The sequence below is a fragment of the Onychostruthus taczanowskii genome, unplaced genomic scaffold, assembly GCF_017590055.1.
Source record: "Onychostruthus taczanowskii isolate IOZ18803 unplaced genomic scaffold, ASM1759005v1 scaffold63, whole genome shotgun sequence".
NCBI lineage: Eukaryota > Metazoa > Chordata > Aves > Passeriformes > Passeridae > Onychostruthus > Onychostruthus taczanowskii.
The window spans coordinates 1915921-2032558 of NW_024504012.1; the positions used below are offsets into that span (position 1 = coordinate 1915921).

The 116638-nt window shown below is 46.5% G+C and overlaps 4 protein-coding genes across 13 annotated transcripts in view; all 4 read left to right on the plus strand.

Moving 5' to 3' along the window:
* Nucleotides 1-5715, plus strand: part of LOC121344218 (torsin-1A-interacting protein 1-like) — a 13136-nt gene extending 7421 nt beyond the window's left edge. The window contains exons 8-10 of the mRNA XM_041419977.1: nt 469-528; nt 3027-3086; nt 4127-5715. Of these exons, the coding sequence (XP_041275911.1) occupies nt 469-528; nt 3027-3086; nt 4127-4920 (914 nt within the window). The 3' untranslated portion in view covers nt 4921-5715. The remainder of the gene's footprint in view (nt 1-468; nt 529-3026; nt 3087-4126) is intronic.
* Nucleotides 5716-11387: 5672 nt separating this feature from the next.
* On the plus strand, nt 11388-80683 carry CEP350 (centrosomal protein 350). 10 transcript variants are annotated; one of them, XM_041419986.1, is made up of 39 exons: nt 11388-11526; nt 21737-21822; nt 23418-23461; nt 24291-24405; nt 25021-25153; nt 26173-26759; nt 27269-27379; nt 29780-29893; nt 33161-33304; nt 34117-34772; nt 35120-35241; nt 36492-37543; nt 38143-38296; nt 39446-39624; nt 40525-40714; nt 42048-42268; nt 42381-42544; nt 43575-43685; nt 43925-44056; nt 45497-45675; nt 46055-46174; nt 46619-46785; nt 47263-47459; nt 47974-48158; nt 49061-49148; nt 49506-49652; nt 50549-50706; nt 54299-54421; nt 57979-58178; nt 60285-60496; nt 61694-61838; nt 64385-64545; nt 65141-65280; nt 66103-66185; nt 66827-68874; nt 69161-69562; nt 69650-69796; nt 70907-71029; nt 76610-80683. In XM_041419986.1, the coding sequence occupies exons 2-39, from the start codon at nt 21750-21752 to the stop codon at nt 76772-76774; spliced, it is 9492 nt and encodes a 3163-aa protein (XP_041275920.1). In that variant the 5' UTR covers nt 11388-11526; nt 21737-21749; the 3' UTR covers nt 76775-80683. The 10 variants fall into 10 exon arrangements, with proteins under 10 accessions (XP_041275920.1, XP_041275924.1, XP_041275925.1 ...); XM_041419990.1 differs by having other exon boundaries at nt 47284-47459; XM_041419991.1 differs by having other exon boundaries at nt 45551-45675.
* A 7045-nt stretch (nt 80684-87728) lies between these two features.
* QSOX1 (quiescin sulfhydryl oxidase 1) lies at nt 87729-98125 on the plus strand. Its single transcript, XM_041420197.1, has 12 exons — nt 87729-88023; nt 90173-90273; nt 91585-91633; nt 91811-91913; nt 92700-92790; nt 93031-93176; nt 93594-93731; nt 93852-93981; nt 95726-95848; nt 95958-96102; nt 96341-96520; nt 96863-98125. The coding sequence occupies exons 1-12, from the start codon at nt 87756-87758 to the stop codon at nt 97594-97596; spliced, it is 2208 nt and encodes a 735-aa protein (XP_041276131.1). The 5' UTR covers nt 87729-87755; the 3' UTR covers nt 97597-98125.
* A 5303-nt stretch (nt 98126-103428) lies between these two features.
* Nucleotides 103429-113260, plus strand: LHX4 (LIM homeobox 4). Its single transcript, XM_041420105.1, has 6 exons — nt 103429-103504; nt 108693-108864; nt 111685-111887; nt 112044-112198; nt 112601-112772; nt 112863-113260. The coding sequence occupies exons 1-6, from the start codon at nt 103429-103431 to the stop codon at nt 113258-113260; spliced, it is 1176 nt and encodes a 391-aa protein (XP_041276039.1).
* Nucleotides 113261-116638: the final 3378 nt, after the last annotated feature.

The window sequence follows — 116638 nt, forward strand, 5'->3', positions numbered from 1 at the left end:
CTAAGTGTTCTTTTTCTAAAGAGGTGAGTTATCTTTGACTTTAGCAGGGGGAATGACTACACAAATAATTTCAAGGTGAGGGAGCACTTGGCTCATTGCTCAGAGATTTTTCTCCATGCGTATTGCAAAAGCAATGGGGAGATACAGTGAAAAAAAAATGGGGTAATTTTTAGCCACAGAAGAAAGTTACATGTCTCTTTAAAAGGAGACATAAGAAGAATGATTTGTCATATTGGCAGAAGCCTTGGGGAGAAGGGCCAAATTAGATAACAGTAGCTTTCTCCAGCTCAGGGGGGGTCCAGGAGGCTGTGCCTATGCTGCAGGCTTGGTTTGGCAGCACAGCATATCCTCCTGCCCTAAAAAGCCTTGAGGATTTCATGGAAAGAGCTAGAAGCATGTATGGCTGGTCTGTCCTATTCTGACCTCTGATGTGGTAACTGAGTTCTTCCACTGGTGCTTTGCTTTCAGAAATAAAGGCTGACTTCCTTGAGAAAAATCAAGAGTGCTACTCAACTTCTGCACCACAGAGTAAGTAAAACAAGGGAACCTAGTCTTTCCCTGTCATTAGATGAAAAGGACAGAGTTATTTTCCTTTCCTCTGCTTCTGGTTTTTCTTGTGCCCTGGGACAGTGTCTGGGAAGATGGGCATGCACTCAGGAGGCAGATTCAAACAGGAACTGGAGAAGACAGCATATTCCAGTCAGAGCCTTTCTATGAGGTTATTCAGCTTGCTGACCACAGCAAATGCTCCACTTTCTCTTTTATTTTTCTTTTTGGAGTTGAGTCATGGGACAGTAAGTGCAGAGCATGGAGTAGAGACATTGTGGGGTAAGCTGAGCAAGGGAACAAAACATTCACCTTTTGGTGGCAGTGAATGTTAGTTTGTACACAAACTTTCCCTTTTATCCTTTCCCTGAGAAGTGGTGGCTTGCTGTGATTGGATTAGTTATCCTGCACTCCTGAAAAGGAGCAGCATTTTTCTTTGCTGGCAAAATCCATTCTGCTCATCTAATGACCAGCTCCCAGTGTTTCAGACTTTTGGGGGCTTTCTTGGATTTGCTGCTTTTTTTTTTTTTTTTTTTCTGTTGGAAGAGTACTTGAAAGAAACCAAAAAAAATGTTCTGAATTCTTAGTAAAATCTTGGTGCTTGTTTCTATCCTCAACAGGTATAGCTATAGATAAATGAAGTTTTGTAAATCAGATTTCATTCTGAAGAACCTGTTTCTTTTTGGTTTTGTTGTTCTGGTTGTTTTTTTGTTTTGTTTTTTTAAACCATGGTGCTATCAGGAAGAGAAGTTCATCATCTGTGGTAGCTGCACATCTGTGAAATGCTTTTGAAAAATAAATTGATGCAGAGAGTTCTATGTTGTCTGGTAGTTCCACTTTTTTATGCCACTCCAGGTGCTGCAGGAGTGCTTATTTGTGTGTAGGGTGAAGAACTTTGGAAGATCACTTAAAACTCTGAAATCTTTAAGCTGGCTGCAGAAGTTAGACTTTCTGAATTAAGCAAGACAAAATTTACTGGGCTTTTGTGCAAATTGTGTTGGAAACAATGCACAATTCTTAGAGTAAGATCTTGTTTTAGACTGTTTATTGAATTATTTTTTCCTTTAGTGTATGAGTTACAGCTGTCACCCAGATATGGAACCTGCTCTGAGCAAACAGAGCTGCATTGTGACGTTTTACAGAATTGAGGTGATTTTGAGCTGTTAACTCTTAGAAGATTGAGATAAGCTTAGCCAGTGACAAGCTCCATGGCTGTGCCCTTTTGGGGTAGGGGGTTGAAATTACAGAATAGGGCAGTTCATTAAGCCAGTTAAGCCCCAGCTTAAACCAGAGCTGCTTTTAGCACCTTCTGCAATTGGCATTCATACAGAAACAAGGTTATGGAGTTTATTTCAGCGTCTTTAAATAACTACTGCAGGGTATGTTTGTTCAATTTATTCTCAATAGTGCCATTGACAGTGTCCTGATTTGGTTATATATTAAAGAGCCTTCAGCTTTGAACCAGTTGCTGTTCAACAAGGAGACATAAATTCTCCTGTCTTTTTAATTAACTGGCTAAATGTAGAAAACACGCTGACCAAAAATTGCACAGTATATATTCATGCTGGTCTCTTGGGAAAGTTGTTCATAACACTTTATGGATAATGCCTCTTGTACTTTGCTGTCTGAGGCCATTTAAATAGACCAAAAGTATATTTTGAAGTTGAAAGCTTGCACTTTTTGCTTTAAAAGCATAATTCATCTCAAGAAACTGACTGCTGATGAAGCAGGCCTCCAACCCAAGCCACATGGAGAAGGAAAAGAAGACTGTGCATGTAACATATTGCTTTGTTTTTTCTGTTTAGGTCTTGCATTATGTTGTTTATCTAGTGTGTCCATTAATTAAGTTTCCATTTTTACGCCTCTCAAATTCTTGAGCAAAATCAGGAAACTTAATTGGGACATGGGATCCTTGTGCAGAAAATAACAGGTTGTTAAGTCTCTTCCATTTTATCACCTTGTGCTTGAAATCGAGTTTTATTTGCATAATTCTTCAAGAGCTGAAAATCTTTGGGGGTGATTTGTGGTAGACTGGGGGCTTGTGCTTTCTAGGCAAGGTTGTGAGGATGGCTTGGGAACTGGCATTTGGCAAAGAGCAGAGACTGAGATTTGCTCTGACAGCTGAGTGAGACTTCTCAGGCTGGTAGTAGTGCTGAAGGTATCATTTTCCTTGGATTCTGTTGAGCACAAGGGGGAGAATGATGTGGAAAGGAACTGAAAACCCTCAACTTGACCCTGCCTCACCTGGGATGAGGTGACAGCCTCACCTTTGCTGCGACTTAGCAGGACTGGGTTTGGTTCAGCAGGGTGCTTTGTTACTCTTCCTGTAAGCCTTGTGGAATTTTGCATGTAAAAGCATAACTAAGAACAGCTTTTTGTTGAAAATAATGCAGTTTGGTGATTTCAGCTCCCTGCTGGAAGATTGGTTCTAATTGTTGTCTTAGTGTTCTTCTCATGTTCCTTTCTTAATCTCTTAACAGGCAGAAGTAAATCTCGGTATCAGTCCAGTACAGAGAAGCAGTCACAGCCTTCAGCCAAAAGTGAGACTTCTGCTTTCACTTCTGTTTCATGCTTGTGTAACATTTAACCATTTTTATGCCTTTCCAAGTATTTCAGTTTCTGGGAGTTGGTGTTAAGCTGAGGGTCCTTGCTAGAACAGGTGATTAGCTTGCTGGGATTGCTTGCTGGGATGTGTGAAGAGAGGGTGTTGTACAATGGATAACATTTTCACCTGAATGTGAGGTCTTTTATCTGTAATGTTTACAAGATTAAAACTGAGGCAGGGCTGGTGGTGGTGTTATTTAACCATTGTTGTGTTGCTGTCCTGATAAAAGTTAGGGTGTAAAAGGGTAACAAAAGGAATGCAGTTCTTCCTGTTTCCTGGAAGATGGGTGTATTTTGTCACTCATTTTACTGGGAACAGAATCCTTTTGCTTGCAGTGCATGAAACAAGTGTTAATTTAACTGTTCATATCAAAATATCTGATGTTTGATGTACACTGTTTGCTGTGTGTACTTTGTGAAGCTCACTGATCCAAAGGCCACAATGTTCTGTGATAGTGTTGACCAACAGTGTTTGAGATGCAACAATTGCTGCAGGAACTATTTTTATCCTAAGGGAATAGGAAAGAGAAATAACACAGAAACCATTCTGGTGCAGCCAGGTTTTCTGTAGGATCCTTTCTGCAGGCCTTATATGTAGGAGAAGCTTTGACCTTTTTCAGAACCGTTTTAAGCTCTTCGTTTGGATTTTATTAAATTGAATGGAATATGATGAACTTTTAAGAGCTCCTTTTTCAGAAGACGGTCTAATTTGGTCTCAGGCCATGAGGGAACATGTAAAAAATTTCCTTTTTTTTAATGTGGTCACTTCACAAAGTGGCTTGAGTTCAAAACTGTGTTCTCTGTTTTGTGGTTTGGTTTTTTTTTTAACTAGATAATCTTTTCTGTGCTTTTCAACAGCTGTACCAGTATTGAGAATGGGATGAGTTCACTGTTTGCTCTTATTTTCCTTTCACTTGTTGACTTCTGATGCCTTTTAAAACATTGTTTTCTTCTTGTTTGCTCCATCTCTCTATAGATGACAGTGAACCACAGAATGGATTTCACAAGATGTGGACTTTGTTACTGGTTCTGTTAATTTGTGTCCCACTGCTTTATGTCCTGTGGAGTGGAATTCAAGGTGGAACCTCCTCAAGGAGAGATGCTGAAATTCTGCAAGAGTTTCGGGCCCGGATGGAGAAACTAAAAAATACTTACCAGAGCCAGGACCCCAGGCTGTGGAGAAAAGCCCGTGTGTCCCTTGAGAAACGTCTTAACTCTTCCCATGTGCATCTGGAGCCTGCTATCCTGCTGCTCACAGCTGGCCAGGAAGCTGAGAAGGCCCTGAGGTGCCTGAGCAATGAGATTGCCAATGCTTTCGCCTCCTCCCAGAACGCCACCACGATCAGCATCGAAGGGGTGGACAAGGCTGTGCTGGACAGTGACATTGTCAAGCTGGAGGTGGACACAGAGCTCAGCTCTGGCTTCAGTGAAGGCAAGAAGGTGGCAGTGGTGCATCGGTTTGAGTCACTGCCTGCAGGCTCCACCTTAATCTTTTACAAGTACTGTGACCATGAAAACGCAGCGTTTAAGGACGTGGCCCTTGTGCTGACGGTTCTCCTGGATGAGCAGTCGCTGAGAAAGAGCCTCACCTTTCAAGAAGTGGAGGAGAAAGTCCGGGATTTCCTCTGGGCAAAGTTCACCAGTTCAGATGTTCCTAGTTCTTACAATGGCATGGACACAGATAAGCTGAGTGGACTGTGGAGCCGGATATCTCACCTTGTGTTGCCTGTTTGGCCTGAAAAAGGCCTCCCTCTAGAGGGGTGCACATAGAAGTTGCTGGAGAGCACTTGGGAAAGGAGGAAGACACAAAATGTGTGTTGCAAGGCAGAACAGGGAAGAACTTAGTGTGGCTGCTGAGCTGAGGCAGCAGCAAACCAGTCCTTTCTGTGCAGAGCCTTTCCACCAGCTGGCAGAGTTGTTTCTGCCAAAGTAACTGGGACTTCTCTAAGTAAACTACAGAGTGTAAGCAAGGAACTTGTTGGTTGTTGGTAAATTGTATTCAGTGATGCATTCAGCCTTGGTGTCCTGGAGGTGAGCATTGCTGTGCCTCAGTTCAGAGTCACTCATCTGCCTCTGAACCTGTGTTGAAGCACTGTTGGCTTTGCTGTGAGGATCCTGCTCTGGTGGTGCATAAAGCTGGTATCACATTTGACAAGGTAACAATGTAAAACTGTCACCTTCATCTCCCAGAATTGCTTACTTTACTTCTAACATAAGAAATAAACTGAAAATGATGATAAAGTGATTAGAGTCTAAGCACAAGCTTCTTCCTGATCCACTGGATCACAACATAGGTGTCAGCTATCTCTGCCCACTTGCAGAAGTAGCAAAATTGCTTGAAAGATCTGTGACCTGTAGAGAACCTTTCAGCAAGCATTTCTTCCTTAAATGAGCCTGCCCCACACGGTTCTGGAGGAAGAGAAAAGGTGAGGTGCAAAGGTTGCTTAAATTCAGTAGTAATGTCAGTTAAATAATTCCTCAGTACCTCTTTGCCTGGCTGCTTGCAGGAGTTCTCTACTCTTTTTCAAAGTTTTGCAAGTCATAAAATTTGGATGGAAATGATAAAATGTCATCCCCGTGTACATACTATGTCCTTTCTAATGTCAGTTAAATAATTCCTCAGTATCTCTTTGCCTGGCTGCTTGCAGTTCTCTACTCTTTTTCAAAGTTTTGCAAGTCATAAAATTTGGATGGAAATGATAAAATGTCATCCCCGTGTACATACTATGTCCTTTCCAAACAAAACTTTAGGAAGATATAGGTTATTTCTCTTTTACTAAGATCATTATTTTTGCATTGAGAGAATCTATTTATTTGTGGTACTTGATATCCTAAAAAAATAACTTTTCTTCATGTATCTGTGTATAGCTGGCTGCTTGCTGTATAAATTTCTGGCAAAGAACAGATTTGCAGAGCATGCTTTTAAAATGTTTTTTAGTCTCTCATGTCAGGAGTTCCTCACAAGAAATACTTGTTTCTATTGTTAAATACTTTGGGTAAAAAAATAAAGAGAATAGCAGCACTTCCATTTCACCATTTCATTGCTGTTACTTCATGCTCTGAGTTATTGGTCCATGTCCATTTGGTTTTATTGAGTATGAAGGAATTTGTGAAGATGCTCTCTTATTAATAATATGTTTTCTTGTAGCAGCTGAGAGATTTGGCCTGAAGCATACAAAAGAGCAGAGTTTGGGAGACACAGAGCTGTGGTCACTTAAACCTGAGGTGGATTTGTTCTAACTATTGAGAGCCAGCAGTGGATAATGCTTCCTATTTTAATGGGCAGAAATAAAACCAGTAAGAAGACATGGAAGTGCTGTTGTTCTGGATGTTTAATAGCTCAGGAAGGAAAAGATGGCATTTACATTTTGAACATTTCACTGGACAAATGCTTTTTATTAACAAAAAAGAGAAAAAAACCAAAACAAACTGTGACTTATTTTCAAATTTGTCCTCATAGCATATTTGTTTGTATATTATGTAAACTATTTTAGTAATGATTCAAAATAAACATACTTGTTTGTTTTATAAATCTGTTTTAAGACTTGCCCACTGAATTTTAAGTGGTCAGACTTTTTTTTTCCCGTGTTTAAATTGCTCATTTCACCTTTGAGCAATTACAGGTGCCTAAAATACAACCTTTTGCAAAATTCAGAACTTTTAAGAAACTTTAGTGGAGTGGTAGATACTGGGATGCAGATGCATGTATTTCATAATATCAGGACTTTTGTCTGACAGGGAAAGTTCCAGGAAATGGCTGTGAATTGTCTTTTACTTGGTGTTCTTGTACTAATTCCCCAGTTCTGATTTCAGCTGGAACTAATGATAAGATATGGTTCACTTGTTTCATTAGCCCAATCCAAGAGTCAGCAGCTGACAAAATGGATGACTTCATCCTTGTTCCACTCCTAGCTGCATGTTCTGTACTTTTGGTGTACAAACCACTGCACTGTGAACTGACTGGAGGGACAGTCTTACTGAAAAGTAACTAAAAAAAAATACCAGAACTGGCCACAAAAAAGAAGACAAAGTTGCAATATGAAGACAGGAGATTGCACACATATACAAATAAAACATATTTGATACAGGTTATTTTCTGTTTATAAAACTTCTCTTCCTTGTAGGTGTTAAAGAGCTGTATTCCTGGTTCACTGGAAACTGAATGTTGTGATAGCCAAAGGAAAATCTTTATTCTTGTTGTGAACTGTAGGGAAAGCCCACAAAGCTCTACTTCCAAATACTTTGTGCTGCTTAGTCTGAAAGAATTAAAAACAAGATTACATAGTCAATTGCCCCTTCCATAGGAGGGGGAGAGGCTCAGGATTGACTGAATGTTGTGCTAGCCAAAGGAAAATCTTTTTTCTTGTTGTTCTGAACTGTGGGGAAAGCCTACAAAGCTGTACTTCCAAATATGTTGTGCTGCTTTAGTCTGAAAGAATTAAAAACAAGATTACATAGTCAATTGCCCCTTCCATAGGAGGGGGAGAGGCTCAGGATTAGAAGACTCTCCCTGCTCTTGAAGCAGCCGGTCCTTCTGTAGCTGTTTGTGGCTTTGTCCTTAAAAGGTTCTCATTAAATATCCACAGGTAGTTAATGCACATCTCATTAAGCAACTCCTACTCTGCCAGAGGTGAAGAGTAATGTCTGTCTGTTCCTCACAGGCAGCTGATTACTATCCTCCTTGTATAATTATTTCATTGCCTGGGGCAAACAGAGCCATTTGATGTTTTCCGAACTGCAAAATAGTTTGGCTCCTTCTAGAGAAATCTCGCTTGTGAAGTTGAAGTGACCCTGGCTGTCAGTAGATCAGGAAATTAGTATGTGACAGAAAAAATGTGGTTTTACAGAGCAAAGACACCAGAATTGGCCTTGAGACCAAGAAGGGGATTTTCCTTCTTCTGTGGCCTTTAGCAAAAAAACTTTTGAGTAGAACTTGATCTTTTGTGGGAGGGCTGAACCAGCTACAAACCAAGCTGCAGACAAGATTTCCAGCACTTTGCAGATTGGACTGGAAATGGTCAAAGTGCTCCTTGGGTTGTGAGCAGATGGAGCTGCAGCTGGTGAGAGCCCTTGCAGGTGGAAGGGGGAGTGTGGCCCCTCTCCTGCTGTCACCTGTGGGCACCTGCGGGATGGAAATGCCTTAACAGCCATGCTGAAGGCAGTGTGAAGGGGACCCAGAGCAAAGCACTGCCCAGCTGGTGATACCTTGTCTCTCACACCCTGCTCTGAGTCATGCTGTGCTGAGTGTGGAGCATGCTAAGCAGGTTTGGAAAAAATAATTAATTCCCCCCCCCCCCCATTTTTTTCCACATCAACAAAATCATACTCCTTCTGCAAATTAAAAAATAAGTTGTGGCTTTCATATCCTTGTTTTTCAAAATTATACTTGTTTTGAACAAGAAGTCCTGCTTGAGCTGAATGCAGAAGGTAGGGTGAGAGCTCCATGTCAAGGCAGGCATAAAATTATTTGTTGTACAGGACACAGCTATATGCACCATCTGCAGTGCAATTGCCAGCATGCTGTATTTAGGGAAAAGAATCTGGTTTTGGAGGGGTGTAACGAAACACGAACAACTTGCCAGATTCTGTGTTAGGACCCTGTGGTACAGTTGGAAAACTGTGGGAAGAAATCTGAAATGATGCCTTTATTTCATAAGAGAACAATTTTCCATGCATTGTTTCTGCTGTCAGATGGACTGCAAAGGCGTAGGAGTGCAGAGCAGGGAGGGGGGGGTGTCCTGTGGTCCTCACAGCTGTCCTGTGTCCTGTTTTATTGTCAGCTCCTGACAGTTGGATTTATAATTGTATGCCTGGAAAATCTCATTCCACGTCCAACAGGTGGAAGCACCCTTCCCCAAATTCCTCCATGGCTCTTGGGAGCCACGTCAGTCAGGGAAAGGGGGGAGGGAGTCTGGGGGCTCTTGGCTGCAGGAGCCAGCTGCCCCTTTCTAATTTTAGAAGGGGTGTGCAAGAACAGTGTGGAGTGGAAAACTTTCCAAACCTCTTTCTTAAAGCTGCAATAAGCGGGCGAGTGAAAGATGAGAAGGTATCTCTTTGCTTTTCACTCACTGAGCGTCCCCATCCAGCGCCGGGGCAGCGCTCGCTGCTGTTCCCTGCCCTCCTCCAGCTGCAGTGTTCCACTCCTCCCACCTGGGGCTGTGTGCAGGTAAACGCTTTTTTTGTTTTATTTCTGAATTTCACCAGGTGACTGCGTTTTCCACGAGAATGTCTTCTTTCTCTCCTCGTGTCGGGTGTTTGCCCATCAGAGCTTTCCACTTCACTGCAAGGGAATCTTTGAAAAAGTTTCACTTTCAGACCAGTTAGGTTCCACTGGCAGCTACAGAGAGCAAAACAGGAGCAAAACCAGAATACAAACACTGCCTTTTAATTGAGTTAATTCCATTGCCTTTAAACCAAATGATTTCCATGTTTGAGAAAATCCTGATGCGATGCCTAGTTTGCCTGGAGATGAGAAGGAGGAGCGTGAAACTAGACTAACTGCTTCCAAGCAGAAAAGAGAAACTATGTTTAAAAGCATAATTAAAGAGGCAGAATATTACCAAAGTGCTGAATAATTTAAATAGGCTGCCAGTCCAGCAATATTAAACAGTAAATTTAGGCAAACACTATGAGATGATGGGGAATGTAATAATTTCATTTGCCCTAGTCTGCAATCAGGGCTCCCATACATTGCAGTAATATTGTTTTCATTGACTGAAATGGGCATTATTATTATTAGTTTCATTTTCCTGCATTTGGGGGCAGCAAGTTTGCTCTTTGAGGACTCAGGAGGGAATTTGGCACTGCTTGCCACTCTTTCCCACTGGACCTGTGCTTGTCTTTCCATGTTCAGTCATTTTTTCCCTTCATCTAGCAAAATAAAGATAATTATAAAATAAAAATAAATTTTAAAAGTGCCCAATGAGCACTTTGACCATTTCCTGTCCAATTTGCAGAGTGCTGGAAATACAAATAATTTCCAAAGGTTTAATCATTGATATCTTGAGCTTACCTCTTCTTTCAAAGAAGATATGCTTGCGCAGGAAAACGTACTCTGTAATTAGTTTGTATATGTAAAAGACCCAAATTAAGGCTACATGAGTATCCTGTAATTGTGATGTGATTAAATTCGGCATTGCCTAAACTCCATAGCTGTAATCTCTCAGTATTTAGGGTGTTTTCCTGTGATGTTCCCATACTGGAATAACTTATATGCAAAATGATGAGCATTTACTAGAGGAGAGGCTATGTACAAATAGGTTAATCCTTTCTAGTGAAGTATAAAAAACCAAAAAAAACCCCCAAAAAAGTAGTTCTGATAGTTACTGTGATCCTTTAGTGTTTGGGTAGATAACTCTCCACCCCCGTGCTCCCCCAAGAAATTTGGCACCAAACAATCACACTAATGACTGAAAACCCGGCTGGGGAAGTTGCAGACAGGCCCTGAAGGGAACATTCCCAAAATAACTGTAGGAAGAAATTCTTTTTTCCTATTCTAATAACTTTCCTTCTTCAGTGGAAATAATTTTGCTATAGCTGGATAATATCTTAGACCTATTTTTGAAGCGTGGGTGGTTTTAATGTATCTTCAGGGTGGAATCTACGCATTAGAAGTCAGTATACTAACAAATTCTTAATTCGTGTTTATAATGAGTGATAAAAGTGAAATGAAGCCCATGGAACTCAGTCATGTCTCTGAAGTTCTGCGAATGTTTATTTAAATTTAAATTTGGGAGAGTGTAATTGGAGACTCTTTCATTTGCAAAAAAAAAAAAAAAAAAAAAAAAAAAAAAAGAAAGAACATAAGAAAGAAAAGCTCTGGGCAGAGCATGTCAGCTAAACATTGTTTTCTAAAGATGACTTAGCTATGAACACAAATGACTAAAAAGCGGTGCCCTAGTTTCGGCTGGAGCCGCTTCAGGAATGCCAACATCAGCGCTGGGTTTAATTAGCATTGCCAAGTCCTGGCCTTGCACCAACACCCAGGGCTCTGCACATAAAACCAAGGGGAGTGACCTGGCAGGTCAAGCCTGTAGAACCGTGAGGGGAGAAAGAAAAGCTCCGAGGGAAATCCTGGAGAGCGAGGCTCTCCCGCGCCTGAGGGAGGGCAGGGCGGCCCCGCCGCACCCAAGATGGCGGCGGGCGCCGAGGGGGCCCGGCGGGCCGGCGCCATGCTGGGAAGGTCGGCGGCGGGCCGGTTCTCGCGAGAGTTCCCGATGCGCCGCCGCCGCCGCCGCTCCGTGTCAGTTGCGGGCCGGTAATGGCGGCGCTGAGCGGCCGCTGACGGGCCGCGCACCGGGCTCGGGCCGCCCTCCCTCCGCCCGCCCTCCGCGGGATGTGCCGCGACCCGCCGCCGGCGCAGCGGGCGTCCACCAGGTGAGGAGGCGGCGGGAGCGGCCCGCGCCGCCGCCCCAGGCCGCGCTCCCGGCTCCGGCGTTTCCGCGGCATCCGCTTCACCGTTAAGTCTCTTTCTCATCTTAGTTTTAATTTGTTTTCCGCTGCTTGTCGTACCGGGGGGTGGCGGACGAGCGGAGAGGGTTGGGGTGCTCCGTTTCGCTGTTGTCCTTTCGCGTTGTGGGGGGAACCACCGATCGCGGGTGTTTGTGCGGCGAAACAGAAACACAGCCCGGGGTGGCCCCGCTGCCCTCGGAGCCGCCCGGAGCACCGGGACGGAGCTTTTAAAGTTTAAATGTGTGCCTGTGCTGTGCCAGGGCGTCCTGCCCCGGCATTGCGGCATCGCTCGGGCTGCCCGCTCAAAGTCCTCCTGACATCCCGGCAGCATCTGCCCCGAGCGCTCTCTGACCGCATCCGTGCCATTCCCTGTGCCTGCTGGAGGCATAAAGGTTTCCACGCTAGGTTGGGTTGTTGGTTTTTGGGTTTTTTGTCCTGTGGATGCAGTTTTGTGTGGTGTATTGCCTGCTGTCGGTGTAGGTTTTGTGGAATAGTTAGGGTGGTCAGGCACTGGAATAGGTTGCCCAGGGAGGTGGGGGAGTTCCCATCCTCAGACATGTTTAGGATGTTTGATGATCTTAAAGGTGTCTTCCAACCTTGACAAATTTCTGATTCTCTGATTGTTTCTGTCTCTGGATATAAGCTGTAGCTCAGCAGCTGAGCATCTCCTGGCACATTGTGTAAGTTTGCAGGTAGAGGTTTGTGTGTCAAATAGCTTCATTGTGTAGATGAACAATCCACTGTCTTGAAATTGAAAATTTAGCACTTGACTGGTTGGTTCTGGGGGGAGAGAGGGTTTGCCATCTTAAACTGCTTCAACTGTTCTACTGATTTGAAAACTCAAAGTACTGTGACCAAAAGTGTTTGTGGGACAAACGTGTGGAGCTGTAGGTGATTCACTGCTTTGCATGTTGGTTCTCAGTGTTCTGTCGGGCTGAGTTTTGCTGTCTCTTTGCTATAGTTCTGGTTGCTGCAACAGTTTCATTAGGTAATGCTTGATAATTAGATTCACCTGAGGGTGTGGCCTCGTGAGCACTGTAAGCTGTGGAAGGCTTCGGTTTCTCTGAGTGACGCTGCTTTAAACAGAAGGTGTCCTGCTCCCACTAAGCAGAGCAATTCGATTTATGGAGTGATGGCACGTATCTGCAAGGGGGCAGGGCGCCGTGGAAATTACCTGCATCCAAAGGAGTGTGGGCAGCATCTTGAGAGAGGTGGTTGTGCCCCTCTGGTCCTTTCTTGTGAGACCTCACCTGGGGTGCTGTGTACAGCTCAGGTGTCCCCAGCGTAGAAAGGACATGGAGCTGTTGGAGCAAGTCCAGAGGAGGCCACAAAGTCGGTAAGAGAACTGGAGACTGGAGCACCTCTCCTGTGAAGACAGGCTGAGAACGTCGGGGCTGTTCAGAGAAGATTGCGTGGAGACCTCACAGCACGTTCGGTATCTGAAGGGACCTACAGGGAAACCAGAGGGGGACTCTTTGTTGGGAACTATAGAGGTAGGACAAGAGGGAATGGCTTCAAACTGAGAGACTGGGTTTAACTGAGGCACTGGGAACAAATTCTTCTCTGTGAGGGTGGTGAGGCTCTGGCACAGAGCTCGCAGAGCTGTGGCTGCCCCTTCTCTGGAAGTGTTCAAGACTAGATTGGATGGGGCTCCAGTCCTTCCACCATCCAACCTGGGATAGTGGAAGGTGTCCACGGCCAGGAGTTGGAACTCAACGATCTTTAAAGTCCCTTCCAACTCAAACCATTGTAGGATTCTGTGTTGCTGATTGGCATGGATCATCTTGTAGGCTGCCTAGGCTGGGTGTGGTGGTGACTGAGAGAAAGTGATTTTAAAATTCTGAACATCTTGTTTGCGTGGGTTTGTTTTAGTAAGCTTTGGTGCATAGCTCAGGTTTGAGCACTGTACTGATAAACCAGTCCCAACATGGATCATGTCTTTTATGTCTTCAAATAACTTTATTGGCAATTTCTGTCACCACGGCAAAAGCATCCCTTAAATGGGTAAGAATCTAATCTTGGAGTTGCCGCATCTGTGCTGACGCTTTTGTTGACTTGCATGTAATGAACTTTGTGTCTCTTTTCACCCCTGTACCAGACATACAGCTGCTTTCTGCTAAAGAGACAGCTTTTGTTGACTTGTGTGTAATGAACTTTGTCTCTTTTCACCCCTGTACCAGACATACAGCTGCTTTCTGCTAAAGAGACTTCCTTGTATCAAGCAGACTTGTGGATAGAGTCATTAATGGGTTTAGTCCCCTTGACTTCAGAGTCCTCAGGTGAGGCTGCAGTGCTATTAATGCATTTGCAGTTAGGTTTGAAATCAGGAGTGTCAGTGCACACAGCACTGGATCTATTCTGTACTACCATCTCTGGGAGGTGAGTGAAGCTGCACAACATTATGTGAATGGTGTGATGTACTGCTGCTGCTTCTTTCCTCCCACTTTGACTGTCCTGGCAGAACCTGCTGAAAGAAAAGTCACCATGAAAGAAAAAATATTAATTTACTGCCCGGTTAGTGAGTTGAACTGGCTTGTGATGCAGTCAGGTGAGCATTGCATCTCTGACAGTGACACGATTGCTAGAGAAGATAGCAAGGAATATTTGGATTCCTTCATCATTGTGGAGCTGCTGAATCTGCTCAACTCCACCTTGAAAATGGACATCAGACAGCCAGCTTTTTATCAGTACAGCAGAACTGTTTAACTCTGCTATTGATGTACTTAAACTAATTTATGCTATTGAAGTCAATATGAGTGCTAATGTAAGATCAGGTGTAGTGATACAGTAATGATAACAGGACTTTGGTAGTTGAGTGCAGAAAGAAAACTTTCCCAGTGCACTCAATATATTAGGCATGTGGCTGGATTACACCAGAAGTGTGAAATTTATCCATAGATGTAAGTGCTTGGAAGATGGATGTATCATTGTGCTAATGATATAATAGGCTTTAATGGACTGCTCCATTGAGAATAAAATTACTTGTATGCCTAAGTCTGAAACCTTTGTCAATATGCTAGAGAAAGAACAGAGCAAATAAATGAACTAATCAATTATACCAGGTCAATTGAAACTTAGTGAATGCTAACAGAAGTTCTGGCTGGTTTAGCTTCCTAAGAACACTTCTCACTGATGGCAGAATTTCTCACTAAGTCACATCCATGGCAATGCACCAGGTGGAGTTCTCATACTGAAACAGAAAAACTTTTAAAGGGATGGTGTTATTTAAACATGAGAAAATATCTTATTGCTTCATTTAACTAGATTCAGAAAAAGTCTTTTAGCAGAATCCTGGTATCTGCCTTTGTAATGCCAGCTCAGAAACAGAACTGGTGGTCACTGTTCAGCTTGTTGTGAGGTTTTTGTGTTTGGGGTGTTTTGACACCTTGTATTGTTATTGAGACTGTATTTAGATGCTCCTTCTGAATGCAATTCTGAGCAGAGGCATCAAGGGTGAGAAAGTGTCATTTGGAATATTTTCCCTGAAGTTTTCATGCACTTTACTCTGCTTTGAAAGAAATCAGCAATCATCCTGCAGCTGACACAGCTGCAGGTGAGGTTGCTTCTCTGCTCATGGCTCTGTTGAGACATTGAAAGCTGCTTTCTCAAAAAAAAGACAGGTCTGAATCTTGTACCTGGCTGAGGGCATTGCCTGCTCTAAGAATGTTCTAAGAGTTCTAAGAATGCTCCTTCACAGTGGAGTGTTCCTTGTGAGATGAGACAGAACTTGAAGAATTTGAGCACATTTTGCTGAATGGATTTATTATGGACTGCAAGAATTGAAATCTTCGAATGTGAAGTTTCTGGTAACTGGAGGTGGAACAAGTGAACAGAGTCTTGTTTTGAAGGCTGAGGAAAGAAAATGCAGGAGTGCTTCATTTGTTCTAGGAACTGGGGTATTTTCTTCTCTGTCATTAATGCTAAGATCTTTGAAGTCAAAGAAAATACAGAACTTGTGAATGGATAGGCAAACCCTTGTGTGCATCTCCTTAATAAATGGATGCATTCTCTGTGCCTTTGTACTCTGATTTCTTCATGAACAATGAATCAAGTTACACTAGCTGTCACAACATTCATTTCCATAGATTTCCTCAGAGTACCTCCTGGCACGTGATGCAGCAGAGGAAGACATTCAATTTCAGTAGAACCACTTTTAGAGCCAGTTTTATTTTTTATCACCTCTTCATCACTTATGATGAAGCAGAGACACTTTTGCAAGTTGCCATGTCTTTTCATAGCAAAAGAATGTGGTAAATGTCCATTCTCAGCATACAGTTGGGAGGAATCAGATCCAGAAATGTTTCATTTATAGAGAAATCTTCACTATAGTTTGGATGCAAATTTAGTAGCTGACTGGTGCCAGTGATTTAATCATAGAACTCAGGAAACATATTTGTATTTTCTACTGGGTTTTTTTGACATTTGATGGATGTGTGTTTATATCATTTATGTTCCTGGTTAAAAGCTAGAGGTAGTGACACATGCTTTGAAATTTTTAAGTGCTATCTGCAAGTATGTGGTGTATCTTGATTGCTCTTTTTTTGTACTGTCTTAGTATCCTTAAAGTTTTCTTGTTATCTAGCTTAAGACAGATCAAATTTTATTTAATTTCTTTTACTTATGAAGCTTTTGTTTTGTTTTATTTTCCAAAGTAATGATGTTTGGAATGTGGGTTTTTCTGGTATATATACTGCTTGTATTACAAGAAAAAATACTGAATGTTATCTAAAAGTAGATCACTCAGAGCAGCTAACATCCATGAGCTCCTTGGGCACTGCTGGTGTTCACTTCCTTTACATTTCATTTGAAAGCTTATTGTACAAATGAGATTGGAAGAAGGTGGAGGGAGGACCTACCTCATTCTGCAGTGTCAGCTGTGGGTACTGGAGATGTGGAGCTTTTTGGATAAACATGTCATGCATTTGTTTGTTGTGCTGGAATTTGTCCTCAGTCCTGAGGAAGGTCAGTACATTGCCTGTATCTGATAGTGTTGAAAGGCAAAGTTTGCTTAAAATATGCTCTGGCCAAAGAAAGAATATGTCACTCCTGTATCAAAAAACATTTTAAAAGCCCCCATATGCATAACCAAAAGATGTCTTAGAACAATTTATTAAGGATATTTTTAACTCTCATTTAAGCGAGATAACGCAGTATGGTAAGGACTTGGATTCTAGAAAAACAAGTAGGTTAATGTTATTTTTATTCCAGACTCAACCATATCATAATAAATTGTATTTTGTGGTATTTGAGAAGACATAGAAAGTGTTTCTGGCATCTTTAAATATAATTTCCATCACTTTCAGTGGACTGGCTCAGCAAAACAATTTGCTTGACTGTGTCTGCCTGTGCCTGTCCACCTTTGTCTGTTCCTGCCAGCAGTGCAGAGCTTTAGCTGCACAGACAGGAGCTCCAGAGGGTCTTTTAAGATTCAAAAGTCACTTTTGTATTTATACATGGAAACTTAAAATGTTTTTGCAAACAGGAAAAAACAATTATTTGTGTCTGTGTCCATTTCCTCCATGGACAAGTGTGCCCTGTGTGAGGTCTGGGTGCACTGGGGCACACTGGGCAGGGTGCCCTTGAGCTCCTGTGCTATCTCCACTGGGAAGAAGAAGGTGAATGGTTCTTGTTTTGCTCATTCCCACTGTTCTTCTCAAGGCAAAGGCAAGAGCAGCTTCACATGTTTGCTCCTGGGGAGCAGCAGGACTGAGACTGATCCTGCTGTTCACCAGTGTTTCCATCCCTTCTCGTTCTGCTGGCATGGAGGGTGTTGTTTAGAGTGTGACATAGGTAAAACTAATAAAGCAAAAAACAGGCAGAATTCTTTTAGCCTGTAGCACACTCCCAGTTCACTTTTCTTTACCCCATAAGCCCAATGACTTTCTGCCTGAATCAGGCAAAGAGACACCCAGGCACAAGGAAAGGAAAAGATGGCTTCTTTAATTGGCACCGATGCATTATTTTTGCTTAAGCTGCATGAAGTGCTGTCCTTGTGCACTGTGTACCCAGTTTGTAGCAAAATCTGTCCCTATGTGGATAAAAGGTGTGAGAATATCCCATAGAAGGCAATGGTAATGACTTGTTTCATTCCATACTCTTAGCAAATTTTTGTAATTTGTTTTGTAGTATCCCTTTCATTTAGTATCCCTTGTGTTTTTATAAGAAGCAAAGTCTTGAGGAATACTGTTCACTGTGCATACTTGTGGTTTTTTCCCCCATAACCATGAAATGTTAGTGAAAATAGCAGTGGGTGATCTCTTGCTCACATTGTCTTCCTTCTCTGAATGTGCACAATTCAGTTTCCTCTCCTGTTTCCTTGTTCCAGTGCCATGACTTCTGAGTTTCCTCTTTCCTTTTCTTACCAAGTCTGTGCTACTAAGGAAAAAAAACCTTACCAAGGATCTTTGAAAAACTTCACAATTGGACCAATGCACAAGTTCAGTTTCTTCCTTTTTGCTGCTCTCTGTGCCAGTTCTTTAAAAGTTCATTGCGTTTCTCTCACCTTTCTAGCTTTCTCATTCTCTTCCATGTTTTATCCTGCTTCTCTCACAATTTTCTTTTTTTTCCCAGTCTTGTTTTTAATCTCTTCATATCTTTGCTAAGCATATTCTGCTTTCATATCTCCCACTTTTTTTTAAATGCTGTGCTCTTAGCTATGTTGACCCCTTGATTTGCTGTCTGTTGTACATTTCAGTGCCATCCTTGGTATGTTTAGTACTAAATGTGTGGGTTTCTCATGTTCCTTTTTTACATGGCAGTGGTTTTCTCTCTGTTTCCATTTCCTCCTTTCTGGTGCTTTCTCATTCATTTTCTGATCTGTCAGTTCTCTTCAGCATCTTCTTGTAGGAGCAGTGTTTGTAGAAGAGAGTGCTTGTCAGGTCCTGTATCCATCCCCCCTTCCAGTTTCTTCCAGGAGTTTGGAGTATATTGTTTCCTGTTCTGTTTCCTCTTTAGCAGTTCTGCTGTGCCTTTTCTTGAGTACTTTTTTTTTTTTTTTTGACATGTGAATAAAGAATGAGATGAGCCCTTGGTGTGGGATTGAAACATCAGAACACAGTGGTGTTTGTATCTTAATCACTCACCCAAGGAGGGGCTTGGCAAGCCAGCCTTGAATGGACCTGTGTGGGATGTCTGTCTCCCAGGGAGCAATCCAATAACCATCTCTTTAGTTCTGTTGGTTCTGCAGTCTTCCACATTTTTTCCAACAATTTTAAGATTCTCAAAGCCTTATGCAGCCTGCAGATGACCTTGTGCCATCAGTGCTGTCTCCTCAGAAGTTCTTTGGCATTTCATCTTTTAAGCTCATTCCCTATGTTTAAGGTCAGTATTAAATAGAGATGGTGATTTAATTTAGCAGAACGAGATCTCTTTGAAGCAGTCATTTCAGAATGATTTTAGTTTTTATGTATTTTATGTAAAAGTTATTCATGGGACTTTGAGACAACTTTTGTATTGATGGAAAATGTATTTTAAAAATAATTTAAATTTCCTTCATGTAATTTTTTGTTTAGTATTATTCTCTGATCAATATTCATTTAGTTGTATTTTAGTGTTTAACTGGTCTATTACCCTGCATACAAGTCCCATAAACAGACATTGTAACTGTGTCTGGATTTATTTCTTTTTTATTCCCCACCCCTTTCTGTAACATTAAAGAATCTTCTCTGTCTGGTTGAATTTTTTGCAGAGGCAGGGTATTGAATTGTACAAGTATTTGTTGGTTTGTTTTTGTTTTTTAATAGAGTGCTGCTTATTCATGTCAGCTGTAGCAATAGAGAGAAGTTATTTTAGTAATAGGTAGGAATTCAGAGGTTTATGGGAGTCAACATAATTTGTTTGTATGTAGGTTTTGAAAAGCTCATAAATTTCTCCCACCCTTCCAAAGGATTGGGAGAGGGGCACCTAAACCCCAAACCCTCAGAGTTGTGGTTGCATCAGGACTGAAAAGTTGAGATAGAATTATTGACCACTGGTGATCATCAGCACACACCTGTGGGAATAACTCAGTGTGTGTTACACCGTGTACAGGGTGCACTGTAAAAGGTGTCCTCTGAAGTGTTTCACTATCTGAATGAGTTCTGTTCAGCTCAGGTCAAGGACTGGCAGTTTTTAGTGTCAGAATGAAAGCTATTAACAAGTAATTTCAGATTGTTTTATCTGGTACTTTTCCTATAGATTTAAGGAATACATAGAGTGTGTTACAATTCTACATTCGCATGGCTTGCTAAAATAAAAAGAACAATTATAGCTCCCAATTAAGTTTTCTTATCTATACTAATAATTTTAATGACAAGGATAAATCCCAAGCAATTACATGAAGATGGATACTTAATCCTTTAATAGATGTTTGCTTGTCCAGAAGTTATCCAAAGCTAAATTTACATATGGAGTAGGTTTTGTTACATGAGTGTTTGGGCAAGAAACTGATACTGGTATGATACAGTATTTTCAGCAGTTCTCTATGGAAAATTCCCTCATTTTTATTAATATTTATTCTCTACATTTCAAGCCCAACAGCTCTTTTCTCCAGTGATGGAGAGGATCAGCTGGATGATTTCCAGAGCAGGGCAGTGCTGTGATTTACAGCATGAATGATGTGAGGCACAAAGTGCTGTTCTGCATGAATGAGCTCTTCAGCACCTGTCCTAGAAGCAGAATTTTCTAACTGCACTTGGCTTAATGCCCATAACTATTGGATACTTAAAAACTAACACACCCACCTTCCTTTCTAGAATTTCTGAATTATTGTGGACTTGTGTTTCTGTACCTACATATATAAGCTTACATGCCTTTTCCTTATTTTGTCAAACACTTACTTGAACTAATCAAAAAAAAGTCACAACTAAAGGTGTTTTGAGGACCTGTGTTGTTACAAGGCATAAGAGCAGTTTTTGGAGATAACTTACTGCAGTAAATACAGGATATATTACTGAATGTGAGACCAAACTTTACTGCTGGTCACTCTGAGTATCCTTAAAACCATAAATGATAAAAGTCCTTGTCACAAAATATATGGGCAAAAATCTGTTTCAGTAAGTAGTAGATAGTGTTACTTTTGGCCTACTTTTACCAGAAGATCGATCTTTATTATTTGATTGGGTTTTTTTTTTTTTTTTTTTTTTTTTTATAAAAGTCCTTGTCACAAAATATATGGGCAAAAATCTGTTTCAGTAAGTAGTAGATAGTGTTACTTTTGGCCTACTTTTACCAGAAGATCAGTCTTTATTATTTGATTGGGTTTTGTTTTTTTTATGTGGCACACTGTGTAGGGAAGTAAGAGCAAAAGAAATTTTCAGTAATTAAAAAATAAGGAAAATTACATTTGGGAGTTCATGAAAGAAGAGAGAGGAGAATGTGCTTTTATGACTCCTTCAGAGGTCTAGAACTTCCTGTTGGAATTCCCTGGTCACCTGTTTTTTGCTTTCCATTACAGAAGTGTTGTCAGTGTGTTAGGAAGACAGCTCAGTAAGCATGTGCTGGGTTATTTTTTTGTTGTTTGGTTTTGGTTTTTTTCCCTTTTCTTCTTTATAAAAACTGCTTTGGTGATAGTGGCTGGGAGTTCACACTAATTTTAGATTCACTGTGAGTCTTCAAAGTTCACAGAAAAACAATGGTGGCACCAGCCTTGTGTTTTTTTCCTGGCTGTAGTGTCCTGCCATGCAGTTCTGCTGTGCCTGTTCCTTTTACAGAGGTTGGTGACACATTCATTCTGTCACTGGTGGAGTTGGGTATTTTCCCCAAGCACTTACAGGTTCCAGCCATGCGGTGCTGTCTCTGTTAGGCCTGTGTGTGCAGTATTCCAGTGTGGACTTTTCAGACTTGCTGCAATGCTTGTTACTCTGATCTAAATTGCATCGACCTCTGGGCCTTCTTCTATCAAGTTAATGTTTCTTGATGACAGAGAACAAAATCAAACCCTTCTTTATCCATGGAATTATCCGTGGTTTCTGCAGGAAGCTGTGACCACATCTGTGATTTCATGCTGATTATCTGACCTTGTTCATGGTGAAGGTTTGAAGTCATCAGATGAGGTAGACATTCATCATAATGATCAAGGTTATGTTCTCTTTAGACTAAGATACATTTGCTTTTCCTTTATACCTCTTTGATTCTTACAGGACTAATTTTTTTTTAGGTAAATTGCCACGATGTGGAGCAGCAAGTCTAATGAGGTGCCTCTACAAAATCCGAGGCATAACCAAAGCAAGGATTCTACCAGAGGTAAGGGTTTTCTCTGTTCTGCTGCCTTGTTTTGGGAGATATTTTGTCACGAGTTGTTTGAAACTTTGGGGAATTGTTCCAGAAAGCATTCTCCTGCCTCAGTTTGGGAGCTAAGAGCTGTGTTCTGTGGCTTCCTTTTTGCAGATAGCAGTTTTGTACTCTGATCTCCGGAGTATTTGCTGATCTGCATTAGCAGTTGCCAGCCTGGGATGTGGTTGCCAAGATGGCACAGAGACAGATTTTCTTTAAGTGCTGTAGAGGAGGAGCAGTGCAGGAGCAGAAATTGGGAACTGTTGGCTCTTGAGGGAAGTGAGGAAGACCCTCTGACAGTTGCTCAGTTCGAGTGGTGAAGACACTTGAGTAGCAACAGTGCATCTCTGCTAGGATGGCTTTTACAGCACTTTTGTCTCCCTTAGCTGGAGAAATCATTTAGCTTTTTACTGTTATGTTTACTCTACTTTAGGAAAGGAGGGGGCAGAAAAATTTTTAAATGACAGTACTTCCCTGAAAATATCTTCCCTGAAAGGAAGGTCTCATCTGTAGAGCAACTGAGTCGCGTGCTAAGCCTGTGGTTCAAGATCGATCATATGATCTCCAGTATGACAAAACTGGACTCCAGAAGTTGTTTTGAAAGCAGAGAAAAATTCTTATTTTATCTCTAAGAGAACATTATTGCTGATTATTTCCTGTGGTGTGGTCAGTTTCTTTTAAAATTGCCTACTTTTTGAAGCTGTAGTGTGCTGTGGACCAGAAGCACTATCTCTAGAAGTCAAAGCAAAGTTGTTTCTGTGCTGCTTCCCTAACCCTTCCTTTGTGTTATTACTTCTTGCCTGAAATGAAACTGGAATTTTTTTTACTATGAGAAAGAGATTATTTTTACAACTCTCTGTTATTACTACTCTCCGTGGTTCTGACACATGGATGTTGTGTTTTATAAGCCATTAGATTGTGAGAACCATTAGAAAACAAAAGAGGGGAACTGAGGAAGTAAATATTTATAGAGGAAAACACTACTACATCCTCCTGAGCTCAATTGCTTATAGAGTAGGTGCTGTCTGTTTAGATTAAAAGGCTTGGGTTAGTACCTCCTGCTTGTTCACAAACATTATTTCTGTTTTGTTTGTAGGGTGTACAGTTCAGAAAGATTACTGTTCATAATTCTGCCCTTCGGAGCTTGGGTTTTGAGTAGAGTCTTTCAGTGACCATGTATTCATGCTTAGTTTACTGAAGAAGAAAATGGAAGGGGGAAAAAAAAGGTAGTTAAACTGTAGTATAATAGAAAAATATATTTATATTGGGGTAGCTTCATTTTATCTTCTAAACATCTGTTATACCTGGTGGATTTGATTTCAGGTGTCATCATGCATTCAACGAAACTTAGTAAACTCATAATATGTTACATTGAATACTTTATAGCTTTGCTAAGATGAACCTTGACTGATAACAGTCTTTCATAGAGGAGATTTACAGATGGGAGCTGTGTTGTAAAAAGAACTTTATTAGCAAGAGCATGAAAGTTGTTTTGAAGCAACATTTTCTTTCATTGTTTTTCATGTACTAATGAGAAATTAATTTCTTTGTTTCTGCCCTGGAAGACCTAACTGCAGCATGGGCTTCTTTTTCTCAGACTAAGGCTGCTGTAAGTAATTTTTTTTTGTTTCTTTTTTGTTCCTTTGGGATTGTTTGGTTTGGGGTTTTTTTGTTTTGTTTTGTTTTGTTTTTTACTCATTTTCAAATCAGTTAGTAGCTACAAAAGCTTTTCCCAAATTATTTTACTCAGTGTTTGTCTCTTCAACAAGTTGTGAATAGCACAAAGCCATTGGAGTATGTAACATTGCTGTATTTTGGAAAAAGTTTTCTTACTCAAACCAATCAGATACTGGGGCAACACCAGTGTATTTAATAATTGTCCATTCTGAGCATTGGGGTTGCTTTATTTCTGTGGGAATTAACATAGGATGATGCAATTGTATCTAAAACCTGGCTTCAGTGAGGCCAAGCAGTTTGGGTTTGCATGGAATTCAGCTCTTTCCCATAGCCTTGTCCCTCTTTTTTCTCAGTAGCTGAGCATCAGTGTGGGGTTTTACATGTGGAATTTGTATCATGCTTCATTTATATGAACCAGTATAAGGCAGTATTACAGAATTTTTTCCAAGTGGAATTAATATTTAATTCAGGCCAAGCATTAAGTCTTTGAATGGCATGCTATTAATTTTTTCAAAACAGCCTATTTAATGGAACAAAACTATGCAACAAAACCTAATTTAGATAATCTTATTAAACAAAACTTAGTAATAGTTTCTGACCACAAGACCATACAGTTTTGCAATGTCAGCCTTGTGAAGTTGCTCTTGCCTGCAATTTGACTCATTGTGAAAAAGGAAAAATTCGTCATGTTCAGGGGGAAATGAAAATGTAGCTTAAAAATAGAAAACAATGTTCTAATTTGCATTATCTTCCAATTCTAGCTACGTCATATAGAGAACAAATTGGAAATAGCTCCCAGCAGCACGGCTGTGTTCGATTCAGTCATGGATGCCAAGAAGCCCTCTCCTAGTGCCAGCAGGAAGAGCAGCAGGAAGGGTATGTATTATTGAGGAGAGAACGTGTCAGGCAGCATAAAGCCACTGCATTCTGGGAAAGCTTGGGTTCTCCCTGCCCCCAGCTTGTCTCCTGCCTGTGGTCTGTATTCCTGAGACTCTAATTGCCCAGAAGAAACTGATGTTTCCTTCCCTGAGCTTAGGAAGGAGAGTGTTCTATCCCAGTCTCTTGGTTAGAGGGGGTGACAGGACTTGCCCCACGCAGTGCTTATCCCACTCTGACAGGAAGTTTGATAAATCCGGTGCTTCTGTTGTCTGACTGAAGGAGAACATTTGCTTATAGGAAATAAGCCCTCATTTTATATACTAAGAGCATTCTGGTAGTGTGCTACTGAAGAACAGACAGATCGACCTCTAGTGGCAGCACTGCTAACTTCACAGATTTAATTACTTCTAATTAATCTTCAAGCATTATTATCTCTCTTTAAGTATGGTCATTGATTCAAGACTTACTGCCTTGCTCCTAGTTGTTGAGATCATCTTGTTGAAAGAGAGAGCTGCTCAAACCCAAGAAAGACTTATGTCAGTGATTCAGCCCCAGGAGCTTTCTCTTTCTGGAGAGGTGGACACATAGAGCATTCTTTGTTTTCTGCTTCAGGTTCCCGGTCCTCCAGCCAAAATAAATCAAGCAAGGAGAAGTCCTCACGCAGCCCTCTTCGAGCAACCACTCTGGAAAGCAACGTAAAAAAATGCAGTCGTGTGGAATTTCGTGAGCCATTGGCTTCATACAGGTTAGTGCTGGGACAGCTGACTATTGAAGAAAAACATGCTAAGATTAGATTTAAGCTAACAGTGGTGTTTTTGACACCTCCTCAAAAATTGGTTTGCTTCCTCCTATCACCTACCCACATGACAGCATGTGTTGTTGGACTTTCTAGTAAATATTACAAATTTATTTTTTATTCAGTGAATATGAGTTTTAAGTCAACTGTTTTGAAATGGGGCCAGGTCATCAAGTGGTGTGACTGTGGCATTAGTGACCTGATGGGTTTGATAGGTATTTAGTTTTAGTAATAAGAGCCAAAAAGACTGTTTCCTTACTCTTTTCCAGCTTTGTTTCATTAGTTCTTCAGCATATGTTCCCAAATGTGTTACCAAGATAGTGTGGAGCAAGAGTAGTACTAGTAGTACTAGAGGTAGTACTAAAGTTACATTCCATTTCTGTGGGTGTGAGAAACTCATACAAGAACAGCTTTTCATGGGACAAAAGTGGTACAGAACAGGCCACAGAACATGATTAATATCCTGACATTGAAGTTTTGATCTCTTTTTCCATTACTTGAGTCAGCTTTGAGGTGGTCCTCCTTGTTGCATGTGACAGGGGTCAATTGATCCCTGATTTGGGTCAGTTTTGTTAATTGAATAGCTCGAGTACTAATTATGCTTCTCTTAAGTTTGATACTTGTTATTTAAGGCTTTTCTCTTTTAAATTGAAGGGTGACGTTACTGCTTGCTGATCTTCTAGTCTTCAATGTTTTATATAGTTCTTTTCAGACCGAGAGTGCAACAAATGAAATTTTGAACAGAAGTCTCCTTCTGTTTCATCAGACTTGCACTATTAAATGTGAGGTGGTCAGGCTTTAAAAGAACTTGCCTTTAAAGTGGAGCCAGGGTAGAGGAAGTCATTCATTTAGTTGATGGATGTGCTGATTGCTGAGGTTGAAGGTCCTACGTTTGTGTTTCTGATGGTGATTTTTTTTCCCCCCTTCTGTTACATCAGGGATTTATATAGTTCTCTGTCTTACCACAGTTCTAGCCAGCTTGAGGCCAAGCAGCTGCTGTCGAGTTTGGAGCTGAGTGAAGCAGAAGGGAAGAGTGAACTCCCAGCTTGCCTGGCGCACGAGCGGGACGAGCGGGATCGGCACAGCAGAGCCTTTGACAGCCCCTTCCCTTCTGCTGCAGAGGAGACCATCGTGAGGTACCTGAATGACCGACCAACAATCAATGCCTTGCAGAGTAACGAGCCATTTCCTAGGCTTGCAGCACTTTCAAGACTGGAAGAAGAAAAAAACAGTGGCTCCAGGGGAGATGAAAGTAGCTCTAGGGCTTCTCAGAGTATCACATCCCAGGACAGTGAACTGAAAGTGTCTTCCCCTTCTGCCACGAGTATTTGCAGTGCTCATAGGCTGGAAATCCTGAAGCAGCGGCAGCACGATGCCAAGTTGGAGAAGCTGAAGGAGAGGATCCGAAAGCAGTGGGAGCATTCTGAGGAGCTCAGTGGCAGAGGGCAGCACGTGGGGTATGCTGAGCAACCTGTTGTGGTCACTAACATGGAGAACACGGTGACTCCCAAGGTCAGGAAGGTGACAGCCGTGTCTGCTGCTCCATCATACAGAGGTATGGAGGTGCAGATCCCCTCCCTGCTGGGTGTATGGGATGAGGGAGCAGAGTTCAATCCACCGAGCAACATTTCAAACCATAGACCTGGCTCATAGCTCTCTTTGGGCAATATGGGAGTGCATGGTTTCATCACAGATCACAAGGAAAAAGAAATTCTTTCTAAATTACTGAAGTGCGAATTCCTTTGAAGTTTTCCTGTCTCTTAGAATTACTATAAAAAGAAGCTCACTGGTCTTTGGGTTGATTGCAGTAATTTTTTTTATGCTCTCAGAGCTTAGTAACATTGTATTGATGGAAAAAGCATTTTTAATAATCTTTTCCTCACCCCTTCTGCTAATTTTCAGCTGCAAGCAAGTGGCAGACTGGTGTATTGCTTTCTTCTAATTTAGCATTAGAAATTCACATAGTTAGTTTTTTACTTGGCAGTTTCCCATCCCTTCCACTCTAACAAAGCTGTATTTACATTTTATGAAGTTATTTTAAACTCTTGAATTGTTTACTTTCAGGTTTCAATCCTGCTGAAACAAGGATTCGCGCTCCAGATGGAAAGATCTGGCATGCAGACGAGTTTCGTATTGGTCGGGAGCTTTACAGAGATATTGCACTCCAGTTAAAAGGTGAGCCACAAGTGGAATTGATTAAGCCACAAAACTTTCTCTAAAAGGCAGAGAAATATATTTTGTACAAGTCTACAAAGTCATGGGAAGAAAAAATTGAAGGAATGGTTGTTGAATATATTGTAATTCTCTCCATGGGAGGAATAATTTACTGAACACTAAAACAACAACAAAATTAGTCTTTCTCCCAGTTCTCTCATTCAAATACTTCTAATAATAAAACAGTACTGAAAAGAATGTCAAGTAATGGCATTTCTTTGAAACAGGAAAAAAGAAAAGTCTCCATTAGAATAACTGTTGTTTAATTTTGTGGCTTTTTTGTACGTTTGCATGAATGAGTACAATTTCCTGGTTAAAAGGACAAAACCCACTTCTAGTTTCTGTTTTCAAATGTACTGCTCCAAGACACAATCTTTATACATCTTCCACTCTGAAAAACTGCAGTACCATTGGCAGCTCTTGTCTCTGGGTGAGCTGGAGTAGGATGCCCAAGTGTGCTTTTTTAATTTGCTGGGCTGGTTACAGTGAAGTGCTGTAAGCTTGAATTGCCTCTGACTGACTGAGCTGGGGGAGGGGGAAGAGATCAGGTGAATAAAATGGAAGGAAATGGAAAATGAAAACCCCAGAGAACCTTCAGTTTTGCAGTAAGAGCTTACTTATGGACAATAACTTTGCTCAAAACATTTAAGACTAAAGGAAAATGCATTGAGATTTAAATCTGTAGGTACCTGTGTAGTAATAAACCAATTTGTCTTTTTTCCTTGTACAACTCAATAAGTTACTGAGGACTCTTTATGGAATCACTCATAAAAAAATTGTTCAGAAAGAAAAGATGCTCTTTTTCAATAAAATTAGTTTGCAAATACGCTATTCAGAGCAGTCTGTGAAATTAGTGCCAAATTTCCACAGACTTTTAATCTACACTAGCTTTTTTTTTTTTTTTTTTTTTTACTTTTGGCAAGCATGACAAGCTCTTTATAGAAATTCAAATATTTTTTAAAGCTTTGTTGAAGAGCTCCAATTAAAAGGCATTTGGATTATGTGTCCAGTGCCTACAAAAGGAAGGAGCTGTGTGTGTGTTGATCCACACTTCTGTCCTGATGCCATGTGTAGAGCAGCTGTTGTGGAACGTGTCTCCTTTCTGAGCTGAAAAGATTATGCTGAATAGCTGATTGCTAGTAAACAAACACTGGTGCTGCACATAATATGTACTGTAAATGTATTTTTAGGTTGTCAGATTATCTATCCATGTGTTACTTCTGTATTAAATTTACACCATGTGGTGTTTTGGGTGTGTACAATCAGTTATATCAGAACTGTTCTTTGCTCTCTAGTGCTGAAATAATCTGTTATATCTCTAATATCTACAGCAGCACTATTCTTTCCAACAAAAAGATTTTTATGTACAAGCATAGACCATACGGGATGTCTTCATCTTTGTATAGCAGTTAGGCTAAAGGATATTGTATGGACCCCAAGTTTCCAGTGATTTTGTCTTAAAGATGTTCAGGATTTGCCACTAGAACAAAATTGCTGTAATAGGAGCAGAGTGAGAAGCAGCCTGTACTTTCCTGGAGTCAGGAAAGGACAGTGAGTAGGATGTTAACTTTCTGCAAATGCAATCACTGTGGCTTCTGGTACTCAGTGCATTGATTGAATTACCTGCTCTTGTCAGCCTTAAAGGCAGCTAGAAAGTTTGTAAGGAAAGGGTGCTAAGGGTGAGAAAAACTCTAAAAATTCCATTCTTACATCTTTGCAATAAAACCTCCTGTTCTTCCTCTGATGCTTCCTATGGACATGCATCAGAGAGTGGATTCACATGAAATTAGGGGCTGTAAATGTTTGCATTGGCATCTAAATAAAGCTTCAGATCTGTCCATAGAGGGGGTTACATCTTGGTTTTTTTAGGTTATCTGATCCCATTCTTTAATGAGGAGGAACCAGAAAACAGTGGTAACAGTGGCCACAACGTTCCTGATGTGCTGGATGTGCTGTCATGCATTAATGTGGAAGCAGCAGCCCTTGTGTTCAGGAACTACATGTCCTTGTGGAACATTAGAGCAGTAAAATGTACTATCTGTAGCAGAAGAGAACCAACAGTTGTTTATATTAAACTGCCAGCATTTCTTTTAGAATTGAAAGTTAACTTTGTAAATATCTGTCATGGCCTTGCTGTAGCTTCATTGCCTTCCAGTGCATAGGTAAACAGACCTCAATTCAAAATTCTGTGAGGATTTTAAAGTGCTGGACTGGAAGTCATTGATCTGAGTGTGTAATGTGGGAAAGTCAGTGAATTCTGTTGTGTTTCTCTGAGTTCTGGTTTTTCAAATGCTGAAGCAAGCTTGTTATTCTATGTTCTCCCCTGTGGGATATCACTTAACAGCTTTTGTTTGTTTTTAGAGGATTCCACAGTGAAAGGAAAATCTAGTGAGCGAAACAAAGAGAAGAAAGCTGCAAGACCAGTGCGGAAGGTGCAAAAACTGACACGATTGTCAAGTCCAGAGTCCAAACAAGGTGACTATTTCTGCTGTAGAGGGAGGATTGTTACATGTCCTTCAGAGATGAGTTTTGTCTCAAGAAAGAATAACAAAAGTGTATTCCTTTAAAAGACTTCTTAGATGTGCAACAGTCCTGTTGTAGTGAGTTTGTGCACTGTACTGCATTGGGGGTTGTGTATGGTTTTGTTGTTGGTTGGTGGCTTTGTGCACTTTTTTTGTGGTTTATTTTAATTTTTTGTCTTTCCACTTGCTGTGTGCACCTTGAGGAAACTGCTGCAGAGTGTGGGTTTCTTGTGGGGAGAAGTATCCTTAGGTATCTGTCAGGGTAATGTAGACAAAAACAAGCAGTAGCTCTGCTCTGGATCCTGTCTCTGTTTGGCCTGTGATGAAGCTTGTTAAAGCCTGACCCATGGCTCAGTCAGCAATTCTGTGACATGATATTAAAATCAGTGCCAGTGGGACTTGCCAAGTTGCTTTCCTGTCAGGTGAGGAGGGGCTGCAGTCAAAGGTGTTTTCTTGGATGGTTTCTCAGTGGGGAAGCAGAGAACAGCATGCTCCTGTTTCTTCTCTGGTTGTTGTACTTCCATGTTTCAAGTTGTTGCTATTCTACACCTTCAGTTCTGGCTTTTTCAGTTGGTGAAAGAATGTAAACACACATTCCCTGAGTAGTCTTCCAAATATTGGTATTTTTAAATAAATGTTTATTTCTTTTACCAGCTGATAACTTTTCCCCACTGTTGTCTGACAGTTGCACTGATTGTTAAATACAATTTAATTATTTAGAGAAGATGATGCAAGCAGGTTTCTCTAGAGCAGTGCCTTAGAGAAGAAAATAAAATTAAACATGTGTGGAATTCTGACGGCGCTTCTTAGTTTTCCAGTTGTGTGAATCTTTGATATTGGCAGCAAAAGAATAGGAAGACTTCCAGATATGCTTCGTATTTGGTTTTAGTTTTCATACAAAGTGAAGCGCTATGGCTGCAATCACACACAGAGCAATTTATTTTCTTTAAATATATGCAAGTTTAGGCACCTTTTGAACCCCTCTTAAGGTTTTCTACTTTCCTTATGTGCGGTGACTCATAATCTGTAAACATTTTGAAGAAAAAAAAGCAGCTTTAAAAATTGCTACAAAGGAATTTTAGAGAGTGAATATGTGCTTTTTCATGCTGTAAATCCTGCTTATGAATATTTTGTGGTGAGGAATACTAATACTTGAAGTGATAAGCATGGATTTGCTCCCTCCTGTGCTGATCAATCCCTAGTTAAGGAATCACACTCAGCTGTCTTATACATTTATGACAGCTCCAAGTGAGGGAGGAACACAGGACAGCCCCAACAATCTCACCCTGTGCCTGAGAGTGTTGTTCAAACCCTTCTTGAGCTCCATCAGTCTGGGACTGTGACCAGTTCTCTGGGGAACCTGTTCAGTGCCCAGACACCCTCTGAATGAAGAATCTTTTCCTAATATCCAACCTAACCCTGCCCTGACACAACTTCATGCCATTTCCTTGGGTCCTGTCACTGGACACTGTCCTGTCTCCTCCGTGGAGAGGAGATCAGTGCCCACTCTTCTGCTTTCCCATGTGAGGAAATCCTCTGTGCCTTCAAGGGAGTCAACAGCTGTAAGCTCCATCCCCTCCATTATATACAAAGCCACCCCCTGTTGTAATGGATTAAATGGGTGGAAAATGATAGCCTGAAATCCCTGGAAGATAAGAACCAGCTCTAAGTGTCATGTCCAAGCTGGTCCATCCTCCAGTCATTGCAGTAAGAAACTGCTTGCCATGGCCAAGGCTATTAATAGCCATGGCTCGTGTTCTGCCCCGTTGGCGTGTTTCAGTTAGACAGCTGACTGGAGATGGAAGGTGACACTCTACACTGGCTCTGTAAACACACACAGAACTGATGTGAGAGCAGTGAGTTGTGCAGGAGAGCCCCTTTGGCTGATGCCTCTGTTTCAGACAGGCTTGTAGTGGCGTGTTTCAAGTGACAGCTCTTTTATAAAATACTTGGATAATTTACAATGCAGACAAGGAGTTCTGCCCGCAAAGGGTTGAGTAGTGGGCTGCAGACTTCTAGGTTAAAATAACAACAAGAAAGGGGGTTGGAAACTGAGGACTGGGATTGCCAAAACAGTTACTCTGCTGTGCAGGATTTCACTTGACATTGTTGGTATCCTGTCTTCAAAGTGCTCTTGGGCTCAGTACAGTGTCTTTTTTGTTTGTCTGTGGTGATCTCATGCTGCAGTGGCTCGGTTTCTTTAGGCAGAGCACTTGGAAATAGAGCCTGAAATGGAATTGTTAAAAATCAACTGCAAATTACATATTCAAGTTAGGTGCTTTTCTGGCAATTAAATACCCCTGAAAGGTCTGATTAATTTACAGATCATTAATTATCTGAATTACCTAACTAAATTTTCTTTTTTTATGCTGTCTCCAGAGCAGTTCCAAAGCACTTTTAAGGTTATTATTAAAAAACAAAATATTAGTATTGGAAGTTAGTGTGTTGAAAGGGAAGTTGAATAAACCTATCATTTAATCTACCCAATATTAGGTAAAGATGCCACCATAACCGGTTGTTATCATTTAATTATATGTGAGATGATAAAATAATCCTAGAATATTTTGATTGGGTTTCTGTCACCTGTAAGGTATTTTGTCCTTGAATTAAGTTTCCACTAATAGGGTTTATTCTTAACTGTTTTTGGTGCTGGAACAGAAGTCCCAGCTAAGGGACACTGAGTTAGCATTGGTGTAAAATGTCTGCTGCTTGATACTTTTTAACCTCCTCACAAGACATATCTCACCAATTAACTATTTGTAAAAGCCTTTCAAGTAGTTTTTAGTAGGTTTTTTTCCTAGAGTATTAGCTAATATTATTTTGATAGGAAGCTTAAGGCATATTTATATCTCACCTTTATTTTGTTCCTCTTATTACAACAATTTAGTTGCTTTTATGTTTTTATTTCTTATTTTCCATTTTGAGTCGTGGTGAGCAACTCTAGAACTATTACCCCTGTCCCTAGTAAGGGACATATATATTTTAGACCTGCATAACCCATTCTTCTTTTTTAAATCACTTTTTGTAGGGCTTTAATGTGCTGCAGTGTGTTTTGGGTGTTACCCTGGACATCAGTGTTCTGGCTGTTTGTGTCACTGCAGCTGTACCACTAATGCAGAATTAAATGGTGCAGAAATGATGAATGGCTGCAATGATACTTCTTTCTGATCCCATGGCAAATCCTCTAGAGCTTGGCTTTTGTTTATTCTTTATTTTGAAGGTGGAAACTATGTGATAAGTGCATCCTCCTGGCGGGAGGGACAAAAGCTGGTAAAAAAGATCCTGGGTCCAGCTCCCAGAATAGAACAGGACAGGAGAGCTGTATCCAGTGACAGAACAGGCCGAGAGAGAGCTGCCAAGTCTGGTAGGTAGTTCTTTTATCAATGGACTTACTTCATTTTACTTTATTACAGAACTCTGCATGTCTGCAGACTAGAATTCTATCTAATTCTGAGGTAGAATGTTCTGAGATAGAAGTTTCTTATCAAAATTACTCCTATTTTTAACCTAGAATTTGAGGGAGGTGGGGGGAAATTTTGCTCACAGCCATGGTTGGGGTGCATAACCTCTGTTCTTGGGTGCAATATGGACTTTTTTTGGTGTCATGGTCCCTGCACATGGGACTTGAGGGGTAGTATGTGCTGCAAGGGTGCTTGGGGTATCTGGAAAAGATGAGATATAGGCTGCAACCAAAAAAATGGACCACCTGCAATCTGTCTTTGCCTCTTGAAGCCAGTGGGGAAAGGAATGGCTAGCAGTGGTCCACAGGCCAGATGAATTTTTCAGGTGTGCTGTACATAATCCATAAGCTGTGATTGAGCATCCCAGTTTAACAGGAGATGTGGTTCTTCCAGATGCAGTTTAATGTCATCCATGTGCATCATAAATATTTATTGATTCCTCCACCAGCCTTTTTCAGAATTTATCCAGAATCTCAGGCAGGACAAATAAGGCATGCTGGGAACTGCTGTGCTTCTTATGCCTGTGAGGTGGTGAGGCTGGTGAGATAGAAAGGGTGTGGGCTCAGTCTGAGCAGGGGCTGCCACATTCAGGCTGTTGACACCAGAGGAAGCAAAGACATGTTTACTGTGAGATCTGCACTCCTCCCTCATCCTTGTTTTTGCAGCTGTTTCCCAAATTTGATTGTTACCTGACATTTGACATCTCATTCTTTAGCAGGCTGCATTGGAAGGACAGGTTCTGATTCTAGATTGGATGTTACCCGTAAAAGCTCTTCAAGAAGTTCTGAAAGGTCAAGAAGTAAAGTACGGTCTGAGACCAATGTGAGAACACTGGAAGCTGCTCTTCCAGGTGATAACCAAGAAGATCATGCCTCTGTAAACAAGGATTTCCTGCCCGTGGAGATACGTGGAATTCTTGATGACCTGCAGTTGGATTCCATGAGTACAAAGCAAGAGACAGATGTGGAAAAACAGAATCAGAAATGTGTTTTGCCTACTCAAACTCAGAGGAGCCACAGCCCGACCAAAAGGAAACCGGACAAGGTAGCGGCCGGTGAGGAGCCTCAGGTGATCTCTAAGAAACGCCACTATGACAGTGATGAGGTTCGGCAGTACATCATCAGGCAGCAGGAGGAGAGGAAGAAGAAGCAGAATGAAGAGAAGAAAGCACAAAAGGAGGCAACAGAGCAGAAGAACAAAAGGCTCCAAGAGCTCTACAGAAAGCAGAAGGAGGCTGTTACTAAAGTGAAGAATGTGCCTCCTCCTGAGCCTTCAGCAGCCAAACGGTTACAGGAAACCTATTCCAAATTCTTGCTGGAACGAACACTTTTAGAAGAGCCACCTCAGCTGCCTACGGTGCAGGAAACACAGGTACAGCTGATTCACTAACTTAAGGTCTTGCAGTTGTTTGCAGGAACAGGAGCTCGTATGTTTAGGGAGGTTGTGCCTTGTGCTGTTCTGATAGTTATCAGTTAAGAAAAAAGAGCAAATCAAAATGTATAGCTTTGCTTAAACAGAGTGATTTCAATGTGCAGCCTCTTTGCCAGTGGCTGCTTTTTGGCCCAGCAAGGCCTGCTAGAAAGTTGACTGAAAATCATCTTTCTATTTTAAAGAGAAGCTGAATTCTGGATATTAGCTTTTCAATTGTAATGAGGCAAGAGCTCCTAAACTCTGACATACTTTAGAAAATGCATTTTTCTGGTTGTCTTCATCTCTAGCCCAGACCTGGTTATCAACCATCTGGGGAATCTGACAAAGAAAACAAGGCTCAAGAGCGTCCTCCGAGTGCATCTTCTAGCAGTGACATGTCCCTTTCAGAACCACAGCTGCCGCTTCTGAGGTGAGCAGATGGGGCCTTGGGGGAGAGAGGAAAGTGCTCCTGCTTTCATCTCTGAGAGGAGAAAATAGCCTTGGCTCTTGAGTTCCTGTTCCAGTGAGAGTGATTGTCTTTACATCAGTTACAGCATTTTCCTCACAGTAAAGAGGAAACTGATGCAGGAAACCATATGAAAATTTTGGCTATGGCTGATTTGCCAGTGTGCAAGTGAAGTGAATAGTGGTTGCTGATAATGTTTTGTTGACGTCAGTGGGATGTGTATTTCATATTGGGACACTCTTATTTCCTCTGCCATTGCCATTGGGCAAAATCACATGAATGTATTTGTTGATTTTTCTTACTTGATTTGCACTGTGTTGCTGTTTGATCTATTGTCTTGGATTCAGCATTAGTTACTCTCTATGAAGTACCAAACACCTCAGCTTCTGCTTGGAACTAGCCTTTGCCTCTTTCTTTTCAAGCAGCTTTCCCAGTTTTGAATTGTTCAGTGTATTATCAAAGTTTTCTTAGTGCAAGTCAAGATGCCTGACCAAACACTTAGATGTAAGGAACTAAAAATCCTGAAGTTTCTTGGATATCCTTAATATCCTATTGTGCAACTGTCTTCATTTTAAACTACATAATGAATGTCTGCTTCTTAAATGTATACTTGCTTCAGAATGTGTACTCTGACTTAGTAAGTGCAATGAGACCTGTCTCCCTTCTAGAAAAGTTGAAGGAAGCTCACTGGGAATGCCATGTACTACTGTGTATAGAACAAAAACCTAAACCCTATGGTAAATGCTGTTATTGTAACATCATAAAGAAAAGATGTAATTGCTAATAGTAGAGGAGAGGTGAGACTCACAGGACTGCATAAGCTATTCACAGACCCTCATAGTCATCAGAGAATAAGTTTTTTTGGGGAACTTTTGGGGTGTTCTGGACATGGGCAGGTAATACTGAAAAAAAATTTCTCCTTTTTGGAGTCAGGAAGTTTTTGGACAAGACTGCTGACAGTGAAAAACCTCAGCTTGTTACAACCCTGAAATAAAGAGCACACCATCAATGGCATTTCAGATTTGGGAGGTGCTGTGTTGTTTGGTTTGTTGGTTTTTTTACTAAATAACATTGTGTTTACTGTCCCATTCCCTGCCCCTCTGATTCCACCGAAAAGTATTTTGTCCTGAAATTAAATCTGTGGCAATAATGCTTTAATCTGAGACATCAATACTTGTGTAAATCATCAACTAAATGTTGACTTTTCATTTCAGGAGCGACCTGATGGAGCCTCCATGGGTACAGCCAGACAGGTTGAGCCCAAGAGTCCAGCTCCCCCACCCACAAGCTCTCTTGGGCTCAAGTGGAGGTCCTTGTTCCCAGCACTGGAGTTTGGAGCAGATGGACCTTCTGTCAAAGGAGTGTGATGCGATGTTGGCAGGCAGGAGGAGCCATTCTGCCCCCGTGGGGTCCCTGATGCCTCAGTTGTACCTGAATTCATCTGCTGCACAGGAAAACCTCTTGGTAAAACCTTCTGCCAGCCAGTATAAGAGCAAATTAGATCGCCTTGAAGCTTTGAAAGCTACAGCTGCTTCCCTTTCTAGCAGGATTGAAACTGAAGCCAAAAAGTTGGCTGGTGCTGGTATCAACTATGGAGCCACGTGGAACTCAGAATTTGTGCAAGAAAACCAGGATGAGGGACGGTGGGCAAAGGCTGTGAGTCCTCCTGTGAGGGAGGAAAACGAAAATACTTTTTCAGCCAGAATTCAAAGGATGTTGGGTGCCTGTGTGTCTCATACAGCCTTTGATGACAGCCTTCCTGGGGTAGGCAACCTTAGTGAGTTTAAAAAACTCCCTGAGACCATCAGACCAATTACTGATGTAATCAGCCTTGGATTGAGGTCTCCTGCTGCCAACAGGCATGAAGGGATCCTGGGACATTTATCCAAGAGGCAGATGGACTCCCCAGGGCGCGAGAACCAGGCATATCCTCTGAGCAAAGCCGTTACTCCTCACGAGTCCAGCATTGACTCCATCAGCGAAGGGCCTCTCCTGAGTGATGAAAACCTCTCAGAAGAGGAAGGAGACCAGCACAAGCAGCTGCCACTGAAGATGTTGGAGACATTAAAAGAGAAGGACTTTTGCATTCGGGAGAGAAATGCTTTTGAGCCCATAAAGGAGTTTCAGAAAGCAGCTGAGAGGTACTCCCCACTTTTCACTCAGACAAGTGACGCACACAGCAAGGGGCCCTGGGAGGAGCTGGCCAAGGGAAGTCCCCACAGTGTCATCAACATCTTTGCAAAGAATTACCAACTTCATGGAAAAGGTAAAAATGGAAACATTTCTCGAAGTTCTTGTGAATTTTCGCAGTCCCATTGCTCCTTGCTCTTCATACTTCACAGATTGTGCTTTCAGAGTTCTCAAATATGAATCTATGTAAGACATGATTTACAACTGTCTCATGCAGGATGCTTTTTTATTTTCACTTTTTGTACAAATTTATTCCTCTTTTTGTTAGTACTTTGTCTCTGCCCTGGAGCTCCTCATTCTGAGGAGGAATGTTTTCTGAGAAGTTGATTTCTATCTTGTGTTTTTTCTCAATTATTTTTACCTTCATATTATTTTCTTTAAAATGATTGCATGAAATTTTCCACAGATGACTCGACTCTAAAGCACTGTGCTCTTCAGGAATGTTTTGGTTGGAGTATGTTAATGAAGTAAAGAACTCAATAATTTACAAAAAGAGAAGGACTGTGCTTGTTATGTTGTGTTAAAACTGCCATGGCACTGCTGTTCTCCTGATGCTTTTTTGTTTGAAAGGAAGTCACTGTAACTCATGGTTGGGGGCATTTAAATTCCTATTACCTATTTGATGTATGTGTTTGTTATAATTTTTGTCCTCTCCCTTCTCTCTCCACACCTCAGTGTTTGAAGAAAGGCTGACCGATGGCTCTGCCCCCCTGCGCCCTCTGCTCCCTGCCATGAGCCCTCCAGAGAGCGTGGCTTCTTACGAGGATGACTTTGCCTCATCGCAGGGGAGCAGCACTTTAACAGACAAGAAGATTTCACGTGACCTCAGGTAACTCTGTTAGACTTCCTAGAAAAATAAAAGTGCAGAATTCGAGAGAAAATAGTTAATACAAGATTTGGTTCGTAATATGCTGGATATCTTTTCTGCTGTGCTGTACTATACTAGTTGAAATGATGAAGTACTTTCTTAGGACCTTGCAGTTAATAAAACAGCCAACATAGTTCAGATGGAGTCAAGTGTTCCTGTTCCAGAGTTCAGTATTCTTGTTCTCTGTCTAATTTTTGCTGTTCTTTAGCCTGGACAGGTAGCTTTAGACAAGATTTTTTTCCTTTTTAGTCTATTGAAAATTAGTTCTCTGATATGTGTGGCTGCAGTAATGCTCAGTTGGGTAGTCTTGTAATTCAGAAAAATAGAAAAGCTATTTTAAGTCTGAAAATGCCTTCAGTACTTCAAAACTTTGTGGTTAATCTGTAATTGCTTTCAGGAAGCATTTGTCAGTGCTTACTTAGTAATGGATACATAAACTGTCTGTAAGAGTTTTTAAAAGCTTTTGTTCAGATTAAAATTTGAAGACTCTAGATCCTAGACTCTCCATGTTTACTACAAGGCTTCCTGAATTTTCCAAGACCCTCTTTTTTGTAATGAGCTATATTTATATCTTTTGGGCACCTTGGGGGAGGCCACAAGTGTGTTTGTACCAGTGATACTTCAGAATAAAAGAAGTTAAATGGCACTTTGCACTCTGAAAATTATTCTTTCTGATTAAAACTTCTTTCTTCTGCTGGTATTATTTAGTGTATGATGATGCATTGGCATCTCTTTTTTGCAAGTCTTTTTTAATCCTTTATTGAAAATTGCTCTTATTTCTGGCAGCTGACATCTGTATGCCCAGAGATTATCTGAAAGGCAGTCACATTTTGAGTCATTCTTACGTTGTTCAGATTTGCAGTCAAATAGCTCTTAAGAGTTAAAATTGGAGAGGACAGTTGCTATCCATCTTTCAGTGTTCCATATTATTGGAAGCATGTTCCAGTGTGTTCAATATCATATCAAACTTGCCAATGCCTTAGCTGTCATAGTTTTTAATCTCAAAACCAATGCTTTTCTAGATGAGCTGAGTAGTGCAGTTTAGTCATCTGTCTCAAATTCAAAGTGTGGTGTGTAACATGGGAGCTGGAGGTCCTTAATCACCACCAGTGTGCTCCTTTCTAGCGTTGGTGGCAGCAGTAATTCAAGCATTCAGGAAGAAATTCCCAGTAGGAAGTCTCCCCTTGAGCCTCGCTCTGTGGATCTCGGTTCTCAGCACTCGTCTGCACCCCGCTCTGCAGCATCTTCCCGCTCATCTGCTTCCTCCAAAAAGAGGGGCAAAAAGGAAAGTAAGTGCAATACTTGGCTGTGGAGGATCCTTTTGTATTAAGGCTTTTCTTGTTAGGAAAATTGCAGTACTACATACCTGGAAACTGTAATCTAATACTGATAGAATGATTGATTTATTCCTCCAGTGATTCCTTCTTAGATTCTTTTCGACTTTGGTTATTCTCTAACCTTAAAATACAGTCATTTAAAGTTGAATAAGCAAGAGGTTGTTAACAGCATTGAAAAGTTTGCTAAACCAGCCTTCTGATAAATAAGTTAAATTATTGTTGTGTGGGAACTAACCTTAGATTCTATACTGGGAAAATGCCAATAGGCTTCTGAGTTAGGGTTATGTTTGTGAAGGTGACAACAATTTTACCTGAATGCCTTGTCTTTAGATCACAGTTAGTTTTCACCAGGGCACAAATTAATAAATACATTGGTTTTGAGCCCATAAAGGTACATAACAAAAGCATGAAGAAACTTGAGGCTTGGTGCACCCATAGTATATAAGCAGTGGATAAAAAAAAGCTAGGTTTTAAGCCAATAGAAACATGAGAAAAACAGGATTAGGTATTCTAAATTATCTCTCTTGCTGTTTTTTTAAAGTTCTTTACCTTTCCCCCAAAAAGCTAGCTGTGTTCTGATTATTAGTAGCAAAGAATCAAATATGTGTTTTCCTTATTTAAACTGATGGTGTGCTGAAATGAAAGCTGAGTGACAGTTTTGGCAGTGAACACAATATATAGAAGAGCTTCATTGCCAGTTCTACATTTCTTACTTGTTGGATCTATAGACTTCTAACTCAGAGGCTGCTTTTATCAGGGAAAAACTTCTCATTTCATTGTTTTGGGGCTTGTGATGCTGAGGTATTCACATGTAGAACCAAATAAACTTTTGACACTGTTGTTGCTTCTTAGGGTTGGATGCTTTCAATGGAAGCTCTCACCACTTTTCTGTGGAAGAAGATAAAATACTGTCTGAATTAGAGAGGGGATCCCAGCAGGCTAAGAAATCCTTATTGAGTAGCAGAATTTCTAATAAAGAGCATGAGCAGAACCCAGATACAGACAGCACTCTGGAAAACTTGTCTGGACACTCCCTGATGAGGTAACAGGAATGTTATGAGACTTTATGCAAATATAATGATGCTTGGTAATGTTACTGGCTGTGTCTTTGGATATGCAAAAGGGAAGTAACAGAACTGGCCAAATGTTAGTAGGATGTGCATGCAGAAAAGATTTCTTCCCTGTACTTTAAATATGAAACCAGGTGTCCTGTCATGTTCGGTACCTTAAGCACTGAAGTATAGTTTTTGTTTCCCTCATCTAGAAAAGGTCATTTAGGAATGTGTCAAGGTTTATTCAACCTGTGCAGTCACCTTTCTTTTTTCAGTAGATACACAGACAATTTTGGCTGTACTTGTGTTCAGCCAATACTCACAAAGCCTATCCAGCTCTCTGAGGTGATGCCTTTTGAGTGATGAAGCCATTCCTGGAAGAGTGTATTAAAAAAAAGAAAGAAACACATGCTTTCTGTTGCAACCTCTTTTTGTCTAGCTAAAAATGCAGTTTTTCTGCTAATTGTCCAATGAAGGTGGTTCTGAAACACTTGGTTTTCACTGCACTTTTTTCTAAAAAGCATCAAACAATTTGAGTGATCTCTCATTCTGCCTTGGTTTAGAGCAGTTCTGAGGTATTGGCTTCTATTGGTGACTGTTGCTGACATCCAGGATTGGGTTTGAAAGGTCCTTTGACCTTCTAAGATGTGCCAAGTAAAACAGAATGTCTTCCCAAAGGATTTAAACAGCCACTGTTAATCCTCTTCAACCTAATAAAATTGAAATAGTAAATTTAAGAAGCATCTCTATAATTTTCTTTGTTTTAAAAAGGAATGTCTTTTCTCAAAAAGTGTTACCATAGTATCTTAACAATTGTTCAAGTCAAGTTTTGGTCTCCATTGCATTTTAGGAGAGAGCTCAAGACTCAAGACAGTGTCTTGTCACAATCAGTTGCATCCATGTGCTGATAGTAAACTGTTCACTTTTTAAAATACAGGTGCAGATGATTGCATCCTGACTTTCTCATGCCAGGCTCCTAACAGGAGGCACTGAAACTGCTTGTCTGGTCATGTAGAACATGAAGATACTCTGTTAATTTTTTTTTTAATTAATGTTTTTGTTTGTGTATGTGCTAACTACGCTTAATAATTGGGGAAAAATAGGGTGCTCTAGAAATTTAACTCTGAATTGGGATTTAGGGACAAAACCCATCTTGTGAGGCCATTTCCTGAAGGTAGACTGGGCCTGTGCAAGCTGAACAGACTGTGCCCTTTGCATGGATCTGTTTGTGTGTAGGAATGGAAGAACAAGGCTCTTCCTTTATTTTGTCAAATGGCTGGACTAGGAGAATTATTGACTTCTTTTGGTTTTTGTTTCTGTAAGTTTCTCAGACAAAGGGAGACCCCAGAAGACACCAACTTCTTCCCCGTCTTCTGGCTCCCAGAAAATGTTGCAGTTGGATTCTGCAGGCAATACAGCAGAAAGAGTCAAGTCACCTGCTGGCTTTTCTGGAGGTGCAGCCCCAGGGCTGAAGCCAAACGTGGCCTTCCCTGACGCGGGCCTGGGAACCGGCAGGCCTGCAGCAGGAGCAGCCTCAACGAGCGGTGAGTATTTGTAAAAACCATGCTGCTGCCAGAGCAGCTACGGCATTTCTCCTTGAGTTTTTGGTGTGGGACGCTGAGGGCGTGAGGGTGAGCAGTGTTTGTTGCCCTGCAGGGTGCATGCGCTTCTCCCCCGCGGGGCTGCAGCACCGTCTGTCAGCGGAGCTGAGCTACCTGAGCGCTCTCGAGGAGTCCGTGCGGCAGCTCTCGGATCTGGAGCGGGTACGAGGCATTTCCCTCGCCCAGCAGGAGAGTGTTTCTTTGGCTCAGATTCTCAAGGTAATGGGGAAATACGTCTTAACCTTTCTCTTTTTTTCTTCTGTTGTTTGTTTGCAAAAAAATTAATCAAGTTAGGGCAAGTTAAGGTTTTGTTAGCAGTGCAGAAAAATCGTAATGGCATGATGGGGCATCTCTGATAATGGCCATTTTTTAGGATGAATGTCTGTTATCTTTCTTATTTTAAGGCGACACCAAGGAAGTAGCTGTTGCTGACTCTCCGTGTTGTGAGACATGAGGCTTGACTCCATTTCAGAACGCTGATTTATTATGTTAAATATTATATTAAAATACTACATTAAGACTATACTAAAAGAACAGAGAGATCAGAAGGCTACAACAAGAACAGAACAGAATAACAAAATCCTGTGACTGCTCACAGCCTTGGCACAGGTGGCTATGATTGGTCATCAATGGAAAACAATCCACATGGACCAATCACGGATGCACCTGTTGCATTCCACAGCAGCAGATAGTAATTGTTTACATTTCTCTCCTGAGTCTGCTCAGCTTCTCAGGAGAGGAAAAATCCCAGCAAAGGATTTTTTATAATATCATGGCTACAAGTAGCTACTCTGGAATATGTGTTGCTAAGATACTCTTAGCTGGAATCACTGTTTTGGTTGTATTCCTTGTTTTGGTTGTGTTCCTCAGATAAAAGCACGATTGTTTCCTTTTATTGATGTTGAGTTCCAGTGCCATGCAGTGTAGTTGTTTGGGCTGGATGATTTTGTTTTATTCCACAAATACAATATTTTTAGCTGAAGTTTCCTTATGTTGACAAGATTGTTTATTCTAGTTTGTTGAATTAATTGATCACCTAAACTCCTGCACTGTGGTAGAAGAGTATGGGGAATGTGCATTACCTCAGAAAGAAAGAGGGTCAGTGGGTTAAAAACTCTGTTTCAGCAGAAGAGACACCCCCAGCAGAGTAGATCCAGGTCTTTAAGAAGGTAGTTGAAACCAGTGGCTGAAGCAAATCACATCTTTACGTTTAACTTGCATGGTTAAAACTTGTTTTCCTGATCTGTAGGCACAACAGCAGCGCCATGAGCGGGACTTGGCTCTTTGGAAAATCAAGGCTGAACAAGAAGCTCTAGAATGTCAGAGACAACTGGAAGAGGCAAGGCAGAAGGCAGCTCAGGTAAGGCTGCCGTTCAAAAATACAGAGTGTGTGAGAGGCAAAATGTTGTAAATAAATCCATGCCTACAGGTATTCTTAATTTGAACCTGTGAACCTATGGAAGTGCCAAAGGGTTTAATACAGCTAAAAGAAACTCTCAAGGGCCTGTTTCAAACTTTTTTCTGCCAGATTTTGAGAAATAAATCTATAGTTACTATAGCCAGGCCATTTTGAAGAACTGAACTGTGTTTTCTGCCTAGGTCCATGCAGAGTCACTGCAGCAGCTGGTGCAGTCACGGCAGGAGGCTGGGCAGGAGCCCCCGTGCAAGGCTGCAGCCAAACAGGCAGAACCTGCCCTGCTCTCTACAGATGCAACTCACCAGCTCCGTGAGGTGAGGCCACAGGGGGAGAAAAAAGCTATTTTACTGCTGTGAATACTTTTTTGCCTTTTAAGTTATTTTTTGTTTGGTGTCATTCCTGGTACAACTTCTTCACTTTCATAACATGACAGATGATAGGACTTCAAAGGAGCTGCTCTGGCATCGTTAGTTAGAAGTCAATCAGCAGCCTTAAATCCCTGTTCCATATTCTTAAGATCTTCCAGTCAATGAACTGTTAAGAAGTTTGTTCTTCCAGGACAGATTGATGACAGTGAATATAGCATCTTCAGTTTGTAAGAGTTGGTCTCCATCAAGAATTGATCCTGTCTCTGTTTCATGTGCAAATTAAATTAGAAAAGCAGAGAATTGCAATTTTGCTTACTGCTGAAGGTAGAACAACAACAAATAAAATTAAAAAAAAAAAAGGAGAAGGGAGAATCTTCAGCAAAACTCTTGACTTGGTGCAGAGTTTGAAGTTTCCTTGTTTTGAATCTCTTTGTTTTTCTTCTGCTATACAGAATATTTATTAGTTTTCAGGGGTTTATATCAGTTTATCAGTTTTTATACTTCTTGTTTCCAGTATGTAGCAGCTGCTTCAAACATGGATAAGGAACACAGTAACCAAGAAATGCTCTTAGTCCATCACAGTTTAGAAACCACTGTGACTGTGGGTCAGTATTATGGGATGGAGTGCAACAGGCTGATGAGTGTGAGCAGAACTGTTTCTTCACAGCTCGTGCATATGTTGGTGCTCGCCAAGGCTGGTTTTATGATGAGTAATGGAATTGTAGAATAATACTGATGTACTTGTTCTGGGCTCTGCCAAATATGTGAAGTTTAAATAATTTTTGAGTAGACAAAATTGGGTTAAAGGAGCACAAAAGCTCAGACACCTCAAATAGATGCAGCGTATTGGTCATTGAGAGTAGATAGTGAAGTCTTGGATAAAAACAAGGAAACATTTGTAGTTTTCAGAGCTGAAGTGGGTGGAAATCAGTTGAGAAACAATGGAGAAGAAACAGGGAAGACAGCTTTTATTTGGTGTAGGGTTTTAACCTCTTCAGGTTTTGATTGGAGTTTGAAGTCTGAGCATAAGAGGTGCTGGTGGAGAGGCTGATGGGGATGACCTGGTCACTGATGCTGGATCAGCAGAGTAGCCTTTCCATCTCTGTTCACAAGTGACTCCAGGTACTCAGTTGAACAGCCATTTGTTTTAATTGGAATGCAGCAGTGGAAACATCTGTCACCAATGTGCTGGGAATATTTTTGAATGTACAGTGTAATTTATTATGTGTAAAGGAATGAAGTATGGAGGAACGTGTATTCACAGAGCCATATGCACCTTTACCACCAGAAGTGACATGTATTGTTACAAACCATTGTAACCCCACATCTTACACAGCTGTTATAGATCACTAAATTGCCTGCCAGAATGATTATTCTCTCTTCCAGAAGCATTTTGATGCTGATAAGCTCACTGTGTTGCCATGTTTTTGCTGTACTCAGATGACAGAGTTAGCACGGGACACTGTCAGTGCCCCGGCTGCTCCAGGCTCCGCCTTGCTCGACCACCAGCGGCAGCACCATTCAGAGTTCATGAAGCAGCTGAGGACCCGAGCTGATACAAACAGGTTTGGCTCGATGTTTCACATCTTGGGAGTGGGGAAGTAAGGTTTGTTAGGTTTTGCTTTACCTATTCTTGCAGCAAATGTTAAGATGTCATAATGAGTGAGCATTAAAGATGAACTTGGATTCCGTCTTTATGCCCTTAATAGTGTACACACACCAAAGGTGACATTAACTGGTTCTGTGAAACTCTACATAATAAGAGTAGAAAAAGATAATCTAAATGTTTTGTGGGATGATTTAACCTAGTTTAAGCTTTAGAAAATCTTTCAGCAGAAATTTTAGCTGTTACTACTTCTAGTAAAGTGATGAAAGCTCATGAAAATTGTATTACTCCTGTGTTTAAGACAATGCAAATTTACCCTAAATGCTTCTCATTTCCAGGAAATGTGAGTCTGGTGCCATACCACAAGGTAAAGAGGAGACAGGTGACTCAAAACAGATGTACTCACCAATGTTTGATAGTTACTCTGAGTCCTCGAGGTCAAAGGTTCATGATCAGAGGTAAGAAGCTTTTTGTGTCCTGTTCACTTACCTGATCTAGTTAGATCCCGTGAAATTTCTCACAGCCCTTCTCTGATCTTGAACTGGAAAAATGTTGTCCTCTGTAGTTCTCCTAACTTCTAAAACAGAATTTCTAACTTAGTCATTCTTCTAAAATCTGAAAGAAAATTTGTTTGCTTTTGTTTATCATCACTACTACTGCCAGGTAAAGGATGTGCATACCTTCAGACCACATGGATTTTAAATTGGAATAAAACCAACAATCAGTAGTTTGATGAAACTTGGAATTTTAAAGTAGCCAAACTGCATTTTGAAACCGAAACCAAACCCTCTGCATGTTGTTTATTGTTGTGATGTTAATCATGGTGTGTACAGTAGTAATGTAACATAAGTATTTTGAAATATGCAAAGTATTTTTAAAAACATAATCTCTGGATAACACAGTAGTACCAGCAGCCGCCAGGAGAGCCCTTCAGTTCCATCCTCTAAGGAGAATGAGAAAAAACTTTCCCGTCATGAGAAGACAGCCAGCAGTATTGAAGAGCAGGCTCAGACTGCTGCAGATGATTCCTTGCCCAGTGACAGTGTTTTGTCCCTGCCAGATGAAAAAGGTTGGCTCTGCTGCTGGTGTGTGATGGGTCTGAAGGTGGGGAGGGGGGAGGGAGGGAGGGTGGTGCTGTTTCAGAATGAATTTCTGAAATAAATGAGGGAAATTGTGTGAAGAAAGCTGAGTCCCAAGTGAATTGTAGTCTCTTAAGAGGTAACACAGAATGGCACAGTGAGATGGGAGCCTTTGATACTCTGCTTTGTTAGCTTAGCCACATGCTCATGTGCTGAACCTATAGGCACAGCAAATATTTCAGCGACTCCAGATGTTTATACCTGTATACACAAATCTGTTAGGTCTCTCAAAGCTGGATAATAGATGTTTTCTAACTCAAAATCACTGTTTGCTAAACACCCATTTTTCAACATTAGTTACCTCCCTGTCTTTCTGACCCCCCTAAAATTAGTGAGATGAGACAGGCTAAAATTGCATTCATGGTGCAAGACTGAGTGGAAAGCAGCTTCCCTGATTTCTCCCTCAGATTCTGCTTCCGTTGCAACAGAGTATTCCCTGAAATTTGATGAGTCCATGACAGAGGATGAGATTGAAGAAAAATCTTTTCGGTCTTTGCTGCCCTCTGAGAGTCATCGCAGAAATAATCTGGAGAAGAAGCGGGGCAGTCGTGATGATTCTGATGAGGAGGTGTCCCCAGACAAAACAGCTCTGTCATCTATCAAGGTAGATGAGGCAATCATATTTAAGTTAAATTAAATTAACTGAGCTGACATGGTTAAGCTGATAAGCTTCAAGTGAGCTGAGCTTGCAGGGTTGAGGATTCTTTTCCTCCCCGTGGTTCTCTGAGCATCTCAAAACAGGGATGTGTGAATCATGCTGTATGTCACTGTTGTTCAAGTGTGATGACTTATGAAACAATCCATCCAGGCCTTTACCTTGTGGCTTAGGAGGAGTGACTTTTTGAGGTAGGTTCTGAAAGTGGATTAAGTCCTCCAACTATACTAACACAGAGCTAGGAAATACAAGAGGTTGCTTCATCTCTCTGGCCAAAGTGGGGACCTCCCAAAACTGTCACACAGGGCAAAAATAGCTGGTCTGCACAGAGCTCAGAGAAAAAACAGCTTCCCTTCCTGCATCTGTTTTTGTGTATCTGTGTATATACACACACAGACATGCACTTTGTAATTGAAAAAAAACCATAGCATTTCTTGGGTTTTGTGCCAACTTTGTCTTCTAGGAGCTAAGCATGCCGTTCTCAGGGGGGCAAGACAGTTTCTCCAAGTTTACCATGGAGATGGTAAGACAGTACATGAAGGAGGAGGAAATGCGAGCAGCTCACCAGTCCTCACTCCTCCGGCTCCGGGAGAAGGCTCTCAAAGAGAAGACCAAGGCTGAGCTGGCATGGCTGGAACACCAGAAAAAGTAAGGCAGCTCTGAATATGCATAACTGCTGACTGACCTTTCCTTCTACTTTTCAAGGTTTTGTTTCCACCTTACCGCTCCCTTATTAAGTATTAATGGTTGAACTAATCTTCTGGCATCAGTATTCTGTACAGTTGTTACTGGGACTTGAGAAGAACAGGACCCAGTTTATAAACATGCTTTGATATTTACATTGAATGGGGCTTGATAGAGAATTTCACTGAAAGAGTGAAATTCTGGAAGAGCAGGTGTTTGTTGTCAGTTGGAGAAGGTAGTTGCCAACCATTCCTGTACACATCTTAATTCAGGAAGATATAGAACTGTCAAATAGTTTGACCTTTCTTTGCCTGATGTGTATCTGAAATCATTTGAGTTGACTCAGGCCACATTTTGTGAATCTTGATACATGTTGTGCTTAGTGATTTGTTTCCAATCTAAGATATGCTTTGTCCTGAAATCCACTAGAAGTACCCACTTGATACTAGTAAACAGCAGTGGCCAGATTTAATCAGTACCATTGTTCAACAGACATTTTCTTACAATTTTTTGTTATTGTGGATTTGACAAAGGAGTATTAGGTAATGAGCCAAGTGCCCTTCCTTTTATGTTTCACAAATGGTGAGTGTGCTACCTCTGCAGAGCTTCTGTCCATTCTTGTGTGAGTTACCTGCACTGGCCTTTTTGCTGTGCCTGTCTGACCAAACTATGCAAAATATTCCACCATAGAGCATGCCAAGGATTAAGGTGTATACTCTTCTGCAGATTAGGAAAAATAAACTTATTTTGTTTCACTTTAAAGAGTAAAAGGCCTGTCGTGCACTTTTTTCATATTACTTTATTATTATTTATTATTATGAAGTAATTTTAGTACTTTATGTTTCTTTCTTTCAATCTGTTTGCAGGCATTTGCGAGACAAAGGAGAGGATGATAAGATGCCTCCAATTCGAAAGAGGCAGCGTGGTCTGCTGCTGAGATTACAGCAGGAAAAGGTAAGGAATGCCCTCTAGGAAAGTCCTGTTGAAAGCCATGTGTACCCACTAAAGCTTTCAGACACTGTAAATACAGGAATGGAGAACCAGCAGTATTTCTTACCTGTGAGTTTTAATTTGCATTTCAGTCATACTCAGCACGTTGTTCTCGAGGGTCCTTCTCTATCTGTGATCTCATGATTGGGACTCTGAAGTATTAATTGATCTCCAGTTCTTTGCTGCTGAAGTTCAGCCTAGTTCCTTCCCCATGTAACTGCAGTCGTGTCAAACCCATAGCAGGGGCACTGTGGCAGCTTTGAGTGTGTTCTTGAGAGAGGTCTGGCAGTGTTCTCATGCTGAATCTTTTACACCTAAAAGGCAGAAATCAAACGTCTCCAGGAGGCAAACAAGGCTGCTCGGAAGGAGAGGCAGCTCATCCTTAAACAGCAGGCGGAAATCGAGCGAATCCGTCACACTACGATGAAGCTGCAGGAAAAACTGAAGTCTGCAGGAGAAAACAAGCTGGTGAGTGTTCAGCACAGGACCTGGAATCTTCCCTCTTCACCATGCAGCTTCAGTGTTTATAGGAATGGAAGGATACTAGATTGGACCTATCACTTGGAAGTTTTGTCTGCCTGAAGTGACCTCACCCCTTTATCTCAGCAATTTATGTTTAATTTCTTTAGAGCATCATTGAAGGAAATGCCTTTGGAGAAGTTACAAAATGTTTTAAACATGCAGTAGATGGTGTTTGTTCATTCTCAAGGTGAACTAATGACTTTGGGAATGTGAGTTTTTTGATGCTTACATGTCTCAGGCTTTGATTTTTGTTTGATTATTCGTCATGCCCAAAGTACTAAATATAAGCACTAACCCCAAAACTTCCTACTGTGTGTGTTAGGGTAGTTATGCTAGGTTTATTGTATCTACTTTACAAGGAAGCAAAATGAAGTTTTGGTAACTGGCTGTCTCCTTACAAAACTTTGAGAAGACACAAGTTTAATAGTCGTACTGTAGAAAAGGTTGATTTCCTGTTTGGGTAACTGAATTCTGGTGGTTCGTTGCTTTTGGGGACTTTTTATGATTTTTTTGGTTGGTTGGTTGATTGGGGTTTTGGGGGGGGGGGGTTAGGTTTTGTTTTGTTGTTGGCTTTTTTTTTGTGGGTTTTGGTTGTTTTTTTTTTTTTGTTCTGGATACAGTTAGGGGAAGACTTAAATTATGGAGACTTAAATTATGTACTACAAGCTGTGTGTCAAAAATGAGGTTATGAAGTTAAATCTGCAAGTGGACAGACTTATCTGAAGCAGTATTTCATGTAATCTAGAGATTACAGGCTAAATTTACACAAATTAACACAATTTTTAAAGGATTTTGGAATAGTCTTGTAATACTTCTTTTTTATTTTAACCCTTTAATTGCAGGAGCTTCCCAGTGAGGATGACATCAAGCAGAGCAATGGTTCCAGCCCACTTCCAACTGATGCAGAAACACGCAGCCCTTCCCCAATCTCCATCTCCAGCAGTGAGACCAGCAGCATTATGCAGAAACTTAAAAAAATGCGCAGCAGAATGGATGAAAAGTAACTATATTTTTTTTTTCCTTTTAAAAAATTTTGCTATTTTAGTGGAACAAGTTGGTTTGGCCCAAATATGCACTAAAAATGTCCATCAAAAATATTGGTGGTGTTGATACCACACTTTGATCTGAATTGCCTGAAAAACAGCTGATTGGAAGCATGAATAAAACTATATTAATCCTTGGACATAATAATTTAAAGGCTGCAGTTCTTGCATGATTCAAACATTATGGCAGACCATGTGGTCAAGGTTTTATTAAAGAAGATTTGGTTTAATATTCTTTGTACTTGATAGAGTTGGTAAAAGCACACCAGCTTAAGAGATGTTGATGTTTGTAGGTACAAGGAATATGGACAGGTTGTGGCTTCACAGCACATCCTGTCAGAGTTTCTTTTGCAATGAGAGACCTGAAGTCAAATGGTCAAAATGGTGCCTGTACTTTGTATCTCCCCTTTAACCTTAAAGAGTGAAAAAATATAGGGAGTGAGATTCTGGAATTGCAGTGCACATTTTTGAGTTGAAATGTAACTTATAACAGCAATTATGTTATGCAAAAACTAGTAACTGAGTTTCAGAGCTGGCTCACAGAAAGACACTGAGGTTGTCAGGTATGTGATTTCTGTCTAATTATCCAGCTGCTGAATTTTAATTCTGATTGCATTGAAATCAGCTAGGATTAACTCTTTAATTATTAATGGATATTATATGTATGTGGCTGAGAATATATTTGGTTAACAGGGTGGAAGAATGTTGAAAATGTTTGTTAGGTTCTAGAGGAAATAACAAAATCTGTGTGCAGTTCCTGTGTCTGAAAACCTAAAATGAATCTCCTGATTTTGCCTGTGAAGTTGTTTTAGATAAAAAATTGTTTCTGCATCATTTTGGTATAGGAATTACTTTGTGTGCATGAAACATCCCAAACACTTTACCTGCTTGTGCTCATTACTTTGAAGCCCTAAATTCTTATTTCAGACTAATTGATTGAAAGTCTGGCTTCTGCCAGTTGCCACAAGAAACAGTCTTTGCTTAAACAATTCTTTTGAGCTTAGAAGCACGACAGTCACTGCATTCAGTCCGTGTGGGTGATCTTTGGAATGTGTTTTCTCTTGAGACTCCAAACGCAGCTGGATAAAACATCCCAAAGCAAGCAGTGCCATGTAAAGGCCAGCTGTCCTTGACTCCTTGGCAGCCTGTTTGCTTGCAATCAATTTGAGAAGCACATTTCCCACCTATGCATGTGTTTGATTATGATGAAAATAAAACCCAACAGCAGTAAGGGAGGCTTTGGTGTGAGTACAGAAAACTCAAAACCTGTTGTGTAGTTTCATGGCCTTTGTGTCTAGCCTGACTTGGTTGCTGTTTTATTCTGACTCCTCTGGTGGCATCTGTTAAACTGAACAGCCAAAATCACTGATAATTAAAAGTTTCTGAGGTGTCATATTTCTAAAACTAAACTCATGGCATTCCAAACTGTATGAAAACCACCCCGTTATCATAGTGGCAAATTCTCAAAGTATTTTTTGAGACTGGTAAATGACTTAAGATAGAGACTTGAAAAGTGTGTGTGTTGTAGGCCATGCTGACTTCTAGGGTTTCAAGAAAGTAATGTTTTTCTTCTGATTTTTTGGCTTTGTTTTTTTTTGGGTTTTTTGGTTTTTTTTTTTTGTTTTTTTTTGTTAAAAGGGGGTCTTTATCTTACTTTTTCCCCAAAAACAAACTCAACAAATTTCAAATGGTGATAAAAAAACCAATCTGCTGCTTAGGAAGTTTGAGATACAGTATTAGTATTAAAAGAAGTGACAAATATACTTGTGTATTCAAGACTTCCTTTGCTACTTTTTATCAGCGAGTGGCTTTGTCAGTATTGTTCTCGAAATTTATTTTTTCAAAGTACATTCATTTCTAAGCCACACTTAAAATTGCATAAAGACTTATGTATTACAAGGAATAGTTGCAGATATAAAGTATGTTCTACCTTTAAAGATATTTTAGTCATGATTTGATTATTATTTTATGTGGTTGGAAATATTGCTCACCTGGAGAATACTTTTCAGAAGCTGGATACCAGGATTTGAGATGGAACAATTACTTTAAGCAGAACAAGTGGAAATTGTGTGTGATCTGTGTGGTCATGTGTTTTGGGTTTTCTGGTTTTAAAAGTCTTGGATTGTTTTATATGTTAAAAGAAGGAAGTATTTTGTGTAAGCATAAATGATTCTCTAAAACTTGATTTCCCTCTTGTACAGTTTTTGCACACCTCTGGCAGGTGTTTTGGTAGTGATAGCAGTGCTTATTGATTGAAACACAGTGCTGACTTGGTATCTTTTTGTTAATGCCTTGATTTGTAAAGCACATAAAAATAGCAGGAAGATGTTTGGTTTGGGGTGTAATGGTAGCAAGCTGCCATTTGAGGGGAATCAGGGTGGAAAACCTGATTCAGGGTGGAAAAGGGCTCAAGGGAAGAAGCTGAATGAACAATATAAAGGAACTAGAGAAAAGAACTGGGAAAGCCTGCTATGCTGGATTTGCTGTACTCCACAGCAAGGTGGAAATCCTTTGGCTTCCTTACTTAGGAGGCAGCTTTAATATTTGTCTTGTGCTAAAAGGGGAATGAATGAATGAATAATTCTGTTTTTATTTTTACTGATGAGTCTGTGTAGCCTGCATGTGAACAGGAGCATGCTCTGTCAAAGAGAATTAACCACTTTCCCCTGGCTTTCCTTGCATATGCAGCATTAATGATAATCTGTGCAATAACAAATTAAATGCTTATTTTCATTTGCTTTTCCTTAGTGTGCTTCTTAGCTTGCATTGTAGTTGATAGAGCTAAATGGAGCATGGTATTTTTCTATAAATTTGATAATTCATTAGGAATTAGCTTAAAATGGTAATAATTTTAAGAAATACCATTTTAGGCAGAGCTGTAAATTATGTAGATTTTTTAATACAATAGGTATTACCTTTTTGCAGTTAATACTTCAATGAAATATATGAGTATTCTGAGATCAAGTCTGTACTTCATTTCAAAAAATCCCTATTAGCAGCTATAATGTGAATGGCAGGTGTATCCGGAACTATCCATGTTTTAAAAGTTAACTATTTAATCTATTTTTCTTTGCTCTTTCACTGGTGCTTACCTTACTTTAGAAATAATTTTACTGAGGTTTCGCCAGGTGAAGAAAATGTGTTTAAAGTTTCAGACCAGGAAATTGTTGATATTGCAAAACCAGCATGCTCTTTAATACCAACAACACACTCCTTTGAGAGAATAGCATGAGAAGGGTCAGGCTGAGATATGTTAACTGGTGCCTGTGGAAATCTGCATCAAAGTAATAAAACTCTCCAAAATTTAAAGAAAAATACAGCAGTGTGAAAGTAGCTTGTCTTTCATTAACAGAAAACCAAGTGTTGCAAGTGTATGTTCTATAACCTTCTGCATAACAGTGTACAGTTTTTGTACTGCAGATGTTGGGTATTAACTATACAATGTTAAATGCAATTAATTTTAAAGTTCTTTGCCAGATGCTATCCTTTTCTCATTCTTTCTGCCTTAATTGCTATCTTAGTTTTAAACTCTTCCTCCTTATTTTGTAGACACTGCTCTCCTGTTCACTACTTCTTCTCTGTCTTTACGTCTCACCACTGGGCCTCTCTCAGTGTCTGTTTTCCCAACCTCCACCCCAAATTCCAGCTGTATATCTACAACCAATTGGTCAGGTAACTGTATATTTCTCCAGTGATAGACTCTTTGATAGAGCATGCTCTGTTCAGTCCTAGAAAGTCCAGAGGTTCTTCAGCAGTGGACATGGTTGACACTTGCCTCACTGTTTGCAGATCTTTATCAGTGGCGTAGGCAGGGGGATCACTCCACCCTCAGCACGAGGCTGAGCAGTGCAGGTGATATGCTGGAGGGAAGGAATGCCATCCAGGGGGACCTGGACAAGCTTGAGGAGCGGGCCAGGGTGACCCTCATGAAGGTCCACAAGGCCCTGCACCTGGATGAGGACAATCCCCACTAGCAGTTCAGCCTGGGGAGCGAGTGGATTGAGAGCAGTTCTTCAGAGAAGGACTTGGAGATGCTGATGGACTAAAAAATGGGGTATGACTCTGTAGTGTGCACTTGCAGCCCAGAAAACCAACTCAGTTTTGGGCTGCATGGAAGAACAGCAGGTCAAGGGAGATGGTTCTGCCCCTCTACTTCCACTCTGGTGAGACCCCACCTGCAGTCTGGTGTCCAGCTCTGGGGTCTCCAGTATGAGAAGGACATGAACCTGTAGGACCAGGTCCAGAGGAAGCTACAAAAAAAAATGAAAGAGAGGGAGCACCTTCCCTATGAAGAAAGGCAGAGAAAGTTGGGCTTGTTCAGTGTGGAGAAGAGAAGGCTCCAGAGAGACCTTATTGTGCATATACAGTGAGGTTATAAGAAAAATTGAGACAGGCTTACCAGGGGCTGTAGTGATAGGGCAAGGGGTAATGGTTTTAGGCTGAGAGAGGCTAGATCTAGATTAAATATAAGGAAGAAGTTCTTTGCTGTGAGGTTGGTGAAGCACTGGAACAACAACCTGTCCCATCCCTGGAAATGTTCAGGTCAGCTGGAACTTTGAGCAGCCTGGTCTAGCAAAAGGAGTCCCTGCCTATGGTAAAGGGGTGAAACTAGATGATCTTTAATGCCCCTTCCAACCCAAACCATTGCAGGATTCTAATCTCCTATTCCTACTATGTTCTGAGTGGCAAACAGACAGTTCACTTTGCTCCCACTGTCTGGTTGCCACTTCAGAATAGCTGCTGAAACCTCATTGTTTGGGCTTATAGTCAATATACCTTAAAATATGCAAATACAGTTTAAAGCAGCAGATTAATACTACTATTTGCAATGCATGGATAAAATGTGTGATGTTAGCAACAGAGAAATAGACTTTGAAGTCATGCTGCTGTAATCTGAGTGCTGCTGCTTCCTCATTGCTCCCCCACATTTCCAGCTGCATAGATGCCAGATGTGCTTTTGCAATTTTTTTTTCTGCTTTTGAGGATAAATGTGTACGCTTGGTGTTGCAACTGGAACCCTCTAGACTGCAGTAAATATTAAGGCAATGCATCTGCTATTTTGTGGCTCTGGCCTTTAAAACCCCGGGGTTATGACAGGGTCTGCATCTTTGGCCATGCTGCTTTGATCCTCCTCTTCTCGTGGGCTTTTTGTTGGAATCTTCTTTCTCTTCTATCACTTCTGTTGACTTATCTTTCTTATTTAGTAGTTCTTCTGTGATAATTATTTTCATGGCAATTTCATAATTCTCCTCCTGCTTGTGGTCTTCTGGGTTAATTCATTTGACATCTGCTTTTAAGGAGTCCTGGTCTTTTGAATCCATTTATTTCAGCCTTTCTCTGCATTTTATTTCAACTTGACGTGCCTCTCTCAGGACCCAGTAAACTGCAAAACTTCCTGATGAAATCAAACAGTAGGTGAAGAAAGAAGAAAAAGTTGCTTTTTGCATTGAGGTCATTGTAATAATGACCTCTAAAACAAGTTCCACATGCATGATCTGCTGGTCTAATTGGAAGTGATGTGTGTGTGAGAGTAAGAGTGGATAGATCTGACAGTGCTGCTGAAAGACAGAACATTATCATGACTGTCCCTGTCATGTTTGTAATGCAATTGCTGTTGGTAGTTTGCTCTGTTAATGACACCAGGCTGTCAGTTTAGCACAAGTGTAGATGATTGATGTTCGTCTATAGGAAGTGATAAAATTATGCACAAAGTCATGGAATCTGTCAGCTTGAAGGTGGCAGATGTTCAGAGGTTCTGAGGTGCTTCTGTTTTTCACCTCCTCTTGTTTTGACCATCAGACAGAAAATTGTGAGCGTCTCTAACTGGCTTCTGAAACTTTTCTCTTCATGTCATAACTTGCTCCCTTTGTCTGAATCTGTCTTAGAGAAGGACTTATCTGAATCTCAACCTTTCTGATCAACTGCCAGCTCACTTTTCCAGGGAACAGAACAAACTGAGTGAGCAAATGAGAAATTTCCCTTAGCAGGCAAGACCTGCACATTAGTCACTTGGCCATTCCAGACTCTGTAAATAAAAGGGTTTTTTGAAACATGAGAGATTAAAAAGTACAAATGAGATTATTATCTGCTTTGCAGCTTAAAAACGTTGATGCTAAGTGCTTGGGATGGCTTGAAAATTATAAGGACAGTTGCAAAAACAAAGTATCACAAGTCTTTGAAGTCTGCCTTCTACAGCACCAAAACTTCTGTACCAATGGCAAACTCTCTCTAGCTGGCAAACTATGGACCTTCTACAGAGTGATTCTGTGACATCTTAAAACTTTCAGTGTAGTAGATTAATAGATTGACAGACACTCTTCTCTAGACTTGGCATGCCAGAGGAAGTGTGTGCAATTGATGTTAAACTTGCTTCCAATTTACTGTCTGAAGGGTTAAGTGCTATGGTTACTTCAGTGCTCAGAAATGAGACAGGAGCTGGCAGTGAGAACAAGTGTGTGCACACAAACCTATTCATACCTACCAAATCCTGTGAGAGTTTTGTCAGTTCTAAGGTTTCATGGATCACTTAAGAGCTCTTTGTCAGAAAGAAAATATCTACGAATTTTCTGCATGAGCTTTAATTTTTATTTCTTCTTAAACTACCAGCCAGATACGTTAGTAGCTGGGAAGAAACATACTGGCATCATTATTCTCTTGATGCTGTCAGCTCACAATTAACATTCCAAGTGTACCAGTCCATAGAGATGATGCTTAAAGGAAGAAGGATTAAAGTTCCAGGAGGACTATTAATATAGAATCATCTTCTCTTATAATAGCATATTTAGAAAAAAACCATGGGGCAACTGAGGTTACAATTTTTCTGTTACTGGGATTAACAAAAAAGGAAAGTTCATTTTTCAAACAGTCACGGCTTTCTAGAAGGTTCCAGTTTAATACCACAGGTACATTTCATGTCCTGAAATTGGGAACTTTTTTCTGTTTAGTTTAGTGCATATGATTTTAATGATTTTGAAGATTTTTTTAGATATAAACAGCCTCTTTACAGTATGATGTAGACATTACTTCCTGCAGAGAAAAGAACCCTTGTCTACTTGTGGGGTTTTTGCAGCAGCACATCAGAAGTCTGGGATATAGCAGTTATTGTGGCTATTATCCTAGAAAACAGACTGAACAACTGCAATTCTGGGAATGGTGGCAGTGGAGCATCTGGGTACTGGGAGCTCAGTGTGGCTGGCTGGTGTGGCATTGTCCTGTGCTCTGCCTGTCAGGTTCCTGACCAAGCGGGAGCAGAAGCTGATGCAGCGCCGACAGCACGCGGAGGAACTGCTGGAGTGGAAACGGCGCCTGGATGCCGAGGAGGCAGAAATACGGAGGATGGAAAAGCAAGCTCTGGCTGCCTGGGACAAAGAGCTGCTCAAAAGCAAGATAGCCAAGAAAGAGCTGGGGGATCAGAGAGCTGAGCCCAAAGGTATTGGGAACTGGGGAGAAGTGACACATATGATAAGAGAGAAGGATTGCGTAGGTTTGCAGTTGTTTCCTTTTCTGATATTTTGGTTGCTTCCTGGACACTCTTGGAATCTGAGTTTCTGCACTCTGTTGTCTGTTTTACACCATAGTTAAGTGTGTGTTTCTCCTTTGCTAGGTATCCTCCCAAGTGAACAGTGCAGCATAAGCCCATCAGTCACTTCTATGTACAATTTTTAAACTGTATTTCTGTCTTTCAAAGTAAAAATATTGCAGTATGCTATGATTGTAGCAACGTATCTGAACAGCTTAGACTACAAGGTGCATGAGCCATTTCACTTGGTACTGTTCTTACCAGGATTTTCTCAGGGCCCTCTGGAATTCATCAAAGTTACTAAGACATAAACTGTGCTGGAATAACAAGGAAGAAGCTGCGAAACCAAATTGCAAAACCACGAGAACTCGATAACAGGGGGCAGCAAAACACCTGGACTGTAACCAATCACATAATTTGAGAAGTGCATGCAAAACACATCAACAAGCAAAGGCACCAATAAGAAATACATGATCAGCCTGGGCAGTTGAGTTAGAATGTATAAATAAGTGCATAATGTAAACAATAAACAGCTTCTACTTAATCATATTAGTTAATTGTCCAGGAGTCCTGAATTTCCCACACATGCTCTTTTGCTGGTAGTCTTCTGAATTTACTCTGTTAAAATAATTTTCCCCAGTGGTGAGCAAAGTGTCTCTGCTTGTTAGCTTTCGTACTAGTATTGGTGAGGATGGCTTCTGTCAGGGGCTGCTTTACCATTGTCTGAGTTTTCAAAAAATTGAAATAATTTTTTCTTCCCTCCTTTGTTAATGCCACCTGTTTGAAATGTGTACCTGAGGCAAAGTATGCTAGGATGTAATTAGCATAAATGATGCTATTGTGAGGAAAAATTGAATTCCCAGATGTTGGAAGCCAGAACTTTACAGTTCTGTCTTAAGTGGATCATGCTGAAGCACAGGGAACTGAATTGCAGTGAGAGAAAGTGATTTCAGGGATTGTTCTAAAAACATACCTATTTTTCTTTTTTTTCCCCACTTTACTGAAAGTAGGCAGCACATCCTTTGAGTGTGCAGAGGGAATTCAGAGTAATGCCCTATTGCAGTTGTTAATGAAAGCAGTCATGTGGATTTTAGGCATTGTAAGACATTTTAAAGATGATGTGTGTATGGGTCTGTAAGTTCCCATGAACAAAAATTCAGCACAGATGTTGAATTCTTATCAATAAGTGAAAACTGATTGTATCTGTCAGTAAACATTGGAGCACAGCCCTGCTTCAGAAGGAAAAGTCCTTCTCCCCAGCCTTTACTCAAAGACTGAATAGTTCTCCATGGCTGCCTAGTAATGCCATGACTCCTGCAGAATTTAGTAAACAGGAATATTGGAAACCCAAATTATTATTTTGTTTGTTGCCATTTAAGAGACTCATGATGAAATCATAACATTAAAATGTTTTCTGCAAGTACTGTAAAGGAAGCAATCAATTCTAAATTCAAGATCTGGCCTGCAGATTATATGCTCTTCCATGACTTCTTCAGACTAATAGTGACTCTTGCTTCTGTATGGTCAACTGGAAGGACAGGTTTCCCTAATCATCTTTTTGGGGTGTGTTGTCTGGAAAATGCTGGAATATCCTGAAAACCTCTTTATTTTAGATATTTAGCAATCACTGAGAAGGCTGGGCAGTTCTCACAGATGCACAGAATCATTTGGATTGGAAAAGGCCTCGTGAGATCATAAAGTCCAACCTCTTACTGATACCACCTTATCAACTAGACCAGGGCACTAAGTGCCACATCCAGTTGTTTCTTGAACACAAATAATGCTTTAAATCATACTTCTCTGGTAAACAGGCTTGTTCTTGCTAAATATTTCCCCACCAGTGTCTAGGTGAGTGAAATAATGCTTGTTTGACAGGTACTGATAGCAGTTACTACTTCATCTGCAGACTGCTTAGAAAGTTTTCCTTCAACCTTATGCCTTCAGCCTTATATGCCCTCAGCTTCTGCATATAAGATGGTTCTGATGTGCTTTATTTTTTCTCTCATTGAATCTCAGAAACAGCTAGTGAGGAAGAGTCTCCAGTGCCTTCTTGTTCTCATCTGAATAGTGAAAGCTCTATTCCAGAAGATCTTGGCAGTCTGGCTGCTGAGTCTGTCCCATCAGAGCCCATGAGCCATGGACAGCCAGAAAGCCCAGATCAGAGTACAATTAATGAAGAAATGGCTTATTCTGAAGATTTCAAGTCCTCAACATCACCTGGCAAACTGGTGAGTGAGCTGCTCTGCCTTTTGTACTCTTACACACTATCAGAGAAGTGGCAAGTACAGCCATCCCAGTTGTCAAAGGAGATATTACACTATTAACTAAATCTGTTTTCTGTGTTTATGATACCATTTCACATTACCATGAGTCATCATTGTGATCAGATGTGTGTTTTGAAGTCTTGAGGAAATATTGTTTCCACACAGAGTTTAGATATTTTTTAAATTGTGGGTAGTCTTGCAAAACATTTTACGTATGTCACGTAGGTATGCAGTGCTAAGTGGTGGAATACTGACCCAGTTTAGCAGTGTGTATTAGCTGTAGGCTAGCTTGTTGCCATTGTATAAATTCTTTGAGGCCATGGAAGCTATGCTCTGTTTTTCCACTTTGCCTTATTTGCAAGTAATGTATCCCAAAGTGTAGCTGTAGGATGAAGAAGCAGACCTGAAACCTCATGCACAGTCCTTTGGGTTTGTGTCTGCTTGCTGCTTAATTCTGCCTTATTGTTCTATTCCAATTGTTATTTCTAGTTGGATGATAATTTTAATGAGTTTCATCCTGATAACTTTGCCCTGTGCTCAATAAGACAGAAAATTCTGTGTCTGTGGGATAAAAGAACTGCTTATCTAGACTTATTGCAAATACTTTTGTGGCAGATTTGCTGAGTAGATAATAATAAAATGTCTAATGTGTGCCAGAGATTATGTGCAATGTGTGTTAAAGGTTTGTAATAATATTGAAGCATTAAGCAGCGTTTTAGAACAAAGTTTGCTCTTTGAGTTTTTGCCTGACCTCAGAAAAATAGTGCTCTGTTGTTTCACTGATTCAGAATGTTGTCTTGCACCCTTTACATGAAGTGGTTAATTTTATTAGTTTATTTACTAGGAGTTCCTATTGCTGCAGATGACACAAATGTATTGAACACATGTGAGTCAGAGCCATGTCAGTTCACTTAGGTGGTGGTAGAGTAGTCTAAGCAGGTTTATTGAAATCCAGGCTCAAAGTAAGCAGGCAGTTGTTGCTGCTCTTGTTATTAGTGTTTTATTGTCTAGAAAATACTAAATTCTTCTTAAGATTGTTGTATAGGTACCACTGTTTGAGATGTCCTCTTGTCCTGCTGTTCTTTCCTTGTAAGTGGCTCCTGATGACAGTGATCTTTTACTTTCAAACTGCAATTACTTATTTATCCTTTTCTCTCCCAGTCTCCTCCCAAAAGCAGTGTATCTGTGTCAAAGCAAGACTCCAGCAAAGGCAGCCACAGGACTGGAGGACAGCTACATTCACCTGTGAAGTCCCACCAGACATCTCACAACTGGTCTGATGAATCTTTATCTATGACACAGTCAGGTAAGTGTAATACCCACTTGGGTTTATATTGCTTTTTCAAAGCTTTTGCTTTTAACAAACTTAAAATGCAGACACAGATGTGGAGAGGCAGACAAATTCCTGGAAACAGCCAAGGTTGGGGTTGGTGGCTGTATTTTCCCATTATGTAATATGATCTCTTCAGCTGAAGAAAATCTTAATTTAAGAAGGTTTATACTTTATAACCTCTTGTAGAAAGCAGTACAGGTTCTGCAAACACATGTGAAGAAGATAAGAGTCAATAGTGAAGGTGGTCCTAGGATTTAAAAATCCCTCTTTCTGCACCCAACTTCAGAAGCAGAACAGCTCTGTTACATGGCTGTATAGGGGAGAGACCTTTGGGGCTGCTCTGCCATGTGCAGAATCAATGGATGCTTCAGGACATAGGGGAGGAGGGTTTGGATTGTGTGCAGTAAAATAGGGCCTAAGGTGGCATTTTGAGCTATAAAATCTCCTGTATGGACTCATGCCCTTTATCCAGTACCCAAGCTGCCTGCCAGTAAATGCTTGGGGGAGGAATACTGGAAGTGAAGTGGTTCAGAGCAGCCCTTTCCCTGCTGTGCTCTCAGTGATGTGGAGTGCAGGGATTCCTGAGCTCCATGCATTGGGTCACCATCATCCACTCTGTTTGCTTTGCCTGGGAAGCCTTTTTTGACTCTTTCCATGCTTTTAGTCTCTAGAACATCTTGTTTTCCACAGTACAATTGATAGAGCACCACACAATATTTGTTAGCAAATGATATAGCATTTTCCTTCTCGGGGTTTTTTATGGTAAGTCTTCAGTGGAAAAAGAATTAGCAGGTTCTCTTGTGTGTATTAGCTGTTGTTTGTGATGGTTGGTAACTTACTGTGAGAAACACCTACACATTTGCACTGAGTAATCTATGTTGGGATTCTGTTTGGAGAGCAGTTTCCAACACAGTGAAGCTTTCAGCACCTTGATAAAGTTATTTTAAAACTCTGATTCAGCAGTCACATAAGGAAGCCATTATGAAATGTAGAGCAGTCAACAGTGATCACAAAAATAAGTCTTAAAACAAAATATTGACAGTCTTTAATTTCAAATTCTAAAGAAAGGTATAAGAGGTGGGAAGCTGATCAGGATGGTGCTGGTTTCACAATCATTCCATTGTAAAGAGACAAATGTTCTGGCCTGCTGACTAACAATGAAGTCATTGCCCTGTCAGTCTGATGCACGCGTAGACAAGGTTGTCAAAGATGAAAGCATGTGCAGATCTTTCCCTTATGAGTTGATCAAGAAATGCTATAATTACATACTGGTCACTTACTGTCAGGGAGGAGCTGTTAATTACAGTGGCATCACAAAGTGCTCCTGATTAGCAAGTGAGATTCCATTCTTTTTATTTGGGTTTTGGGTTTTTAAAAATTCCTCAAATTATTAACAACAGTTGTTAATGCAAAAAGAATACAGTAGCTTGATTGTATTTACTGGCTGTTGCTAAGAATGGAATCTTTCATTATGGTGGTTTGCTATGTTCAGAAAGGAAATGAATTGGGGAAATGTCAGCTGCTCCTGCTAGCTGACCAAAGCATATTGATAACTGACTTTCTAAACTACCAAGTAAAGTAATCAGCATTACTTTACCCAGAAAACACTACAGGTGATACTAAGCATTAGAAAAAAAACAAACCAGCCAAAATCCTCCTCTTGGGAGCTGCAGCTATAGAAGAGGAAGGGGCAAATCAGCTCAGGGAGGAGCCCCAGTAAGGCTATGTCAGGTAGTACTTTGAAGAGTTTTTGATAGTTAATTGTGGCAGCAGCATCTGGGACAAGGATCTTGTTTTGCCCTATGTTGGTATACATTTAAAGCAAGAAACAAGTGGACATGGTCAGGTGGGTAGAAAAGGAGGAAATAAGGAAAGCTGTTACAGCAGAAATAAGAAAATCAGCAGAGTTATTGGTAGAATTGGGTTACCATGCAGAGACTAGATCTGAGTATCTGGGGACAGTGACAATCTCTGCATTGTTCAAATTGACTTCCCTTCCAGCTGCTGGCCAGTCAGCTCTGTATTTTATAGATATATTTAGTCTAGGTTTGAAGTACACTGTCCCAAGTGACATTCTCATCAATGAAGTGTACTGTGCAACTTGAAACTCTGTATTATAATTTTAAACCTATATTTCAGATATATTTTTGGTGTGCAGCTCCAAATTGTATTTTTAAATATAAAAAGTTAATTTCTGCAATACCCAACATGACAAGCAGCTAATGTTGAAGAGCATAAATGTGTGGTTGGTGTGAATGAACTTGGTAACAAGTTGTTGTATCAGAGCCTGTCTCTTTTAAATTAAGCAAGATGCAACACCTTTTTGTATCTTTCACACGTAGTAGTGAACCTGAAATCCCACCTTAAGAGTCTTGCTATGTTAAATAATACATTGGCATTACATTCTTTGACATTTTTCTTGGACTGTATTTTGTAATTAGTGAATGACTGTTTATTGCTTTGCTCAGAATTGTTTTGTGAGGTGCAAATTTGTAAAGAATAAAACTAAACTTTTTCAGAAACCACCTCTGATCAAAGTGACATCGAAGGACGCATCAGGGCCCTGAAGGATGAGCTACGGAAAAGGAAATCTGTGGTGTACCAGCTGAAAAAGGAGCAGAAAAAGAGACAAAAGGAGAGACTGAAGGCCCAGGAAGCCAGTTTGATCAAACAGCTGGAGGTTAGGAACAGAAGAAAGAAGGGCAAAGTAACAGATTGTTAGCCTTAGATAGATCTTGGTAGTGTGGACTTTGTTGGCAAAATATTGTATCAACAGCTGTGAAAGACAAATTGTTGTGATAGAAGTGTGACTATTACACAGTCACAGAACAGTTTGGGTTGGAAAGGACCTTGAAAATCCTTTCATTCCAGCCCCCCTGCCATGAGTAGGGACACCTTCCACTAGACCAGGCTGCTCAAAGCCCCATCCAACCTGGCTGTTTAACCATTTCCAGTCATGAGCCAGAGCTTTGAGGCAAAAATGCCATTCCCTTTTAAAATGTGTGTCTGTAATGGCTTGCTGGCAGCATTCTGGGGGTTGTGTATGTTTATACACATTACTGTCCTAGCTGGGATTAAAGATCAGTGCTCATGTAATTTGGTTTTGGAAATAAAGTACTGAAATTTCTAGGATTGCAGCTGTAGATTTTGGAAAAGTTAAATAGATTGGTTGATAGAGAAAGTGGGTGTATTCTTTATTCACTCACTGTGTTTTGATTGTTGAATTGTAGTTATGGTTTAGTGTATTAACAGCTGGAATTGTTTTTCGTGTGCAGTCATACGACGAGTTTATCAAGAAGACTGAAGCAGAGCTGAGCCAAGATCTGGAGGCATCACCAACAGCCAAACCTCAGATCAAAACTCCATCCTCAGCTGCTGCTGAAAAACCTAAGATCAAGGCACCACCACTCCATAGGTAGCTGGAATTTCTCCTTCTTTTTGAGATTATTTTGGAGCTGGTTGCTGTTTTAGCCAAAACCATGGATGTAAGGAAAGCTGCTAACTTCTGTGCCTTAAAGCACTGGACATTGTCAGTATCCAACTGACCTATTTGCTGCTGTCACCAGACCCAAAACAGATAAGATTTACCATGTTTGTAATCTTACGCACCTCACTGTTCTCCTGCCCAGCCTTTCAGGCTCTAGTTTCAATTTTTAAAATAATAATAACTTTCTGTTGTGCAAGAATTCTGCCAGATACTGTGCATGGATTATTAGCCTTCAGGCTTTTTTCTTTTCCATTTTGGTAAGTTGTTTTGTCCACTGCACTGTGTAAGGCAAGCCATTCATCTTTGCAACTTAAATCTGTTTTAAATCTTAGGTTTTAAAGAGTAGAGAATTCACCTGATCTTCTGCACTTCCTACTGTATTTTTAAGCATTAATTTTCTCCAGCAGATGGTGCAATTTTAGTGCATTCAAATTAAAAAAATAACAGAAACCACCCAACTTTTTTCTCTCCCCCCCTTTTTTTTTTTCCTGGAAAGAGATAAAGTTTGATTAGTCTTTTTAAAAAATTAATTTCCAGGACTCTCCAGACTCTCCTCTGTCCCCATTCCCATTTCCTAAGGCTGTAGTATGTTGACAAAGCAAACTGCTTATGTTATAATTATAAAGCCACATTGGTGTGGTGTTACAATTGTACATGCCTGTATTTCCTTTTTTATCTATTAAAGAAAACCAAGCAAACATCGCCCACTGCTGTAACTGTAATTCATGCAATTTGATTTTTCCAATTTAGGCCTGAGACAGCTAAAAACTGGAAATCACTGACTGAGTCAGAGAGATCCAGAGCATCTTTGGAATCTGTTTCAGAACATGCAGGTAGGTAACTGGAAGAATCCATACTACAACTTAAGATCTTGAAGACTGACTGTTTTAAAATTCTTGAACCTTCTCCTTCTTGATTTACAATGAGGTTTTAAGAGAGGATGGAGACTCCATAAAATGGTAGTGATGGAGCTGTATATTTTGCAGTTTTATTTATTGTATTTTTTGCAGGACTGTGCTTTTGCAGAATACCCTGTGTATTCAGTATTTAGTTTACTCTTTCTGAGGTGTGTATGAAACCATAATTAAGTGACAACCTTTTTAGTTTCTTTTGTTTCTTGTTCCTTTACTGCTTGAGTTCAGATACTTTTCACTGTTTTGCAGTTGATGATTATCTCATTATCTCCCCTTCTAATCTTCATTGTATTTGTGGCTTGCAAACAAATAACTGAGTCCTTACCTTGGGGTGCTGGTTAAAGGAACAGAAGTAGGAAGAAAGCTTTATAACCCTGGAACTGAATGGAAGTTGCTCATGTTCATAGGACAGCCAGAAGTATATGTTTCCAAGGCACCAGTTTGTATCTTCTTTTAATACAGAAACCTTGATATTAATTTAGTTGCCTTTGATTGCAGTTTGCAGTAAAACAATATGGGTTATACAGTCTGCTGAAATTAACTTTTTATTTTCCTTCAAGATGCTGTGTCATCAAGAACCGAGAGATCTGTGTCTGTGCACTCCAAGAAGGTGGCTGTGACAGCTGTGCATGCAGGAGAACCTTCTGGAACCCCTTCCTTGGCTTCAGTGTTACCAAAGAGTTCCAGAGCAGGATCTGGTGATTCCTCAGATAGCTCTTCAGCTCTTCTTAAAGATATGAAAGACATTAGCAGGAGTCTTGAATCAGTGAACAAAGTGGTAAATGCATCCAGTGCTGGTCCTATCATTAGCTATAAATCTGAGATTACAGAAGACCTGGAATACATAAAGTCAGAGGAATATGAGAATGGAGGTTCTGATGTTAAGCCTGTGGAGAGTTCCGATGTCTTGCTGACGTTAGATGAAGGACGGGAGAGTTCACTGGATCACTGCTCTGAAAACAAACTCTCTCAGAAGGAACTGTTAGATGTAGCTGTGGAAAGTCTTCATGATACAGAAGAAATCTTAGAACAGAGACAGTCAAATAAAGATGCTGTAAGTGGCCCAAGCGTAGAGGAGACTTCTCACAAACTCAGCAAATCTGCAGAGGAGAAAGGTGATCTGCTTTCTGAACAGCTCTTGAGTCAAAAAGAACCATCGTACCCTGAAGACTTTGAAGAATCTTCTTCCAGAAAACAAGCTTCAGCTGAAGAAACACTGCCTGGGGAACGCTACAGAGATGACTTTGAGGGTTCCCTGCTCTCTGCTAACGGGAAGTCCCTGAGGGATCAGTCCCAGCACCCCCAGTTCAGCCGGAGCAGATCCACCAGCCTGGGCAGCGATGGTGAAATCAGTGAGTGCCTCAGTGACAGGTCTCTCTCTGGCAGCATGCACTCAGAGAGACTGCTGGAACTTAAGTCCCCAACAGAACTTATGAAAAATGCTGAACGCAGAGATGTGGAGCAAGAACAGGCCCCAGCTTGTTCACCACTGTGGGCCTCGGCTTCAATCACAGAAGAAGCAGATAGTTTGTCCAATTTCAACATTGGAGACAGAGTACTTGTGAGTAAAGTCCAGCCTGGAACACTGCGGTTCAAAGGGCTTACTAAATTTGCCAAAGGGTTTTGGGCTGGTGTTGAGTTGGATAAACCTGAAGGGAACAACAATGGAACTTATGATGATATTAAATATTTTGATTGCAGAGAAAAGCATGGTATTTTTGCTCCTCCTCAGAAAATCTCTCACATTACAGAAAGTATCGATAGCCACTTAGACACAAAAAAGGATGATGAAGACTCATTCTTTGATGATAAACTGGAGAAACAACACAAAGCTGAGCAGAAAGATAGAGAAAGTTCCAAACCTGGCAAAGAAGCTGAAAGCCAGAGCAGAAATGCAACAGAGAACTACTCCCAGGATAAAGCTCCTGTGGACACAGCTGTTTCAGAAGCCTCAGCTGAGGAAAGGGTTGAAGAGGAGTTGTCATCTAAAGCAAACAGCATAGAAGAGATTTCTGTAGCTGCTGGTTCATTTGCCCAAGAACAATCAGTGGTGGATTACCTGAAGGATGCTGTAAAAGAGGAAGCCAGCCACACTCCTCTCACTTCTAGTGTTGTGGATGAGATTTCCACTGTTCAGTTGGATGACATGTCAGATTTCCTTTCTGAAAAACTGGAGAGGCAGAAGACACTGGGAGAGGAATGTGCTGAAAAGTTAGATGATCTCTCTCCTGGTGTCATGGAGAAGTCTGCAACCCCACTGCTGGATTTGCTGACAAAAGAAAAGAACCAGTTAGAAGCACAGCTCAGCCTGCCTCTTAGAGAGGAAGAAAAGTCAAAAGACCAGCTGGAAAAGGTCAGTTTGCTGACAGACAGTCTACTAAGAGATTTTGTGAAAGACACAGTCAATCAGTTACAGCAAATAAAGAAGATCAAAAATGAGAAAATCCAGCTCAGCAACCAGGAGCTCTGTGATGTGAAGGAGGAAGCCACTACTCCACCCCAGCAGGTGGAAAAGCAGATTCCAGATGGACTGAGTAACTTCTTCCTAAGTTCTGATTTGGAAGATGACAGAGAAGAGCTTTCCTCTCCAGACATGTGTCCCAGACCGGTGAGTAGCAGACACCTTGCACTGATTTTAAGAGTTGATTCTGCCTTTGACTGGGGACGATTAAATCAGGAATGTGGTGTGGCACCAGTTTTTCTCCCAGTTTCTGTTGATAATGTGGAGATTGTGTTCTGTATGTGTCTCATACATTTTTGTGTATCCCAGTGCATGGCTTGTTTTGGTAGCCATTTATTGCCAACTGCCTCAGTAAAGCATTTAAAAATGTGAGCTGAGGGACACAACGGTGTGACACCACTGTGACATTTACTCTGTGGCTCTTGATCCGCAGGAGAGTCCCGTGTTCGGTGCCAGTGGCCAGGAGGAGCTTGCCAAGAGACTGGCAGAGCTGGAGCTCAACCGGGAGTTCCTGAGTGTGCTGGGAGATGATCAAGACTGGTTTGATGAGGACTATGGCCTGAGTTCCCGTAAGCTGCAGCAGAAGCAAGCTGAGGAGCCAGCAGTGCTGCCCCTGGCAGAGCCACAGAAAGTGCCCACCAAGCCGAGCGAGGAGCCCCTGGCGGTCCCTCACTCTGCGGTGGAGGTGGAAGGGATGGTGCATGCAGCAGCTGAGGAACTCTGGAAACTGAAAGAGCTGGGTCATGATCTTCAAAGCTGCAGCCTTAAAACAGATCTTAGTGGTACCCTCCAAGAGCAGGACACAGACACCATAAACAAGCAGGTTTATAGAAAGGTACAATCTTCAGGCATTTTGGTCTTGCCCTCTGAAAGTTTATCATGGACAAAAAAAGCCATAACCTTTACTTCTTCCTTTGTTCAGGTGGTATTTGATTTAACAAGAGAGATCTTTGGGGAAATCTTTGCTGAAGATCCTAATCTGAATCAGCCCATTTGGATGAAACCGTGTAGGATTGCATCTGCTTATTTTCGTCGAGTCAAAGATCCAAATGATCTGGATGAAATCAAGGTAGGATGAAATCTTTGTTGAGCAGGGAAGATAAGATGAAAAACACTGAACTGGCATTTACCTGACTGTTAGAAGATAGTAAGAGGTGTATCCAGCAAGAGATGAGTTGAGAAAAGGAAGATTACCAACCTGAAAGAAAACTTGTCAGAATGGTCCTTTTCCACTCAACAGATTGGCCTCCCTGTCCTTATGACTGTTATGGTTGTTTTTAAACCTCAGTCCTCTGTGCAGAACTGCCAGGGTGACCTTGCTCTTATAAAATTATAAAATTGGTGTACTGACAGCCTGCTGCTGTAGCAGATTTCTGTATGGCTGAATTGGAATGGATCCAACGGTAGGGTTGGGCCAAATGGGATGAGCTACATTTTTCACTCAGACATGCACACACCTATACCAGCCTCTCTGAGGACAGCAGGAGTTGCCCAGAGGATCCCAAAATTTGACTAGTGAGGATCTTGTCGTATTTGACAAGCCAGAGGAGGCCCCCATGTTATTGGTGGTAGTGCTCAAGGAACAACAAAATCACAGAGCCTGGGGGACAAACGAGAGCCTGACTGGATCTAGGTTAAATTTGCAGGGCTGCACATTGGGAAAAAACCTGTCTCCCTTAAAGCCCTCCACAAAGAACCTTCCATATGGCTCATCAGGACGCAAATGAAAACTTTCCTCTGCACTGTTTCTTCTGAAATTGAGGGAGTTGACTAAATTTTGATTAACCTGCTGAAGATACAGCGTGTTAACTGTCCAGGAAAGCAAAGAAAATAAAGAAATAGTATCTAAATCACTCTGTTAGTTGAGAAGACTTTCAAAAGCATGTGGCTGGGGACAGCAGGGACACAGGACAAGGACACCAAATTCCCACCCTGCTTTTCTTTAATATTTTCCCATAAAACAAATTGTCAGAATCCTCTTTGTGTAGCGTTGAAAGTGTCTGTTCTCAAGGTTGAAACAGCAGTGGGTGTCTTGTTTTCCCCCCCACTTCTGGGTTTGATAATTGTCCTGCCAAGCTGATGTGAATTCTATAGTGTGACTTTTTTATGGGAGCTGCTTTGTGCATACCTTTAATTTCTTAGCTCAAGTGTGATAAATCTCACCTTTTCTGTTCTGTAGAACTTCATTGCAGCTGAAGTACTGAAGTTGTTCAGCCTGAGGAAAGAGCCTAACCACAAAACAGACTGGCAGAAGATGATGAAATTTGGGCGGAAGAAACGAGACCGGGTGGATCACATACTGGTAAGTGGATGAAAACAGTCTTGTCAGATACTGTCCCACCAGACTGAAGTGTGGCATATTAATGTATTTTCAGTATTCATTCATGCTGAATACAAAAATACAAAGTGTACATGAGGTGTCAGAAGTCCAGTGCCAGTGAGGGAAGGTGACTTGAGTTAATTCTGCCTACTCATTTGACTGCAGTATAAATTCACTCACTCCCAAAAAGTTTAAAGCATGAATTTCCAGAAGGAAACAATTAAATATTTGACTGAGAGTAAACTTTTTCTTTGAGATGGGAATATGTTTTTCCTCTTACTTTAATATAAAATGTTTTTATTTTGAAGTAATATTATTTAATTTGAGACAGTGATATGGACAATGTAATTAAACTAATGAATGCAACTGCCAGTGGGGAAGGTGCAGTGTTAAAACTGCCCACGATGGAGCATGTCTGGCTGTGTACAGTTTTTGAAAGTTATTTTGTTGTCTTGTATTGCCATGTTAACATCTTTATTGGCTATAATGATAGTGAAGGTTCTGCTTGGGAATATGAGTCGTCATTAGCACTGCTTCACTTAATTACACCTGGAATTGATTCCACACAACAAGCACATACGAGTAATTTGGAGTTGTGGGTCGTGTGGTCTTTTAATTGCCCATCACTGGAGGGTTTCCAACACAGGGGTTTAATTGTATGTAAATAGAATTTCTATTTATAGATCCAAACACATCCTGATGCACTTGATTCTGGGATCTAGATGTTGTTAAAGCATGCACAAAAAAGTTCTGTGTTTAGATCTCCAGGGGAACTAATATTACAGCTATTATGCATGTGTACCAACTTACTAATTTTTTTGCAACGTAGATAGCCAGAAAGAAAGATTCCTGGAAACATTTATTCTAGTTGAAGGCATCCAGAATGCTTCAGGTGATGTTTGAAGTCAACCTTAAAATGAAAACATCCCTTCACAGTTTTCTGCTGAGACAATTGTGTATTTTAGTGATATTGAGAACTGTCCAGTTCTGTCTGACCCAGGAGCTGGGCATGACTTTCACTTCTTCTGTAGGCACAGAAACAAGTGCCAGGCTGTTTGATTGAACTTACTCTCTCCCTGATTATGCCTGGATACACTGTTCTGGGTTTATCATATTAAACTCAGTTCCCAGTGGAATGTTCATCCCTGTGGGAAGGGGCACAGCAGGAGAAGCAGCACTGGTGATCTCTGTGACACTGGGACCTGTAGGTTGGCCATCACACCTCCTGGGGACAAAAGGGAGAGCAGGATGGATTAATCCTTTGCCTCCTTGCTCTGCCTTGAGCTTTGCAGCTTCCTCCAATCACTGCACTTCTAGTTGCATTTTCACTTTGGTCTGTGCTTTCCCAGCGTTGACACCAACGTAGTGAGTCGTGTTTTAGTGCCAATGACAAAAGAGCATCTTCCTCTTCTCCTTTTTGCAGCGTTCTTTTTGTCTTCAATCAGGCATCTCTGTCCTCAGAAAAGAATTTATATTGGGATTCTTCAGGGATCCCTCTGATATGCTGGATATTGGCTCCAGTTACTAACATTTACAGCAAATCTTGACTTACAATAAACAAGTACAGGAGTTCACATTTATGAAAACCTACTTTGTTTAAAATCAAGTTAAAGGAATGTCTAAGTATTTGTGTTCTTCCCCTTTTGTCCATTCATGTTGTTCCTTTATCACGTGTGTGCTGTCTGTGCTTTGTGGAGAATGTCAGATGTACATTTCAGTACATCAGGGCTGCCAGCATCTTTCAAAACCTGTTTTTAAACTACAGCAAGAACCCTCATATCTCATTATTTAAGTTCAGGTGCTGACAATAGGTTGTTCCCAGTCCTTTTTATTTTTTCCACTTGGGTCTTCAGCCAAAACTCCCTGTGCTGATCTGTTTGCATGGGGCTAGAACAAACTCTGCCACTGCTTTCCCTGCCAGCCCCCTTCTCTTTTGTGTGGAGCTTGAGAAAGCAGAGCTCCCATGATACTGCCAAACCTGTGTTTGGTTTTCACACCTGAGGAGCCTGCCAGCAGAGTGCTGGAAAGTGCTTGATCTTCTGACCTGTTGATTTAACAGCCAAAACGTTACTCTCTGTACAGAAATGTTACTCTCCTGCAGCAAAGCAGGGCTGTTCTTACCAAGCTGGCTTAATTGGAAAGCTGGAGGTGCCACTGCTGCAGCACCCCAGATCTAAACCCAAGGGGAGTGCACAGTAAGAAGAGAGTGAAAGGCTGTTTGTGTCTTAAGGTTTCCAAGCACTCTGAGAGCAAAGGGCTGTGAGAATGCGCCTGCCTGCCTTCCTCCTGCTGGCCTCCATCCAAGACACTAATTTATATCTGGATGCTTATTCTTTTCAGTTTCCCAAATAGTCTACTGACTCCTTAAATGTACTTTATTTTAGAGATATTCTTGGTTTTAAGCAGGAATCTCGAGAAATCAAAATATGCTAAGTCACTCTCTAAATTTCCTTCTGATTATATTACTTTATGTGGGGTTTTTGTGGGTGCTGTGACATTTAGTAGAGGGCCAGCAGGATCATGTGACCATGTTATCTCCTAGTTTTTCTTTTGTGTGCATGCCCCCTTCTTTAATTTTTTTTTAATAAAAAGTGTGCATACAAAAAAAAAAGGCACAGAGAAAAAAATATCACACACCCTTCTGCATTTCATCACTCTTTATGTTTTCATGTAGATGGAATTTATTAAAACTGTAGTTTGCATGACTTTACACAAATGCAGTTTCTTTCTGGTATAGAGATTTTGCTTCCTGGTCTCAAATATTGTGAATAGTGAATAGTGAAGTTTTACTTTTGTCATGAGAAAGTGCAAAACCCATTTCCATGCAAGCCATGATAGTTGTCAAATATTAAAGAAACTGTCTCAATTACTTAGGAGCAGTTTGTGGTAACAGAACAAATGGATCAAACCTTTCCCAGACAGAGGAGTCACAACTGCCTTGGCTCAGATGGTGCAGCCAGGGCTGCACAGCAGTTTCCACACGTGTTCTGAATACACTATAAACAGGACTTGCCTGCAGCTACAGATTGCACGTTCTTGCAGTTTTCCAAAAGTATGCTCGAGGAATTCCTCCTAATGCCAAAGGAAATGGTGCCTCTGAGAGAAGGAACTCTGCCTCTGAGAGAGGTGGGAATGATACTGGCAAGAGACACTTAATCATTGGTACTGTTTTTCTTTCTGGTGCTGTTAAACATCCAGCCTTTCTCTGCCTGGATCAAGTACCTTCTCCTCTGCCCTTAACTTTTACTTCTTTATCCCATGTATCTCTTTTCACTGCTTGAGCACAGTAACGAAATTGTCTCATCACAGTTGTCAGGGAGACAGAATAAACATCGCCTTAGCGTGGATCTGGACATTGGGGTTTGTTCAAGGCCTGTAAGATCAGAGCTTTTAACCTGCTTGATTATTTTACTCACTAGCTTCCCCCACCCCCGGTGTTACCTTCACTAAGTCTTGACTTCACTTTTCAGCAGTGGAGTGGCTGCTGGCCTGGGCGGGCCAGGCAGAAAATCCCATCAGTTCCATCAGTGTCATGCAGCTGCACCAGGGTACCAGCCTTGGATGTCATCAGTCAAGGTCCCTGGGCATCCCCTGGCATTTGTCTTCACCCACCTCCTTCAGGATCTTCCCCCATTTCCAGGATCTTTCCTGCAGCAGCCGTCTGCACCCTCTCCCTTTGAGCCCCCTGGTTTTTTTCCCAAATCAATTCTGCTTTTAGTGAATCCTTTTTCGGCATCACCTCTTCTTTTCATGACCCCTGTCTCTTTCTTTTCCTCATCTAAATAGTCTATGAAGCAGACACATAACACATGATCAGTATGCAAATTGCTGCTTCTGTCTTATGCCTCTTTTCTGATGGGAGGACTTGGGACATGCTGCTGTTTACTTTACCACAATTTACAACCAGCACATAGAGGTTGCAGGCAGCACATTTCTGTGTGAGAGTTCAGGAGTCTTTCAGACATTCACCTCCACACAAATCCACACCAAATTATCTACCACTTGTTAGCCTTCCATTTAAATTATCTTTCACCTACAGCACTCCTTCAAAGTTTGATTGCAAATAATGTTGCTTTTTCCTTATTAGTAACAAGCCTAATGAAGCCATTAATGCGTCATCCTTGACAGCTGTGTGGGAAAGAGGCACTTGCTGTGGTAGCACAGATTTGTGAGCAGGCAGTGTGACTCTTCCAGAGCTGTTTGCAGGATGAGATCCCTGCCTCTCTCCCCAAGCTCTCTTAAGAGAGAGGGAGAAAGGAGCTGTCAGCCTGAAGCCCCGTGTCTAACCAGGACCTTATCAATGGCTGCCAGTTCCCAGGGGTTCCCATAGCAGGCTTTTCATGGCCTTCACACTCTGCTGGGGTTCTTGAATCAGCATGGTGCCACAGCAGCTGTCAGCTTCAAAACAGACCAGTTTCTGGGAGGTTTAGCTTCAGGCAAAAGGAAGAGAGCGTCTTGGGGCTGTAGTTCATGTTCTGTCTCAGAATACAACACCATTACATACTGATCCTGGGTTAGTGGGTTTTTCAGTATGTTTAACCTTAGTTTGGCAATGTGTGGGGTCTGCCCCACTTGTACACTGTAAATGTATTTTGAGGTCAGAGTGTAAGATTTATGGGCAAAGGAGGTTTCTGCTGAAGCTGAGCCGAGACAGAGCTTTTAACAAGTTTTTGTTGTCATTTTAAATACAAATGATGTTTGCATTCATTCCTTCTTTTCTAAAATGCTTGAGCTGTGTTAAGGTTTGTCTGTAATACTGAAATGGTCAGTAAGACAAATTTTTAGTAAGTTTAATTGAAGACATCCATTTTGGAGAGACTCTCAATAAGACTTGATTTGCTGAATGAAATTATATATTTCATTCTGATACTAAACCACCTATTTGTCAGTGAGCAGTAAAAGGGGATTTTCTTTGTCAACAGTTCAGTAACAGAAGGAAATACGTACTCTTTGAATGTACTGGTGCAAAATTCCATTTGTAGTAATGCTGTCAAATCCAGTGAAGCATGGAATATTCTGTGCAGATGAGTTGTAATGCTGTTTTATAACACATGCAAGCATTTTGTCTTCCTATGCAGAAGCATTGGAAGTTAGTTGTTAGAAGCACTGGAAGTTATTACATTATAAACTGAACTGCAGTGAAATCTTTTCTTTTTCCCCTTGCCCTGTTCAAGGCCTTTCCATTACTTCTTACCAGTTTAAGCCACAAGGAATCAGCTTCTTGCAAAAACATAATTAGGGACTAATTAATTATTAAAGCTTCTGCTGTTGGTCAAGACTATCCCATTAGCTGAGTCCTTTCAAGTGAAAAACTTGTGCAGGAATATGAAAGCCTTTAAAATGGATGATGCTACAGTGAAAAGTAGAAAACATTCATACAGTGAAATAGTCTGGTTCAAACAGATCTGTTTTGCTATTCCAGGCGTTTCCTGTAATCTCTTACAAAGACAGATATGTTGTTGACAGACAGACTCTGCTTTGGACTCTTTCTGGAACTTTGCAGGCAATATTATTTTAAAGCAACAGAATTGTAATGTTTCTATTGCTTTTCTCCCCTCCAAGGTGCAGGAACTCCACGAGGAAGAGGCGCAGTGGGTGAACTACGACGAGGATGAGCTGTGTGTCAAGATGCAGTTGGCAGATGGGATCTTCGAGGCCTTAATCAGAGACACTCTTGATGTACTGAACCAGATAAACGAGAAACAGCGGAGGCTGCTGCTTGTCTGACAGTGCTGAAGTGAGCTCAGAGCTGCCAACCACGGAGTCACAGGCCTCTCTGACTCCTGACCTGCTCTCCTCCCTGCACGTGCTGCGGCTGGACTTCCACGCGTGGGGTTCCCAGGCAGTTCAGATGGATGAAAAGAACCTGAACTGGCTGTCAAGACCTCGCACCAGATTTATTGTTTGGAACAAGCTGATCCCTCACTTGAGGTTGCTTTGAGGAGTGCTCAAGACTGTTGGTGTGCCAATGCAGTTATGTCACGTAACTGTCAGCAGCTGCCCGGGGCCCCGGCTTGGGGCTTTGACATGTTTGGCTTGTTCCCTGAAAGGGTTGGGTTAAGTTGGGGTAGTGGCTTTTTGCTGGAATGGTGGTCAGCCATCAGTACTCAAATTGTCTTTAGAAATGTGAGTAATTTGGAGAAGCAACAGTTTGGTCAGGTTTTGGTCATAAACAGAGACTTACCATACTGAACAGTGTTACAATCGTAACACGTCTTCTCCTGCAGTCCTAACAATGTGCATCAGTTCCTTCTGCTTCAGAGCCTATTTAATTCACTTCTCCATGAAGCTGGTTTTCATCTTTCTTCTGTGATGTGGTACTGAGCATGATGCCAGTCCAGTCCAGGGAAATTAGATCATGTTTCTTCCTGCCTACAAGTAAAGAATTCTTGCTGCTTTGCTCTGAGGCAGAGCAAGATGAAGCCTGCCTAATGTCAAGCATGAAAGATGAGCCCGTGGATGACTTTCCTCCTACCGTGTAGCACTTCTCTTCCTGGAGCACCAGCTGCTCCCAGATAATGGATACTCAGGATTTTCTCAGGCACGAGACATGCAGGAGTGGAAAACATTTCCTCACAAAAATTTGGCCTTCAATCCCTCAGCTTTCTCCCTTACTGTCACCTAATGAAATTGGAGAAGCTGTTACTTGAACAATTTAGAGAACAGAGTGTATTCACCAAAGAAAGCGGTGTCTGGTGCTTGACTGGTCTGCATGTTTTGTGCTTGTGGGTTTTTTATTTATTTTCAGATAATTTATTAAGTGGATTACAGGAGAGTGTCCTGTGCAGTTGGCTGCACTGTCTTGTGTTTTGAGACAGACGAACTTGAGAGAGCATCTGGTTTGGAAACTTCCAGAGCCCCATATTCTTTGCATAAAACCTCCAGCTTCATGAGGCAGATATGAGGGGGTGAAGGTAGGAGCAACCAAACCTCAATGACCAAGGGTGGGACGCAAAGACAGGTCTAGGAGTGGAGCTTGGAAACCGAAGCACTTGGTTCAGAGACAATGGAGAGCTGAGGGGGCTGAGCTGAAAAATTGTTTGAAAATTCCCAGCTCTTTCTGTTCCCTTCCTTTCCCAGAACTTCTGCACCATATTATGTGGTTGATTTTGGTTGATTTGGCTGGATTTATCTGCAGTGTCATTCTGCTGAGTGCTGGTTCCTGACCTGTTCTTCCTGTTCTTGTGTTTTTCTTGGAGGAACATGGAAAATCTGGGGTCAAACGTTGATGCCTTAATAGTGGATGTCTCTGTTTGCTAACCTGGGACAAGACCCAGAGGAAAGTCAGATTCTCCAGGCACTGGAGTATAGAGAGAGACTTTGAAGCCCTCAGAGGTGCCCCAAAGATGCTTCAGCCCACAACAGGCATGGCAGGGGGCATCTCAACTGTTTCATTCATCTGCTTGGTTCTTGGGCTTCCTACTGGGCATACCTCTTCTACTGCTCCAGTTTGGTTTCTCTTTTCCACCTTCTTTTTTTTTTTTTTTTTGTTGGGTGTAATATTATTTGGGATTTTTTTGAAAGCTATCATTGGAATATTTGCATTTTGCACAATGACACACAGCTGGTAATTCTTCAGGGACAGCACTGGGAAATGTTGGATTTGCCAGAGGTCCATACAGATTCTCAGATGTAGTGTTGCCAGCACCTCACTTATGAGTTAGTGGTGAGCCGTATCCATGGGAGCTCTGTGAGTGGAAGAACAAGGAGGAGGTAATGGTGGATAGGGACACCTCCAGTGGGCATACACATCTGTCCTCAGTAGTGGTCCCTTTGGCTGGCTGGAAGTCAAATGGTCTTGGTGGAGCATTGTTCAGCTTTTTTTCCTCAAGTGATTCATTTGTTCATGTAAAATGTCATGATGCTGAACCAGGAAACCCTTGGATGTTTAAGACAGAAGCAAACTAAAGCTGCTAGATTTAACCAGCATGGTGTCACTGATTGGGTCACCACCTCAGATTCCCTTTCCTGGGTGTATCTCTTTCAATAGCAAGGATTGCTATTTTTATAGGTAGCAATTATGTAAAGAGGACGGAAACCTGCAGAGTTGGTATGTACCTGGAGCATCAGGTCAGGTTCTGTTCTGTAGATTCTGTGGCCAATGTTGAGGAGGTTGTCCTGCATCCCCAGGGCTTTTTGCTGTTCTGAGGGGCTCGTGGGGTGTTTCTGGTCTGTCCAGCAGGAGTGGGAAGGTTGTGCAGTCAGGCCTCACAGGGCATGGAGGCCTTTTGGAGATCATGTGCCTGTTGTCTTTTGGCTGTAGTACCCTCCACAGAAGCACTAACTGTTTTTAACAGGTGTTTGGACAGAAGGAAGCTGTGTCTAGGTAATGGCTTTGTTCCTTTGACATCACTGATTTATTTTTGGTAGCAATCCTTGCTAGGAGCAACCCTAAAATGACTTGAACGTACGTGAATTACCTTCTCAATACCTCACGTGTGTTGAGTTGCTTTGAGTTGAGTGTATGTTCAAAACCTCAAGTGGGTTGAGTACTTGTGGACTGATGATTACTGCGACGAAGCAAGGGTCAGGCTGGGTCAGGCTGCTAGTGAGGAGATATGGGGAAGCCTGGGGTCCCACAAACAGGCTGAATTCTCTGCTTCTCTCCCCAACCTGCCTTTGTAAGAGCAAGATATTTCTGCATCCTGGTTATCTCGGTGCAACCACGTAAGATTCAAGGCTGGGACATTTTGCTGAGACCCCTGAGTTGTTTGGGGCAGCAGCTGTTATCACTGGGGACATGCTGCTCCATCTTTGGAAGGATCTCAGAGCCAGGTGGGAAAGCCCAGGCTTGTGGGAACACGGAGTGCACGTACCTCTGTAACAGCAGGATGCTCTGTGAGCTGAGCCCTGGAATATCAGTCTTCTGCCTTTCAGAGAAGGCTTGTTGCTCACAAGGTGGAATGAGGGATTGAAAAATCCCATCTTGTTCCTTTTCCTTTCTTGAAAAAGTGGCCTTAGCTTTTTGCAATACTTGAATAAGTGTGTACCTGCAGAAGTAGCACAGTGACAGAGACCTTTTAAGTGACTATTCTGCGAGGAACTGTGTGCAGTTCCAACTTTCATATCTCTTTGCTACCTTAAGAATATTAGGAAAACAAAGTACTTTTCAGCAGACAAGCAGTTGAATCTTACAAGGTATTTAGTGCATCTGAAGTGTTTACAAACCAACTAAAATGGAGAAAAACAACCTATTGAACTTATTTGTAATTTAAGTGTTAAATGCGAAATTATATACAGATGAAAAAGGAATACTGTAATTAACCTGCATTTACTAGGGGGTTTTTTTCCTTGATTTTGCAGAGCCTTTTGATACACATTTGCAAAGCCGCCTTTTGGGAGGCTCAGTCTCCCCATGTACTGTGTTGTGGAGATGCTGAAAAGAAACCCATTTACTGTGTATGTGTAAATAACCTGGTAACTTGGGGTTTGGGCCAGTTTCAGCTCGTGTTCACATCCACAGCAGCTTTGCACAGTAGACAGATCCAAGGATGTGGAGGGGTTGGGGAGGTTTTTTGTAATTAAGAACTGTAAAATAACCAGGATGGTCCCTGTGTACACCAGTGTAAATATCTTTGGTAACTGAAATGTACTTTAAGAGAACAAATTCTGTAAATAAACTGATTTATAAATTAATCTTGTTTTCTGGATTTTATAAAATGGAGCTTTCTAATTACCCAAGCAGTTGCTAATTCTGACGGTGTCCTGGAGATTTGTCCCTTGAACGTTCCCCTTTCTGTCTGATGCTGTACTTGGGATGCCAATCACAGTCTACAAAATCCCATTAGAGTTGCCTTAATTATAATCATAACTTTATGAGAATTTCCTTATTGTTAAAGCTGACTGTTGATAACACCAGAAAATAGCATTGAGCAATCATTGCAGGAGTTCACTGTGGGAGAAAAACGACTCCTTGCACATATTTATTTAAAATATGTTTTAAAAGCTCATGGCTTAAAACATTCTTATGTTAAGCAACAGTTTTGGAATTAAATTCTTCAGAACCTCAGTCTTGTTTTGTATTCCTAAATTGCTACAGCTCTGTAGAGCTGCTGTTAGCAGCACCAATCCCTTCCTCACCAAGAGACAAATATTGCTCCCTGGAAATTTTATGTGTTGGTGAACTTTTCTAAATCTTTGCTGTTTTCTTTCCAGGACAAGAAAAGATCCAAGTCACTTTAACACATGAAAGGTCCTGGAGCTCTGTAAGATGACAGCCAAGCACTTGCAGTGCCAAACCACAGGTGTGGGCACGTGGTGATGGAGTGGCAGTGTGAAGGTGTCAGCCAGGGAGCACAGGTGTTTATTGAGCCTCCTCAGTGCCTGTGGCCACCCCTCTTTTGGTGCCTTTTATTATTAATGTACAGCCCAGCAGAAAAGGCTTTGCTTTCCATTTACTGCAGACCCTGTACAACACCCAGCACTGGTCATTCCAGCTTGGAGGACACTGTGTGATTGTCAACTCCTCACCTGCCTGGGAGGGCTGTTTGCATTAAATGGGGGGGACCTGTATGAGCTAAACTGTTGCAGTTATTTCTTCTTTGCTTTTCCTTAGCAGAGCTACCTCACCCTGGAGGAGGATTTGCTGCATTCAGGCTTCTGTTACGGAAGAAGCTTCGCTGCAGTCCAGGTGTGCCGTAGGGCTCATCCTCAGTGGAGCGTGCTGGGGACACCATCACAGCCCTCACAGAGGAGGACATCACAGCCCTCAGACACACAGGAGGATGTCACAGCCCTCAGACAGACAGAAGGACGTCACAGCCCTCAGACAGACAGGAGGATGTCACAGCCCTTAGACAGGAGGACATCACAGCCCTCAGACAGACAGAAGGACGTCACAGCCCTTAGACAGGAGGACGTCACCGCCCTCAGACAGACAGAAGGACGTCACAGCCCTCTGAGCTCAGCAGCTGAACCGGCCAAACGCAGTGGTGGGTCCTTGGACGTCCAAAGGGCTCAGGCCAAGTGGTGCTGCAGCCTCTGTGTCCTCATTAGTGAGCAGCAGAAGAGTATCCGTGTCGTGCCTTTCCTTGCCCTGCAATGATTTTACTCCACGAGTCCTGTTTTTTTTGGACAATTGTCTACTTGCATCCATCCCTGGAAGGGGCTCAGAGTGCATTTCATGTTGGAAAAAAAAAAACCTGATCTATGCTTCTCTGGCTGAATAAGAGGCTTCCTTTAAAAACGGCTCAAGCTGTGGGAGTGCTGCCAAGGTGCTCCGGCGGGTGACGCAGCAAACTGCTGCATTGCTCCTGCTGTCCTTGCCCAGGATGCCCAGCAATCAGTGTGATGAAGGCTCTCATTTCCTCATTTGCAAGTCTACGTTGCTTCACTTTGTCACTGACTTTCTACCCGTGGTGTTTGTGCAACTCCTCCCAGAACCTTTGGAGCATGGTTACCTTCAACAGCTGTTTCACGTGTGGACCTGGTGAAACTCCTGGGTTGGGCAATGGCCAGCAGCCACCTTCCTCATGGCACTCTGGATTGAGTGGGACTGTTTGGTGCCTCCCTTCCCAGGTACAGCCCACTCCCAGGTGCCTCCCTGGGGATGTGGTGCCAGCTGCAGCCATCCCACGTGCTAAAATGCCTGGCAGAGCACTGGAGCGCTTGAAATGTTGACTCTGCTCCAGACGTGCTGTGCCCTGCCTAGCACAAGGGCTTCTGCAATGTCCAGGCTCTCATTAACACAGCCCTGAGAAGAAAAGCAGTTGGTGGGGACCTGCTGAACACCAGCAGCTCTTCAGAGTGCAGGAAGGAGAGGAGGGGGGCTGCCCAGCTGCTGGCACCCAGCCCAGAGCATGGGCCATTGCCTGGCAGGAATGCAGATGAGATGTAATGGAGTTTGAAAGTGTAGGGCACTCTCTGGGATGCCGGTCCTGTGGGGGAGGGAAAGGCACCCTGTGAGACCTGGGAACTGGAGCAAACAAAACCCCTAGCACCAGCTCTGTACCTTCCTGCCTCCTCCTGAATAAGGTCCTGCAGAAATTTAAGGAAAAGGAGGAAAATAGAGTAGCTCTGTTCAGGAGGGTGATGGTTGTGCAGGTTCAGGGGCTTAGAGGAGACTCCTGGAGTGCAGATCCCTTCTTTTGCCTGCCAACAGTGCTGACGGCCCAGAGCAGGTGGTTAGTTCCTGCTCTGAATGTTTCTCTTGGCCCCAGTTTTCCAGCCCCTTGCTCCACCTGTACAAGACCTGCTGTGTCCCTTGGGCTGTGTTCCCTCCCTGATGTGGGTTTCCAGTGGCTTCCTCTTGCATGAAGTCTAGACTAACTCAAACTCAGATTTTGTCTGAGAATTTGCTGGAGGTGGAAGTAACACCACTTCTGGGGGGTGCCACAGCTACGATTTGATTTTATTCCAGCAAAATAAAGGAGGCTGCAAGGGGATCCCACTGCTCACGTGGCTTGGCTTGGGGAGCTCAGCAAGGAGCCTGGTTCAGTGTCTGTGTCTGGCTGTGTTGCTGCAAGGACTGATGGAGCCAGCACTGCTCAGTGAAGCTGTGATTGGGCACAGCAGTCCTTGGAAGGTGAGACCTTGCTTACCTTGCAGGACTACTGTCAGAACAAGAGAGGAGTGCTCCGTTGTCATCCCTGTGGTATTCTCAGTTTCATGCGCTGCAATTAAACCACCTGCCAAATAATGATGTGGCAAATCTGGGCGGTGTGGCCTCCTCCAATCTGCTCCTTAAAGCTGGGAACATGAGCTGGACTGGAAAACATCTGCTCTGTGCAGCCTGGGTCATGGTAATCATTTATGACTGTTAGTAGATCTGAAATTTGCAGGTAAAGTGTTTCCTACCCAGACATACCAATGACAGTGCCAGTTCCTGCTGGTCTCCCTGGGTTCTGCTGAAAGGGGCAAGGGCAGCATAGCTGCTGTCCTTTGGAGCAGGGATGAATCAGCAGAGGGTGAATAGCAGGAGGCTGGTACTGCTGTATTCTCTCTGCAGATGCAAACTATGTGAACACATTCATCATATCCTGAGAATGCACCCCAGATTTGCTTTTGTGCCTCTTATTATTACAGGCTGGTTGGGCTTGAAAGGTAGAAAGCAACAATTTCCAACCAAGCCTGTCTCATGGAGTCAGCAGTTCCCAGCTGCCAGTGGGGCTTTGAGGGGCCATCCTGGTCTTCACAGGTGTCAGCCTGGCAGAGCCAGTGCAGAGTGTGGGAAGCAGTCGGGATTCACATCACCTCCAGGTGTCTCAGCAAAGCTGGCAGGTTTGTGGCACAGGTGCTGCCAAAGGTCTTGTCTGAAGCCATATCTCAGTGGAGATGGGTGTGACTTGTGCCACCAAGGAAAAAGTGCCACCTGGATTGGAATGTCCAATCCAGGAGGTGGAGGGTGGCACATGGGAGGTGGCAGGTGGCACAATTTCCCTCACTCTCTGAGGGAATTCAGGCTTTTTATTCACAGAAGGACCACACTTTAAGCAGTGCAGTGCTGCAGATCAAAGAGGACTTCCTTGAGTTCATCATCTTGTGAACTCTAGAGAAAGGAAAACTGCTGAGCTTCCTCCAAGGTGCTTGCAGGGATGTTGGATGCAAACCTCTCTGAGCAGGCTCCGAAATGCCAGTGACGGAGTTGCCGTGATTGTATCATGAGTCTTGCATTGGTTGCGTGTTTTCCTTGGAGTCAGTTCCTGGAATCACACAATTAGGTAGGAACGTCTTCTGTAATTTTCAAGGAAGAAAGTCCATTTCAGGATCTCCCTGTGGCTCTGAACCTTCACAACTAAAGGGCAATGAGGAGGGTCTGCTCGCCTGGCCATTTGGAACATTTCATAGACAGATTCATGCTTTTAAAAATGGACAATAAAAGCCTTTCTCCATTTTCTGAAATGTAGTCTTTTCCATCACTTCAAGGACTGAACACGTAAAATCCAACCACTCTTTCCTTGATTCCTCTCTAACCCAGCACAGAGGTGATCTGAGTAGCTTTATGTCTGAAAATGATCCATTTCAGGTGCACGAAACAAGTTCTGCAGGGCTTAAATTATTTTGGTGAGATTGTGGCTGCCTTCTGAGGTTCTCAGCCTGTTGATGTTGCCCACGCCTCACTGACTTCAAGGAGATTCCTGCTGGGTGTTAGTCTGGGAAAGGAGATTTCAGAGCTTAATGAACTAAAGCCACTGCTCAGCTGCTGCACAGAGATTGTGCAGCACAGGAATCTCTGTGGTCATCCCATGGCCTTGCTACGGAATGAAGCACAACTCTCCCCAAAGTTAAGGATGCTGAGGTAGGCACTGAAGGCTTTGCTGGGAGAACCAAGCAGGTTCCTAAATGTGCAGTGGGAGCCTAAAGCTGACCTTTTAGGGCTGGCTGGGGCTCAGCAGGTGGGCATCCAGCATCATCCAGCACCTGTGCCCTGGTTTTGCTACCTGCAGATTCCATTGGCAGCCAGAGAGGACAAAAAGACAGAGAGCACTGGGAGGACGTTTCTAAAACCTCCCCAGACTTCTACTGTTCTTGACTGCTATTATTTCATCTTAGTTGCTTTCAAATCCAACTTAAAAATAGTTGTTTCAAAGCCTCTCCTTCATCTTTGGCTTCCCATGCCCTGTGTCAAGGTGTTCTGCAATGAATACGTGTCTCTTCCCATTCTGAGGTGCAAGAAAAGCCTCATCTCCTGCTTTGCAGCACCATTCAAAGGAAAAAAAGGATTTTTGAGCAAGTCTGTGCCTGGAAAACTCCACACCCTGCTGCTGAAGGAGGCTGTTACCTGGGGAGCCTTGGGGATGGGACGTGCCAGCTGGGCAGTAGGGTGGTGGGTAGCAGCCCAGCTATTCCTGGGGCAGCAGGAAGCAGGAGCATCCCCACCCCAGGGCTCCGGGGGATGAGCAATGGCATGGCTCACCTCCAAAGGAGCCGGAGCCCCGGGCTGTGGGCTCTTGCCTCTCCACCTTGCTTTTGCATCTAAAAAAAGGATTCAAGGAATTTGGGCTGCCTGGGAGGAAGGGGTGAGCTGGATGGGGAGAATGCTGGCAATTATACAGGCACTGAGCACCTCTCCTTTGCCTTTGATAACCTAATCAAGCTGATGAGCCCTTAAAATAAGGCTTTAACCTAGGGGGAAGATAACGGTGGTGATCTCCCTGAACATGGGGATTTTTGTGTTTTAATCACCAGCTGGATGAGGACAAGTCCTGGCAAAGTCTCTGTCAGTAGTGAGGTACCACCTTTCAGAACAGCCCTGCACGGGCTAGGCTGTCTCTCTCTGCCTCCTGGTTAGACAATGAGGCATGATAATCCCTTAAGGACTTAATTACAGCTGACAGGACTGGAGCAGACCATCTTCAGCCCCATTCCCATCAGCCTGGACCCACAGAAGATGGGTGGGAGCAATCCCACGGGTGCCCACCATGCTCCATCCCCCCAGCACAGCCTGTGTCAGGGAGCCCTGTCGTTTCCTGGAGCTGTGCCCCATGTGGAGCCCCTGCCCTCCACTGCCTCGGCGAGCCTGGGCGCTGGCAGGCTTGTTTTTCTAGCATGGCAAGTCCGCCTAAAATGCCTAGGTGGGGCCCAGCATGGATAATGGCCTTCCTGGGGACAGAGCCAGCAACAAGCCCTCAGCAGCCATGGGCACCCCCATTGCCAGAGGTTCCCTGGCCTCAGGGGCTGGGGAGGGAGCGGAGAACTGGATTTTGGGGCTGTGTCCATCCTGGCAGCGGCTGGCTCTGCCCCGGGGCACTGAGCAACGGGCACCTTCCGTCTGGGTCTGGGAGCCGGTGACGTGTGTGTGTGCGTGAGCGAAGGCACGGCTTGGCCTGGCCGGGAGGGTGGAATCACAGAACCCTGGAATGGCCTGGGTAGGAAAGGATCTTTAAAAAACACCTAGTTCCATCATCCTGCCGACCCTTCCACTAGACCTGGTTGCTCCAAGTTCCATCCAGCCTGGCCCTGAACATTTCCAGGGATGGGGCATCCACAGCTTCTCTGGGCAACCTGTGCCAGGGCTTCACTGCCCTTACAGGGAAGAGGTTTTTTTTCCTAAAATCTAATCTAACTCTGAGTTTGAAGACATTCCATTGAGGGGGCCACTGGGGGTAGAAAGCTGCTTGTTTTAGATGTAGAGCTGGATTTTGCTGAGCATCCCTGGCAGGGCTGGGGAGAGGGCAGGGATGTCTGCAGGGTGCCCATTCCACAGGGTGTCCAGGTGGTGCCCAGTGACGCTGGCTGATGTCAGGGCATCTGACCAGGGCGCTGCCCCGGGGTGCCCAAGATGGTGACAACGTGTGTTTTGGGGCTGAATCAGCTGCCTTCACCATTGCGGAATCGCACATTCATTTAGGCTGGAAAAGACCTAAATCACCGAATCCAGCCTATGGCCCAACCCTGCCAACCAGACCGCGGCACTCAGTCTGCTCTTTCCTCAAACACCTCCAGGGACCATGACTCCTCCCCCTCCCTGGGCAGTCCTCCCTTTATCAGAATTGTATCATTTTATGCCATTTGTCCCCTCACGGAAGGGTGACACCGCCCCAGAGGGTGGGGGGGGGCGAGGAGGGGAGCACCGGGCTCCTCCCCGTGATGTGAGGGGGGCTGGAGGCCTACCGGGGCCGCTGCCGGGGCTGTGCGTGGGCGTTCGTGCCGCTGCCGGTGCGGGGCTTCCCCGCGCTGGCCCCGCCCCGGCCCCGCCCCGGGGGCGGTGCTGCGGGCGGCTCCGGGCGCTAAAGGCGGCTCCGGGCGGTGCCGGCCGGCCTGGCGGGCGATGTGGCGGCGGCGGTCGCGGGCCGGGGGCCGCGGGGGGCCGGTGGCTCTCCCGCCGCTCCTGCTGCTTTTTCTGCTGCTCCGGGTGCCCGCGGCGCGGCCCGGCCGCCTCTACTCGGCCTCTGACCCCCTGGATCTGCTGGGGCCGGGGGCGGAGGGGCGGCTGCTGGGCTCCAGCAGCGCCTGGGCCGTCGAGTTCTTCGCCTCCTGGTGCGGGCACTGCATCCACTTCGCGCCCACATGGCGGGCCCTGGCCCACGACATCCGCGGTGAGTCCCCGGCCGCGCTGGCCCCCCTTCCCCTCATCTCCGCCCCATCGGCTCCGCGATCCCCCCGTGCCCTTGACCTTGTTACCCCCCAGCCCTTATCCCTGTCTGTGTCCTCTTCCGTCAGCACCCGGTGTCTCTGCGCCTGCACTCTCAAATTCCCCTGCACCTCTGTTCACCTCATCTGTGTTTATCTCAGCCCCCCTAAATCCTCCTCCCTGTGCCCCTGCGCTGAGGGTCCCGCTTTCCCCAAGACCGGGAGCATGCTGCAATGCCTCCTGCGTCCTTGCCCCGTCGTCCTCCTCCTCTCCGCGCGCACTCTTAAATCCCTCCCCGCATCCCGGGCTCTGCATCCTCGTTCCCGTGAGCATCCCTACATCCTGCGTCCTTCCCACCGCCGTCCCCCAATCCGCTCTGCCCTGCCCTCTGTCAGCTCCCCAAGATCCCCCTGCGGCCAGCTCCAGCCTCCCTGGAATGTCAGCCTGGTGGAAGGCCCAGCTCCCTGCCGGTGTCCAGGTTTCTTCCCCCCCACCGATACCCAGGCCTGTCTTAGCAGCATTCTTGTACCCCCTTTGTCAGGGAGAAGCTCAGGCTGAGCCTGCCCAGGCATGGGGGTCCCGCTGCCCCCCAGACTTTCCCTGAGCCCCGCTGCTCCCGGTGCCTGCAGGGATCGGGACGCCAGGTTGCTGGGCGCTGATCCCAGCTGGTTTGTTCCCGGCTTTGACCTTGATGCCCGGCCTGGCCGGTGCCAGCCCCGCCTGGGGACCCGCACACCCGCTGCTGGGCCCCTCGTGCTGCCGGGACTCATCCTGCCTCCCCCGGCACCGCGGGGTTCTCCCTGTTATTGCGCTAATTGATACAGCGCGCTGGCTGCCGCATGAGTCAGGGGCCGGCCGGGCATGCCGTCCCTCCGAGGGGATGCCGTCCCTCCCCGGGGATGCCGTCAGAGCTCCCCGACGGGCAGGATGTGAGGAATGGGGTGCGTGCCCGGGCCCCGCGGGGCAATGCCGGCTCTCCTGGCCCCTCTCCAAAAGAGGGCTCCCCCAGGGCTCCCTGCTCCGGAGGCCGAGCCTGGATGGCGTGCCCATGGAGGCGGGGTGGGGAAGCCACCCCCGTGCTGCTCAGCATCCTCGCTGCCATTCCCACGGGTGGATTTTCGTAGGAGTGGGCTGGACGGGGAGGATGCTAGGGTGACCTGCGGACACCACGTGCAGATGAGTATAGGAACATGCCTGGCTCCCTGCAGCAGGGCTCGTCACCAGCCCTCCTGTGCCACGAGTGCCGGGGCAGTGGGAAGCAGCTCACCTGTCACCTGAGACACGGGACAGTGTGTCCCTGCCTCCAGCATGCTGCTGCCTAGGTCAGCATGGGCTCCATCTGCGTGCCAGCGCCATGTCCCTCCCTGTCCCACTCTAAGGATAAGGCAGGGCGTTCTCCTGCCTTAAAGGACAGCTTGTGTCCTTTACACTAAAAATAAGCCATTTCAGAGCTTTATTCTCCATTTTCTGCTGGTTTTCAGAGGCTGCTCCTTAAAATGCCTCCATGCCCCCTTCTGTTCATGTGTTTTACCCCAGGGGCCTGCTGGTCTTCACTGGGGAGTCACAAATGGGGAGTGGATGCTCAGAACCTGGGCAGGCTCTGCTGCAGTGCCCTGGCCTGGCTGCTAGTTTTAGGTTGTTCCCTCTTGGTTATCAGCCCTTGGTCTGGGGTGAGACACACTGGAGCCTGTGTTCCTTGCTCTCCCCAAGCTGTGGCTAGCCATCCCTCCCCTTCTCCTGCTGTCCTCTTCCCGGGAGCTGGGGCAGAGGCTGGACAGGCAGAACCAGCCGGGCAGGCAGTGTTGGGTAGAGCTGCCTGTGCTCCGGCACTGGCAGAGCAGGGCGTGCAAAGCCGGCTCCCGCCTCACACGGCTTTCCCTGTGTTCCTGCTGCCTGAAAAGTAGGGCACCACACACCAGTACAGAGCACAGCCCTGGCTGTTTGGCCTTGCAAGCCATCGGTCACTGTCCTGCGAGGGGCAAGCAGTGGTTTTGGGACAGGAGGATCTCTGCCGCTGGAGATCCCTCCTGTCTCTGGTAGCACTCGGGGAGGAGGGCGGTTTTTGGGGCCCTGGGGGTGCTGAGCTGTGCTGACCTGATCCTCTGTCCCTGCAGAGTGGAGGCCTGCAGTGATCCTGGCAGCCATCGACTGTGCCGATGAGGACAACCAGCAGGTGTGCTCCGATTTCGGGATAACCGGCTTCCCCACCATGAAGGTGAGACTGTGTGTGCTGGGTACTGGCTGGATTTCACTGTGCTTTGCCTTCTGGCCTGTCCCTCTCTTGCTCAATCAGATAGACAGGGGTATTGCACCAAAATACTCCCCCTGCGGCTTTGCAGGCTGAAGCTGTTTCACCCTTCCCCAAAACAGTGCTGTGTCCTGGCTGCAGCCAGTGCAACTGCTGAGTGATGGAGCAACAAGGAAGGGGGAAAGTCAAAACGGTGTTTTGTGGCAAAACACAGGGGCTGGATCACTGCTAGGACGAGGGAGACTCTGAATCCTGAGTTGGAAACACTTAAAGGCTGCTTGAGGGCAGAGAGAAGTTGCAGGCACAGGTTTTGGAGGAGGGCACAGGGATGCTGCTGGAGGTTGAAACTCCTGGGAGCCTTCTGTTCTGGCTGGCAAGGAGCCACCCTTCCTCCTGGGCCTGTGCCCAGCCCTTTAGCTGTGTCAACACAGCTTCTGCAGAGCTTCCCGCTGCAAACGGAGCCTTGCTCCAGCACAAGCAGTGAAGCCAAAGCACTCCAGGTGCCACAATCACCAGTTAAAACCAGGATTGCCTTGAGATGGAATGGGCAGGGATTAGGGTTTTGTCAGACATGCCTTTAGTCCCAGTTTACAGGCTCAGCTCCAGGTGGGGTCAGATTTGGGGTTTTTCAGGCAGATTGGCTTGGCCCCAGCCCTGCCCTGGGGTCTCACTGAGTGCCCCCTGCCCTGGGACACTGAGGGAAGCGTCTCCTGGGGCAGGGACATGGTGTTGATGTGGCCATGCCAAGATGTCACTTGTTTCACATCCTGTGTCCCTACCAAGCACCTTTTGCAAACAGTCCCAGCTCCCAGCCCAGCCTGCAAAGCAAACACCTGGCTGATGCAACCTGCTGTTGCTGCTCTGGCTCTGCCCTGGGTACTGGAGCCACTGTGGGAGGACAGGAATGGGAAAACCCCCTTTTTCCCTACTTTGTCAGAGCTCTGGAGCAGGGAGACTGGTTTGCAGGACTGGGAAGGTTCCAGCTGCCTCCCTGGGACCCCTGGAGACACCTGCTTCCCTGCCTGCCAGTGCTCAGCCCTTGGCTGGACATGGCTCCCAGCCTATACCTGCATCCTTCCCCTCTGGGGATGCCCCAAAAGTGGGGATGTGGCTGGGAGCTGTCTCTGTGCTGGCTGATGTCAGTTAGCATGCTGCAGTGTTGTGGGGAAGCTGAGTCAGAGCTGGTCTACAGGGAGCCTCAGCCTGCTGGCTTGCACTGCCTCCTGTCCCACTCCAAACACTCACTCCAGTTTCCCCTTGTGTTTTTTTCTCTTTCAGTTCTTCAGAGCTTTTAGCAAGAAGCCAGAGGATGGAATAAGGATTACCAGTGAGTATTCAGAACCATGGGGTTTTCTGCCCTGGGTGTGAATGGCCCTGCTGCCCACACCTCCCATACACTGCAATATCAGGGAGCTGTGGGGGGCAGCTCCAAGCAGCTTCCCTGGGTTCAAACCCTGGGATTGGCTTCCCAGGGCTGACCCCTTGGTGTCCTGTCCCTGTGCAGATCCCAGTGCCACTGTCGAGGACCTGCGCCACGCCATCATCACCAACCTTGAGCAGAGCCAGGATGCCTGGCCACCCGCCTGTCCTCCACTGGAGCCAGCAAGGTAGGGGCAGCAGGGGGCCAGGATGGCCTCTGTCCCATGGGGAACAGGTTTCTGGGGAAATCCTGAACCCAAAATGAGCAAGGAGTAGCTACTGCATCACCCACGTCCCAGGGAGACACAGATGACCTGGCCAGGGTAGAGCTGTGTCCATGGCCCAGACGAGATGGGCCACGTTGTCACATCTCCTAATGAACCTGCTCATCAGCCTTACTTGGAGCAAGCAATTCCTTGGCCCCAAGATCTTTGGGACATGGCAGTGTCATACCATGCTGAGTGAGACTGTGTTAGAAGCTCTTTCCTGCCCTGAAAAACGTTTTTTTTGATTCTCTACAATTTTGTTGGTATCTGAGTTGTCCTTGCTGGATGCAGGCAGTTGCTGCATTGTCCTGAGAAGGAGCCTTTGGATTTCTCAGAGCAATGGTCAAGCCAGGCACATGCCTCAGGTACTCTGGTACCTCTGTGTCTTGGACAAAAAAACCCCAGCCCTGGTTCAAGTTCTTTGCTGTTTTTTTACCCTGGGCGAGTGTGCAGCTCCCTCCTGCCCTGCCCTGTGCTTTGTTTTCTACCTCCTTGGCCAAGCCCAGTGGGTTTTCTCAAAGCCTGTGAACCAGAGCAGAAAACTAGGCTGGAAACTTCAGCAGGAGGAGTTGCCTGCTCATTGGGGCTGATCCTGCACCAGCATTCCCTGCCAAATCCCAGCAGGCAAGGCTGGAGCTCCGTGTCAGGGGGAGGGCAGAGCATCCTCTGATGCCGAGGCACCTGCTGCCGTCCTCCTGTCTCTTGCAGTGCCGAGGAGGTTCGCACCTTCTTCCAGAGGAACAAGGACCAGTACTTGGCACTCATCTTTGAGAAGAGCAACTCCTTCGTGGGCAGAGAGGTGGGTACAGCTGCATTTATCCCCCACTCCTCTTGGAGCCTGTGTCCCTGCTGCCTGATAACTCTTGGGTGCCTGTGGCAGGGCAGCTCTCTCCAGGAAGCCCCCCTGCCCAGCTTGCACACGGCTTAGCCAGTGCCAGATGTTACACAGATGTTACACAGGGCACTGAACAGCTCTGCTGCCTCCCTGGTGGGGCTGGGGAATCCCTCTGCCCCCCTCATCTGACCCTGGGGCTTGCAGGTGGCCCTGGACATGCTGCAGTACGAGAACATTGCGGTGAGGAGGGTGCTGAGCAGCGAGGAGGAGCTCGTGCAGAAGTTTGGTGTCACCTCCTTCCCCTCTGGATACCTGCTGCTCCGCAATGGCTCCTTCTCCCGCCTGCCTGTGTGAGTGTGGGGCACGGCAGGATGGCTCTGGGGATGCTGCTGGGCTGCCAGCCTTGTGCCCCATCTCTCTGTGCTCCTTTGTACTTGTGGGAAGGTGCATTAGGAGAGACTGGCTGAGCAGGGGAGGCTGGTGGGAGGTTGCTGATGGGCACTGAACTGCACTGCCAGCTCTGGCTGGAGCTGGGAGAAGGGAAAATCATTGTGACTGAGCCATTCCCTTCCCACATCTGCCTGGAGGTGGGATATGGCTACCTGGGGCTCAGCTCCGCTCTAGGATGTAAGTCTACCCACAGCTGAGGCAGGTGGAGAGTATGGAGCACCCCAAGCTCCCTCCCCAGGCCTGAGCTACCCACTTGGCTAAGCCTTCATCTCCTTGGCTTCCTTCCTTGGGGACTTAGGGCTTCTCCTTCCTGGCAGGCACATAGAGGCGCGCTCCTTCTACACCTACTACCTGCGCACGCTCACGGGCATCACCCGCGGCTCCTACAAGCTGAACGCCACGGCCAGCAGCCTCAGCGACAGCGACCGCGTGTCACATCCCCTGCGAGCCGACCGGTCAGACCCCTCCCCTGCTGGGCAAACCGGGGCCGGGCGGGCCAGGGGCTGGGGCCTGGGAAAAGCCCTGGGGTGAGGATTAGCTCCGTGGCTGATGGAGCCTCGTGTTGCCCTCCGCAGCTCCAAGCTGTACATGGCCGACCTGGAGTCCGCGCTGCACTACTCGCTGCGGGTGGAGGCTGCCCGTCCCTCCTCGCTGTCGGGAGCACAGCTGGCCGCCTTCAAGTGCTACGTGGGCACGCTGGTGAAGGTGAGGAGCTCTGGGTGTTCGGGGAGGAACTGCCTGTGCCTCCGTTTGTATGTTTAGGAAACGCAAACAGCGCGGGCCAGCGCGTCCCAGCACTCACGGGTAGTGAAGCGTGGCTGTCTGCTGTGGGCCCTGTGTCCTGGTGCTCAGTGTATCCCATGGCAATCCCATCCATGTGGATCTCCAGAGTCCCAGTGCGAGCTAAGAGGGGGTGCTGGAGTGTTTCAAACAAGATGTGTGTTGCCAGCTTTGGTGGCAGTGGGAGCATCACTTGTAGGAGGTGTTGAGGCAGGAGGTCTTTTCAGAAGAGAGGCTGTCACCTGCTGGGGTGTCACAGGGGTTTGTCACTCTGATCTGGATGCTCAGCTCAAGGAGCCAGTCTCTGCAGGCTCCTTTGATAGTAGTCCAGGAAAGGAACTCCCACTCTGAGTCAGGCTCCAGACAAGTCTAATTTAAGGTCTCCTTTTTTCTTCTATGTTGGGCCTGGCACAGCTGAAGTGACTGAGAGCTTTGAGCCAGCACAAGCAGGGCAGTTTAATTTCCTGCTGTGATGGAGTCCTGCTGCATTTGGCTGCTTCCTCCACTGGGCCTGCAGGAGCCCTGTCTCCATCCCAATCCCTGTTACAGCCATGCCCTCCTTCTTTGCTCCCTCCTTTGTCACCCAGGGTCTCACGCTCAGTTTGGACCTTGCATGGCCCTCACTGATGTGCAAGACACCCCCCGCTCCCACCCCCATCTGCTCTCCCCCAGGAAAAAGCTTCAGACACATGCCTTAAGTCCTCAGAACTTCATGTGGCTCCTCTGCCAACCTCCAACCATTGCCCTCACTCTTTCTCCCTTCAATGTGAACTACAAAAATAGGGAAATAAATCCCCATGACACCAATTCCATGCCCATGGATGTAAGTGTGCTGGGGTGCTGGGGAGCAGCAATGGTTTTATTTTATCCATTTTTAATTCTTCCTGCAAAGCTGTCCCTCGATGAGCTGTGGCAGTGGGTGGTGGGTGCTGGTGCTTCCCCGGGGACGCTGAGCCAGCGCTGCCATTGCCCTGCTCATCCACAGGACGGAGCAGCATCCCCAGGATTGCAGCCCAGGGCTCAGCCTGGGGGAGCTCAGCCAGCAGGTCCCAGCTTTAACTCTTGCACTCCCAAGAGGTATTAAAGGAAAGGAGAGGGAGAAAAGTCCTAATGGGGGGAAAAGTGGTTCCTGGAGGCAGGGAATCACACAGCAAAGCCTTCTGTCAGAGAAGTCGGGGGACACACTGTGTTTGCAGCACAACTGTCAGGTCACAGATAATTCCCCTGCAAATTTGTGTCTTTTCATGTGGTTCCCCATGAGCCTGGGAGGAAGAGCAGCTCAGACTCAGCAAACTCCTCCTTCTTTTCACTTCTCCTGTGTGCTGGTGTCCCCTCCTCCCCACAGGTCTGTCTGTCTGTCTGGTGGTGGCACAGGCTGCCAGGCTGCTCCTCTCCCAGGAGTGGTTTTAAAGTGCAGCTTCTAATCGGCTTTGCCAGACTTATGGACAGAGTGGCTTTTTGCCTCCCACAGTTGGGGCTTGGAGCCTGAACACGCACACGGGGGACTTGCCACCCGGGGTGGGGGGACAAGCTGCAGCCCCCAGCCCCTCAGAGATAGGCACCAAAACCTTGCCAGGACCTTGCTGCTCTCCAGCAGAGAGGATGCTGGTGCTGCCCTGTTGCTCCCAGGATGAAATCTGTGTTTTCTCACCCTCTCCCCTCTCTGCAGTACTTCCCAGGGCGCCCCTGCGTGCAGACCTACCTGCAGACCCTGGATGCCTGGCTGAGGAACTGGACAGAGCCCGAGCTGCCCCGCACAGTTTTGAAGGAGGCCATGAAGAATAACAGAGATGTAAGATGCCCATGGGGACCCCCAGCCCCTGCTCTCCTTACCCCTGTCCCTTGCCCCCCAGCTGGCACTGCCTGCCAGCCCCATCACACCATGTCCATCTGTCCACCAGGCCTCCCAGCCCTCGGTGCTCCCCACCAACGTGACCTGGGTGGGCTGCCAGGGCAGTGAACGCCACTTCCGTGGCTACCCCTGTGGGCTCTGGACCATCTTCCACCTGCTGACTGTCCAGGCTGCCCAGAACGGCCCTGACAAAGGTACTGGTGTCCCTGGGGGCATCAGGGACTCAGGGAGGGAGTGTCCAGCTGAGCTCTGGCATGGGTAGGGATGCTGCATGTGGACAAAGGCTTGTTTTCCCCCCGCTTCATCTCCTCTGGGGCAGTTTCCGTGGGGAGACATGAGACAGAGTTGGGGTGTGGGGTTGCTGCCTCAGCCGTGGGACTGTGGTGGTGGCACAGGGGGGTCCAGACTCACCCCCTGCTCTGCCTCCCCCAGAGTTACCCCTGGAGGTGCTGAGCACCATGCGCTGCTACGTCCGGCACTTCTTCGGCTGCCAGGAGTGCGCCGAGCACTTCGAGGCCATGGCAGCCAAGTCCATGGACAGGGTGGCCAGCAGGGAGGAGGCCATCCTCTGGCTCTGGTCACACCACAACGAGGTCAACGCTCGCCTGGCGGGTAAGGGGGGCTGCCACCAGGGCAGGTGAGGTGGAGGAACATCCCTCCTCCTGGATGGGTCTGGCACATGGCTGCAGGGTGTAGCAGTGGGGACATCCTGTTGTTATTGTCCCCCGTCCCAAGGGACAGCAGCTGGTCATGCAGCATATCAGACTGGACTGGAGATACAGTTGGATCTTATATGCTCCTTACAGGGAGCTTCCCAAAGCTGCTGTTTGCCCTTGGAGGACCCCACCTCCAAATGTCCCCATCCCCAGCTGCTGGATTCTCCGGGGTGTTGATACAGGGGGAGGGTGCATCACATGTCCCCTCTAACCCCCTCGCTGGCTCCGGTCCCTGCAGGAGGTGACACGGAGGACCCCAAGTTCCCCAAGCTGCAGTGGCCTACGCCGGACTTGTGTCCCCAGTGCCACAAGGAGGAGCGGGGGGTCCATGCCTGGGAGGAGCCGGCCGTGGTCACGTTCCTCAAGGCACACTTCTCCCCGGCCAACATCTACATGGACTATGCCGAGCCCGACCCCATCCCCGCGGCCAGGGAAGGGACCGGCGCCAGGCTGGGCACGGAGGGCCCGCGGGAGGAGAGGGGGAGAGGGGAAGAGGAGGAAAGGGAGACGGAGGGAGAGGCGAGAGTGCCGGGGCACCCAGGCTCCCCCGAGCCGCGGCGCCCCAGCATCGTGCGGCTGAACCCCAAGCTGCGGGAGGGGGGCGAGGACATCGTGGACCTGGATTCCTTCAGCGAGCAGCACTTCAAGAGCCAGGCGCTGCGAGCGGCCGCGGGCCGGCGCCGCCGCATCAGCAAGCGGGACACCATGGCCCTGCCCCGCCATGCCGCGGCGGGCAGGGAGCGCCGCCGAGCCCCCGGCCTCCTGCTCCGCGACCAGGAGGAGGAGGAGGCTGGGGAAGGCCTGCGGAGGAGCCCCTGGCTGCGGGTGCTTGGATTGGGCTTCTCCCGCCTGGACATCAGCCTGTGCGTGGCCCTCTACTTCCTCTCCTCCATGTGCCTCCTGGGCATGTACACCTTCTTCCGCCTCCGCACCCGCGCCCGGAAAGGCCGCCCTGGCTTCCCCGTGGCCTGAGAGGGGCTGGGGGGCCTTCCTAGGGTGGGTGAGCTGCTGAGACAGCGTTTGGGTAGGGGGTCTGGTACGGCCCCCTCAGGAGCTGTCCTGCTCAAGGCAGTTGCCTCACCCGGGGTAAGGGGTGGAAGGCTCTTTTTGGGAGGAAGGAGGTGTCAGAGCATCCCCCTTTCGAGTCATAGTGCCATGTTTTTGGGCGTGTGGGAGCTGGGACATGAACGGTGGTTTGTGTTTTGGCACCCGGCTGCCCTCAGACGCTCCCTGGCACCGGGCTGGTTTCAAATGGGAAGCCCAGTCCTGTGCTGGAGAGCAGCCCGTTGGGGTCCAACCACTAGTGGGGCCAGGAGGGTGCAGGTTTAGCCCCCCAAAAAGGGGACACTGCTGGGTGGGGGGGCAGCACTCATGGGTTCAGATGCATTTTGTGTCCCTTCTCTTTGAGATGTGGCCCAGGGCCTCCCCATGTTTCCTCGCCCCCTCCCCACGCTGTTGTTCGTTCTCTGCTTGTCTTAGTGGAATAAATTATTTTTGCCGATGCCTGCCCTGCCCTGCTGTTTCAGCTGGTCCCTGCCACGTGGGCGTGCTGGACTACCCCGCCCCATTCCTGATGCCCCTGCTCCTGCCTCCACCCCACCCCGGGAAGAGCACTTGGTTTAAAAATCCTTTCAATATTTTTCATTACTGTTGTGTGTTTTCTGCTGCCTTTTGCTTGGGGATGTTGCACCTCGGGGCCTCTGCCTCCTGTACGTCCCCAGGGCTGGGATGGCTCCTGGTTTCTCCTCAAGCAGGGGCAGGTAGAGGAAGTATGTGGGGGCCAGGAAGCTGCCAAAAAAAGTTGGCACGAGCTGTGGAGCTGCAGTTCGGTGCTGCCCACGGTCCGGAGCAGGGAGACACAGGGCAGCATCCCTGGGGACCAGGACTTCCGTGGGTGTGGGCCCCCTGCGCCTGTCCCCGATTCTCTCTGCCCTTTTATCCTTGTTAGGAATCATTAAGGAAAATGGTTGTTTTCCAGAGCGAGGGCTGGGGCCATCTGCTCTCCCAGCGCTGCCTAAATCCCCCTGTAACAAATTCATTGGGATTACGCTGCCCTCCCCTAATCCTGGCCCATCCCCCCGCGTGGGGGATTTAAAAGGATTAGAGCCCGGCCGATAATAAACTTTATTAAGGGGGAGGGGGGGTGTCAATCCGATTTGGAGCCTTTTTCTTGATATCTTCACTTTGCCCAGGTGGGAGGCGAGGGCTGGCGGGATGGGGAGGAGGGCGCCTGGCTCCGGGAGCTCTGGCTCCTCCAGCCCTTCCTTCCTCACCTGCCCGTGAAATAAATCGTCTCCCTCCATCTTTCCTTTAGCGCTTGTCCCTGGTCACGCCTCCAGGCGTTGTGGGGCTGGCACCCCTGTCCTGCCAGCTCTGTCCTGCATCCCTGTCCTGCCAGCTCTGTCCTGCATCCCTGTCCCGCCAGCTCTGTCCCCTCGGCCTTGGCCGTGTCCCTTGAGCGGGTGCTCAGCGGGCTCGTCCCGGCACGGAGCGGGGCTGGCTCCCCCGGGCCGGGAGCCGGCCCTGCCCACCGCCGGGTGATGGATGGGCAGGGGCTCGGCGCTGCAGCCCTGCTGCCTCCTTCTCCTTGATTTCCCTGGGGGGTTCACCCCCAACATCAATAACCACCCCCCCCCCGCCAGCTGCTGCCCTGTGTGGGACCGAGGGATTGCAGCGTGGGGCTGCCCGTGGTCACCTCAGCCCCAAAATGCCGCAGTGGGGCGGGCAGGGGGTGCAGCAGGTGGAGGGAGCGGGATTAGGGCCGGGGAGGTGGGCGCTGCCGGAAGGGGGTTAGCGGGATGCCCAGATTAGCATCCCCGCCAGGCCCGCAGCCTAAAGCTGCTGTGCACGCAGGAAAAAGAGAGTCTAGTAAATAGACTTTCCGTAATCCTGTTTGGTGGAGTCCCAATCCTCCCGGCTCTCCCGACCTGTGGCTCCGGGGTGTCCCCCTCCAACGGCGGGGAGCCCCGGTGCAGGGCACAACGGGGCTGCTGCAGGGCTCGGGGTGTCCCCCACGCTGTGTCCCCCTCTCGGGATGACTTGGGGACAGCTCCCCCCTCAGCCCTGCACGGCGGGAGCCGCAAACTGCTGTGGCCACACTCACAGGTGGCACAGGCTGCCCTGGGGACGCAGCCCCAGCCCCCGAGGTGCCCTCCCCGATGGGGTCACCCCTTCCCGGCCCTGGGGCTAATTACCCAAATGGCCGCAGGCTGCCGCAGGGCGGCCGCTATTCCCTAATACAATTTACCCTCAAGTGCAATTTAATTTTCCGCGAGGCCGGTGGCCAGCCCCCCGCACACCCAGGCACCTTCCCACCCCTTCAGCGCTCGCTCCTTCCAGCCTTGCCCGCCTTCCCTTTCCCTCCTCGGCGCAGGGAAGAGCCTTTCTCCACCGGCATCCCCTCTCCACGCGCGCTGCAGCCATAAAATCACCGGGGGTTCGCTGAACGCCGATTAATTTTCAATTACAATTAGCAACGCCCCTGCCTGCGAGGGGAGAGGCTTTCCCTGGCTGCTGGTGAGTACCCGGCTCTCGATGTTCTTGTCCTGCAGTAGGGATGGAAGTGGGAGGGGGTAATTCTTGGGATAATTCTTGGGGCTCGGGGTGCTACGGCCGATGCTGCCCAGAGGGGAGGTGGCTTCATGCCAAGAGGTGACTGTGGCGGCTTTGGACTCGCAGGGATGTCCCCACCTTGTTCTGGAGGAGCTGGTTTTGTCACACGAGGGGACTCTGGGAGCTGGGCTGACACCTGGCATACTCGCTGCATGAGTGGCACAAAGCTCAGCTCCCTGGCACCTCCAAACGTTTTGGGGTTTGCTGACTGGGACAGAGCTGCCCTCGCACCCCCCAGGCATGAGTCAGGACCTTATAGTTTCCAGTTTTCCTTGTATTTCCTTATATTCCTTTACATTTGCCCCAGTTCTGCCTGGAAACCCCCTTGTTGCACCAGGGGACAATGCACTGATGTCCCCTTCGGTGCTGCAGTGTCCAAGCCAACCCTAATTCCAGTGTGCCCAGGGCTGGGGCACACAAGGGGAGGCTGGCTCCGTGTCTTGTCACAGGCTTTGGGGTTTACCTGCATTTTATTAACGATGAATCCCAGCAGGGAAGGTGTGGGAGCAGCATCCCTGCTCGTCTGTGGTTTTTGGATCATCACCTCATGCTGCTCGTGTCTTCCTCTGGCTGCAGGGCCAGAGGGCTCAGGCAATGCCAAGGAAGGAGCAGGGCATCTGTGCGGGGCCAGAGCCCCCAAAAGTGCCCCAGAAATGCAACCTGATGAAAATCACCCTTCTGCAGGCTGGTCACCATCGAGCCTTAGCTCTGATTTAGCTCTGGGAGGAGGAGAAACCTGGAGGGGGAACATTTCACACCCACCACATGTAACCCCCTCTCTGGGCGCCACCAGGACCCAGCAGCATTTTGGGTGGCACAGGGAGGATTTGCTGGGCAAGCACCTCATGCCCATCTCAACCACCCTCTCCTTCCTGTGAGATGGGAAAAACAAACTCAAAAGAGACCAAAAAGCCCAAAGTGATCTAAAAAATCCCTAAAGAGACCAAAAGATCCCCACCAACATAAGGAACAGATGGACAGCAGGAAGGATGGAGGGGAACAAAGCCGTGCTACCTGGAGAGGAAGGGATGAAAGCTCTGCCGGGAAGATGTGAGAGCCAGCACGGGGAAGGGGCTGGTGGGGTGGTTTTTTTGGTGGTGCAGCCCCCCGACTCCCCCCCGCAGCACGATGCTTCCCCAAGGTGAGGGCTCGGTGCTGTGTGGCTCCCTCTGCCCGCTCGCCACTTCCATGAGTGATCCAGAGCAGGGCAGAGGGGGCCGGATCAATCTGGCAAAGCAGAAAAATGAATGAAAATTGAATCCCCCGAGGAGAAGGGGGTGGAGGGAGCTGTTATCCCGGCTGAGAGATAAATCAGAGCGTGCCAGAGAGCTGGGAGACCGCGGTGACTCCCGGTAGCGCTGGAATAATTAGGGAAATAGGTTGGAAATGCAAAGCAGCAGGACCAGGGCGGCGATGGGGCAGTGTCCGTCTGTCCGTCTGTCCGCTCGTCCGGCTAAACTTCTCCCGTAAATCTGCCTTAGGGACCTGCCTTTCTGCGTGTTGGGAGCCGCGCTCTGGCTGGGGACTGTGGGGACACGGTGGCCCCTGCCCCAAGGGGCTGCGGAGCGCAGGTGGCCGGGGGCGACGGGGGCTGGCCGTGCTTAATGCACTTAAGAGCTGCAGCGTGATTTAGGGGATGGGACGGGATGGGATGGGAGGGGTTGGGATTCACCTCCCTGGGCAGGGAAGCAGATTTTGGCGTTCGGTGAACTGCAGGGTTGAGCTGTCTCCTGTGTGAGTGCACGCCGGTCTCTGCACAGAGCTGCCATGTGAGGGGCACGGGGGTTTGCTGGCAAAAATGGAGCTTTGGGGGCGTCAAACCCCTGCATCTCATAGAAAAACTTCAATTTTTTCCTAAGGAACCATCAGGCTTAATACGTTTCTTAGGTTTTATTATTTTTATTTGTAAACATATGTTTCCAGTTGCTGGCTTGTCCCACCTGCAGATTTCCTGACCGGGCAGGGTTTCAGGTTTGTTCAGGTGGGAAAATCGTCTTCGTAACAGTGTGGAAACGAAGGCTTGGCATGGGCACACCCGAGCTGAGGGCGGCCGTGCTCTGGGCTGGGTGAGCATCCTCCCTCACTTGCCAGAAGCTGCCGTGTGCCTCCTCGGGAGCCTCAGCCTGCTCTCTGGGATAGCCCAGCACATCGGGGCTCTTTGGCACCATTGTCCCCGAGCTGGTGACACGGCGAGCATCGGGCAGGGTGATGCTGGGGACACCCGCCCTGACTTCAGCTCCGTTTCGGTGACTTCCCTTGCTCAGCCCTTGGCTGCCAGGGACCGCCCCATCAGTGCTGGGGGCTGCGTCGTCGCAGGGTTTTCCCTCAGCAGAGCCCCGCGGGGATCCTCACGGAAGCCGTAGTCACACCGAGCCCTTCGGCATTGCCACCCTTGTGCCACCGCGGCCAGCGGGCTGTCAGGCTGAGCTGGGCTGGCTCTGTCCATGCCCAGATGTGTCCCTGGGGAGGCACCATTGGCATGGGCCCCGGGGATGTGTCACAGCGCCCTGTGGAAGCAGAGCTGGCCTCGGCGGGGTGACAGCCGCTGGGCAATAGCCCATGGTGCCGCGGGCTGTGCCGCTGTCCGCCGGAGCCAGGGAAGAGCCCCTTAGCTAAGCCTCCATTCCCAGCGGCAGGAGGGACAGGGCTGGGGCTGTGCCCGAAGCGGGGACTCGCCAATGCCTTCCATGGAGCGGGAGCGGGTCCCCGAGCCCCGGGAGCGAGTCCCCGAGCCCCGAGCGGGAGCAGGTCCCCGAGCCCCGGGAACGAGTCCCCAAGCCCCGGGAGCGGGTCCCCGAGCCCCGGGAGCGGAGCCGCCGCGGCCTCGGGCTCGTCCCTCTCTGTCCCCAAAGGCACCGCCGGTCCCGGCCCCGCCCCTTCCCCGCAGGCCCCGCCCCCGCTGCACAAGCCCCGCCTCCCCGCTCAAGGCCCCGCCCCCGGCGGCGCGGAGCGGGCGCTGATTGGCTGCAGGGGGCCCGTCCCGCCCCCGCCCCCCTGCGGGCGGTGACGTCAGGCGCGCTCCCCGCAGGGGAATGAATGGGAGGCGGGCGGCACCGGCGGGCACCGGCACCGGGACGCGGCACCGGGACACGGCACCGGGACACGGCACCTCCCGCCGCCGGGCTCCGCCGGCCCGGCCCGCGGCTCTCCCGCCCCTCTTCTCTCCCCTCCGCCGCCCCCCGGGCCAATAAAATGATGCAAAGCTCTGCGCTCGCTGCCGAAGGGGCTGTCAAGGGGCTTCCCGAGATCCTCGGTGTGCCGGTGCAACGTAAGGACGCTTTTCTCTTCTCCCTCCTTCGCTCCCTGCCGCAAAGGCGGCCCCGGGCCGGCGGGGCAGCGCCCTGCGGGTGGGCAGGTGCCTCCGCTCCCGTTCGCTCCCGGTTCCGCACTTCCCGTTTATTTTCCCCAGCGCCGTTCACGGACGCGAAAATGCGGAGGGTGCGGGAGGGAGAGCGCTGCCCCGGGGCGGGCGGGGAGCGGAGCGGTGCGGGCCCGGCCCCGACGGGCAGGACGGCGCGGCTCCGGCTGTGCGTGTGTGAGTGAGTGTGTGAGAGTGTGAGTGTGAGTGTGAGTGTGTGTACGGCCCCGGCCCCCGCCCGGCCCCGCGCATCGCCGACCCGCATGGCACGACACCGCGCTTGTGTCGTTTATCGCGACAGGCGGCGGTGGGAAGCGGCCCAGGGCCGTGGTGCGGGTACCGGGAATGGCGAGCCCGGCCGGGCACCGCGCGGCCCCGGAGCGATGCCGCCGCACCCGCGTCTATCCAAAAATCCCGTGCGTGTCCATTGGGGTGTGGGCAGCCCTGCGGCCACAGGTAGCGCGTCCGTGGGGCGCGCACAGGCACGCGTGGGGGGCACGCCCGGCTGGATGGAGCCCGCGGGGATGGTGCACGCCGAGGGGGGATGCTGGAGCCGGGCTGGGGGTGAGCACAGGGGCTGTCAGCCCTGTCGTTCTTGCAGGGGATCCCGCGGGCGCTGTGGATGTCCCCTGTGGATCCCGGCGGGGGTCGGCCGTGCCCCGGTGCGGCCGGGGGGCCTCTGCGGGCGGCCACCTGCGCGGCTATTGCTGCTGTTGTTGTTATTATTGTTGTTATTTTTATTATTGATATTATTTCTCCCCGCTCGCAAACCGTTCCCGAGACCGGGGCGTCGCCGCGCTCCCGGCCTGGGGGGACCCCACCGGGGCCATCAGGGCGCTGCTCGGCCCCCCCCCACAGAAAGTTGAGTGGGGGGACCTCGGGGGGAGGTGGAGGAGGGGCGGGACGGGCCCGAGGCGCGGGACAGCCCGGCCGGGGTCGGGGGGCACGGGGGGCACGGGGGCTCCGCTCCGGGACAGGATTCCGCACCTGCGGCCGCTGCCCCGCGGAGCCCCCGCGCCGTTCCGGGCCCCGGGCCGCTGGGATTCGTTTGCCGGGGGATTTTCGGTGGTGCCTCTCTTGCCGCGGCTCTTCGGGGAACCTGTCGCCGCTACGGCCCGGTTCGGTCCCCTTGCCGAGCTGCGGGGGGGTTAAACAGGCGGGCCCGCTTAGCCAATTCCACCGCAGCAGAGGGGAGGGAAAATCGCGGTCAGGAGCACAGAGCCGGTGCAGGGACAGGGACGGGGACACGCAGGGTCTGTCCCAGCACCGTATCCCGAGCCACGCCGCCGGTTCCGGATCGCTGGGCCACGTCTATGGCCTCGGAATCCCTTGATTTAAGAGAAAAATGAGGTGCCTAAACCACCGTGGAGCTGCATTGCCCCAGAACAGCTCCCTGATCTGGCCCTCCTCGGGGCCACCAAACTCCCTGCCCATGACGTTGTCATTCCTGTACTGACTGATGGATATCAAGAATTAGCAGAAAAGAATCCAACGAGATATTACTATTGCTATTACAACTATTATTATGACAACTGTTATTATTACTACAAATATTGATATTTGTATACCTAGTAACGGTATTATTAATAATAATAATAATAATTATTATTATACTTATTTATGCTCAAAAAAAATAGCAGAAAGAAAATAGATGAGGCTGGGCTGGTGGAAATCATCCTCCTGTGGTTTTCCCGCTGCCCCAGCCTGAGCCCTGCGGCCGCTGCCAGCTCCCAGCCACCTGCTTTCATGTCGTGACGGATTTGGGGCCCGATCCTGCCTCAGTGCCACAGAACACGGCCCCCTCCGAGCCAAAGGAAATTCTCCCTGGGCAGGGAACCCCTTCCCAAGAAGGAGCCAGGGTCTGCCCCCGGCCCCCAGCAGCACCTCGATATTTCATCGCGTGTGAGAGGAAAATCCGTGACATTTTAATTTTTAATCGCTATTAAATCACAGTTTTCCCTCTCTCTTTAGCCGCCAGTTTCTTTATTTTAGCAGCGGCCGTGTCCTACAGCATCTTTTTCTGCAGGATTCTGGGGATCCGAGCTGCCTCTCCCCCCACCACCCCCCCCGACAGGCCTTGCTTAGCCTTGCAGACGGGATTGTTAAAAATAAAATTCCGAATATTATTTATGAATATTGTTTTGCAAATCTCGCCGGAGTCAAAACTTGTGCCAAAGCCTGCGGGAACAGTGCCCGGCTGCCGGCAGGCTCCGGCCAAGGGGCTGGAGCGGGGGGAGTGATTAATCGCCGCCGAGAAAGTCGTTTGCCCGCAGCAGAGAAATGAACTGGAAGGTTTTTCATGCGAAGGAATGAGGTTTCCTCCCCGCAGCAAGACTTTTGAAGGAATCCCCGCACCGGCGCTTTCCTCGGGCTCGGTGCCGGCTCCGGTACCGGCGGCCCGGCCCCTTTGAGCTGCGCTTGCCCCGCGCTCCCGGACACCGATCCCGGGGCTCTTGGTGCCCGGCGGGGAGCGCACCCCCGGCGCTGCCCCTGCCTCCCCGCTCCCTTCCCGGCTGGGCATCGCCGAGGCCGCCGGCCGGTTTCTTTCGTTTCAATCGATATTTCTCTAATTTCTCCCGTCGGCAGGGAGGGGGGAATGGGGAGATGGACCGGCCGCTGATAAATCACGGCAGCGGCGGGGGCCGGGCTGCTCGCTCGGGTCCCCGTGCGTGGGGAGGAGGGGATTGCGGGATTGCGGCTCTGCCCACGGGCTTTCATGGGATACGGCCAAATCCCTCCCGGGCACATGGCCCCAAAGTTCCCCCCTGCCCCGGGGAGAGGCTGGCACCGAGGCTGCTGCATCGCCCGGCTGGTCCCCGGCGCAGAGGGGAACCCCGCGGCTGTGTCCCCCCCCCCGAGGACCATCCAAACCACCCTGTGCACACAGCCAGGGAATGCTGCTGGGCAAACACAGCCCGGGAGCGCCTCGTTCCTGACGTACCAGTTGTACCCATCAACTTTATTCCTGTCCTATAAAATAATTCAGGTAAAAGGAGAGCAATAAATGCGAGGCAGGGAGGCAGCTGCCTCTGTGGCAAAGCACAGAGCAGGGTGCAGGGCTTGAATTTGAGATATTTTCTCTCTGCAAACCGGAGGGACATCTCCTGGTTCCCCCGGCAGTTCCCCCTTTTGTTATTGTTGATATTAATTTTTTATTATTATTATTATTAATTATCATCCCCGTGTGTGCACACCGGCATCATTGCACACACAGGCACCTGCGCGTGGGGTTGGTGCCGTGCATCTACAGCGAAATTGGAGGGAAAATCGGTCTCCTCTTTAAAAAAAAATTAGTTTTCTTTAGAAATTTGAAGGGAGATATCCTGTTCTCGGCTGCCGCCGTTTGCTGGTAGAAACGGAGCTGTGTCTCTGCTTTTAGGAAGGGGAAATCTCTTTGTTGGCTTTGTGAGAGCGTGGGACGGGTGCATGCAAACACACACGTGTTTACATAAATAACCATTTAGACACAGAACGTGTTTCCTGGAGAGGCACACGCGCTCATGAAACCACCCGGGAGGAATTCCCGGGGCCGGTGCCACCGCCGGTGCCAGCGGCGTCCGCGCCGCTCCCGAACGCGTCCCGCAAACCCAGCGTGGAAATGGTGGCTGGTGCTGGAGGGAGGGCAGCGAAGCGCCCAGGTGTTCCCAAACCAGGAAGGGAAAGAGGGACCTCTAGAAGCCGTACAATTATTGGTTTTGCGCTTATGGTGCGGTTAATGGGGCAGAAGCAGCGGCCGGGGTCGGGGGGCGCTGGGGTTGCTGCTGCCCAGCCTGGGCAGGGATGGGAGCAGCTGCTTCCCGTCAGGTACGTGGCAGGAAGGACCCCAAAGGATTTGGAAATATTTTTGTTCGAGGCTGTAACAATATGAGATTTTCCTGTGCTCTTTTCCTCCTTGCCCCCCTTTTATTTCCTCCTTTGCCCGTTCGTTCCTCTTCCCCCCACCCTTCTTTTCTTTTCCTTTTAAAATTCCTTTCCTTCCTCTTTCTTTCCCTTTCTCCCTCCCTTTTCTTCCTTTCCCCTTTCTCTCCCTGCCCCCCTTTTCCTTTTTTCTCTTTTCCTCCCTTGTACCATTCCTTTCCTCTTTTCTCTCACGTTTTTTTGTTTATCCTCTTTTTCTTTTCTTTTTTTTTTTTTGTTTCTGCTTAATTTTCTCCTTTTACCTGTTTCCTTTTTGAATCTTTCCTTCCTTTTCCTTTTTAAAAAACATTTTTTCTGTTGTAATTTTTTCTTCTTAAGTATTTTTCCTTTTAAAAATATTTTCCCTTTTTATCTTCCTCGCTTTTTATCTATTCCTTATTTTTTTTCTTTTTAAAATCTTTTTCATTCTATACATTTTTTCTTTTTTAAAAAAGATATTTTCCCTTTTTCTTGATATTTTTCCTTTTATGTATTTTTAATATATTTTTTCTTTTAAAAATACTTCTTCCTTTTAAAATTTTTATTCTTTTTTTTTTTTTTTTCTTGGTTGTTTGGGCTTTTTTGTTTTTTTTTTTTTTTTCTTGCTTCCTCGCTTTTTATCTATTCCTTATTTTTTTCTTTTTAAAATCGTTTTCATTCTATACCTTTTTTCTTTTTTTAAAAAATATATTTTTCCTTTTTCTTGATATTTTTCCTTTTGTGTATTTTTAATATATTTTTTCCTTTTAAAAATATTTCTTCCTTTTAAAATTTTTCTTCTTTTTTTGCTTGGTTGTTTGGGGGTTTTGTTTATTTGTTTGTTTGCTTGTTTGTTTGTTTGTATATTTTTCTTTTAAAATCTTTTTCCTTTTTCTTTTTTTTTCCTCCCCCAAATCCATCTGTATGACTCAGTGGGGGGCAACAATCGGTGTCCCAGCTTGGTGCTTGTGCCATTCCAGAGGGAGGGAGAGGCGGGCAGGGAAAACGCGTGGCAGGGAGGAAAACACGGCCTGAAGGTCGGGGTGCGGGAAGGGAAAGCACCGCGCGTGTGTTTGCCCCATCCAGCCGGGGCTTTTGGCAAAGGTTTGCAGCGGGAGATGCTCCGGGACAGCGGGGATTTGAGGGGCGGCATCTCCTCAGGTTCTGGGAGCCCCGCGGGGGCTGACGCTGCTCTTCTCTCCATCCTCCCCTCCCCGGGCAGAGATCCCCCAGTGCGCCGGCTGCAACCAGCACATCCTGGACAAGTTCATCCTCAAGGTCCTGGACCGGCACTGGCACAGCTCCTGCCTCAAGTGCGCCGACTGCCAGATGCAGCTGGCCGAGCGCTGCTTCTCCCGGGCCGGCAGCGTCTACTGCAAGGAGGATTTCTTCAAGTGAGTACCCCAAAAGCAGCACCTCCCTGCCCGCGGAGCGAGCGCGCAGCCCCGTTTTAAGCGTAATTTCTCCAAAATCTTCCTGCAGCTTGTTGTTGTGGGAATAAAGGGGATGGCGGTGCTGTGCAGCTGCTGCCGAGTGGATGCTGGTTGTTGGGATTTAACCGTGGGAGAGCCCCAGGTCTGCCCGGTGCTCCTGTCCCTGCCCCGGGGGTGACACCCGGCGGCCCCGGCCCCGCTCGGAGCTAGAGGGCAGGAGAAACCCGCCCAAGGCACCGACAGCGCTGCCTCTCCTCCCGAGTGCCTCCCTCGCCTCCTCGGGATTTGCTGATGCTTTTTCTCTCCCTTCACCTTTTACTTTTTTTTTTTTTTTAATCCTTTTTTTGCTCTCATTAGCGTGAAAACCTCATTTGATTGCCTTGGCAGCTGCCTCTGAGCTGTGCGATGCCCCAGCCTTGGCATTTCCCTGCTCCCACGAGACAGGACAACCCGTTCCCCATTAAAAATGGACTTTGCCTTTAGGATGCTCTGGTCCCTGGCTGCCGGTGAATTTTGGGAGTTTTCCCAAGGGATAGAGAAGGTTTTTTGCTGGGGGTTGGATCCTGGCCGGGGGGTGCCTTTCACTGCCTGGATGCAGCAGCTGCTGCCCCTCGGGGACTAAAGCCACCTCCTCCACACGGGCTGTCCCCACCACCCCGACCACAATCCTAAAGCCATTACGATTAGTCCCTAGACAGGACTTCCCTGCCTTCCCATCCCCAGGCTCTCCTAGATCCTCATCAGGCATCAGGACCAAAGATGCAGCTTGGATTTCTCCTTCCCGGAGACGGTCAAAGCGGCCACTCCAGCCTGGGTAATAACACTTCACTTCTGATATTTTCCAGCCTATTAATCTCCGAGTCATTTAAATAGTCGCCCAAAAGGTGCGGGTAATCAATGTTAATTGGAGTTGAAAGATCAGCGACTTTCTCAGATGAGGTCCTGCCTGGATTATTTGGTGCCAATCAATAGCAGCTCGGCGCTCGCACCTCACCTTTCCTTAACCGCTCATTGATCTCGGGGTACGGAACCTGCAGGGGACGTGAGGATTCCAGCCCAGCTTCAGAGGCACTTGGCAATGCACGAGCTGCTTTGGAAAGGATCAGATCGATTTTTGAAATTTTTTTTGTCTTTTTTTTTTTTTTTTCCCCCCTTGCCCCGAATTGCAGCTCTTGTTCCTTGGCTCTGTCCTGGGTCCGCTGCCCCCAGATGATGTGGAAGCACCCCGGGGTGTGGGGACAGTTGTTAAAATGGCTTTTACAGTGTTCTGTGAGAGGAGGTGACTGGGCAGGGGATGGGGGCTGCAGAGTGGGCACCAGCTCAGCCTTGGGAGCAGAAAAGCATCCTCTGTCCATCCTATCCCTCTCTCACGCCTGCTTTCCTCCTTCCATCCATTCCCACCCTCCCTGCATCCCTCCCTTTATCCTCCACTCTATCCTTCCTTCATCCCTCCCTCCCTCTCTTGTCCATCTCCTCTCCACCCCTCTCCCACTTTCCCCCTTCCCTCCCATCTGACTCCAGGAGAGCAGAGGTCTCCCCAGCAGATGTCCAGGGACTCTCCCTTTAGGATACAAGTCCAGGAAATGAGACAAACCAGGTTTTTCCTTCTCACCTCCTGCTTCCAGCACCCCAAAATCGTGCTGGCACCGCTCGTGCCCAGTACCTGCCACCCATCCCTGGGTGGCACCTGCGTGGCTCAGGGACAGTCTCAGAGACCCAGCTGTGGTGGCTGTGCCCTGGATTTCTGGAGGGGATGAGCAGCCATGGGTGATTTTGCACGGCTGGGGGCTGTCCAGGCCTCAGGGGACAGCCAGAGGTGCCTGGAGTGGCTGCACCCCCGGGCACTCAAGTGCCACTGCCCCGCAGCCTCGGGGCTGGGCCAAAGGGATGGGGTGTTCCTGTTCCTGCTCCTTCGAGGCAGACCGGGGCAGATTTATCCTGACAGCTTTGTCACCTGGGCTGCTGCAGCACCAGCGTGGCTCTGGGATGCTCTGGGCTGCAGGGGAGACCTCGCAGAGCCCTGTGGTGCCAGTGGGAGGTGGGGATCTGCCCCAGCTCTGTCCCACAGCATCTGTCACCAAAAACACCGGTGGAACGTCCACTGACTTTTGACTTCCTCCTCATGGCACGGGTCACCCTTCATTCAGTGAATTCCCTTCTTGCACGCTTTCTGCACCATTCTGGCACACTCACATTGACTGCATGAACCTGCCCCGCTCCCTGCAGCGTTCCTGTACCATCCTTGCACATTTCTTTCGCGCTGCTCTCTTTCACTCCTTGCACCGTGCTCCTTCCACACTTCTTTTCCCACTCTCACCCCCACCTGGCACGCTGCTGCCACACTTCTCCCACGGCCCTTGCACACTCCCTGCACCGTGCTGGCAGCTTTGCTCGTGCCCCACAGCAGCCCAGCCCACCCCACGCCCCTGCCAGGCCATCCTTATGGTGTAAGAGCCCCATCATTCTGCATTAATCTGGGATTCATCATGCCAGCGGGGCGGCGTAATTAATTTATTTGGTATTAATGTGGATGAAATATGTACTGTCCTTGCAGGGGAAAAATCAGGCAGCCTATAAGCATTAGTTAAAAGAATCATTAAAATCAAACCTTCCTCGGCTCCATTAGGCCGGTCTCACTCTGAGGAAGATAAACCCCCGCCGTGTGAAGTGTCATGCATAATAAGGTTGATCGCTGGTTTAAACTCTGCCCCGTCTCCTGCTCCCCATCCCGGCAAACCCCACCTCGCCGGGGGGCTCAGGGTCGCCCGCTTCTCCTCGCAGGCGTTTCGGGACCAAATGCACGGCGTGCCAGCAGGGCATCCCCCCGACCCAGGTGGTCCGCAAAGCCCAGGACTTCGTGTACCACCTGCACTGCTTCGCCTGCATCATCTGCAGCCGGCAGCTGGCCACGGGCGACGAGTTCTACCTGATGGAGGACGGGCGGCTGGTCTGCAAGGAGGACTACGAGACGGCCAAGCAGAACGGTAGGCGCCCCGAAAGGGCTGCGGGGGGCGCGGCAGGCACGGGGCGGCCGTGGCTCTGCCCCCGCTGGGCTGCGCGCTCCGGGACAGCCGGTTTTGGGGAGATGTTCCCCGCGGTGTGCTGCTGCTCGGGGCTGGTACCGGCTCCTTCGCTTGCAGATGACTCCGAGGCGGGCGCGAAGCGGCCCCGGACCACGATCACGGCCAAGCAGCTGGAAACGCTGAAGAACGCCTACAAAAACTCCCCCAAGCCCGCCCGCCACGTGCGGGAGCAGCTCTCCTCCGAGACGGGGCTTGACATGAGGGTCGTGCAGGTGAGGCGGCGGGTGCCCCTCTCCACCCTGCCCCGAGAGAAGGGCTCCCTCCGGGGGGCTGGGCTTAGGGGATGCGGGGCTCACAGGGGTATCGGGGCGCCTGGAAGCTGGGCTGCAGCGGTGATGGGCTGCTGGGTTGCAGCGGGGTGTGGGAGCTGGGGGGCACGAGTGTTGGCATGCGGGTTTGCGGGGTTTAGGGATGCTGGGTTTAGGGATGCATGGGGGTTTAGGTGTTGGTGTGCCGGGGTGCTGGGATGGATGTAGGAGTGCTGGGATGTAAGGTGTGCCAGGGTGCTGGAGCTCTGGGCTGCAGAGGCGCTGGATTACAGGGGTGCTGCCATGCACGCCTGCCAAGGTGGCGGGGTGCCGCGGTGCCACCGATGTCCCCACTGCCCGCCCCAGGTGTGGTTCCAGAACCGGCGGGCCAAGGAGAAGCGGCTGAAGAAGGACGCGGGGCGGCATCGCTGGGGGCAGTTCTACAAGAGCGTGAAGCGGAGCCGCGGGGGAGGGAAGCTGGAGAAGGAGAGCTCGGCCGAGGACTGCGGCGTCAGCGACAGCGAGCTCAGCTTCCGCGGTGAGCGCGGCGGCCGAGCGGGGCCGGGGGGCTGCGGGGCCGCTCCCCGCGCTGACCCCCCGCCTCCGCTCTGCCTCCTGTCCCCGGCAGAAGACCAGATCCTCTCCGAGCTCGGCCACAACAACAGGGTTTACGGCTCCGTGGGGGACGTGGCGGGCGGACAGTTGCTGAACGGCGGCTTCTCCATGGAGGGCACGGGACAGACGTACCAGGACTTGCGGGACGGCAGCCCCTACGGCCTCCCGCAGTCGCCGTCCTCCATCTCGTCCCTGCCGGCCCACCCGCCCTTGCTGAACGGGCTGGACTACGCCGTGGACGGCAGCCTGGGGCTGGTGGCCCACGGGGCGCAGGGGGTGAGTCAGACGCTGCGGGCCATGGCCGGGGGGGGCCCCACCTCCGACATCTCCACGGGGAGCAGCGTCGGGTACCCAGACTTTCCCACCAGCCCGGCCTCCTGGCTGGACGACATGGATCACCCCCCCTTCTAAGCGCTGCTCGCCCCCGCCCCGGCCCCCGCGCTCCCCCCAGCAAGCGCAGCACTGAGGGCACCCGCCGGCGTTGACCTTTCCAGGAGATCCCATGGGAACGGCCCTGGAGGGCTGGAGGGAGGGGGGACGGCACTGGCGATGGCAGGGGGGCTGTGCTCGGGCGGGGGGCACGGATGCCTTTGGCTGTAAGCACAAGAGAGGTGGCGGCGCACGGGGCTCGGCGGGGCCGGCGGGAGGGAAAGAAGAACAATCAGGGGTGGCAGAGTCCATCCCGGCAGCCGCGCCGGCCCCGCAGCCCCTGCCGGGCACCGCTGCTATTCTCAAGAGTTATTTTTCGATACGGTGTTGAAAAGCAGCTCGGCGCTGCCCGGAGCCTCCGCGGAAAGAGAAGTCTATATTGTAGAAGGGTTTATTTTGCCGGGGCCATTGCCCCGCCGCCCAGGGGCGATCCTGCCTGCTCCTGGCCTAGCGCTGGGCCGTGATTTATCCCTGGGCACGCAGGAGCATCGCTGCTTTGTACCATGGTCACGCGAGGGGAAGGAATGAAAAAAAAGCCTCCAGCCCGGGATGCCCCCTGGCCAAGCTGTGCCATGGCAGGGCCAGCCGGGATGCCTGGGGCTGGCACCTGCAGAGCAGCCACTGGAGGGGTGGGTGGGAGAGGTGGGCAACCTTTGCTCTGAGGCCATTGCAAAAAAATTCCTCCCAAACAGGGGAAAGGGAATTTCGTCAGCTGCAGAAGCACCTGCGTGGTGGGAAGGGGAGGCAGTTGGGCTGTGAGGTGCTCTCACAGCCTGGTATGGGTCACCCTCCTCCTTTGGTGCCGTGGGTCTGATGGTACCGAAGGGTGAGTGCAGGCAGCCAGGAAGGATCCCGGCGGCTTTGGCACATCCCGCAAGCCCCATGGGGTCTGCTCCTGGCCAGGCTCACTCAGCACTAGCCCTTGCTCAAACCCACATGCCCATCTCCCCCAGCACAGCCACACCCCCCTATCCTCAGCCCCAAGGGTAAGATCCAGCTCCACACTCTCTGCCCAGGGTGCCCAGCTCTGCCCCAGCCCCACAGGGATGCCCTGGCCATGGGGGCCCTGCCACCCTCCCTGTCTCTGGGGTGAAGCTGATGATCCCAGGCTGCCCTTCAGGGAGGGCTGGGGGTGGATCCAGTTAGTCAGCTCCTTCCAGCGGTGTGGAGGCTCCAGAAGCAGAGGCAAAAAAAAGAATTAAAAAAAAAAAAAAAAAAAAAAAAAAAAGAAAAAAGAGAAAAGCCACACGAGAAAGCACATCACTGGTCTGTCCTTGTCCTTCCTTGCCCCCCCAGCTGGGTGCCTTGGTGCTGCAGGAGCTGCCCCAGCTGCCTCCATGTGCCTCCCCCCTCCCCAGCCTTGGGTGCTGCTTCGTGCCAAGCTCCCGGCCTTGCCGGCCCTGGTGGAGAGGGGGACGGGGCAGAGCTGTGCCTGCTGCTCCCATCCCCCTTCAGCAAGGCCAAATGCCTCCTCCCCTCGCTGTGTAAATTTTGTACAGTTCCAGAAAGTGAGAGTCTTGTTTCCTGGGGGAATAAAAAGGAAAAAAAAAACCCAATGAAAAGAATAATAATAATAAAAAATTTTAAAGAATAAAACCTTATTTATTGCCATGTCTTGGGGGAGAAATGATCCCCCCAAATTGCCCCCGGATTCGGGCCCAGGGCGTTGCTTTTGTACCCTGCCTCTAGTGTGTTGGCATGAGATGTGTACAGTCACCCCCTCGCCGTGAGGGAAAGCGATGGCAAATAAACTCGGGATGCTTTTTAGCAGCTGCTGTCTTTGGGATTTTCTGTCTTTGGGATTTTCTTCCTCAGCGGGAGGGCAGTGCTCACCACTGGCATTGCTGGCTGTTTGGGGTCAGGATTGCCAGGGTCGTGTCTGCATGGCGGCACTGACATCCCTGGGTGACGGAACAAGTGGCACTGGTCATCATGTCCTGGCTTTTTGCTGGCACAGAGAGGTTTGGGGTGGGAATCTCCATGGCTGCCACATGGCACCCCAAGGTGGCACGGCTTTCCTGCCACCTTGCAGCAGTGACAGTGGGTGCCTGGCTGTGCCACTGCAGCGCTCGGCGGGCACAGGTGACATGGAAGGGCCGTGCCAGGCAGGAGGGGCAGAAGGGTCCAAGCCCCTCCACGGGCACCGGTGTGTTGGCTTTCTATATTTTAATCATTTTAACATTTAATGCTTCTCAATTAAAGTGATTTCCTGGAGTAGATGCCAAGCTCAGGGCGAATGCACATTAACCACTTTCTGTATCGGTAGTTAAAGGCACCAAGGGATTTAACAGCAATCCGCAAGGCTGCTGGGGAAAGGTTTGGCTGAATAAAGCAGATTATAAACAATAATATATGTCTTTCTCTCCTCCCCCCTACCCCCACCCCCGCTTTCTTTTTTTTTTTTGGAAAGGCTCCAACCTCACAAACAGACCTAAAGTGCTATAAACATCTCCAGGGCTGAGCGCTCGGCCCCAAATGTGCTCTCTGAAAGCACCAGCACCGTGGCTGCTGCTCTTCATCCCGGCTTTAACAGAGGTTTTTTATTACCCAGCGTGTCCATCAAGCCAGGCAGTGGCTGTGCATTACTGCCCTGCACAGTGGTGGCCTTGCTTGTCCCCAACCTTGGTGCCACCAAAGTCAGAGTGACCCCAGAATTGGGGTTGGCATCCTTGTTTCGTCTGCATCTGGGGTGCAAAAGTGCCAGGCTGTGATGAGCCCGGCCACTGCCAGCCTGCAGCTGCCCTGGGCAGGGGCAAGGGGAGCAGAAGCCCCCTTGAAGGGGGGGGTCTTGTTTAATATAAAGTTATTGGGAAATAACCTGCCCAAGCCATTTTGTCCCAGCATGGAGCCTGGCCTGTGCTGTCTGTGGTGTGGTGGAGCCAGCGCAGCGATTCCATCAGCGTCAGCAAACGCTGGCAGCAGCCACAGACACCGTGAGGGGCCAAACCCCACGTGTGCCCGCTGCCCAGCCACTCCTCAGCCCAGGGAATGTTCCCATTTGTGTTCCTGAGGCTGCATGTGCTGCAGAACCCGGCAGCAAGCAGATTCCTGTCACAGCCATGGAGATTTCCTCTGCCCCCCCCAGGCTGTAAATCTTGTCTGGGAAAAGCAAACTCATGGCAATATCCCACAGGGAAGCCACGGCCTCCTCTCCTCTTGCCACACACCCAGCCAGTGCAGCAGCCTGCTCCCAGCTGGGAGTTATCCCACAGCACAAACCCACCCCTGGCAGCTCTGTGGGCCCACCTGGGATGCTCATGAGGCAGCATTAATCCCCAGGACCATCCCACATCCGCTCAGGCATGGCCACCAGGCACATTTTTCCCTCTTTCTGGGTACTTGACCAGCTGAGAAGATCAT

Coding starts and splice junctions, on each gene's coding strand:
- CEP350 (XM_041419986.1), top strand. CDS start 21,750: ATGTGGAGCAGCAAGTCTAATGAGGTGCCTCTACAAAATCCGAGGCAT. Junction 61,839..64,384: donor TTTATCTATGACACAGTCAG/GTAAGTGTAATA, acceptor AAACTTTTTCAG/AAACCACCTCTGATCAAAGT. Junction 69,563..69,649: donor ACAAGCAGGTTTATAGAAAG/GTACAATCTTCA, acceptor TCCTTTGTTCAG/GTGGTATTTGATTTAACAAG.
- QSOX1 (XM_041420197.1), top strand. CDS start 87,756: ATGTGGCGGCGGCGGTCGCGGGCCGGGGGCCGCGGGGGGCCGGTGGCT. Junction 90,274..91,584: donor CCGGCTTCCCCACCATGAAG/GTGAGACTGTGT, acceptor TTTCTCTTTCAG/TTCTTCAGAGCTTTTAGCAA. Junction 91,914..92,699: donor CCTCCACTGGAGCCAGCAAG/GTAGGGGCAGCA, acceptor TGTCTCTTGCAG/TGCCGAGGAGGTTCGCACCT.
- LHX4 (XM_041420105.1), top strand. CDS start 103,429: ATGATGCAAAGCTCTGCGCTCGCTGCCGAAGGGGCTGTCAAGGGGCTT. Junction 108,865..111,684: donor TGCAAGGAGGATTTCTTCAA/GTGAGTACCCCA, acceptor TTCTCCTCGCAG/GCGTTTCGGGACCAAATGCA. Junction 111,888..112,043: donor CGAGACGGCCAAGCAGAACG/GTAGGCGCCCCG, acceptor CTTCGCTTGCAG/ATGACTCCGAGGCGGGCGCG.